We start from the raw sequence: 123,862 nt of genomic DNA, 5'->3' as shown, positions 1-123,862 counted from the left end.
TGCTGAAATATATACCTTGCTAACATATTACTAATATATACCTGTACATGACTAACAGTGATGTATACGTTAATGTATACTAAGTGTAATGTATACCCACTTCTTCACAGGAGGAGTTGAATGTCTTCCTTTTCTTCCCTTTGCCCCCTGCAGTATACATAAATTAAAGTTGTAGGCTTCTTCTCAGCCTTCATTCTGTATGTCTAAACAAGCTGAGCTGTTTGTAATCTTTATTTTTTTTTCCTTTTTTTTTTCCCCATCAGTTCTTCCTAGGCTTTTGATCATAGCTGGAGTTATCTATATCTCTTCCTGATATTGTTTCCTTACACCTGAATTCAGCAGTGAGGCTGCTCATGAGGAGGTTCCTAGCAAACCTCCCACTACACTGAATGTCTGCTGCTCGCTCTCTCTCTGCTGGTAATAATTCTGCCACAGTGCAGGTTACATTTGCCTTTTTCACAAGCACATCTGTTCTTGTGGCTTATGGGGATGAAGCTCCTGCTTAAAAGTGTCAGAGCCTCTTGACTGTCTTTTGCCTGACAGAGCAAGAGAATCTGAGCAGAGAAATACAACCTTTAAGATCAATGACAGCCTTTCAGGGCTAACCTAGAAGCTTTCTTACTGTCCTTCCCCACACTAGTTGTCAATATTTAGGAAAATCCTCTCATCTGTGGAGTGTATCTTTGATCATTCATTACATTATTTCATAGTCTGAAGGCATTAAAGGAGTTCTCTTCCTGCAAGAGAGCTGCTTTTACTTAATCTCCAGAGGAGGAAGAAAGTGCAAATTCCCCCAACTATTTTAACTTCAGCAAACTCCACTTGCTTCGTGATGGACTGCTGGCTAGCTGTCGGTATCTCTTCATATTTTTTTTTTTTTAGTGCAAGCTACTTAAAAGTTCTTTACATCTCTCTACTGCCTTAAACCTAAAATGCTATGGATTCACCTACTATATAGTTTTTTAATCACTTGTGTGGATTTGGGGTGGAATTAGTTTGCTTGTTTTAACCACCTAAAGGATCATCAGTAAAAGGTCAGTTGCAGTTGTCATTTTTTGATAGGGTTTGGCAAGCTAGTAACTCTTGCAGCTGGTGACATTTCCATCTGGAACCTGATCCAAAGTCAGTAGGTGCACTCAGCAGCTGGAGCAAAGTTTTTATTGATGCTGGCAGATCTGTGAATGCCTCAATTTTTCTATTCCAACAGCATCTCTAGTAACATCTCTCCTTAGTTGTGGTTTGCTTTGTTTTGTTTTTTTTTAATCTGCTACATCAACCCAAAGTACAGACGTTCACTGTTTTCTTATCTCTGTATGTTCTAGGGGCATCACATGTTCAGATCTGTAGCTCTGGCTCCATTCCCTCAGAGGCTGAGGGATTCCCTACAGAACCTCAGTAAAACTTTTTACCCTAAAACTTTGCAATCCAGAGCAGCAAATGTTTCTGGCCATGGTGACAGTATCAACAGATGTCCACTTGATACAAGTCCAACACAGGCTCACGTGTCTCAATACTAAAAATAGTCAAATTCTGATACCTGCCTTGAGTTGTGCAATGGGAAAAGATCATTTGCCACTCCAGACTTTTACCACTCCTTGCTTTTGGAAGAGGTAGTGGGACCTCTGTGGTGCTGAGTGAGTCACTGCCCCAAAGCTGGGATGTGCTGAGCGACTGCCACATTTCCTTCTAAAGCAGCGTTTGATTTCCTTGGAGCTCTACCTGTTTATATTGTAAAGAGTGAATTTAACTGGTGGATTTTAGCTCTCTTCCCATTGAAGTCATTCCATGTGAAATGTTTTCATTTTTAAGATCTGATGTAGACATCTTAATGAAGTAAGCTGAATGCATATTCATATACTAATATGATAATTAATCAAAGCTCTTAATCCTGGCAATTCGTAATATTACCTTTGGGGATTATCGATATTGCTGCTTAGTCATTTTGTATACCAGCTCAGAAGACTCTTATCTTCGTGACTTCAACAGCTTTCCATCTATTTCACTTGCTTGTAGCTGCAGTTCAGAGGAAATTGCCTGTGTCAGCCTTCTGCAGGTTTTGGCAACATCTTAAAGATACCATGCCTGTTTCTTCCAAGAGATTCCTTGTCCCAGCTGTGTACGTCACACTCCATTACTTCCATCAGCTTCTCAAAAACTCTGGGTCTGCTTCAAGCAGGGTGTTTTTTCTACTAAAACATGAAAGTTTAAACACCAAGGAAATTCCATCTACATTCTAGTCTTTATTTCCAGACTCCAGTGTTTCACCAAAATTCCTCTAAAGGTTATTTCTGACTTAAATCCCTTCTCTTTCAAATCTCAGCTCTTAAGCTCTTTACCCTTACTGTTTTTTTTTTTTTTTTTTGGGGGGGGGGGGAGGGGAAAGAAAAAAAACTCCAAAAGGAAAGCATAATAAAAATATAAACATCTCTGAGGGAGTCCTCAGATAACTGAGTTTAAAGATTTAAAGCTAGGAATATAACGCTTGCCAAACAAATGTGGAGGAAAAATATAGTTTGAAATGGGAACAACTTACTAGAGCAGGAGTAGATTTTTGGAACTGAGTGTGCAATTAATTAGCCAAAGGTGTGGTTTAATGGTCGGAGTAGTCAGGCTGCCACTAGAATGCACCTCTCATCTTCTGTCTTCTTCTGCCCCATGGACGGTGCTTTCTTCCATGGCAGCACCGAATTGTACTGCCACAGACTGCTGGATAAGGAAGCCTGAAATTTCCTCTATAAAACTGCAGGTTATTTTTTAATGTGGTCTGTTTACTAAACCAGTTGTTGGTTTAGTGCAGATTCTACTGCCTGCACAAAGATGGCCACGTGGCCAATAGGGGTGTGGAATCACCATTCCTCTGTATTAGAGGTTTGGGTGCAGTTGCAGTTGGTCATCTAAGGGCACCATTAATTAGCTCTAGCATGTATTTACAGTAGCTCTGTGTCAAATAATTGGTGCATAAATGGACAGTGAGCTATTTTGTGGGTTGTATGCTCCCCTAGTAACAATGCACAGGGGCTTCTTGTAGGAAGTGTGTATTATCTACCCAACCTAGTCAGGGTTCCTTGTTCCAATGTGTCATGTTACAAGTGATCCATGTTTCAAGAAGAGATTACACAATTGCTGAAAGCTGAAGACAAACTTAGTCTGGCTATAACCTGACATGTCTCTTTTTGGCAGTGTGGGTAATTCAACACTGGGATGATTTGCAGGGTCACAGTGGGTTCCCCCCTAGTAGGATGCTTTAAATTCTGATGTGGGAAAATATTTTTCAGGGTTCTTTAGGAACTAAAGTCCCATTGCTAAAACTGATGTAAAATGTAGGGTTGTGCTCAAACCTGAAATTGGATCTAGTGTTGAAACATCTGAATTTAAGCCAGTTGGCTTCCTAAGGAAGTTAGGAATCCAAGCAAAGCCTCAAAGCTTTCTGTATTAGGAGAGGTAGGTGCCTCAGATGTGACCTACAACATTGAACAAGCTGTGCTGGAAGGTGACGGCACTGGCCTGTAGGAAACATGTAGGACGTGCCTGTAGTGCTGGATGACAACTTCCATCTGCTTAGGTTTCACCGGGTAGACCTTCATTGGTCTTCCTTCCAAAGGCACGAAGGAGGAAAGGGTTTTTTTGTGCTGCAGTGAGAGCATTGGAGGACTTAAGCCCTCATGTCACGGAAGGTGAGACTGTAGGGTATCAAAGTGAGTACTACTCTGTCTCCTGTTAAGATACTTAATGTCCCGTGACATGTCAGTACTTGAAGCAGGAGCTAGAGACCAGGTCTCACTGTCCATGTTCCAGATGACTGTTCCCTTCCAGAGGATTTGAGGAAATGGGTCTCAAAGGCATGCGTGTTCCACCATCTCATACAATGTTTGTCACAAAGCAATGCCTAGGCTTTCACCTCCAAGGTAAGTTTCACGTCTGTGACTCTCGAGCAGGGTGAAGCATCTCCTTCCACCCCAAGTTAGGTGTTAGAACAGGCTTTGAAGTGTTGTTTGTCCAAATTGCCTGCTGAGGTGGTGTGATGTCCAGCAGGTATCTACTGCTGAGAAAGGTACCACAATATTTGTGCAAGCCCTCTAATAGCCACAGGCCCCCAGAGTTATGGTGGGAACAACAAGGGGGAGATGTTACAGACTTTTTGATGTACTTCTTTTGGCAACATCTCACAACCACTGAAACTTGCAACTTGAGTGTGGGCATGAGGTAGAAATGATGAGAGACAACTGGTGACCTTGACTGTGCAGGAGGACAGACCGGGTTATTCTGCCAGTCTCTGCTAGCCTTGAGATCTTGATCTTTATTAGTACTATACAAAAATCTTAGGCAGGGTATGACAGGTAGAACAGACATAGACTAGGAAGTTGAGTACAGCAAGTGAGCTTGGGGGGACCTGTAGCTACAGTGCCACCCCCATGCTTGCTGTTAGCTTTTCTTTGTTGAGTGCTCACTGGCACTTGCATAACCCTGCTGAGAATTACAGTGAATGTAAGACCCAGCTGTACTGTCAATGTGCATCTCTGCCCATCAACAGCTCTTAATAGCAAACAACTCCCAGACTGAGCCACGTTTTAAACACAGCTCCTTTGCTGATCACACAACAGGTCAGCAGGAGCACTGCCTGTGCCTGTGTGTGTACTGGGGATGTAATTGAGAATAACAGAAATATCAAAGTAATTGATTTTATTGTCAGCTAGACAGCTTAACCCTCTAATTCCATTCCTTCCTTTTCTAGATTTTATTGTGACCTGTCACACACGCTATACCATAATGTCTGTCAATTAACATTCATAAAAATAAATGGTAGGGAGTACGTGAGAATGTTAAGGAATACAGGAGAAAGATACCCCAGCACCAATTCCAGTATATAAACTTAAAGAGGTTAAAATTAAATAGTCATTCCTGCTTCGGTGCCCAAAGCAAGCAGAGAACTGGAATGCAACTTTCCTTTCAGACAACGAGAGCTTCACTCTGCTTTTTCTATAAACAAGTGCTAAGAATTGCTCAGTAATACAGTGCTTACTTAACTCTATTCAGACAGGATTTTTCAGGCTAAGTAAATAGGCAATATAAGGCCACTTAAAATAGATAAATAAATAAATAAATACACTGAAGGTGAAGCATCTTTCATCTACTTCTGAACTCAACACTCTATTCAGCCCTCACCTCCAGCCTCCCCCAGCGTGGTGCAGCGCTGGCTGGCATGCAAAAGCCTTTTCCTGGGTTAGACTTCAAATATTTTTTCTAACCTGCAGCTCCCTGTTGTAATTTATGCCTTTTTTTGTTTGCTCTGTGACCATCTCTCTCTCCAGCAGGGCGCTACCCCTTGGAACTTTTTCCTTTGACTAATCTGGTTTTGTTACTTCTCTGCTTTCAAAAGTTGTTAGCCACTTTCAGTGTCTCCTATGACTTCTTTCTCCACTGAAGAAAAAATGAAAGAGAAAAGGAGGACCAGCTTGAAATATGAAATCTCCTGGTTTTTGCCCTGCAGTCAGGCTTTGTGGATATACATTCGTTTGCTTTAGCCTGGAGCTAACAGACCCAGGAGCCCCTTCAAAAAAGGAAAAAGGCAGCTGTGCCATATAACACATCCACAAAGCTTTACTGTTACAGACACATTGCTAGCTTCATTTTTCTTGCATGAACAAAACACTGTCCAGTCACCGTTACAACTTTGTAATAGATGTTCAGACAATTTTATTGTGTTTTCAGAATTAGGGAGGTTCTGCTTCTGACAACAGCAAAGGGATCTGGGTGCAAGTGCTAAGTACTTAAAGTACAAAGGGATAATATTTGCTGCTGTGATTATATACCACAATGGCAATAATCCAAAATAGAATAATCCATCATGAGTGAATACAAAGACGAGCAAATGCTACCACAGCAGTGGATGTAGTGTAGAGATAAGCCGTAAGACAGAGGTAGGAAACTTCTGCATTCCCCCACAGCAGTCTCTTTTAAGAAAATAATATTTTATTTTATTTCACTTTTCTAAGCAATTCTTGGGTCTTGTCAATTTGATTTTCTATGATAATGGGATTGGTTGAAGATAATGCCAGTGAGCAGGCATCTTTGCCATCTCTTATTCCTTTGCTCCTCTCCCTATTCTCACACCTTTCTTAAAATTTGTCTCAGCTTTTATCACCTCTTTTTATTCTGAAAGATAGGAAGAACAGGAATGTGATCAGCAGCCTTTAAAAAAGGGGAAGAACTCCAATCAGTTGTCTCCAACCAAGGGCATCAGAACCAAAGCTGTCCATCTGCACAAGCTCTTCAGTGTTCATTGACCAAAAATGAGGGATGGTGTGGAGCCAAGATCCACGATGTATGCGTTAGGCCAACATTGGCTCTGTTTGCCCAATGTCTAAAACGCTGTGTCTTCGTCTGCCCGGGACTTGGCGAAGGTGAATGTATTTTGACATAATAGGGAAAATTTAAAGCGTATTCTAACAGGTTAGAGGCCAAAGTCCTTACAAGTGAAAGGTGAGAATCCCTGTCCCACTGGATACCTTGGAAGTGTTGCCTTTATGCCAGGGCAGAAACTGCAGGGCTGGGATTTGGGGGGGATTTCTCCTCCGATGGGAGCCTCCGGGATCCTTTTTCGCAGTGAATGTGGAGTGGGACCATGTCCCTTGGTGCCCAGCATGTCCCCGGGTGCTGTGTCGGGGAGGACACACACAAGGGCTCCCATCGCCGGCCCAACGACGGGACAGGGAGCCCGGCCCCGCACGGCCTCAACAGCCTCACTCGCAGCCTGCTGCGGCAAAATCGCGGCTTGGTGGGGAAATATAAATACATAAATAAATAAATAACCCCCGGAAAGGTGCTTCCCAGGCACGGATGGCCGCAGGCAGCCGCTAGGTGGCAACGGGTGCCCGCCGGCAGCAGCGCCCGCCGCCCCCGGCCCCGGTGCGGGGGGGAGGCCGGGCCGGGGGAGCCCCCCTGGCCGTGCCGGGGCCCTGCTCCACACCAACACGGAGCCCTCCAAGCCCACCGCCCTGCACCCGCAGGAGAAGTGCCCCCGGCTTCTGCAGGAGCACATCCACTTGGAACCCCGTTTACGTGAGCATAGTACAGGGCACAGCGGGCTGTGGGGTCCCACTCCGTCCCCCACCACGTTTTGAGGTGCAATGTAAGCATAGCGAATCCCATATCTATCACGGCTCTGCATTTATCGGCACTTCGGGCTTCTGGAGGAGCAACACACTCAGCACGTTCCCTCAAGTGTGGCAAGTTGGGTTTGGGGGTTTGGCAATATCTTTCTTCTCCAGTCACTGTTTCCTTGCCCAGATCTTCCCATCCCTCTCATTTTCCACCCTCACTTCTCATCTGTTCTCCCTCCTTTGCTCTACCCCTCCATGTCTCACACAGGCCCCTCTCAGTTCTCCCTTCCTGTCCTCTCCCCTTTTCTTTTCCTTCCCGTCATCAGCTTGTTGCCTTCTCTCAGGCCGGGCAGGTCCTGATCACTCCCACTGCCCTTCTCCTTCTTTTATTTTTCTTAAAAGTCCTTTTTTTTTTTTTCTGCTCAATTTTCCCTTCCTGCCATTCTTCTTGCCACAAACAAGAACTTTTATGAGTAGCCTCTCCCATTTTGATGGTTGTTATTGAAAGGGACACTTACTGCTCTTTCACTAGCTTCAGCAAGAGGCTTTGCTAAGACCCCAAGCTTTAAACAGGCCTGGCGCTACTCGTACTCCACAAAACAGAAGCTCTCACACCTGATGTAGCTCCTGCTGCTTGCAGGCACAAGTCCTGGCCTGATGCTCACTTGCTGGCCTCATTATATAGGAGAAGGCCCTGGTGGCCCTCCCAAAGGTGGCAGACTGGTGGCTGCTCCCAGCTGGACGAGCATGTCATCCCCTTACCCACAGCTCTGCAACCAGCCGCAAGAGTCCTGGGAAGCCACAGACAGGTGAAACAGCCGAGTCCTATTCCCCCAAACATCAAGCGCCTGCATTTTCACCCAAGCTGCTCTTTATTCAAAAAACAAAAAAAAAAAAAACAAACAAAAAACAAACAAACAAACAAAAAAAAAACAGATAAGTATTATTTATCAGCACTAGTGCATGACTTCTAAGGCAACAAGCCCGACTGGTCTCTTCTTGCATACCTGGAGCAATTCTTGCCAACTTCCTGATAAGCAAGTATAACACTTATCTGAGTTATGGGAGCAGCCAGGCTTTCGCACAGATCCCAAACCCTGTGGAAGCAGAACATATGCAGACCCACAAGCCTGGGGTGCAGATAGATGTGAGGGAGGAGGCATGTGACCATCCAGTAATCCACAGATATCAGAGAATTCAGAAGCCTGGACTGCTTTGGTGACAGGCAGCAGATGTTCTGCACTGCTTGGAGAAAGTCCCGTCAGTAGCGTGGGCAGAAGTTCTTCCTCTGTGCCTTGGTGCTTTGAAAAAAAGAACAAAAAAGAGGATCACAGGGGTCTGGCTCAGCAAGACACTGAGATTCAAGGGACACATGACTTGATCAGCCGGCTTTGTAAAGCAGCTGGCTTGTACTGAATCACTGGTACATGGACCTACTGACATCCAAACAGGTTAGATATGGGCTAAAAAGGCTTTAGGTTCACTCTTACTAGCTGTTCAAAGGTAGGGTGATAAGAGAAGCTGTGAAAATATCAGGCAGAGCAATTATAATCCCCAGTTCATTAGCCATCCCTACTTCTCATATAATTCTGATGTGACCAGAATTGCCTTCCAGGTTCCCAGGACCCCGCAAGCAAGAACTGGGCTGGAGCCAATGTCCAGCACCAGCAGAGCCAGCAGGTAGAAAGGCAAGAGGGAAGACTGCAGCCCATTCTTGAAGGAAGCCATCAAACACTCCCTTTGCATCTTGGAGGAAATGCATGGGGGATTTTGGTATTTCAGTTGGGATCTGGGTGCTAGGACACGTGTTAAGGCACACACAGTATCAAAGCTAGCTTAGGACAGTATTTTCATAAGCTGGTCTTGTCACAGGGCTCAGAATAACACTTTTTGAAAATACAAGAGCACGGGGCTGTGATATTCACCACAAAAGCCGTTACCACACACCCTGCCCAGAGCACTATGGCTGCTGAAACAAAAACACATACACATTCCTGTCGTGACACTGGCTGTGGATGGCAGGCTACTTTTTAGCTCCACAGCTGGTAGTCTTGTCTTCTCCTCACCAAAAGGGTCTTGCTGCCTCATTATCTTCCTGCCCAGGTGTTCTGACATTTAATATGCTCTCTGTAAAAGCACCTGTTACCTTGTACCAAAGCAGTTACACGACCTGCCCAGGCCTGCTTCTCAGAAACCACCATGACTGAGAAAGAAGCTCTAGGAGACATAGCAGTGCACCTGGCCAAATGCAGACCCAGGAATAAGGCATTTCAGGCTGGGAGTTGGAAACCCTTCCATGCCGCATGCTGCCGTAGCCTCCCCAGTCTAAATCTCCTCTCCAAGCCTCCTGCCACTGTCCCAGCATCTGCCAGCAGTTCCCAGGGCTTCAGAAAGTCAGAACACCTCACGACCACAGAAGTTTCTTATAACTGGAGGGGTCACTAAAATAGCTGAATTAAATCCTGTGAGCAATATGGTGTTGTAATGAAAAGATCCTTTGCCTCCAGATAGTTTCTGCTCCCTCCATGATAACTGTGGGCAAAGTATGAACATCACCATGGGCACAACTAACAGTGTTCATATCATTCCTCCTCACAAAGAGGAGCAATCACCATGGTACAAAGAGGTTAGACTGCAAGGATGTTGTTGTGTATTTTGCAGAAGACTATTGCAGTGGTCTGTTTTGGAGCTATGAAGAACAACACTTTGTTTTGTTAGGAGATGCATTTCCTGCAAACGAAGCACATCTGACACAAAAGAGCATAGGGACTGAGTGATGAATGCACTGCCCCTGCATTACCCTTCTCTGGTCAGAGTCCCTTTGACACAGAAGTGTTGCACAAAGTATATATACACTGTGTGAAAGAAACACAAACTCATCAGAAGTCCTCCAGAGATATGAAAGGACAGATGATAGCAGCATTTTTGGCTGAAGACAGGGTTTTAACGCTTCCTACAGGCAGCAATCTCTGATGGTCTTATGTGGGGTTGGAACAGCGAGAGCGTGTAGAGAAAAGCGTGGGTTTTTAATCAGCTCTCATAAAAAACAGACAATGCTATAAAGCACCAGAATGCCACACCACATACTGCCCTGTTTCCCAAGCAGGGAAAGTAGAAAGCTCTCACTCTTCCTGCCAAAAATAACCTCATCCATAGCGCAGGAAATCACAACTTTCCATCTTGAAAGTATTACCAAAATGTCCTTCCAGCCAGCACTCCTCTGCCTTCCCTGCTTCATTCTCAGGCAGATTTCTGTGTCCTTTTGTTATTAAAAAACCTCCTGGATAAATAAAAGGACTTTCTTGGTTTTCCAAGGGATTCACAGCTGACATTTTGTCTACCCACATGTCTGGTCCCACTTAGGCATAGCCCCCCTGTAGTGCTGGGGACTTCTTCAACCATTTCATTTACACTCAGTCATTGAATTCAGTTCATAATGAATTGGGTGTGAACTGGTTTTGTCATATTGCTCATTTTTATTCTCTGTCACATGTCTTAGCATTTTTTTCTTCTGTTAGGTAAAGCCCCAAATGTCCCTGGCTAATAAATTATAGAAACTGTTACTCCTATGGCAGTAACACCCTGAGGACCCACTCATGCTATGGTCACTCAACGCCATAATAATGCCCAGCAGGAGACAGCTTGAAGCCCAAAATCTCTAATTTCAGTTGAGAAAGCACTAAGAAACAAATGGAGCAAGGAATTCTGAGAGGGTAGAATGAGCTTCATAAGGACAAGGAAACGTGCATATTTGCAGTCATCCATAATTGACATGTTCAAAGTCTCTATTCTCTAAGATGCACACAGAAAATACGGATAATAACTGTACTGCCTGCTGACAATTCGTGTCATGTTCGCTAATTTTCTGGCCGCCAATTAAATTTGCATATGACCTGAACAAACCAGTGCCATTAATTCATTTATGAAGTTTATGTAAGTATTTGTATTATCACTGAGCCAGCCAAAGAAATCCATGATTTAATGTAAAAGCTGTGTTTAAATGAAATGTACAGTCACTATTCATACAAAATGATTGCCAGTGGAAACAACTCCCACCGTGGAGCTGCTAATTGCCCTAACTTCATGAACCAAACACTGGATCCAAGGTCTCTGTGCTCCAACAGCTTGGCCTTGCTGCTCCACGGCGGGTTATGGGGCGTGTATCACTGCGTGAGTGAGCTGCCCGTCTCCCCCTGCTGCACGGCATGTCAAGCTGGGTGTCCTGTTTTCAGCCAGAGGTGTCGGAAAGCCCTCAGACAGGCTTTTTTTTTTTTTTCTCCCTTTGGAGAACTGAGACACTGCAGGGTGAGATGTTTGGTCTGAACCACCTGGCTTCGCCCTCTGCTCGGCAAAGGGATTGGTGCACTCCCAGAGGCGCTGCTGGTGCTCATCCTGGGGCTGGGGGCTGCAGATGCTTGCCCAGGAATAGAATAGCACAGCCTGCCTGCCCAAATCCTCCTGCAAGGTGAGGTGGCTCAAGGGCATCAGGCACCAAGGGTGCACGAGGCCATGGCAGCATAAAGTGTCAGGACTCGGCAGGGCTCCTCCTTTTGCCTCATTTTGACAGAGATCTGTGTTTACAAAAGATGCTCTTGATAGAAGACTGTACCCCTCTCTCCAGAAAAAAAAAAAATATATATATATATATATATTCTGGAAGGTAACTGCATGGACCTGGATCAAAAACAGGACAACAGAAATGTGAGTCTCACCTCTGCAACATGTAATGTTTGGGCACCCAAGTTTTCTATTGGAATCCAGGCTCCTGAGTCTGATCTACTCCTCAGAACAGGCACCACAACAGCCAGCACTGCAAGCTGAGTCTGATTACAAGCAAGAATCTGACCACAAAATTAAAATAAATAAATAAAAATAATAATAAAAAATATCTGTCTCCATAGCTTAGGCTTTCAACTGAACGAAAATGGTGTGAAAAGAGGGAATCGTTTATCTTAAACTATTTTTTTTTTGAGTAATTGGTGTTTTGTACAAATGTATAATGCATTAGCCCCAAACAGTCTCAGATATTAAATTTAATTGGTGAAGAATAATAAAGGGATAGAAAAAATAATATTAAAATATTACTGACTTGCTACCAATAAAGACATGACTCTTAGACAAAGATTGGTAATAGCCTTATAATTGTAAACAGTTCCAGTATCCTGAGAGGCGTCCAGGTTTGCTTGATTTACGTACCAGAAGAAACAAGAATTGTTTAAATGTTGCCCCGCTAATTTAATTAACAAAAGTCCGTCATATGTGAGAAGTGAATTAAACAAATAAAAATATGGGGAAAATTATTACTTAGTTCTACATTGAGGAGCAATGGTAAAGGAAACCTGAACTTCACGTGATGTTGCACCCAATAAACATCAAATGATTAATTGTACTTTGAGTGTTCTTAAAAGCCTAAAGACTTGCACACCACAAATGCATCTAGTGTGATTTGGTAAATATTCATTAAAATGCTCCAGCAAATAGTAAGCAAAAAAAAAAAAAAAATCAAAACAAATAGATGGACCAGACACTGGATGGTGACTCATGTGTGACTTGTGCGTGTCATTCTGCATCTATTTTTGTATCAGAGTGCAAGTAAATTCCACTTTTATTGAATATAATATAATTTGAATATACATATTGAATTTAACTTTATTAAAACAGATGAGAAGGTAAACACAGGAACAAAAAATCACGACGTTTATTTCCCAGAAAAATTCAAAAGCTATAATTAATGCCTACAAGACGCATCCGGCCATTTGGATACGACGGCTTGTTTTTTATTAGTAAATCAATTTAATCCTGCCCGGGCTGCATTTAACTACGTCAGAAGACGAGGAATATATAACCATTTACTTGAGTAGTAGGAAAATCGGCGTAAAAACAAGGAAAGAGTCAAGGAGAGGACTGACTTCAGGAGATGGTCTTGCCTGCAGACAGCTGCGAGCTGCTCCCGGTATGTGCAGCTGGCGGTGGCCTCCTGGCACGGCACCGGGCATCGACAAAGCATCTTCTCTCTTTTTTGGGATCTCGAGGATTAAATAATCCGTACGGTTTTTTCCTTCTGGGGGTCTTGCAAGGAGGGATAGCTCGGGAGAAATGCTGCCACGCGGTGCTGACAGCGAAACGCTGGCAGCTTTGCTTCCTTGCTCGGTGCCGGGCGTGCCAAACCCTGGCTTTTTATCCTAAAGGTGAAGCAGCAAGAGGGGTATCTGGGCCGGTTTTCCCAGGAACAGCAGCTCTGAGCGATAACAGTGGGCCGAACCGTGTCACCCCGCGCACACGACCCAAGCCCCGAGCATTTATTCCCGTTCGGCTGTAAGAGGCTACAGGAATGCTCGCATCGCAGCCTCCCAGCCCTAAAGGACACGGGTTTTTCCCCATAAAAGGACTATGGGAGAAGAAGGGGATTGCCTGCCAGCTATTAAAACCCGCTGAGCTAATTTGCTAAGAGTTTGTCAAGTCGGTAAAATTAAACCCTTCGCTGTCAGCGTTATATTTGCACATTCTCCGGGCTTAATATTCGGTTGGGTTCCAAAAAGCATTATTTTTTTCCCCACCAAATTGTAGGTGGCATATCCTTCTGTCCCTGCAGTCCATAAACGTCTCACTCTCGACACCTCAGCAGGCTCCTGACGTAATTTACAAAGCGATTTGGGGGCTGAGTGCTGCAGGAGAGGCTTACGCGAGGTCCCCCGGGCACATATGGACGAATCCTGCCTGGGGCTTGTCTCAGAGGCACGCAGTTACAGCTGCGGTTACATCTGCCTGGAAATAGGCTGTTATTAGTTAAGAAATTGGGTCGAAACCCATTCAAAAGCAGACGACTTGAGATTTTCCTGCAAAACCAGCGAGCTGCCCAGGGCACCTTTACATTCGTTTGGTGCGCAGCCAGGGAGAGGCACGGCCGAGGTGAAAGCCACGAACCACATCTTCCCCGCCAGCAGCAGGGTCGGAGGGGGGTGAAACCCCCTTGCAGGAGGAATCCCCGTTTGTGCCATGGCCATCTTCCACCCGCGCCCCTGCGAGACCCGGCAGGAGGCTCTGTATTTCTGTAAGCACGTCGGGAGGTAAAATAGGGACGAGTCTGGGGAAGAAAAAAAAAAAAATCTGAATAAATACAGCAAAGGTACTGTGTCCCAACTGTGGGGCAGCCCTGGGCCATGAAACTGAGGAAGGTTTTTGGGGCGGGTGGCCGGGACAGAAGCGGGTCTGCCCGGCAGGAGCAAATCCTACCCTGGAGGAAAAGCTGGAGCGTCGCCTTCTCCCCGTGGGAGGCAATCCCACCCGGGAGACCTTTTTTATATATTATATATAGGGTGAGTGCCCCTGAGAGAGGTTTGCAGCCTTTTTTTTCCTCTGCGTGTGTGCCGTCGACTCCTTCCTGAAGCATCAGGGCATCCTGGCAGCGCTTCAGCGTGCGGGTTGCATCGCACCTGAAAAGAAGGATGGCCCAGCTGATTGCATTAATAATAATCAATTAAAAAATAATAATAATAGGAAAAGGGGCCGAGGGCAGGGGCAGCGGCGGCGGGCAGTGCGGCCGGGACGCCTCTAGATGGGGCAGCCCGCCCGCAGGCGGCCCCGGGCGCTGCGGAAGGCGGGCGGGGAGCCGGGTCCCCTGCAGGGCTTCGGCTGAATCCCGGGGGGGTCTCCAAGGAGGGTCCCCCCCGGGGAGAGGCAGGGATGGGGCAGAGAGGGGAGGCTTCACGCTCGGATTCCCCTCCGCGGCAGCCGGGCGGGCTGTGCATCCCCCCGGCGGTCTGTCCGTCCATCCGTCCGTCCGTCCCGCTGCCCCTCTCCCCGGAGGGTCGGGGGGGGCTCGGTGGGACCACCCAGCAGGCCCCCAGGCTCCGCAGCCCCCCGCCGGCCTCCCCCCGCCGCTGCTCGCTCCCCAGGCGTTTCCTCCCCCGAAACGTCCTTCTCTCTCTTTTTTTTTTTTTTTTTTTTTTTTTGGTCCGGGAAGAGGGCGCAGAGATAGCCCGGGGAGGCTGAGGGAGGTCGTGGTGGTGAGGATAAGGAGTGAAAAATAAAAATAAAAACTAAAAATAGAAAGATAAAAAGAGAAGGGGCGGCGGTAAATCAGCGAAGAATCGCAACCACTGTGAGCTAACCGCAGGTATTTCCAAAAGCTTGGACGCGAAGCCCCGTAAAGCAGGGGCTTGGGGGTGCTGCAAGCTGGCTCATCCTCCTCCTTCTCCTCCTCCTCCTCCTCGCCGCTCCCCGGCCCCACAGCGGCTCTGCCCCTACACCTGAGCGGAGCCTGGACGAAGGAGCGCACCCCACTATTTCCCGTCCCTTCCGTGCCCCAAAACCTCCCCCCGGCCCTGCTCCCCCACCTGCCCCGCCTGCCCTTCTCCTCGTTCTCACCCCTGGGCACCCACTCGTCCCCTCTGACGCCCCAAATTTCACCCCTCGTCTCTCCAGCACCCCTCAGACTACCCGCGCAGGGCACCTTCCTACACATAAGAGGATCGATCGAGGCTCCCCTCTTATTTCCCTCCATCTCTTAAAAATTCCCCTCGGATGTTTTCCGGCTGCATCGTGGCACAGACGGCAGAGCCGGCAGCTGCCAGGGGAAATACCTGGGGGGGGAAACGGGGAAAAGAAAGGAGCCCCCCAGGGTTACCGGCAGGGAAGGACGAGCCCTCTGCTCCTTGAGCCAGGCGAAGACCATCTCCGGCGAGGCGCTGCGTACCGAGGCGGGGTTATCCATTGTCTTCATTTATTTTTTTTCCGCTAAGAGCGATGTGGGAAAACATTTCTCTGTCGCCAGAGTCGTTGAGAACCGATTCCAGCGGGGCCGGACGGTGCTGGAGGTGGGCGCACGGCCGGGCAGGAGCAGCTCGAGGGCGTGTGGGTGCGCTTCGAGGGCCCGGGGGCACCGCGCGGACTCGCTCTGCTCCGCTCCCCCTTGCCCCAAAATCCCCGGGTGCCGTCCTCCCGCCCAGCCGCATCCCCCCGACGGCGCGGCCCCGTCCCGCTGCACCCCCCCCCGACACACACACACACACCGGGCCGCAAGGGGTTAACCCCCGCGGCGCGCGTCTCCCCGCGGCGGGGAGCCAATCGGCGCGCGGCCTGCGCGCCCGCCGCCCAATGGGAAGGCGCGGGGCCGGCGCCGTCGCGCGGCGGCGAGGGCCGGCGGCGCCGGCGGGAGAAAAAGCAGAGGGCGGGCGGGGGCGGGACAGAGCGGGGCGGAGGCAGCGCCCGCGCCGCCAGGGACCCGCGGCGGAGCGCGGCGGCGGCGGCGGCCCCGGCGGCCCCGTCCCTATGGGCGGGCGGGCCGGTAGCGGCGCAGAGAGGCTGCCCCCGCTGCTGCCCCCGCTGCTGCCCCCGCTGCTGCCCCCGCTGCTGCCCGGGCTCCCGGCGGCGCACCAAGGCCCGGCACCGGCAGCGGCAGCGGAGCGGCCGGCGGCGGCGGCGATGCGGTCGCCCAGCTGAAGGCGCGGCGCCGTCGCTGCTCGCTGTCGCCCCGCCGGGCCATGGCCGTGCGCGGCGGCAACGCCCTGACGCCTTTCTCCATCCAGGCCATCCTCAACAAGAAGGAGGAGCGCGCCCGACACGCGGCGGGGCGGCCGCCGGGGCCGCCCGGGGGATGGAGGCTCTGCGGGGCCGCCGAGGGGCCGCCGCTCCCCGCCGGGGCCGGGGCCGGTGCTGCCCGGCCGGCCGCTGCCGCCCCGAGGACGCCGGCGAGCTGGGACTCGGACTCGGCGCTGAGCGAGGAGCCCGAGGGCGAGCGGCGCTCCGAGGAGGAGGGCGCCGGGGGCAGCGGCCGCCCCGCCGAGGCGGCGGGCGGCGGGGGGAGGCCGGCGGCGGCGGAGGCTCAGCCCCCGGAGGCGGCGGAGCGGGACAACGCCGGGCTCAGTGACAGCGAGATGTCGGCGGCCGTCTCAGGTACGGGCCGGGCCGGGAGGAGGGGTCGCTCTCCGGTGGGTCGCGGGTGGGAGGCGGCCGCGGGGCTCTTGTGCCGAGGGCCCGGACCGGAGGGATGGAGGGGAAGGGGTCGGAGAGGGGCCGAGCCCCCCTTCGAGCACAGAAGGCCGAGAAACCCCCGGTGCCGTCGGGCCCCCGGTGCCGTCGGGCCGGAGCCGGCGACCCCAGCAGCGGCTCCCGGGGCGCGGGGGACCGGGGGATGGGGGCGTCCCGGTGGCTGCCCGCCGTGACCGCCGTGCTGTCGCCCTGCCCGCAGATCGCAGCCCGCCGGAGGAGGAGGACGGAGCGGGCAAGTGCGGGAAGCTGCTGCCGGCGGAGGACGAGGCGGCGGCGGCGCCGAAGCCTCGCAAGAAGCGCTCCCGGGCCGCCTTCTCCCACGCGCAGGTCTTCGAGCTGGAGCGGCGCTTCAACCACCAGCGCTACCTGTCGGGGCCCGAGCGGGCCGACCTGGCCGCCTCGCTGAAGCTGACCGAGACGCAGGTGAAGATCTGGTTCCAGAACCGGCGCTACAAGACCAAGAGGCGGCAGATGGCCGCAGACCTGCTGGCCGCCGCGCCCGCCGCCAAGAAGGTGGCCGTCAAGGTGCTGGTGCGCGACGACCAGAGACAGTACCACCCCGGCGAGGTGCTGCGGCCGCCCTCGCTGCTCTCCCTCCAGCCCTCCTATTACTACCCCTACTACTGCCTGCCCGGCTGGGCACTGTCCACCTGCGCCGCAGCCGCCGGCACCCAGTGAGGGGCACCCAGCGTGCGCCCCCCGCAGCACCCCGGGGAGCCCGTCTCCCACTCCCCCCGCTTCCCATCCACAGCCCCCCGCCGCAGCTCTCGGTGCCTTGGACAGTATTTATTATTATTTTATTGTTATTTTTATTATTAATATTATTTGGACGGTCCCTCACCCGCTCCTCTCCCAGCGTAGGACTTCTCAGCCACCCCCTCGCCCCGTCCCCACCCCGGCAGCCGAGGACTCTTGCAATTCGGCACGACTAGTTCATGGTATCCATGTTGTCAGTGTATTTGGTGTAGACTTTTTTGTTTTTTTGTTTGTTTGATTTCTCTTCGGATCGGTAGAGACTCGATCTTGTGTGGGAGAGAGAAAGAGAGAGAGAGAAAAAAGGAAAGGAGAAAAAAAAAAAACACACCATCAACAACAAAACGCCACGAAACCAAATGCAGCTCCAAAGAGGAGATCAAGGACTCCCTCGGTGGATTGTAAGGAAGCTTATTTTTGACGTCTGTTTGAGTCCTTGGTCTTCCGACTCGTTGCAAACTGAGTGTGCCTTGTATGGTGCTGAATGTAAGGAAGCCTCTTTCAGATCCCCCCTGCTCTTGTTGCCCATGTTATTCCTGTACTCCATGATCCCTGGCAAAGGATAAATATGTCACAAAAGGGTGAGACTTATATCGCAACTCCAGACTTCTCTTTTTTTTTTTCTTTTCTTTTTTTGTTTTGTTTTGTTTTCCTGAGATCTTTCCGTGTTCGGGGAGGGAGGAGTTACGGATTTTTCGCACTTTCCAGTTGTATTAAAGTTGTTCTTATTATTATTTTTATATTCAATGTGAATATTTCTAGTCAGGCTTTAAAAAAAAAAAAATCGATGTAACGGGAAATTTTAATACCATCAGTGCCTTTCACAGTTCTTCTGCAGCCCTCTCCTTCAGGGGCGGGGATTTCTGATCTGCTCAGCAATGTAATTACACTTTCTTTCATTCAAGGTAACTCGTCGCTTTTTTTTTTTCTTTATTTTTTTTTCCTCCCTTTCTCTTTTAATGGCACTGTGCACTCAACTAGAGTATTTACTTCAAATGAATTGTGAATGTTTGTAAGCTACCCGCTGTACTTTTTTTTTTTTTTTTAATTTATAAACTTTAGTTTAACACCTCGCTCTGCCGCGTGTGTCGTTTCTGAGGGCTGGCACGGATTTCCCCGGCAGCTTTTTCCCTCTCAGCTCTGCTCCTTTCCCTCCGTGCCCTGCTCCAAGGGCACCGGCAGTGGCTCAGGATCCCCCCGGGGGCTCGGGCGTGCAGGACACGATGCTGTTCGGTCTGTCCGGCTCAGAGGGGAGCCCCCAGAGCCCCCCAGCTCCCGGAGAGGAGGCTCCCGAGCGTCTCCCGGGGAGGATGCGGCGCGGTGCGGGCACCCCGGGACCGCCACGTCGGTTTTCCCGTGCCAGGGACTTGCCCGCATCCCTCGAAAATGCAGGCAGCTCCTGGGGGGGAAGCGGATAGTGATCATAATTATTATTCCCCCGCGTCTGCGGGTTATTCCCTCTCTGCTGGAGCCTGCAGCCGGGCTCGTCCCAGCGGCCCGAGGCCGCACGGCCACGACAGCCGCTTGGGGCAGCCTCCAGCTTTGGAGAGGGTTTCCCGGGGCCGGCCCTACAGTGAGCCGGAGCCGGCCCTACAACGATCCCGGGGCCGGCAGCGTCCTGCTTGGGGCAGCTCCCCCCCAGGGGGACGGGTCGGGCAGGGCAGGGATGCGCAGCCCCTCGTTTTTCCACCCGATTTTGCCTCGCCCCTCTCCCGAGCACCCCCCCGGCTCCCCGCAGCGAGCGGCCCCGGGCGGATTTGCAGCCCCACCGCCCTGCTGCCGAGCCTCGAGTCCTCCGAGCAGCCCCAGGAGGCCTCCGGGCAGCTTCCTCAGCAGCCCCCTCGCCCCCCCAATTGTTATTTCTCTCTGCCCAGGCTCTGAGAGCAGCGCTGCGGGCTGCGGCTCTCTCCCAAACAGGCTCCCCGCGGCGTGGGCAGGGGTAGAGGGGCCGGGGGCGAGCAGATCGATCCTAAAACTGTCGGTGTCGGTGGCACGGAGGGCTCTGCTCTGAGTTTGGGGTTTTAGCTGTGCCCCGCCGGGTGGGTTGGAGCTGAGGGAAGGGTGGTGTACAGCGAAAATCTTGGCGGATGCGGGAGGAACGATATTTATTAGCCCCGATCCTGAAATGCATATTTTTTTCCTTCCTTCTTTCCATTTTTGTTTTTATTTTATTTTTTATTTTTTTTAACCATCTTCTCCCGCCTTTCCCACCGCTTTCCCTCCTGGGAAAACGAAAGCTGGAGGTGGCTGGAGCAGGGATGGTTCCGAGGGGACAATTTGCAAGAGCGGAGGGGCCGGGGCGGGACACGAAATTTCTGTCGCGACCAGGGGGGGCTTTCGGAGAAGCTGCTCACTGCCCCTCTGGGGCTCCGGGATGGAGAGGGGGGGTTATTTCGAAGCCTTTCCCGTAGGTGACCGGGTTTTGTTATTTTTCTCCGTGCTCGCTGACGGATGGAGCGCTGCAGGGAATCGCCTGATGTGAAAAGAAAGCGTCGGTCAGGAGAGTTCCCCAGGGCCCTTCGGGTTGTGGCAGTGGGTAACAGCCGCGGGACAAAGCCGCAACCTATTTTTCTTTGAATCTAGTAAAATTAAGATGCGTTTTGTTCGAGGCAGAGATCGCTGAACAAGGTGATCCGGGCGAAGTTAGCCAGGAAGCTAGGACGAGGTTCGATATCGAATATTTCGGTTTCGCTACTGCAATCGTTTGGCGTTGGCAAAATCCGGTATTGGCGGAACATCAGTGTTTTACATCGAGGGGGGTTAACTGATAATTTAATGCAATTTTACGTGAGTTTGGAGGCTTTTCTATTCCTGCTTCTACCGATAATTTTACACTTTGAAATACAAAGCAATCGCTCCGAGTCTTTTTCTCTTTTCTTAATGACAAACCCCCCAGTAAACCGCGCGTAACTCTACCAAGGCCAAAGGAATCAGTCCGGATTTTCGACGGTTCAGTTCACAGCAAAACCCGGGCTTTAGCATGCTCTCTCCATCCCACCCCCCGACCACATACTCGGCTCTAGAGCACATCCACTGCTGCACCACGACAGTAACCTCCCTATCGATATGTCCCAGCCTCTGTCCCCGAGCCCGGAGCGGTGCGGGAGCCGTGGGAACACTTTTCCATCCGGCCACCGGCAGGCTACGGTCAGAAAAAAACAGTCGCAACAGGGAGAGAGAGAAACTACCGCAGCTACGAGAAATTCGATTGTTGAAATGTAATGTAAATTGTGTATATCTTTGCATATGTCTCCACAGGCGCTCGTGTTTGTGTATGAAACGCTCGCACAGGCGCAGAGACCAGCTCTGCGCCCAGAAGGCTGCCTATATTTAGATCCCTCCTGCTCGCTCGCAGGGCAATAAAACAGGAAACCACGTAGGTTTCCCTTCTCACACGCGCTTCTCAGGTAGAAATCAGTGCAGAAGAAGGAGGCTCCGGGCTCGGGTGCTCGGATGCCCGCCGTGCCCGCTGCCTGCTCCCGACGGCGCGGCACCTGCCCGGCCTCCCGGCGGCAACCGGCAGCGGAGGGCAAAGGTGGCCTGGGGGTTAAGGGCCTGTTCTCGGCCGGAGAGGGGTTTTGCAGGCCCCGTTCCGCTCCGCTTCTCCCGTCGGAGGGGAGAGAGGAGCCCCGAGGGCGGCCACACGCCTGCCGTCGAGGGTGGCGGGGTGCCCGGCCGGGAGGGACCCTTCGCCACCGCCTTGCAGCTGCGAAGGTGCCAGGATCAAGCGGCTCCGTGAGACGGGGTTGAAGGTGCCCGAGCGGGCGAGTAGCGCTGGGGACTCTGCCCGAGAAGGGAGCGGGGACGCTGGGCACCGGGGCGGCCCAGACGGGGATGAGCGGGAGCCCCGGCGCCGGGCAGAGCTGAGCCCTTGGAGGGAGCTTGGAGGGTACAAAGCCAGAGCCCTGCGTTCAGGGGAGTCCAGAGGTGGTGACAGCGTGGTGGCAGCGGGGGGCTTGGTTTTGGCCGAGGTGATGCCACAAATCCTGGGCGCTTCTTCCTCGTCCCATCCCCGGGGCCGCCACCACTGCCAGCCTTGACGAGTCCCTTCCTCCTGTCCAAAAGTCTCCCAAAAATGAAATGCGGGCTGTGTCCTGCCGTTGCCTGTTGCAGGGGGAGCGGCAGCAGCAGCCAGGGAGCAAAGGCAGCGCGTCCCCTGCTGAGCCGCACGGCGCCGGGACCCCGCACCGCACCGCGCCGGGGCAGCGCTCTCCAGCCTCGGCAGAGCTCCCCCACCCCCGGGGGCTAGCAGAGAGGCCGGTGGGCGAGGGGGCTCTGCCTGGACCCCCCTCCCGGCCCGGCTGGAGATGTCTGAAGGGCCCTGCGCACCCCGGGTGCCGCATTTCCCCCCGACGGCTGCCGGTGCCTTGGCGAGGAGCGGGCGGAATGTCCCCCGCAGGTGGGATTTGCTCTTTTATTTATTCCTTTATTTAGTTTTATTTTAAGTATTGGCATTTATGGTATTTTCTTTGCAAAAAGGAAGGAGCCTGGAGCTCTTGGGAGGAGCTCACGGAGCCGAGCGGGAGGGCACGGCCGGGGGGCGACAGTGGCGGTGCCCGGCGCGATCCGGCACCATTCCGGTGTAGGGCAGGTGGGGGGGCAGGGCTCCCCCTCCCACCCTGCCCAGGGCTCGGCCGGGGCCCTAGGGACCGAGCAGAAAGCCCAGGAGAGCTTTAGTCCTGGATCTGGGAGTTCTCGGCTGCCCAGAGTCCGTGGAGAGGCTGGGGAAGAAGGATCCCAGCCTCCACGCCGGAGGGCTGGAGAGATGTGACCCCATGGCTGATCCCAAAAGGGATCCTGGAGAGCAGTGCCACTAGCGGTGGGCTCATTGGAAATAAGAGCGGGGGCTGTGGAGCTGCGGCTTTCACATCCCTTGGGCTCTCAGGTGCGCCCGTGGCTTTTAGCCTCAAGTGAGGCTCGGTAGCAAAAGAGGCCGGCGTTTGGGCTCCCCAAAATCTCCGCCGGTTAGGGACACCGTTGGTAATAAAATATAAACCTGTGTACTAGGGCTCGTGGATAATTCAAACAATTTTTCAACTATTATTATTGCTCTTATTTATTTTGAAAAGAACCCAAGGCGGGGGCTCGGAAGGCTCCACGCAGCCTTTTCTCACACGGCCGACTGCACAGCAGCCCGGTGCTTCCCCCCCCCCCCCCCCCCCGTGAGCGAGGACGGCCAGAGAACAGGGAACAGGGCTCTCCTGGGACACAAGCCCCGAGCTGAAAAACGGTGGCAAGGCTTTTTCCCAAGGCTGAGAAAAAGCACAAGTGCCTGTCCTGAAGCTTCTTGGGGCCGGACGGCAGCAGCGGGCGAGCGGGGGCTCGGGTGGGCAGGGGCAGAGGGGCAGCGGGGGGATTGGGGGGGGGTTATTTGGGGCTATACTGGGGCGAGAACCCATGGGGCAGCAGGCGGCTGCTGGGCGGCGCGGGTTGCGGCTTTGTTTCCTCGATTGCTCTGTGGGGAAAGCAAATCCTGCAAGCGATGATGGCTCGGGAAAAAAAAAAAAAAAAAAAAAAAAAAGGAATAATAAAAAAAAAAAAAAAGAAAGGAAAAAAAAAAAAAAAAGCTGGTTCAGAGGCGAGCCCTGCCTTTCTGCTCCGGAGGGAGGTGGTTGCTTGACGACCCCGCTCGCCGTCGGTGTTGAGCTCCCCGCTGCAGCCGCCCCATAGCGGGACCCCCCCGGCCCCAGGTTTTTCTCCGGGGCAGGGGCAAACCCAAACGCTCTGCCCGTGGATCCGCGCTCCGAGCAGCCGGGGAAAGTCTTTGTGTCGCAAAGGACTCGAGTGATAATTAGGGATGAAATGCGCGTGGAGAGGACTAATATTATTTTTGGCTTGGGTGGGAATAATACAGATTTGCAACCCGTAAGAATAAAGCCGGGGTAAGGCTGGGAGAGGAGGGAGGGAGGGGAGGCGGCTCCGCTCGCCGCCGGCAGCACCGGGTGTTGATGGCGAGCTTCGTGCCGGGCTCTTCGGCTTGGGACAACGACGGGCAAAAGCTGCCGTGCTTGGGATTTGCCTCTTGGGGTCTCTGGGGAAGGCGGCCCGGGCAGGGCGGGTGCCGGAGCAGGGGGGAACGGGGCCGTTTGGCTCTCGGGAGGCTGCCGCGAACGGATTTACCGAGGCTGCGGTGCCCAAGGCGATCAGAGCAAACAAATATTGTGCCTCGGCTAACTAAATAATAATAATAATAACAAAGGGTCCATTCGCAGCTCCATGTATTCGGTTAGGAACAAATTGTAATCACAAACGGGGAATTTCTGCGGCCGCACTGCGTTTTTCCAGCGAGCGCACCGAGAAGGGAACATCTGCGCTCCTCTGCTGCTTACGGGCACTCTGCAGGGCTGCGGGCTGCCCTTTTGTCAAGGGTCTCCGAGGTTGCTTTAATTTCTTACAAATCTGGCTAATTTGTCGGATTAAAAAAAAATAATAATAATAAAATTCCTGGAAGAAAACGACGCTTTTCCTCTCTCCCAAGGCGCTTTTCCTCTCTCCCTCTGGTGCGCCGTGGGTTCGCAGAGCCCGGGGAGCTGTGCGTGGATGGCCGTGTCAGGCTGTCGGGGATCACCTTGGCATGGTTTTGCCAACAACGCCTCCAAAAGACGCTGAAATATCCGCTTCGCTTTTGCGAACAACTGATTTCGCTGAAGAAGGATTAGAAGCGAAGGGAGAAGGCGCAGAGAAAAAAAATACACACAATTCAATCTCCAGCCCTCGCCTTAAGGGGGGAGCTTTAAAAGGAAAGAAACGACATTTTCTCTCGGAAAAAAAAAAAATAAATAAAAAATGCAAGCCTCACAAAGTGCAAATTGCTTGCGAATTGGTCTCGCCTCGGGAAGGATCCCGTGTGCGAGGAGCCCCTTGGCCAGGAGGGCACCGGGGGACTCGGAGGGAGCGGGGTGCCGGCCGTGCCTTCCTGCTGGAGCAGGGGGCTCAGACGGGTCCCCCTCGGGGACGGCACCCCCCAGCAGCACCCCACGGCCTCTGCCCCCCGGGGGGTGCCCGCAGCACCCACGGGCGCCCCGAGGTGCTGCCGGCCTCCCTCGGCCGGTGGGGAGGGTGCCCTCAATGCCAGGCCTGTGCGCTTGGAGCTTGATTTCTCACGTCAAGGGTAATTTCTCCATACAACTTAATGGACGCGGCTTGACATCCATAATGATCGCTAATCATTCAAATTATTTTTGCTAGCGCCCAGACATGTTCCAGTTGTTGTGATAGATCGCGTTTCACCCATAATGACGGACAATTACCATTTCTAATTCGCCGGCTTTTGACACCTAAATCCACCCACCATATGTGGCTGAAACGCTCGGCGGCGAGGCCCCGATGCCGTTTGCACCGAGCCCCTTCTCCTCGAGGGAGGGCCGGCCTCCGGCCTCCACGGCCTCCACGGCCTCCACAGCCTCCCCCTCGGCCCCCTCCCGAACCCGAGCCCCTCCGGCTGTCTCTCTGAGGGGCGATCAGGAACGAACGTCGGAGAAAACCCGGCTAGAAAACCCCCAAACCCGAGGCGCCTCCCCGGGCTGGTTTTCCTGGCTCTCCTCGACGTGCGGATGCGCAGGGGGGCAGAAGAGCAGGCTCGGGGGGAGGATCAGTGGTCAAACGAAGGGGCCCGGAGCCACTTTCCGTTCAGAGCATCCCCGTTCCGCCGCCCCATGTCCTGGAAATGCGATGCTCCCGACGGCCCCGGCCCCTCCGCACCCCGGCTGACTTTTTAATCTATTCCTTTATTTTTCACGAACGCCTCCGTGCCAAGCGCTGCAGGGCGAGAAGACCCCCTCGCCGCCGTCTTTGTGAGCCCTAAATATTTCTGTCGCCCTGACGGTGGAAAAATTCCCTTGGGCAGGGATAACAGCCTGTGGGTATCCCCGGCACAGCCGCCAGTCAGGGCAGCGAGGAGCAGAGGAGGGATGCGGATGCTGCCGTGCTCTGTCTCCCCACGAAATGCTCTCGGATGCGGCTCGAGGCCTAACCAAAGCCGGGGCCACGCGTGTTTGGGGCAGACCCGAGCCAGGGCTTCCCGCCCGTGACACGCCCGAAACGCCGCGGGATCGCCCTGCTCCTCGTGGGGCATCCCCTGAGCGACCCTACAAAAACACCCGCGGACTCGCCTCTCCTCTTCCCTGTTTCCCTCGTTTCCCCGACTCGCAAAAATTTCGAACCCACGCGAATCCGACAGCTCTGCTTTAACTACTTTGTTTTTTTTAATTTTTCCTTTTCTCATTTTTCTTGCTTCTTTCTATTATTCTTTTTGTTCTTTTCTTTTATTTTTTTCTCTTATTTTTTCCCATTTTTTCTTTTTTTTCCCCTTTTTTCTTTTTTTCTCGTTTCCTTTTCATTTTTTTTCTTTTCTTTTCTTTTTATTTTTTTTTTTTAGTTTTCCTATTCCCTTTTCCTTTTTTCTTTTTATTTTTTTCCTTTTCTTTTTTTTCCTTTTCATTTCACTCTTTCATTTTTTTCCTTTTTCTTTTTTTCTTATTTATTTTTTCTTGTCTCTTTTTCTTCTCTTTTTTTTCCTTTTTTTTTCTTTTTTCTTTTTTCTTTTTTCTTTTTTTTTTCTTTTTTTCTTTTTCTTTTTTCTTCCTTTTTCCTTTCTTTTTTTAATTTTTCTCTTTATTTCCTTTTTAGTTTTCTTTTTTTTCTTTTTCTCTCCCTTTTCCTTTCCTTTTCCATTTTCCTTTTTTTCTTTTCTTTTTCTTTTTCTTTTTCTTTTTCTTTTTCTTTTTCTTTTTCTTTTTCTTTTTCTTTTTCTTTTTCTTTTTCTTTTTCTTTTTCTTTTTCTTTTTCTTTTTCTTTTTCTTTTTCTTTTTCTTTCCTTATTTGCTGCAAGACACTCCCCGATGGCAGCGCTGCTGCCCGGAGCCGCGGCGAGGCAGCGGGGGCCGAGGGGAGCGGCAGGGCCGGGGGGGTGCAGGCAGTGGGCAGAGGAAGGGCTGCCCTCGGGTGACAGCTCGGGGCGGTCACAAGGAACTGTCAGCGACAGGAGAGTGCTGAATTTTGACAGATTGTCGCAAGTCCCGCCTGAACTTGGCACTCCCGAGGTGACTCCAGCAAAACGGCCCGGCCAAGAGCAAGCCCGGCGAGCCAGGCACTGAAGTGTTTTGGCCACCACAATGGCTTTTTAATGAAGAAAGCTGGAGATTTTCTCCTTTTCCATGAGTTTTCAAATTAGCACTTGCGTGGGTCGCCTGCCTGACTTTTCTTCGTTCCCAGAAAGGTATTTTGCTGAGGAGGAGCTGGCTTCCAGTCAAACATCCATGGCGTGGCTGAGGTGTATTGCAATTTCTCCAAGAGCTAAGCACATCTCTCACACTTTTTACAAGTCAAATATCAGGTACTGAGTGACCAGCTTCTGTGAGGGAAGGCAGCCCCGAAGCACATCCCACGGCAAGGCACTGGGGCAGCCAGGGAGTGCTCGAGCAGGATCCCTGCCCTGTCTCCTTGTCCCCATACCACATGGAGGAAGTGTTGTGTCCCCTCCCGTCCCTTTGCTACCTGCTGCCTGGGTGCTTTAACCCCCAGCTCTTTTTTTCTGGAGGGTCCCCACCAGTGCTTGCACTGCCTGACTCCTCAGCCAGCTTCTCATCCTTTCTCCTCTCACTCCCACTTGATCTTCTCCTTTCTAGGTCAACTGGAGGAGTGTGTAAGCTTGAGCAGCACACAGCACCTTGGTAGAGCAGCATCGCTGCAAAAATCAGTCCTTGTTCAAGTGCACTGCTTTAGGATGGGGTCTGGCCAGGCCGTGGAGCTGAGGTGGGAAGAGGGGTTGAGGCATGGAGCAGTGCAGGGTCAGGCTTTCTCAGGGAGAGTCATGAATCAATCTCCCCATTTCTGAATTGTTTCTGTGATGTGAGATGGGATGGGATAGGATCAAACTGCTACAGCATGGGTCTCACCAGGGATCCCTAGAAGACTGGTCTCATGGGACTCAGTGCTCTGCTCCCTGGTGCCAGCAGCAGTGCCTGACCACCCCACCTGCTCCCATCCACCAGTGACTGAGCACTGCCTCCCCTCTAATCACTACAGTTTTGTAGGACAGGCCCTGCCTCTGTATCTCCCCGGTAGCACCAAACACTGGGTGCTTACCTGGCTTTGGGGTGTGTGGGTCAGAACAGGGCCTACAGCCCCAGGCAGACTTTCGACTTTCTTCTCAGAGGTCTTCCTTGCTCTTTTTTTTTTTTTTTTTCCTCCCAGGGACAAGCTTTTGTGCCATCAAGTTAGCATAAGGAAAAGTCAGAGCAATTCTAAAGAGTCCTTGCTCAAGCAATGAAGCACATTGAAAATGTTTCTTGGTTGGAACCAGGAGGGTCCAGAACTGTTCCATGCAAAGGACCAGTCCCGTGGCCTTCCCCAGGAGCAGGGCTGGGGCTCAGATGCTCAGCAGCATGAGGGAAGTCATCAAGAACACCCCACTAAGAAGCCCCAAACTCAGCAGACCAGGGAGTGTTAATTGCCATCATTGGGTTTGGACATAGTGGTGTGGTTAAAGGGTCATTAAAGTCTTCGTCCCTACCGAGACCTTCCCAGGTGTCTGGACTCCAAAAATGGTTCATTTCTGCCAGGTCTGAGCTGGGGCTTTGGCCACAGGTTTTAAATCGTGTTTGCTCTTTCATCACCCTCAACCTCACATGTTAGTTGTAGTGAGCTTCCAAAAACAAGCAAGAAGACAAAACCATGGCATTTAAGAACTAATAAATAAACTTTCCTGTATGCCTTTGGTAAAGACTGAGCTCTTACTATGAGTCACTCTAACCAGCTATAGTGAGAAGTGATATAAGTGTTTTGAAAAATAAAATAAAATAAATTTAAATTAAAAAAAAAAAAAGAATAAAAACACCCTAGATCTCTGTTCTCAGCTAAGATAAGCCCAGGGAAAAGAAAAGCAAATTCACAGTGGTCAGTTTTCCTTGATAACTTTGGAAGGCATATCTTATTTTATGTTCTAACACACTATTAAAACGTAGAGATCCCAGATATCTGCAAGGAAGTAAGACCAGTTCTGCAGCAAATACTGTTTGATATCCCTTCTGCAGAGCATTTTCTATATATTCTGGGAACAAAAATGTCTCTTAATCTCCTAGCAATATTTCCATGGGGCAATCAAGGAGAGCACCAAGTCCTCTGTGCTGCCTGCTCCTGCCCCACTCCCTGGAGATGCAGCTGAGCCAGCCTGCAGTCCCCTGCTGCCCTGGCACATTGCGTCTGACACTGCCATCTTGTGTCCTAGAGTTTAAGCTATTATTTACAAAATCAGAGTCAATTGTCACTAAGGTTCAATTAAAAGGTGTAATTGCAAAGAAAAAGTGTTCGTGAGTCTGCAGACAATCTGACACGTGCTCTCAAAAGGAAATGCCAAGTGCTGGTTTTATTTAAGACACCAAATTTCAATATGTTAGCTGCTAGCCAAAGAGGAAAGGTTTAAGCATATGTGAGTCTGTTGGACCTGAAGGGATGAGCAGGTATTTCCGTGTCTATCATGGTGTGACTCAGCCTTTGCCGATCTCTTACGTCTCTCCAGTGGCACTTCCAGTCATGTTCACCATTCCCCAGGAAGAAACCAGGAAAGTTGATCTACCCTTTGTGGACAAGAGCATGAGGGTCATAGCGATACTTTCCTACACATTTTCTACCTTTGCTACCACTGCTGAAACCTCCAACAGATCTCTGCAGACTCAGTGACTGCTAACCATGCAGTTCTGGTGTATGACTTCAGTGGGTGTAACTGCATGAAAGAGAGAAGCTAAGGAAAATAATTCAAACAAGGCAAGACAAGGAAGCTGGTACCCTAGCTTTAGCATCACTCTGAACACTGATGCTGAAGAGAACTGCCCTGCTGTACACGTGAAGTGAACTGAGGGTGATTTTCTTGTTTTATGCCCACTAGAAAACACCAAAACATTTGGGGGAGCTGGAAAGGGCTGGCTGAAATGGGGACAACAGAGACATATTGGGAAATGCAGAAAGCTTGTCAAATCGTGTCTTTTCTTTTACGTTATCTCTCTCTCTATATATATATTTGTCCTTACAGAGAAGGCCTAGTAGCATGTTAAAGAGAATGAACCAAAGTTTATTTAATGTTTCCTGACTTTTTTTTTTTTTTTTTTTTTTGGTATGCTATGACCTAGATTACTTAAACAGAGTTTTCTTTTTTAATTAAAATAAGTATAGATTACAAATCACTGTATCCTTTTAAAAGTATTAAAGTCACATAAGAATGGTGTAATTAGAGTAAGTGATGAAAACTTTCTGGTAAGGACTTCAAAACACGTCAGATTAATAATGAACAACTTGAGGAAGGTGTTGCAAATAATGTTAATTAAAAATGTCCACGTGCAGTCCCTTTGAGAGCATGTGGATAAATATCTAATAGTTTATATCGGGGTCTCAGTTTATACTGAAAATGAGGAAGTCTTTATAATTCATAACTATTTGGAGGTTTTATGAACAGTCTTTCTCATATTTCCCACTGGAAACCATTAGATAATCTGTTTTTATTATACAGAGCCAAACATTAGGCTTAATATTTTTGTTTTAGAACAGACCACAGAATCATGGGGATATTAGCCATCTCATAATTTTTAGGGGTGCCTTAAACCATGTACATTTATTCCTGTCTTGAGAGTTTCTTAATGTTACAATCTTTGATTCCTGTCCTCCTAAAAATGTTACCCAAGATACATATAAAACAGGCATTAAAGCAGTTTCCTACTCCATGTTTCTTCATTAACCATCTACCTTACCACCCACCAATCTACTGGATTTAAGAGCCTACATAACCGAGTCCATAAATTAACAAAAACTCCAGGCAGTTGGAGCAACCAAGCAGTAGATGGTACATTGGCCCTAATGTTCTCATGTTAGCACATTAAACAAGCAGGCAGGGAGCTTTTAATAATAATAATTATAATTATTAATTTTTACAGACAAGATGCATGTCTTTCCTTGACCTTCTTTCTTGCAAACCAGTTCATTTTTGGGGCCGAATCTGAGTTAACAGAGATAACAAAAGGTCTTGGATTGAAAGATTATTCTGAGTTTCTGAGGAACATTGTGAATAGGAAATAATGAACTTCAGGCACAAACAGAACTGGTGTTCAGTATTCTAACCTATGAGCTATTCAGCATTTCAAACTGACAGCTTGTAAATGTAAATTTTATTAAACACAGAGCAATAAATATTTCTAAGTTTCTGTCATTTTGAATTTTAGTGGCTCACCTTGAGGCCTCCAGCCTTTTAAATCACAACTTGTATGAGCACAGCTCTGTACCAGTCACTATTCTTAAATGCCTGCTTTTAAAAGCCTCATTATTGCATTTGCTCACAAAACATCCTTGTCAGAATCCAGGTATGCATGTCTCATGTCAGTGATAGGCTGACAGGCTCATGCCCTCTGTTGTGTTTACATTGTATGTTGTATAAAGCTTTATTCATTCTCAGAAAATAAAACAGAGTTAGCCGTGATATCATCCTTCAGACCAGCCAGATTTTCTCCTTTGATCTCACAAAAATGCTTTGCATGTGCATGGCAAGAGTCTGGCTCAAGGATCCTTGTTTTGCACTTGAGACAGTCACTGCATGATTCAGGACAAACGAAAACACACCAACACATATCAATTAATGCTAAAATCCATCAGGAAATATTTTGGGAAAGTTCTTGCGTGACACAGTGAGATCAGTGGAGACCTCTGGAAACACTTCAGTGCATTAACAGAGCTTGAGGAGGAGGCAGTTTTGTGTAGGGAAAGGATCTCAGGAACTCAGCCAAACAGCTCAGACATTTATGAGAGCAAATTTTTTTTTTTGTTGTTTTCAGAAGATTACAGCTGCCACTGAAGCACCAAAGCAAAGTGACAGAATTGCACAGCCTCCAACAGGTTTATGATTGCCAGTGAGAATCTAAAATCCAGCCACTTCACTTGATGTGCTCCAACAGTCACACATAAAATGCACATCTGTGTGTGCGGCTTGGGAGTGAGTGTGTTTGTCCATGTAAGGCAACACTATCAAGACAAATTTCAAATTTTCTTATAAAAATGGTTACTCTAGTTAAAAGTAACTATAGCAATCACACCAAACATTTCAATTTGTGTTGCTTGGTGAGAAAAATTAAAGACTTAGCACACCTAATTGTATGTCTGAATCTTGGTTGTCGTAGCACTCTAGATGCGTATTTTTTCACAGTATTTAATTTTCACTGTATTTCATAGTATTTCACTTGCAATGAACTGTACAAATTCTTAATTTAATATATTGCCAAACTGAAAATCTATCTGTCTGTCTGTCTATCTATCTATCTATCTATTAATCAGCAAGAATTTTCCCCGAGGAACAAGTTAGCCAAACCAACAGGTTTAGATTTTATTAGATTATTCTATTACAGTCAACAACTATTAGATTCTACGGGGATATGTGATGAAAGCCTCAAGACATTGAAAAGAACACCTAATATCATTAGTAACACCTGCATATCCTCAAAACCTTAACTGCAGTCTGCTTGAGTACAGAACTAGTTATGTAAATCATGTCAGTCTTTGCTTTTATTTTTTCCTCATGTACTACCCCTTACAATCTCATACTCACTGACCATTTTCTATACTCCTCTGGCTGCTAACAGTTTGGCTGACATAGATCTGAGATAATCATATCATGAAGCTAATCCAGCTCTGTCAAGAACACCTATAGTTTTGGCAGCAGTAAATTAAGAGGCCTCAAAGATATGAAATTTCCTGGGAGGAAATTAGTTTGGGAGCACTTAGACTAGCATTGAATGAAAGCATTTTGGGTGAGTTTTGGTAAGTGAGTTTTGATAACACACTAGAAGAGAGTTTTGAAAATCAGTTATCCCAGACATTATTTTGCTGGTCAGACTCATGTATTATTAGCAGTTAATTCTCATTTTAGCTTGTTGTATGCAATAAGAAGGATAGACAGAAAGTCTCTGAAACTCTAGCCCTTTGTCATTCCAGCTGAGATACATTATCTCAGAACTGTGAGCTTTACTGTGTTAAATAACACCAGTAATATCCAAGAGAGTATGTTTACTACAGCTATGACAGGCCAGCTGCTGAATCTGACCATCCTCCCCAGCTGCCCAGCCAGGACATCAGCTGCTTGGCTTGCTGGATAGCCGAGATGGCAGAAGGGATGGATATGTGCCCAGCCTTGCTGAGGTGTGACGGAGGTATGGGTACACATTCATTTTTCCCAAACCTCTCATGGTGGTGGTAACCGTGGGCAGAGGTGTGGTAGAAAATAATGGAGGGAGTGGGGATGATAACATCTCGAGCTGCTGCAGCTGTTTGCTCTCTGATGTGTCAGAGCCCTCTGTCACTCTGGTTGGTGACAAGAATGCCTCTCGGGCACAATAGACATTTCAGAGCTGATTAAGACGTGCTACATTTGGTTATTGAAATGGGGATCACTTTTCTGGCAAAGTACACAGGGGTATTTAATATTGCCATCATCTTTGCCTCCGTTTGCTGACAGGTTGCACTGACATGGCTCGGCGGGTGAGTGGCTGGATGGTTTGTGGAGGTAACATCAGGCCTGTCATCTCGTGTAGTCTCCAGCAGCAACACAGCGTGAGTGGGAGGCTAATAAATGACATTTACAGACATTTCAAACTCATTTTGGACTGTCTAATTGTCTAGTCAAGAAAATCAAGCTTGTGTGTCTGCAGTTGGTGAAAACCTACGTCTCCATGAAGGTGTCACAAAAAAGTGTGCATCCAGCTAAGTAATTAGATGAAATAATTACTTATATATATATATATATATATATATATATATATAAAATAATCAGGCTGAGGTGTACAACTGACTACTTTGCTTGTATAGGCAAGGCAGCCCAAAACACATTGTCAGGGATGAGGATCTCAGTTCTCTAGGCGATTTACACAACCAGAGTCATTGGCTCATATTTGTTCCATAAAAATTACAACTTGCAAGCTAGGCATAAAGAAAGAAACAGGAACTTGCCACAGTCATAGAGCAGAACCAGGAAACAATGAAGCAGTTTTATTCAACAGGATAGACGACTGTACTGGATCACCAGTACCTTCCAGTTAAGATATTTATAGACAAGCAGGTGGAGCTGTGAAGGACAGGAGCAACAGGCTTTTATCTCTTCACATCTGAGTCTCTGGGTAATTGGACTTGCAACAGATTTTTCCCATACAGTATGGGGTCTTCTTGAAGAGCAATGCAGATGCATAACCATGAGCATAACAAACATCACTTAAAGTCTGCAGAGATCTCTTTCTGAAAAATAAAAAAAAAGCTGCTGGAACAGAGGTTCAGGTTTTGCCAAGCAGATCATAACCCAGAATATTTTTTCTGTGCTATTCAGAGACTAGTAAAAGAAAGCCTAAGAGTCTAGGGAACCAATTAGTTTAGAGCACACTGAAAGCACGGTTGGCATGTGCTGCAGTGAACACAGAATTGCCTGTTTAGATAGAGCAGTCATGACTGTAACACCTGCGGTTTAGTGACGGAGATAAATGCATTTCTGGAGAGGTCAAGGTAGGAGGCCTTGAGCTCTAATCTTGCCTTTGAGGCTGACATCATGTAGGACATTTAGCAGGTCAGTTAGGCTTGGCAGAAAAGGGATGGTAGTGAATTTCCCAGGTCAAGATTAATTCAGCTCATGTATGTGCAGTTCTTGGGACAGATATCAATAAAGAATGATGATTGTTGGAAAGGCCAACTACAAAAATGCTGAAAAGGTTAAATTCACTATCAGGGACATTTTAACAATCGTTTGCAATTAATAAAACAGAATTTTTCTTCTTGTAAATTGTTCACGAATAGATCATATCTTCACAGATTGATAGACTATATAAAAGCATTTACTGATGTACTTCCAAGGGAATTCTCTTGGCATAAAGCGTAGTGTGAGAAAAGAAAAATTAATAAGGACCCCCAGGCAAGTAGAAAATAGGATACATTGCAACACAGGTTTATTTCAGGTAGATTGTGTCAGACTGACGTGACAGTTTTCTTTGCTGAAAGATTTTTTAGACAAGAGGTATATAGTAGGTATCATCTACGTGTATGTGGACTTTGATTAAGATAGGGTAGCTACTCATCAAGTTAGAAAGGTGGAAATCTGTAAATTATCTGTAAGATGGGTGGACTAGCTAAAGGGAAAATGATTATGGTATTACTGAAAGAAGTATCATGTTGGAAGGGCTGGGATACCTCAAGGAGCTCTAAGCTTCAGCTGCAATCTTGCATTTCTTGATGAGCTGACCAAAAAAAGAAGGATTAGTCTGAGTAACTGATAAGAGAATGTTCAAAAGCTATAGCAATGTCTCAAGATATTGGGCCAAAAGAACTGGTTGACTGTGGGATAAGATTCAGCCATATATAAATGGCTGCACTAGGAAACTAGCAACTGAATCTTCAGGAGAAGATAACACGTAATAACTAACAATTAAACAAGGGAATGCATTGGCTGCTAGATCTATTGGAACTATCTGTCACCATTGTGATTTATCTGTGAAAAAACAAATGCAATCCTAGCATTTATTGGCCGAAGACTTAAGACAGAGAGAAGGGAGTTGGACAAAAGACTGCTAAGATGTTATCTGATTCTCTAAAGTGCTTACTTGGAGGGACTGGTAAATTGGACTAGAACAAATGCAGGGAACTGTTAAGATGATCAAGGGATAGGGGACACTGAAGGGAAACTAGAATGGAAAAAAAGACTGAAGGAAACTGAAGGGCAGTGTTTTGGTTAGACCAATAAAATTAAAGATTAATAACTACAAGACTGCTGAAGCTACAGGATGAAAAAAGCATCAGGCAAGAAACTACATGACAGTTTAAGCACCAAACATAATGACAGAGAGCTCTGATCAATGAATTTAGCTTATGGTTTAATTTGTAGGCACTAGCTCAGGTTTTGTAGTGTACTGAGTCTGGCTGGGATGGAGTTAATTTTCTTCATAGCAGCCAGTACGGTGCTATGTTTTGGATTGGTGACTAAAACAGCATTGATAACACCCTGATGTTTAACAGCATTTGTACAACATCAAGGCCTTTCTTTTTCCCATTCTGCCACTGTAGCAAGTACACTGGGGATGAGCAATAGGCTGGGAGGGGACACAGCCAGGCCAGCTGACTCTAGCTGACCAGAGGGATATTCCTTACTGTATGATGTTCAGCAATAAGAGCTGGGGGAAAGGAGAAGGAAGGGAGGACATTCAGGATTATGGCATTTGTCTTCCCAAGTAACTGTTACATATAGAATCATAGAATCATAGAATATCCTGAGTTGGAAGGGACCCTTAAGTATCATCAAGTCCAACTCTTGACACTGCACAGGTCTACCCAAAAGTTCAGACCATGTGACTAAGTGCACAGTCCAATCTCTTCTTAAATTCAGACAGGCTCGGTGCATGTTGAGACTCTGCCTTCCATGACATAGCTAAACATGTGTCTGTTGCTGGAAATAGTGAAGGAATCCCTTATTTTGCTTTACTTGTATGTGCAGTTCTGCTTCACTTACTACACTGTCTTAATCTCAGCCCATGAGTTTTTCTTGGTTTTGCCCTTCTGGTTCTTCTGATTCTACAAGAGGACACTGATGATTCAGGTGTTTGTTTCCAATCCTGCCTTCTTAGATGCTAGAAAAGAGGCTGAGAATTATTTTCCTTAATTATTGTAAGAGGAAGAAAATTTTTCTTGCCATTGCCTTTCACTAGACTGTCATCAGGTCAACACTGTAAAAGGACAGCTTTCTCCGTTATTCGAACAAGCACTGTGGTTTGTAGACAAGGAACAAGAGTTCCCCGTGATCCCTGGTGTTCAGGCAAGAAATTCCAAATTTGTGTGACTCTTTCAGTAGCAGTTAGACCCACTTTGTGTGAATGTAAGTTCCCTCTCCTCCAGAAAAGTTCTTGTTCGGAAGGTCTTTTTGACCTCTTTTGTTTCTCTAGCTGTTGTTGTAATTTAGCCTGCCTTTAGCTCAATTTTCTACTCTGAGTTGGCTAGCGTGCTTTCCTTCAACAGCGAGAAAAAATGTTTACCACAGTGAAAATGTGGTGTGGCTTCAGTAGCAAATTTGGCTAATGGAAAGACCAGAGAACTTGTTTGTGAGTTCACACAACTGGAGAGCAAGTTTCCAATGTGGGTTTTTCGGGTTAGCTGTGGCCAGAATTACTGTTGGTGTCTTAAGTACTGGCCAGGTGTTATTTAGCTATTTCCCTTTTCACAGTGCAGGGAAAATTTAGCACCTTACACAAAGAAAAAAAAGAAAAAAACAACAACAACAACACTGTACTATTTAATTTACTCTTCTCTCGCCAGCACAGACTGGGTAGCAGGAGATGTGCTATTTGGGACCAAATGCCTTGTTCACTTTTGCGGGAAGGAAGATGAGGTTAGCCTTCTCTTAAACATTTAGCTTGGCCTCCATACTCTTGTGCCTGGTGAACCTCACTGGTCCTGTTTTACTGGTTATTTTGTGGGGAACATCTGGCTAGCGGTTCTTCCCTGTTTTATTATGCAATGTAGTTCATAAAAGTTGTGGCCTTCAGTTTAACCATATTCCTGTGTGGAAAGTCTTGTTCACTGCAGCGTCTGGGCCAGAGACATTTACATCACTGTAATCAACAAGTACTTAAAGCAGTTATTCCTTAAACAACCTTGGCTTAGCAGAAAGCAAGATGGAAGAATGCCCTTCCAAAAGCAAGGATTTCCAACTTGAGTAGGAACTGTTTTCTACATGTATTAAAAACAAATGATTATTTGCCATTTCCGTTCAGTTGCCAGTCTAGTCAGCTGTGTTCATCACTCAGCCTGACTCAAGGCACAATAATCAAACAGCACAGAAGAAAGATGATCTGGTAAAGACATTAGAGATGACACCGATGAAGAACAAACCATTTGTTGCCGTTGTTTCTTTCTTCATTTGCTTTTGTTTTGTTTTTATTTGGAAATCTCTACTGTAATGAACACTAACAACTGCTTTCTACTCTGGTCTGGAGCAGGGTGCTAAGATCACCATAATAATAGATGTTATTTATTTTTTATTGATGCACATTCCACCTATTTCTGCAACATGTTCACTTTTCAGGAAAGACACTTTCCTCATTCAAACAGATGTAATAGGAATTTGCATCTTGAAGATTAGGAGGGTCTATGGATTTCAACTGCAAATGACTTGAAACAGAAGAACTGGTCTGAATGAAGTATATTAGGAAATGAGTGTGTGTACAAGCACAATAAGAAACAGCAGAACAGCAGTTAAAGGAGGGGCTTGTACTTGGTTCCCGCACAGTCAAACTGGTGTTGTTTCCATCAAGATCTGAAGACAACAGCATCAATGACTTGCTAGCTAAAGACCCTGAATTCTTGAACAGGGTGGCAGCAAGGTTGCAGAATCTTACACATGCCGTTCCTTTTCCATCAGTCCAGATTTCTACCTCATTGAGCTTGATTCACAACTATTACCAGAATGTGAGAAACATCCACAGGTCTGACACAGGGAAGGATGATGGAAATGATTGATTCTTACTATGGATATTTCCTATGGAAGTAGTGATCTTAGTTTGCAGCAGCCGCAATAAAAATAAACAAACAAAGCTTTATGGACTCTTGAAAGTCTCAGTTGAAAGTGGAAACCTATGTTGACTAAATTTAAGCCTTCTGACATTTGGTTTACTCTTCTCAGCAACCTCCCAGGGACTTCTGCAAGGTGTTTCAAAAACCCAACTGATCAAGAACCATCAGGTTAGGGAATTAAACAAACTAGTTAAGATTGCAACGACAAAAACATTTGAACTTCTCCCTAGAGGGCCTGCTGGAATCGACAACCTGTATCACTCTGTAAAATAACCACAGCACAATGCTAATGTGCTTGCTGAACTTTGACAAATAAGATATATAAAGACATGTAGCCTGATTGTCTTCTCTGCTATATAAATCAAAATTGTCAAAATGATTTTTTTAGTATAAATCAAAATAACGGTATTCTTTTGTATTTCTATTTTCAATTAAAGATTTGATGGCACTGGGCAACTTTAGTCTCATAGACTGATTTTCCTATGGCCATAAATGATTTTGGTACCTCACTGTTTTCCATGCACTTAACAACTGCAAGAAGGCTTTGGGGGCTGAGTTTTCTACTTATTTTACTCTGCTGTCTCCCCACCTTTTGTGGTGGTCAATCACAAACATCCATTTTTTACCCATAACAACTTTTTATTTTTATTTGCAAAATGATGCTTTAACATACAAACATTTATTTAAGCAGATCAGTTATGCAGCCTTAAGACAATTTTAAGGACATGATAAAATAGTTCTGTATTGTTTACTCACTTAGGTGATGCAGATAACTTTTAATAAGTTCAGATGATTTTCTAGAGGACAAATTAATGTATTATAGGAATAAAATTACGTTTGGGGAGATGTATTATAGCACAGATGTGTCTTTGTTGTATTTCAAGTGAAATACATGGAGTCTAGAACATTCTCTGACTGTCCGACTGTCCTGCTTTTGCACTTGTGGCCCGAAATCACTCTAAATTATCTTCTCTCAGGCACAAAAAAGCAGTGGGGAATTTTTATTTTGCTGGGGTTTAACAACCTGGCTCCTTCATGCCTCCTCCTCAGCCTCTGCCCCTTCACCCTGAGGGGAGCAGCATGCATGCCCAATGACTGCCATGCCACCCCTGCCTCCTGGCAGGTGCCCTGTCAGCACAGGGTCAACATCTTCTCACATGGCCCAGCTCCTTCCCTTCTGGACTGGGAGCCCGTATTTCCCAAAAGAGAGCTCTCCAAGGGTTGGGGCTGCCGTAAGGTCGTGGGACCTGAGTGGAAAAGTTTCCCCCGACATAGCTAAGGAACTCTGTGAGGAAAAACTTAAAGCTAAGCTCCTGGTGGAAAAAAAATGTAATGAAGGATGAGGAGCCTGGCTGTGTTTTCACTTGCTAACCCGTGCTATGAGAGCACTGATATAAACATCTTTTTCTGGAGGAAGGAGGAAAAAACCGCCCTTTTTGTTCATGAGTTTTAGGTAACTTAATCGGGAAGCTTTGAATTTATCCTTTCTGTTCTTTCTTAAGGTGACTGAGGCAGAATCAGCAGGGTTGTGGATAGTTCCACCAATATTTCCAGCGGTTTACTGAAGCATGTGTCTGCCCTGATGAGAGATGTGGAACTTTTAAATGCCTAATGGTAAGTGTACAACAGCTCTGTGTCAGAAGTCTTCAAGGAAAATTCCACATTTGTTGTCCCCATTGCTCCTTCTCCTGAGAGCTGCCATTCAGCTGGGCCCTGGTGCTGATCTTGCTTAAGTTCTTACTTAGGATAACTTGCAGTATAATTAGGCCAAAAGATGATCTGAAGTGGAAAATAGTTGATGAGTAACACGCTTAATTTGTTTTCAAGTATAGATAGAAAGTGACATAGATGTGTGTCTGTCTGGTTTTCCATTAGAAATTAGTCTCTCTCTCTCTCTCTTTAAGAATGTCACTGGGAAAGCATTTAGCCTCAATTCTGCAGATGCATGAATACATGAGTAATTTTTTTTTTTTTGCATCAGGAACCTAGATCCCACTGAGGATTCAGTAAAACTGTGTACTTGTAAGATTGAAAACTTCTGACATGCATTGCAAACACAAAACCTGAAAGGGATTGAAACAGGAATTATTTCTATTCAGATGTTATACAAAGCTGTATTAAATATTTATAGCTTGTTAAAGTACGTCTATACTTTATACAGCTTATGCTGTCTCTTTTGTTCAACTTGCTTAAAGCCTGCACCAAGAATTGTTATCACTTGTCATACTGGAAGGATATGGCAAGTAGGGGAGCGTGGTGATCTGGCATTATCGCATGTTTTATGACTTTGGAATAAAGAATACAATTCTTAAATTTACATATAAAGCCAAGTTGGGAGATGCAGCATGCATTTTGGAGAACAGTACTATGAATAAAATTATATCGACAAATTTTATAAGTAACCTGAAATATAGGATGAAATTCCATGGGGACATGTAGAAAGCACCACAGTTAAATAGGAATAAAACCGTAAGTGTATGAAATTCTGATAACAGGAGAAGATTCAGAGGTTGTGGTGTGTGTGTGTGTGTGTTTTTTTTTTCTTTCTTTCTTTCTTTTTTTTTTTTTCTTTCAGTAAATCAGAAACAGTATGAGTCAGCAATGTCACACCGTGAAGAAAGCAAACATCATACTGGGATATATAAACAGGAGTCTCGTATGTAAGACACATGAAGTAATACTTCCACTCTACTCAGCACGTATAAGGCCTCAACCAAAGTACTGTATCCAGTTTTTGGCACAACACTCAAGGAAAGTGGAGAGGGGCCAAAGGAAAAGAACAAGAATAATCAGAAGTCTAGAAAAGACAACACAGGGAAAGACTGAAAAAAGAGGAGTTGTTTAGTCTACAGAAAAGAAGACTGAAGACATACTAACAGTTTTCAAATATGTGAAGGATTGCTGTAAAGAGAAGGTTATAAACCATTGGCCATTGTGCATAACAAAATAATGGTTTAAAATTTGGTTGGGGTAAGGTTTTACTACCACTTATCTATAGGGTTAACAAAAGTTCTGAGTAAGTAGCCTAAGGAAACTGTGATGTCTTTGGTGGCTTTTGGAGGTTACAGAAACAGCTGTCCAGAGTGGCTGAACTGCAAGTTGAGGAAAATAGGTTGGCATAGGTGTGATGCTTGCTATCATATTTGTTTTCTATGCTAGTACATTTTTAAATAAATATTAATATACCTTGTTGCTGTGTGAAAGCCCAACCAAACAACAAGAACAAAGAGCCTTAGCCACGTAAGATGACTGAGCTAGAATGAAAACATTGCTCCATTGTCAAAATTCATTACCTTCTTTTAAGAAGGCTCACAGACCATGTTTTTTGTGCTTATAGAGGAAATATCCAAAGGACTTGCTTATTTTTTATTTTCCTTTTGTAAGTCTTAAAAGCGACTGGCCAGAAAATGCCCTTCGCTGGAGGCCTGTGGGGTAACAAGGTACGCAAGGCCTTGGCAGGACATGGGGTGGCCATCCCAGTGGGACAAGTGACATGAAGTAGTGATTTGGACTGGTGGTGCTGCCGGTTGGGTGCAAGACAGTTGAAACCGTGCTGGTAGGTGAAAAACACGGAGTTTTGGAGTTTTTCACCCACGCCAAATGGCGGCAGCGGGCGGCCACGGCGCAGCCCGGCCCCCGGCCCCGCGCACCCGCCTGGGCCCCGGGCGGCGGGGAGGCGGCTGAGGAGGCTCCCGGGCGGGAGGCGGGGCCGGGCCGGGCCGTTAGCCCCGCCCCCGAGGCGTGTCTGGCCGTGGCCCCGCCCATTCCCTCGTTGCTTAGTTACAGCGCCGGGCGTCACTCGGCGCTCGGCCGAACCACTCGCCCACCCGCCGCGGGGGGGGAGAAAGGGAGAGAGCCTCGGCCTCTCCCAAGTGCGGCTGCGGGGCTCGCTGTCGGAATCCCCTCTCCCCCCTCCCCTCCGCTGTCCCGTTGGTTTCGCCCAGCGCGGCCCTTAGCGACGGCGGGGGCGCCGAGGGAAGATGGCGGCTCCGTGACCGCGCCGCCGCCGGCTCCTGCTCCCCTGCCCCGCGCCTGCCGCCCGCCCTCCCCGCCGGGGCCGGGGGCCATGTCGGACTCGGACTCTGAGGAGGGCCCGGACCGCCAGCTCAAGCTCGTGGTGCTGGGGGACGGCACCTGCGGCAAGGTCAGTGCCGGCCCCGCCGCCGGCGCCCCGGGCCCCTCCCGGCCTTCCCTATCGCCTGCCGCTGTCGCGACATGGGGCGGCGCGACCCCCTCGGGTGGTCGTCCCGGTGGAGCTGCTGGGAGCGGGCTGAGGTGGCCTGGGGGTGGCCGGCGGGCTGCGGGGGCTGAGGGCTCGGGGCCCGGCCCGCGAATCCGGTGCACAGGGCAGTTTGCGGCTATTCCAGCTACTGTGTCAGGGCACCTCTGGGCTGTGTTAGAGCGTTTGTGGCTTTTATTTTTGTTTCCCATAGTCAGCATAAACATCCTTACAGTTTCTGAGCGTATATAAACGTCTTGCGGTGTTTGTGAAGTGCTCGTGATCGTATCTATTGTAATATGTGGCCCAAATCCCTTGGTGAGATGCACCCACAAACGTTCCTTTGCATGTTAGACAGTCGTACCTCTGTCATTAGCTTGAAGAATACAGTCGTATCTCTGTCATTAACTTCTCATAAGAGGGGCAGGAGGTCTTCCTCACAGGTCAGATGTAAAGTAGAAATACTCACAGAGGTGGTTTAAATGAACCACCTGCCGCTAACAGAATGAAGCCCTTAGCAAAACCATGCACGTATTTTCACTCATGCAGAGCTGTGAAAAAAACAAAAAGAAATGTTGTCTTTAATGAACCTAAACCCAGCCTGAAGTCGTGTTGTGCTCATGTGAGTCAGTAGATACAATTCCAAGTGACTGTGTGAGGAGAGCATAATAAATGCCCAGGATTGACAGCCGGAGTGCTGTTGCACTGGTAGCTTTCCTCAGGAGTTTTCCATTGAAACTGAGGAATCCTTTCACTACTCCTGTTCAGCACCATGTAGCAAGACCTCTCGCCGAACGTGGATTTTCAAGCATTCTTGAGTTTTGATGTGTGTTCCTGCTGGTTCCTACCTCTCACTCAGGAGCTGCCATTCATTGAATCTCCTGCTGGCTGTAGGAATCCTGTGCTTCAAGTGCAGCTTATTTTCCATGAGCAGCAGCTAAATTGTGGTGGGCTGCTTTTCCTCTTGTCCCCCCTAGATGATGCTGTAATAGAGGCTTCTTCCACTCATCCTGATGGCCTAGCAGCAGACACTGCAATAATAGATTTATTGTAAGATATTGTAAAATAAAGAAGTGATCTGGTCTCGGAATGGAAGGGTAAAATGTGCCTAGTGCCATTTCAAGCACCTCGGAAGGCCAAATTGTTGAGGTTCATCTCCTTCATTGACTGCTTAATTGTTGAAGCATGTGTATATGTCTATATGTTTCCAACTCTGTATATCCTGCCTCTCACAACTGTGTTACAGCTGGTCTGGATGCTGTACATACTTAGCCTCACATTTACTGTACAAGGCATTGTTTTTTCTCTTCCTCTGTCACTGGGATCATTGGACAGGAGGAGTGTAGGAAATAATGTAATGTCTTTGAAATGTCACATCTCATGTGTTTAGTGGGAGATTTTCAGATTTGACCTTTTCCCACTGCTTGCGCCCCCCTGCCTTCAAACAGAGTTATTTTACTTTTTCCCTCTTGGCCATCTGGGGCTGGCTGATCTTCAGTTCTCTAGCAAAAAAAAAAAATGATGCTTTTGTGCATCAGCGAGCTGAAGGTGAAAACTTGTGTTCTTTTTCCTCCTCTGGTGTCGCACATTGTGTAGAAGCAGTGTGATTCACGTTCTGTGGACATTCCGGTGGCAGTTTTAAAACAAATCAGTATCAGTTTTAAGCTAAGGGCAATGTTTATGTTTCCACTAGCTAGGAATTCCTGTCTGTGAGGCAAAGGAGGGATATTGTCCTTTCTACTCTTTTTTTTTTTTTTTTTGTGTGTGTGTGGTTTCAGTGAGCGTTGTGATACTTTGGGAGTTTTAATGTAAGGAGTAAGCACGGCTGGAGCAAGCTCGAAGGAGATAAGATTATAAAGGGAAGAAGGAATGAGAGTGGTGTGAGACAGAGTAGAATCTGAAAAAAAAAACACATTAGAATAAAATGGAGAGAGTAAGGAAATGGTAAGTTGTTGAAAAGAAAAATTAGGAAGGCAGGATTGGTGAGTAAGGTAACAGTAAGAGAATGGTTTTCTAGTTTGTGTAGTTCACCAAAATCAACCTGAAGGCAGATCTGGAATTGGAGGTAGGGATAATTTGATTAAAAAAAAAACACAAATAAACATCAATTATTAATAGCAATCAGTTCCTTGATTTTGATGACAAGAAGGAACATGGATGCATTAGGCTGTGTATATAGGTTTTAAATCAACCCACTCTTCCCAAGCCTAAATGATTTTCCATTAAAATAAACCAGCAATACAAGTATGAATTGGGGTATGGGGAGGTGGAATGTGGTTGTTCAGATATTTCTACTCTTGCTGGACATGGATTGGTGTGATATGGGAGTATATGACAGTACTGATTTATTTGCTGATGTTGTAAAATGTTTTGGGCCTCTGGGAGCTATTCATAGGCAAGGAGGTCCTGAAAACCAGGTGTGTGGGAGGAGGAAAGCAGTCAAGGTTCTGTCTTCCTGCTGTCCCTTGCAACTGGAAACTGAAGGATGTTAGCAGAAATGCCACATGTCGTCTAGTAGTGGCTGATGAAAGCAGGTAATGCTCAGCCCGGTGTGGGAACTTGCAGGAGTTGAAGCATAGGCTGGAATACAGAGAGTTGTCCTACTCCCTTGAGGATTTGGTGGGATGGCACTTTTATTTATTTATTTTTTTTAATATTGTGCTAATTCTGGATCTGACTGTCATTCTTGGGCTCAAAAACTCGGTAAATGTTGACCAGAAGTAGCCACTGCACAGTCTTGCAAACGGAAAACTGCATCGAGTGTCCCACGCAGATTGGCCTATCTTCACACCCAAATATCTAATTCGGGAAAGTCTTGGTATTCTCTACTTCATCGAGCAAAGTTTCATCAGTAATTAAGAGTGGAAGGACCATTAAATGACAGAACTGCTTCCTCTGTTAGTATTCCTCAAAATACTTCCCGCTCTGCAAAGTGAGGCTGTTCTGTCAGGAGTCCTCTGTGCTGGACAATTATGAGCTTCTGTGCTAGTTGAAGCATTTTGTTAGCTGGCCTAACCTTTTCACTTAGCTTGTCTTAAGCTTCTTGCCAGTAGGGATGGTATGTGAACGTTGCTGTGCTTGGAGAAGTAGAACTACGTGTTTAAGAAGGGAGGGAAGGAATAGATGGATGTTGCTGTTTGGAAAGTGAATTTTTCTCAATTGGTTGGTGAAGTTGGTATGTGAATGGAGATTTGTGGCTCCAGGACTCTGTGCTTGCATCCTGCTGACTTTTGGCTTCGGTTTTAATTTCTAACAACTGTGATACTACCCTTTGGCTTCATTTCTGAAAGCATTCTTCTATAGGAATCTACTCAAAAGAATTGCCTTTGGCAGGGTGGGTAGTTGGAGCTGCCTATCATTGCTTGTTCTATTTGGCTCGTCTGCTACTATTTCATCAATATTTCTTCTTTTTCAGTTTCTCACTATGTAGGTATTTAGGAACGGTGTGTTGGCACAATTTATAGAGTTAGCTGATTGCACTGAAAAATGCAAACAAGAAATTGTCTCTCCTCACCTGCAAGGTTTAATTGTGTCTTGGTTTATTTCCAGAAGAACCTCCCAAATAGCCCATTATATTTCACGCTTAGACAAGTGTGTTTATATTTGTAATTTTTTTTAGCGTGCCTTGATTGCTGTGTGTTAGAACCAGATAACTTTTATTATCTGAGAGGGGTGTTTGTAAGATTTCACTAGTGCTTTTTTGTTCACAACAGCACATGAAGATTGTTTGAAGTATTAAGAAAAGTGTGCAAGCCTGCCAAGCTGGGTCTCATGGCAAGTCTGCTGTGAGAGGTGATGGCTTGGTTGTCTCAGAGATGTTAAGGAAGAAGGCCTTCTTGACAGCATGCTGTCCCCAAATTTCTAGATTAGTGACTGAAACCTTCTGAATCCAAATTTATTTTTGTAAAGTGTTCTGATCATTTTATTTCCTTTTAAAGCTACAGTTCTGCCAAACCATTATTTAACTTCTACTGTATTTTTACATAGCTCATCCCCATCATATCTTCACAGGTAAAGCTGTTAGGCAGAGTATTTCATGGGAAGTGTAGTAGAGAACATTTTTAGGACTGAGGGGAGTATTTGCATTGTAGAGGTACCTGAATATACATTGAGATAACTCCTCTGACTGGTGTGGACGAGTTTGAACTGTTGCTCATTTTGTGGATAAATGGTTTTTCTGTGAATGAATAGAGAACTCCAGTCTGGTAACCCAACGCCTTCCGTGAGCACTAACATTCATTAGAAAAAAATTAAAAAGGAGTTAGTCAATGACTTTTCTGCTATAAATTCCTTTGCATTCAAGAGCACAGTAGAAGAAAACTATTTAAGAGAACTTTGCCATGCTGTTGATTGCTTGCCGCTCTTATGGGCTGGCTGTTAATTGAATGGATGTTGTTTATTTTTACTAACACCCTTAGAAGCCCTCAGGGAATATTGAGTGTCACAGAGTGATAAAGCTAATATTTACCAAGCCCTTAAAACAAGAAGGGAGTGGTTGCTTATATAATAGGGATCTAAATTAGCATGTTGAAGAATACAGCACACTATGATAGAGGCAGATGATATTGTCGTCTGTGCTTTGGTACTGATTTCCTTTTATGAAAGGGAAAAATTCCGGAAGTCTCTTATAGTGTATTTATTTCTGCAGTGTTCTTATTCTTATCTACGTCTTTAAGGTCCTAAAAGATTAAAAAGGTCTTTGTAATCCTGAAATGCTACCTACTGACATTTTTGATATAGATTTTTTTTTTGTACTACAGTCTAAGTTTGTATTGAATTTAATTTGTGCGTGAAGTTGGTAATACTGTTACGTAGCTGTAGGCAGAAGAATCTTTTCACAATTCATCCTCTGTGGTCTTTATCCTTTACACAGTGATATAAATATATAAGCATACTTGTGCTATTTCTAGTTTACTTTTTTTCTTTTCTTTCCCCATTTACTTATTTATTTTTAATTCTCTGTGGGCTTGAGTTCAGTGAAGTAAATGAAAATGCTGCTATAGTCTTTAAGTGATTTTTTGGATTACTTCCTGAACATATCTTCTGATCCCAAAATACCACTTAAGTATATTCCTATCACTGTCATATTTAATGTGATTAGAACCAAGAAAACAGTATATCTTCTGTTATTTACTTCACAGGTAATTGTGTAGTTCAATAGATGTTTGCCTTTTCATGCTAGAGCTTTAATGCTGGAGCTCTTGTGGTCATGTTTTCTTGCAGAAGAAGAGTAAGTTACCATTTTTTTTTCCTGTGTGTGCTTGGCATATTGCTATATAATTTAGATAATTGTTATAACAGCTCTATTAACAGAACTTGCTGATTCTTTTTTTTTTTTTTAACTGTTGGTGCTATTTTGCTATTGCATTTTTAATTAAATGTGCTCTAACAGCAATTACTAATAACAGTTGATGTGAATCGCTTTTTCAGGCCTTGATGAACTGAAATCTGGAGGAAAAAAAATCCTTCTTGCTCATTTATTTATTTATTTGTAATGACTATTTTTTATTATTGTTCCAGGGCTTTTGTGAGGCTCTCAGTCTTCCCCCCATACATGTAAATGCATATTTTTCTGCTATTAGTTTGTTCTTATATTTCAGATGTCACACCAACAAGAAATTTCTAAGCATGTGCCACAACTTGATGTAGGATGTATGTTAGCTACCTGACATTCATATTTAATATAGCATTTTGTTTTTTTTCCACAGCATGAACTTGTGTATTCTTTGTAATTGCATGTTTCTCTTTTTTCTTTCTTTTTTTTTTTTTTTTTTTTAAATGGTGGGGCTTCTGTCTGTCTAGAAATCTTATATTGCTAGTGAAAGAAAAGAAATGCCCTGCTTCATTACTTTATGTAAGCTGGGTATCCTTTCAGCAGTATGTAGCAAAACCTGATTCCAATAGTGTATTTAATAAATCCATATAACATAAATCGAAGAAATAAGATTCCAGAGTTCTCTTTAGAGGAATGTTTCTGTAAATGTACATTCTTAACCCAAGTTTAGTCGTTTCTCTGTAAAAGTGTGTGCAGTCTCTCTTCCTATCTTAGACCGCATGTAGTTGCTGATCCGGAAGCTTTGATGCACAGGGGCAGGAATCCTGCCACACTTTGGAGCCCCTGTGGGACTGTGCTGTGCAGATATCCCTTCCCTCACAGAAGGCTGGTCTGGGGTTGTGGTGTTATGCAGCAGGGATGGACCCTTGTTTGGGAAATTTAATACTTTTTTAAAATAGTGAGCTTTCCAGGTATGGATACTGTCATTTAGATTTGTGTCAAGTTGAGCATGCTGTTGGCACCTTACTCAATTTTGTGTAATATTTTGTGATATGAATATCAGAGTGTCTTTGAAATGCAAAGGAAATACGCGCCTTGCTGATTTCTGCATACATTAGTAGCCATTGCCACCTGCTGTTACTAAGCTGAAGCTGGCTGGAATGCTTATCAATATAAATTCATGAACACTGGCAGCACACATTGACTTTAAACTGTTTACCTGTGTTTTGTACTTCTGGTTTAATACAACTTATTTTGCTGTTTAAAATGACAACGTAATATGATATTGTTCTTTTTTAGACATCCTTAGCCACACGTTTTGCCCAAGAAACTTTTGGAAAACAGTACAAACAAACCATAGGACTGGACTTCTTCTTGAAAAGGATAATATTGCCAGGTAAGAGAATAAAGATTCTTAATGCTGAAAGGTTGAGATGCAGTAAGACTCCAGAAACAGTCTTCAGAGTAATGTATACTAAATAAGCTTAGTACAGTGCTTTTTATGGCAAAGTAAAACAGGCTATTTAGAAAAAATTTGCTTAGTATGTTCTTTCCAGGTGACAAAGGGTTATGTATTTGCAACATATCTTTAAGTATTTAAGTTAAGCACTGCATTCAAGTAAAAGGAATGCTATGCTATTTGTATTCATGATTTTTATTATCTCTGTTTGAGCATACTCGCTGTTCATGTGAGTAGTGCAACATAAAACAGTGAAGTAGAACTTTAAATGTATTCGTTGAAAATGTATATGTATTTTGAAAGAAATAGTTTTATTATTATTATTATATTTTTAATGAAATACACAACTTGTATTTGGGTTGTGTGTGAGAAGCATAATGCAGCTATGGAATCGCAGGGCTCTAATATGTGAATGCTGTTTTATGCAAGGCAGCATGAAATTGCTGGCATTTAATAGACCACTAAAATTTAGGGTCCCTTGGCACTCATAAAAATACAGTTTGAGCATTCAAGATGTTTCACTTCACAACGGCAAAGAAACTATTTAGATGCCAGTTGCAGCACACTGCATGGAAAATGCAGAGAAATAATTAAAAAGAATAGTTGCTGCTAGAAGCTTGTTTCTGAACAATTGGAAGTGTAAAATAAGGCTTTTCACTGAGTGCTTTGTTGCTCAGTTTCCAAGCATGGAAGTTTTTCGATGTAAGCATTTCCTCCTGTTTTCTGAAATAAAAGTTGGAAAAAATATGTTTAATGGTTAAAGTTGTAGTGAGATTTGATAAAGTTGATGCAAGTTCTGTGTTTTTTCATTGCGGGTTGGTGGGAGAAGCAAACCCAGATATTTAGTATTTCAACTGTAACCTGATGTCATAAGAAAATAGAAGGTCCTTGAACTTATTTTTGTGAAAAAATTATATTGATGATAATTTTATGATTATGTGTTACTCTGCATAAACAGAGTAGTCTAGTCAGAATATTCCTGTAAGCACTGTCTTGGTTTGGCCACTTTGCTGTACTTCTTCAGTATCTGCTGAGCAATATAGTACCAAACTTCAGTGCTTATTTCTGCATATCATCAACTGAATGTTTTCTTATTGTCCTGCTCATTCCTTCAAAAATGCCAGTATGCAGATTACATACAGCAGTACTTGCAAATGGAATGTGTACACAAATCATGCAGTGTGAATGCTGAGAACTTGTATTTTGCAAGTTTTTTTTTTTCCAGCTGCTAAGCATACAGAAGCTATTAGTACATTACTGGGATTCTAAATATTCTTCTTGAGCAGGAAAATTATCAACTGTTGACCCATTAATAATTTACTTTGTTCTAATTTATTCTGTCATAAAATCAGAATGAAGATGCAAATAGCACCAAAACAACAACAAAGTCGTTGCATCTCTTTTCTTTGTTTATCAGTAACAAAATACTAACAGACATGGAATGTATTCATATTTAGAAAAAAAAAAAGAAAACATTTTTCTGTAGGTTGTCATTCAGGTTTTGCCTTTGAATGTACGTAGGGAGATATAAATTTTGTGTTTTATAGGTAACCTGGACTGGTGGGGGAGTGAGAGGGAAGTAAGGGGGGAGGTAATATTTCTAAATACTGCTATGGAAAGCATTACTTAAGTAAATGGATTTTTCTAATTTCTTGATTAGTTCTGGGTTTGCAGAGCTGCTATGTTTACTTGTAAGGCTAATTCATACCACTGCACAGGATTTATAATCTGCATATCTGTAGGCAAAAGAGGCCTGATTTCTCTTATTTAGTAGAATAGTTAACAATTGCCTATGTTACAGTGTTTGAAATGCGTTTTTCTCCTTTAAATGTAAGCAAACACTTCAGAACTTAAAATTACTGATTTCTAGAATTGCACAGAAGTTTATATAATGATGCAATAATGCAAAGTCCATTTTAACTTGTAAAATAAAGTACTGGTATTATAATTTTTAATAAAAGGTCTATTTATCTCCAGTTCTTTCAGTAACTGATGCAGTCTTGCAGTGAAAGAGGAAAATACTTGGTAAAACGGTATGAGTTAATACAAATAGTCATTTGACTCCTATTTATTTGATTACTATTTAATTGATGATTTAAATTAATCTTTGGTTATGTGCAATATGATACATTATTTAGGTGCTGAAAATTCTCTTCATGAAGTTTATTTGAAGTATTTTTCTCAAATGCAAATCAATTTCAGTATATTTTGTGACGCAGTATGTTGTATAGTCTGGATGCAACCACGGTGCAGATTTTAGTGCTTAAATAGCGTATGTGTTAGTCCGAGCTTCTGCTGATAGAGATCCTTAAGAGCCATAGTCAGAAACTTTTAGGAGGGTTGTGGGTGCAGTTCAGTAAACAAGATTCTTCCGTGAGAAGGATTTTTTAAGTTGTCAGTGCAAGAAGTGGGCAGACGTGTTTTTAGCTCCATCTTGACAGTGCAGCACTTTAAGTAAGGTTAACCAATGCACCAAGTGTACCTCTGCAGGGTTGCTGTTGAATCAGCCCAGTGGCTTTAGTTCATACCGAAAGTGATCTAGAAACCTGCACTGTGTTGCTTCAGCTATTTTATCTTTGTACTTGAACAAAGTAAAAAAGTGTTACTGTTTTCTTGTTCGGTGTATTATTATTGCTCCGGGATTCTTCAGTTATTTTTATTGTGTGTTAACTTTGTTTCTGTCTTAATTTATGCCTTGTTAGGTTCTTTTTATTTTGTTCCTGTTCTCCAGTTTGTATGTTCCTTTTAAATATACATTAAAAAAAATAAAACAGATTTCAAACTTTTTGCAGAAAATTTAATCTGTTGTTCTCATAGTTATTAATTGAATATTTGCTAGGCAAATGATCTGATGTTTTTCTTCTGTCAAAATAACTTTAACATCCTTCTTTCTCCCCCAAAATCAATCTGAGCACAAAGCAAATACTACAGGACCTGTTTTTTAGAAAGGGGAAAGTAAAACATTGTATAAGGGACGATCAATATTAATTTCAGTAGTTAGCGAGGTCTTAATAAAGAACCATTTCATGCAAATGAACATTCCAATATTTTTTTCTCCAGTCTTCTGTTGTTAGTAAAGGAAAGTAAATAGTAGGTTTTTAAGTTGAGGCAGACCATTTAATTTAATGTCCTGTAATAAAGTTTCTCAGATAATCTCCGAATCCAGGTACTAAGCCCAGTTTGCTGTGCATGGTTGCTACTCTTGGGGGAGAGAGAGAGGATGAAGTTAGATTAGATTTAAAGCATTTGAACACAAAATCGGGCATCCGAAAGTTGTTGGGTTTGAAAGTGGTCATGGTTCTAAAGCTTTTTTTCTAAATAGCTGGTATGAATGATGTGCTTAATTTCCAGTAGAGTGCATGCAACCAGGTTTGGGTAGAATACTTAAGCGTTGTGGACTTCTTGAGCATGTTTCTTTTGTTTACTCACTAAGGATGCGTGGTCACTTCAAGCTTTGGGCCAGCTGATAAGACCTGCTTATCCATGACAGATGCTCTGTGGAAGACTCTTACCTGCATTGTCTGCAGTCACTCCTGCTCTAAGCTTTAAAAAGAATCAAATAATAAATTGCAGTAGGTGCACTGTCAAAAGAAACAAACTTCTTACTCTATAAAAGGTTGCCTTTACTGGAGTGTTAGACTTATTTACTGAGGTACATTCGGAATTTCTTTATCTTAATGTTTGCTAAAACTTGAAAAAAAAAAGTTTGAAAAAATTTAGAAGTACTCTGACCAGATTGTCCCACGTTCATCCCTGCGTATTTGAGACCAAATTACCCGTTTAGGAAATCTCTGCTTTTAACCAGATAAAAGCAAGATACATCATAAAAATATACAGCATTACATTTAGTATCACAGGTAGTATGTATTCAGCTATATAGTTCTAACTTGTTCTTTATATCCCAGCACTCTGTGACTATATTTCCAAGGAACGCATTCACTTGCATAACTAAGGTGGTTTGTTTTAAACTGATGGCTGAACAGATCACCTTGTATAAAATAAGGTTGGTAATAACACAAAATAGCTGAATTAAAAGCATACCTTAACAGCCCCAAATACCCTTTTTCACTCAACTCAAGTTCTGTGATGGGGAATTTCTCTCTCTCTCTCTCTCTCTCTGTCTCTGTCTCTCTGTCTCTCTCTCTGTGTATACACACACATATATAGGAATAAAATTCATAGGCAGTTATGGTTGGTTTTGAGTACATAGGGTTGTCATTAATGTGATTTTATGGAGATTAGAAAAACTTTAAGTCAGATCTTACTGCATTAATTTGGTGCTTCCAGGTAATCAGTACAGTTTTGCAGTTTTCACTGCAAAATGAGTCAGATTGTACTTTAAAATCTGTAAGTGTGTTGTGACAAATTTCTCTGTGCCCATGTTTAGTCTGTGGGTTTGCAGGGTATGTATGACTTGGAGAATATTAAATATTCTGCATTTACACATATTTTTTTTCTTGTAACTATGTTTTGAAAGCCCATTAACAGTTTTAACATAGTTTTAATATCGAATCTGAAGACTGTTTAGAGTAGAAAGGAAGATCTGTTCTTGGTGTAGATTCTTGGAAGATGAAATTATGTAAATCACATTCGGCTTAGTTGCCTGCTTTGGGGTGGTGGATGGAGGAAATAATCATGGTCTGCATCTTCGGTGTAGACTTGTATCGGCATCTCCAGTTTAATTTGTCAACTATATAATTCTTTGTGGTACTACTAAGAGCATCATTACTAAAATACAATTACTCTGTGCATTTTCCACACTTCTAAATTTTCCTCTGAAATTTTGGAGGTGGAAGAGAAAGGGGACACAGTATTACCTAGTGTGGTTAGGTTGATATTAATTGCATTAACTTTCATTTCCAAGTGTTGCTCTATAGAACTTGCTTTCTCTGCATAGCTTTAGGCATTTCTTTATTAAAGTATGTTGTATAATTTCTAGTTAGGAATCTCATACTTCGTGCAATTCTAATTCTTTTCTATGAGGTAACTATATTGGGAAGTTAGTATTTAGCTATGGTTTTATGGCCTTGTAATGAACTACCTGGACGCAAGTGATTTTTTTTCCAAGTGATAGTCATTTTTATCTTTAAATTTGGTTACGATTTCTGCTATACTCATAAAAAGCTATTGCTGTTGATATGCTATGGTGTATTACCTGCCGTGATAATATATCTTTAATTTATTTCTATCTCAATTTTCCAGGTTATACAATATTTGTGTAACTTTCTTTTCCAGGAAATTTGAACGTTACTCTTCAAGTGTGGGATGTTGGGGGGCAAACAATAGGAGGCAAGATGCTGGATAAATATATTTATGGAGCTCAGGTACAGTATAAATGATTATAACTATATCTGTAATAATTATATAGAATTAATTCAAACTTTATTCTCAAAATTATGGATGTCTTGCATCATATTGTTTTCTAAATCTCAGAAATGTTGAATCTCTGAATCTAAACTTAATTGATATAAATATACAATTTTTTGGTGTTGATTTAAAAAGAAAAGGAAGGGTGTGCGTTTGTAGATCTGAACAACTCAAGAACAGATGTATGTTTCCATGCTTTTTGTCTTGAGTTAAGAAAAGCAATCATAGTAAATAGTAAGAGCTATTTGGATATCCACATGGTAGATATAGTGGCTGCTTTTAGAGCAGATGCCTCCTGGGGGGAAGAAGTAGAAGGAGGAAATTAAGAGCAATCCTACACCATTAAACTCATACATGCAACTGAGGTTATAGGAAGGCAAACAAAAGGAGGCAACCAGGTAGCTAAATGTTTTTGCAGAACTCCAATCCAATGAAAATTTATTTTATTTTTAGGTTAACTAAGTAACATAAAGTGAGTGATAGGTTTAGGTAAGAGCTAAATGTTATAATAGTATCTTGAGTTATGAGCTGATTTAGGAGGATGCACTGTATGTCAGACTTCCTAAAATGATTAATCCTACAACGTACTCTGTTATTTAATTTGGAGTTTCTAATGAGAACAACAAGCACGATACATTTAATTATACGATATTACATTTATCAGAAAATGTATCTGTTTTCTGCAGTAATTTATGAAGTATGGAATCCTAAAACTTGATTTGGATGGAACCTTTATGCTGATAAGTGCAGCACAGGAATGGCTAATTCTAAGAAGATTAGGAATTACTAGCTGATTGGATAAAGATAAACTTAATGTTTTGTCACTTTCAAAACCAAATACAAGTGTTTTTAGCTGTTGCATCTGTTTTATAGGGGTTTTTCTTATTTTTAATAAAAAACACTTTGCTGCCCTGTGAAAGGTATACCAAGCGACAGGAGAAACTGGCTTTCATGACAGAGAGAATTTGATTAATCACAAATTGTTGCCATATGCCCAAAGGGAACTCAGTGAAAGAAATAAAAGGCTATTAACCTTTTTCCTGCACTGCATTTGCTGATAAACTCAACAGTTCCTTATCCCTTGTTCCTTGATAGTACATCAAAAATTAATGACAGTACCCCAAAGTAGGTGAAAAAATTGATATCAGTAAGTCTAAAGTCAGAATAATATGACTTGTAGCCATTCTGAGCATATTAACAGCAAAAAAACCCTACATCCGATCTCTTCTTCACTTCTACTCAACCCCCTCCACGTCATTGCAAACCTATTTTTTTTTTTTTTTTAAGGAACTAATGGCTGTTCTCACTCCTGGTATTGGTGAACAATGTCAACTTCTGTAACAGGCTTCTTATTGTCAGAGCTGACTTTCAAGACACTATTCTATTAATTTTGTAACAGCATCTTTGGAAGTCAGATAAAACTTAACTTTATTTTTACCTATTCACGAAACACCATGAATAATTCTGAAAAGCCCTGCTTTTAGTTTATTTCCAGGCAGATGTTTTATTTCATGTTGAGCATCTCTAGCTGTGTAGAAGAAAAAGAAGAAAGAGGAAGTAGAACAAATAGGAAAACTTAGAAGGAAAGTTCCTTTTATGTACACAGAAAAATCCAGTGAATGGATGGCAAAGCAGCAAGAAAATAATTAGGAAGAGCTAGCATGGAATTATCAAGGGTTAATTTTGCCCAACCAATCTGATTGCCTTCTGCGGTGAGATGACCAGCTCTGTGGAGAGGAGAGCAGTCGATGTTGTTTACCTTGACTTCAGCAAGATCTTTGATGTAATTTCTCCTGGTACTCATATAGACAAAATATATAGATGTAAATTGGATGGATGAACCATAAGGTAACTGAAAAACTAAACAGACAGCTGGACTTAAAGGGAGGTGGTCCACAGCTCTGTGTCTTACTGGTGTCTGGTTGTGAGTTGCTTTCCTTAGGGGTCGATACTATTTCATGTCTTATTAATCCTTTGAACAGTGGAACAAAACATGGTTTGTAAGTTTGCAAATGGTTCCAAATGGGGGAGGAAGGGTCACTGTGCTGGAGGTGAGGGCTGATACTGCAAGAGACTATGACAAACAAGAGGAATGGGTCAAGAGAAATGTTGTGAAGTTCAGTGAAGGCAAATGGAAAGTACTGCACCTAGGACAGAGTAACCTCAGGCAACAGTACAGGCTGTGAATCGACTGCCAGAGAACCAGCTGGAGAGTGTCCAGCGAAGAACCACCAAGCTGCTTAATGTACTGGAGCATCACACGTGAGGAAAAGTAGAGAGAGCTGGGACTGTTGCTTCTGGAGAAGAGAAGGCTTATCAGTGTGTATAAATACATTAATGAAGGGGGCTAAGAAGACAGCTGAGCTCCTTTCAGTGGTATCCAGTGACAGACAGTGGTCACAAACACAGTACCATCTGAATATCAGGAAATACTGAAGGTGTACTGAGGGTGACCAAGCACTGGCACAGCTGAAAATGTGAAAATACCATTTCTGTTTATTTGCAAGGTATCATAATGATACTCTATTAAAGTTAATATTAGAAAAAAAATACAGTTTTGCTCTAACACTTCATGAACATTAAAAAACAAAATGAAAATTGTAGTTCATTCATACTGAAATCCCCCATAGGAGGAGGGCAGCTGAGGATAAGCCTGAAAACCAAAACAAGTGTTTTTAGTTATTGTTCTCTGTAGCTTTCTCCGATGTCCAAGATTTACCACAATAAACTTGACACCTTTTAAATGGTGATTGTCCACTATTCAACCAGTCACTATATTCATACTGTTATGACACTTCCATAATTGCAGGTCTCTTGTATAATAGTGCTACTGCTGTTTGTGTAGTAAATATTTCAGAACCACTCTCATCTCTCAGCTGTAATTGCTAACCCTATCCACGTATCTAGTTTAAAGTATCCTTAAAAGCTGGCATATGCTACCTCATAAATTGGCTTGTTAATAGTAGTAAAAGTACTGCAGACTCTGCCTTCTCTAGAGACCAGCAAATCATTTCTGCAATATTCTAAGTTTCCAGTGGCCTATTTTTTTGAACATATTCTATAATTCTGAAACAAAAAGCACTCACATATGCACTAATGTAAGCAAAATGTCCCTATTACTGGACTGCAATTATGCAAGCAGGGACTATTTGCCACATTGCTGGAGACTAGAGAATTAATACACTGTTCTCAGCATGTTGTCCTCCATATGTGCCAAACCTTTTTCATGGCAGTGAAATGTGCTAATTATTTAAAATAATAATAATAATAAAAAGCCAGTGTTAATTTTCCATCTCAATTCCTCATGCATAATAGGGAAATAACAGGCTTTATACTGTCTACTCATTCCATAGTAGTCCCTATACCGTAAGTTGGTGGAAAATAATGCATTTTTTGGGAAAGCAGTGATGGGTTTTCTGTCTTAAATAAAAAAAATAAATAAATTTTAGCTGCGGAGCTATGGCTAGTCCTTTATTCACATCGCATTAAGTTGCTTACAAAGTGCTTTTTTGACAGAACTTAGGCAGGAAGTATTCTTTATGACTTGGATGATGTGGTGCCTTTTTTCTTACCTCTGAGATACTGTATCTGTCAAGTACAACAAGTATTCACAAGATTTAAAAAGAGAATAATTAAGAAAAGAATATGCTTTCATGGCAGTGTGTTAGGTCATGCAGAAGGGTGGAAAAAAAAAAGGAAGCTAGTTCCAAAATTTGTTCAATAATATGTTTCACGGTAAATCTACAATGAATGCCCTTTCTTCTGAAGGAATTGGCTACACTTGACTCGATCTGTAGCAGTGTAACATTTTGAAGAAGAATTAGTAGAAACAGCCAACATTAAGTGCTTAACTTATCAGTGCTGAAGATGCTTTAGATTTTTGCAAGGTGGTGAGAATAGGACTTGACTGCTGGTGAAAGAAATGCGCTGTGTGCTTTTTCTCATTTACAGCTTTCAGCTTTTTTTTTTGCCTTTACAATACCTGTCCTTCAGTTCAAATTTCCAAGAAGCATTTAATAACACATTTAATAACACAGGCTTATGTTACGAAAGACATATATACATACAAAGTCATTTGGATAGTTAGAAAAGTGTTCAGGAGATACTGAGACAAGATATTAAGGGATAAATTGTAGAATAGTTGGATGAGGGAAGTGGATGTTTAATATTAGATTTGATTAGTGAAGTAAAGGAAGGAAGATAGAGAAAAGAAGATGGGTGTCACAATTTATAACTTTCTTAAAGTAACTAGTGAAAGCTGTTCTTCAGGAAGTAATAGTGGATATACCAATGTAAGTCACAAGAACTCAGTTTGCCAAGGAGTTGATGGCATTGAAGGAAAAGGGGATTTTCTGTAAAGGGGATTTTCTGTGTGTTTTACTGATCACAGAATCATAGGAAGGTTCACATTGGAAGGGGTCTCATGAGGTCTCTAGTCCAACCTCCTGCTCAAAGCAGAGTCAGCTGTGAGATGAAACTAAGTTATTCAGGGCTTTGTTGAGTTCCTTCTTGAAATCTCTAGGATGGAGACTTCACAACCTCTTTGTACAGCCTATTCCACTGCTTGGTTCTTCTCATGCTGAAAAAGCTTTTCCTTGTATCTAGTCAGAATCTCTCGTTTCAACTTTTACCCATTATTTTTCATGCTCCTGCCATGCACTGTTGTGATTCTGTCTTCTCAACAGACTCCTCCTGGCTCTGGGAAGGCTGATTTTAGGTCCCTGCAAAGCCATCTCTTCTGCATAATGAGCAAGTTTCGTTCCCTCAGCTTTTCCTGTTAAGACAAGTGCTCCAACTTCTGGTCATTTGGTGACCTTCCACTGAACTTACTCCAGTTTACTGATGTCTTGTGGTATCTAAGACTGGAGTTCAGATGTGATTTGACAAGTGTTGGTATTAATATGTCCCTCAATCTAGTGGCTGTGCTACTGCTAATGCAGCCCAGAATCCTGTTGGCCATCCTTGCTACCAGGTATCAATGCAGGCTCCTATTTGGCTTGCTGTCCACCAAGACCTGAAGGTCACTTTAAGATGCTCCCCAGCCTGCATTGTTTATTCCTCCTTAGCCGCAGGACTTTGCATTTGTCCTTGCTGAATGTTGAAAGGCTATTGTTTGCCCATTCCTTGAGTGTGTCTACATGCAGACTGTAGCCCTGCCCTTGAACATGTTGGCTGGTCCTCTGAATTCAGTGGTGTCTGCAAACAATGCATAAAATCATATAAAAAGAGATCTACTGATATCTTCCCTCCAACCTTTTACCAGCATTATCATGCGTTTCATCAGTCTTGTATTTGTTGAAGCATTCAATTTTTTTCAATTTTCTTTTGTCAGTCATGTTTTCTAAACCTCTGATACTGCTAGTTATCTTCTAGCCTATCCTTTTCTTGACGTTGTGTCCAGAGTTGGATGCAATATTTCACCTGAAATGTTTCATGCCAGTGTGATATTTGCTTTTTTTGTTACAAAATAAGCTTGATTTATATTCAGCTGTGATCTACTGTAACTCCTTGATCCTTTTCTATAGAACCTGCTACAAAGCCAGATGTTTCCTATCCTCGTGCAGCTGATTATTCCTTCCTTTGAACTTGTCATGGTACTTATTGAACTGCATCCTATTATTTTTAGACTGTTTCTCATTTTATAATCTAAACTGTCCTCAAATACTCTTGTAGTCTTTACCAGTTTGTATAGTCTGTGAAATTAATTTAACGGGTACATTATATTTTGTGATCTAAGGCAGTCCTTATAAAACTATCAAGTAAAGCAGGGCCCAGACAAACCTGTGAAAAACTTGACTTGAAAAATCTGTATGTATTTGTATGAATTATATTTATAAATTATGATTTTGAAATAAATGAGAAACAGTGCTCGATTGCGGGGATCTTTTCCAAATGTGAACTCCATGAAAACAAGCACAACAGAATCGAATTCTAACTTTATTCGTTGTATACAAGATTCTCAGAAATGCCTGTTTTGAGTATTCATCACCTGTAGCCTGGTCCACAGCCTCTGAAATGCATGGAACTACCCTCTTCTTGACTTCTAACCATTTCTAATTTGTCCTTTGAAAGTTAAAAAGATTGTTAGTACTTCTTGCTTGGCTTCTATAGCGGTAAAGGAAGGGAGCTGGACTTTCTTCCCAAAGGAAAGCAGAGATGTAACAAGTTGGGCAATGTGCAGAAATGTATGCTTAAGCTGTTTTTTTTCTTTTTTTTTTTTTTTTTTTCCTCAGGAAGGGAACAGTAAACTACAAATAAGATTAGCTAAAATAAAAGTCCTTCTCCAGTGTGATTTTTCTCTTACCATTAGTATGAAACGCTTTTTAGATTTTTCACAATGCATATGCAATTTGATGTATTTCTAATGTAACTAATTGTACTCTTTCCTGAATTGCCATATTTTTCTCCCTTTGTAGTTCATCTAGTGTCTGAATTTGGAACACACAGAGTGCAGATGAAGTACTGTAGTAAAATTTGTTTATTACAGTGGCTTACACTGACTCTTGTTTAATTCCTGAGAAGATAAAATGTCATTAATTGTAAATGCCCTATTTTATTATAATAATAAATTAGACTAATGCAGATTTTGCCATATTAAAATATTTTTACAACTTGTAGCATTTTAAATGTATCTTTTTCTTTAGGGTATTCTTTTGGTTTATGATATTACCAACTGCCAGAGCTTTGAAAATTTAGAGGACTGGTATAATGTGGTAAAAAAAGTGACTGAAGAATCAGAAACACAGCCACTTGTGGCCTTGGTTGGAAATAAAAGTAAGTTATTCATATTTAAATATTAATTGGAATACTCTGGATGTTGCTCTCTAGTGAAGAAATGTCACAGGGCATATATCATCAGTAAAACGAAACTAAATAATACTGTCTTGTGCATTACTGCCATGTACAGATGACATATTTGGGTGTACCTCAGGGTTCTGGGCAGTTAAGTTGAGGAACTTTTTGCAGCCTATCTGCCTGTGTTTTCTTAGAGAGCAGCACACAGCAGTGGAGAGATGTCTCATCCATGTTTGAATTTGATAGGGCTTTAGGATATAGCCATGGCATGCATCTAGAATGGAGACCCGAGAAGCATTCCTGGCTCTAATAACAGATATATTTCATGGTTCTGTAGGTCAAGAGACTGGTATGTTAAGCACTTGTATCTGTTACTTAAAGTACACTAGACACAATATTTGAGTTGTTTATTAGGCCTTTTTACATGCTATCTCTGATTTTGCACGAGTTTACTTATTTCCTGTTCTCTGGATTTTTTTTTAACTTGTCCTCTTATTGATCATGTAAGTACAAAATAGCTCCTTTAAATAATGATCACCTCATTAGTTCCCTAATTAGCTGGATATCAAATTCCCCCATTTCCAGTTAAGAAATTTTCAGAAATATTATTAGCATATCTGAGGTCTTGATCCTTGTTCTGTTACCCTTTTTGTATCAAAGATAAGAGCAACATAAAACAATTTTATAAATAAAGTCAAGTGGTAGAAGCAGGTACCATTTTTAACAATTTAAATACATTTATTTGAACAACATACAACAGACTTTTTCTTTTCACTTTCTGATTCCCTTGTGTCTGTGTCACAATGTCCACATCAAGAACAAATCTGGAAAAAAACAAATAAACAAACAAACAAAAAACCATTCTCATCCAGAAAGGTAATGCTTAAAATAATTTTAATACAATCTAGAGACAACGCTTTTATTCAGAAACGTTAATGTAATGTTGCTACTATGATGCTATAACATTTTATGATCTTCATTGTGAAAGAAAACAGGGAAGACATTGGGAAGAAAACAGTGGGAAGAAAACAGGGAAGCTCTTAGAGTTACAATATACAGATAACATTTCTGAAAGTATAACATAGTGTTGTTCTGCATCAGACCAAAGTCAATAATACAGATTCTGTTGAAATTCATATGAAAAACATATTTCACTGATTTATATTTTGTCCCAAAACTGTACTTGCTAACTGGAGTTCTGCAAATCTTAAGAGGCATTTGTAGTAGGATACTTTGTAACATAGGATAAGTAAAATTCTTTTGTTAGAATGACTCCATAGAGGTACTAGATCAAACTCTGTTTTTCATTTGCAATTAAAGGACTTTGTTTTGTAATTATTACACCTTTAGTATGTATTTTTTTTCCTCATATACATGTCTCTGATTCTTTAAAATCCAACTATTTCCTGGGGAGCATCTGCAAACAAAATATGGTTTTGTAGGTGAGTTTCCAGATAAAGACAGATGCTGACTAGGGAAATGGTTTTCATTTCATGGTGATGGCAGCTGAAGGAATAGTGTACTTGCTAACTTGCTTTTCATGAGAAACTGTGTATAAAGAAAAAAAGGAAGCTATTACTTTTGTGTGGTCCTAAGGATACTTGTTGGTTTTGCACACATTGAACCCCTTGGTATCTCTCAAAAGAAGGCAGGCAGGAGGTAGTTTTACAGTTGACATGCTTTTAATTTTATTTCAGCATGATAAGAAGTTCAGCTTTTAGAACTGCATTACTTTTATGAATTTGATAAAACAGAAGAATATCTAGGAGGGCTTCCCCCTCAGTACTTCAATAGCCTGTGAGAGGTTACTGATGTTACTGAAATAAAAAACAAGGTAAGTGTTTATATAGAAGTATGGTATTGATTCTTGCATATTATGAAAGGATAAAGCTACTGATAACAAGTTCTTCAGGTGGAATCACTGTGTTCAGAATAGCTCAGCTTTACTCAGTAAATTATCAGAGACCTATGCATGACATAAGAGCAATAGGTTTGAAGTCAGTAAAAGCCATTTGATGAACTAACAAACTTACTTGACCTTGTACATTGTAAAGAACATTTTTCAGTCAGTAGTTTGGCTCAGAACTGCACTGTGTTTTTGGAGCTATTTGTGTGTTTTAGAAAAATATCCAGCTATATTCACATCCCCAGAGAAGTGATTCATAGAGTCATAGAATGGTTTGGGTTGGAAGGGACCTTAAAGATCACTCAGTTCCAACCCTGTTGCCATGGGCAAGGACACCTCCTACTAGACCAGGTTATTCAAAGCCCCATCCAGCTTGGCCTTGGTGTCGATGGCAAACTTGCTGAGGGTGCACTTAATCCCACTGTCCATGTCACCGACAAAGGTGTTAAATAAAGCAGGTTCCAATACCAGTCCCAGCAGAATGCCACTCATCGCTGATCCCCACCTGGGCATTGAGCTGTTGACCTCAACTCTTTGAGTGTGACCATCCAGCCAATTCCTTATCAACCAAGTGGTCTATCCGTTAAATCTGTCTCTCCAATTAGAAGACAAAGATGCCATGTGGTCTTCTCATGTTGGCTGTCACCAATCACCTCTCTCTTTTCCATGTGCCTTAGCATAGTTTCCAGGAGGATCTGCTCCATGGTCTTGCCAGGCACAAAGGTGATATTGACTGGCCTGTAGTTCCCCAGGTCTTCCTTTTTTCTCTTTTTAAGAATGGGGCTTATGATTCTAACACTCAATCTAATGCTATCCTAATTCTATTTTTCTGATAAAAATTTTAAAAATATTGCCAAGAATAAATGAAGATAATTGTGTGGTATTTGAAAAGTTGGGCCAGCATTTAGATCCCTCTAAGAATTTTGAAACCTTGCTGAAACCATGCATTTTGAAATTTGGGTGTAAAATAAGTGCTACTCTTTTAAGCATACTTAGTTAAGCTTTGGCTCTCATTTGAGTTTTTTCACTTACCCGTTTCTTACAGACAGTATATTTCGGTTTCGGGGTGAACACATCTGGGATCTCTGCTGTAGTGCTTCAGGAAAAAAAAAAAGGAATAACTATATTTAAAAAAAAACAAAAACAAAAACAAAAACAACAACTCAAAATCAATTGTTTTCTCAAATGATCTTGTTCTTAAACACAAGTTACTTTAAGTACAGTAGTGTATAGTGTGTAATTGTGTACTAGCTGTTAATTTGGCTATAAAACTTCATGATTTATTGGTGTTCTGTTACATCAATTTGTAGTCAGTCTGTTAAATTTGTTAAGTTTCCTGCAATTTCTTCAGTATTCCACCAAACAAACAAAATGTTCAGTGGTGTTTTAAATTAATCAGTGCTAGTTTTGACTATTCTATTTTGTTGTACATTGCAATAGATTGAAAGAACACACACAGTAGGTTACTGTGTGTCTGTTGAAAGCACGACAATTGAGTGATGGCAATTCATTAAAATGATGTGATTGTAAGAGGTTAAGATTTACTTATGAAACAGTAGAAAGATAATTTCTACATACAAAGCTCTAACCAGTCTCCAGTCTCATCTATCAGAAATTTATTTGAAAATAATGTAATATTATGAATTGAGATCTTCTAAATTCTTGAGAATTTAAGTCATCTTAAGGTGCCTATCCTCCTGCTGGGTGCTTAGTTTTATTCTTCACTCTTCCTTCCCATACATTTTTTCTCTAACAGATTCTGTAAGAGAAAGTAAAAAATTGATTTCATTCGGACCTGCTGAAAGTCAGACCTTACCCGGACCTGCTTCCTGCAGTTATGTCCTGTTGTCAGTTAACCTGATCTTTCGATATGCATTTTGTGTATGAGCAAGGAGCTCATCAACAAGATCAAAAAGAAGGTCTATGAAATGTGGAAAAAGGACCTGTCCTCTTGGGAGGAGTATAGGAGTATTGTCAGGGCCTGCAGGGATGCAACGAGGAATGCTAAAGCACACCTGGAGAAGAAGCTGGCAAAGGAGATACAGGATAATAAGAAGGGTTTTTTAAAGTATGCAAACCCTAAAGGGAAGACTAGGGATGATGTGGGTCCCCTGCTGAATGAGGGGGGTGTCTTGGTAACAGGGGATGCTGAGAACGCAGAGATACTAAATGCCTTCTTTGCTTTGGTCTTTGCTTCAAAGACTCTCCCCTGGGACTCTTGGACCCTGGAGGGAGGAGAAAGAATCTGGGAAATGGAGAGCTTTCATCTGGTTGAGGAGGAAGTGGTTCAGGAGTGTCAGGGTGGGATCAATGCACACAAATCCATGGGCTCCAATGGGATGCATCCACATGTGCTGAGGGAGATAGCAGAGGTGATCGCCAAATCGCTCTCTATCATTGAAAGGTCTTGGAGAACAAGAGAGATGCTCAAAGACTGGAGGATAGCCAATATCACTGGTCTTCAAGAAGGGCAAGAAGGAGGATCTGAGAAACTACAGGCCTGTCATGCTCACCCCTCTGGAAAGGTGATGGAACAGCTTGTTCTGGATGCCATCTCCAAGCTATTGGAAGAGAAGGTTATGAGGAGTAGTCAGCATGGATTCACCAAGGGGAAATCATGCTCGACCAACCTTGTCGCCTTCTATGATGGCATCACCAACTGGGTAGATGGGGGGAGGGCATTGGATGTCATCTACCTTGACTTCAGCAAGGCTTTTGATACTGTCTCCCATGGCATCCTGCTGACAAAGCTGAGAAAGTGTGGGATAGAGGAGTGGACAGTAAGGTGGGTTGAGAACTGGCTGACTGCCCGAGCTCAGAGGGTGGTGATCGGTGGCGCAGAGTCCAGCTGGAGACGTGTGACTGGCAGTGTTCCCCAGGGCTTGGTGCTGGGTCTGGTCTTGTTTAACATCTTCATCAGTGACCTTGATGAGGGAACTGTGTCTGCCCTCAGCAAGTACGCTGATGATACAAAGCTGGGAGGAGTGGCCGACACTCCAGAAGGCTGTACTGCCATTCAGTGAGACCTGGACAGGCTGGAGAGATGGGCAGGAAAAAAACAAATGAAGTTTAACAAGAGCAAGTGTAGAGTCCTGCACCTGGGAAGGAACAACCACAAGTATCAGTACAGGCTGGGGGATGACCTGCTGGAGAGGAGCTCTGCGGAGAAGAACCTGGGGGTCCTGGTGGATGGCAGGTTGGCCATGAACCTTCAGTGTGCCCTGGTGGCCAAGGCCAATGGGATCCTGGCGTGGATTAAAAGGAGCATGGGCAGCAGGTCAAGGGAGCTGATTCTCCCCCTCTACTCTGCCCTGGTCAGGCCTCACCTGTAGTACTGTGTCTAGTTCTGGGCTCCCCGGTACAAAAAAGACAGGGATCTCCTGGAAAGAGTCTAGCAGAGGGCCACAAAGATGTTACGGGGCCTGGAGCATCTTCCCTATGAGGAAAGACTGAGAGATCTGTGTCTGTTCAACCTTGAGAAAAGAAGACTAAGTGGGGATCTTATTAATGTTTATAAACACTTTAAGTGTGGGAGACAGAGGGATTTGGCCAACCTCTTTTCAGTGGTTTGTGGGGACAGGACAAGGGACAATGGCCACAAAATGGAGCACAGGAAGTTCTGCACCAACATGTGAAAGAACTTCTTTATGGTGAGGGTGATGGAGCACTGGAACAGGCTGCTCAGGGAGGTTGTGGAGTCTCCTCTGGAGTTCAAGGCCTGTCTGGACGTCTACCTGGGCAACCTGCTTTAGGGAACCTGCTTTGACAGGGGGGTTGGACCTGATGATCTCTTGAGGTCCCTTCTTGCCCCTACAGTTCTGTGATTCTGTGATTTGTGCATTTGATAATAAATAGAATTTTAAAAGTGTAAAGTTGAATTTCTTTTTTTGGTTGTTTTATATTAGTTATAAATTGTAAGATGATGCTAATCCCAAAATTTACAGTTAGCATGGAATCTTAAATTTAACTTTCTTTGTAACTTACTTTGCAGTAGTTTAATTTTATTTAATATCATGTATATCTGAACCATGCTTATTTCTATGTTGCTATGTACAACTTGAGTTGCACCAGCAATAAAGGTTTAAGGCTTATTGTGAAGACTAACAAATACTTTTGAGCTTCAGTGCAGTAACTTTTATAGACATATTACTGTGAAATACTTTTGAGTTATATTGTGTAGTATAAATTAAGCTGTGGTCATCAAATGAATGTATTTTTTTCACTTAAGATGTTTACTTAAACTTAGGATTGATTTAAGGTTCAGTAATTCACAGTGGATCTTCTAGTCGTTAGTGTGAGTTAGAGAGGTTTTATGGTGTTATGTGTGACTGATGTGTTTCTTTCCTTTCTACCTTGACTACTACTATATATATTTTCCTCTGCACTAATCTATAGGCAGAGTCCTCAAGTGTCCTACCAACTTTTTCAGTGGATATATTGTAAACAAAAATTAACCCAGGTTGCATGGGAGCTACACTCATTTTGATTTATAGCTACCTAGATGGTCTTAGGGCGGTGGTTATCTGTAGCTTATATAGGGACTAGGAATTATCAGGTACTGTTGTATAGTGGATGGATGAATGATTTCTATCCCTAGAGATATTAACCAGACCAACTCCTCAATAAAGACTAATAACTCAGATTTTTAAACAGTCTTCATGACAGATGAGGGCACAGAGGAGAATGCATCAACACTAATTAAGAATGTTGACCATTTGTTCGTCTTAGCCATGATTAATTGATCTTGGAGTGCTATCTCTGAACAGGAAGTGATATGCTGTTACACTGTGAAGTTGAAAGGTTACATTTTAGTGTATCCTTTAACTTGCATTTACATACAATGTAAAATCTTTTTACCTATCTTATCTGAGTGCGGAAAGAAACATTTTCCAGCCCTGGTCCCAATGAACATTTGGCGTACTGTGTCCTAATGTGAGTCTGGCTGGTAACAGGACATACCCAGCCTGCATTTGTACTCAGTTACTGCCTTAGCCACTTAGTCTCCCCAGTTGTACTGAGAACACTACTTCATTAATACTCTTTTTGGGTCTGGCATATTAAAGTTTAGCACTACACATTTATTCTTTCGTACTTTCCCACCTCTCCCAGCTGTTTTCTGTTCTTGTTTCCTGTGGGCTTGCACTTGTTATGTCCTTCACCTGTAATTAAGACAAGTGTTGAACAGTAAATGCAAAGACCCCTGTTCTTTTGAGTCTTATGCCTGATTAAACTAAAGTTCGTGTATGTCTGACAGCAGGTCCCATATGTGCTCCTGGGATTGGAGGGTAAACTACTTACATGTAGAGACTCCCTTAAAAAGAAAACCTTGTCCTATGCTACGGTCAATTTACCAACTCATTTGAATAAATGTAGAATGCTACCCTGTTTTAAAATATGTATAGAATGTTTGTCTCGACTAACTTGTAAGATTAATAGAAAATCACAGTCTTATGTATTTGTTTCTTTCAGTGGTCAGTTAACTCTTTAAAAATTATTTTTATCAAGAAGCTGAAATTAACCAATGGGAAAATCACAGGTGAAAATGGTCTTTTATTCATCATAATGATAAATTTCCAACTCAGTGTCTGAATGTATTTTGCATTACTTTAGAGATGGGAGCAAGGTGAAAACATACAAATTCTGGAGTGATAAAATTGCATTGCTTGTCTGAGAAAACATCTGTCTTGAAAGATTTTGATCTTAAATCGTGCTTGTTGTAATAGTAGTGGAGCTGGCTGTCTTCAGTGCCAAAATGGTCTATTTAATTATTTCTGTTACGTTGTCATGTGGGCAATACTTAACTGTGATATATGCCACACAAGGATAGAAGTCACAAGTGTGATTCCTTAGAAGGTAACTAAGCTCACAGAAATTCGTATAGAACAAAAGGAAAGGAATGTGTGGGGAAGGTTTACTGCTGTTCTGTAGTATTTACTTAGTATTCCATTGCCTGAGAAGGGAAACCAGCTGACAGGATATGTCAGAAGGATCTGGACATACATACATAATGAATTCTGGCCCAAATCTGTTGTGATAAATGTTGCTTCTGGCCACAAATTAAATCACAGAAAATCACAGAATTGTAAGGGTTGGAAGGGACCATGAGAGATCATCGGGTCCAAGCTCCCTGCCAAAGCAGATTCCCTGCAGGTTCCTTGGCCACCAGGGCACGCTGAAGGCTCACGGTCAACCTGTCATCCACCAGGACCTCCAGGTCCTTCTCCGCAGAGCTCCCCTCCAGCAGGTCATCCCCCAGCCTGTACTGATACTTGCGGTTGTTCCTTCCCAGGTGCAGGGCTCTACACTTGTTCTTGTTAAACCTCATTTGGTTTCTTCCTGCCCAGCTCTCCAGCCTGTCCAGGTAAAAAATTAGCCCATGTTTTAATTGTAGCCTTCACAAAGAATCCTTCATAAAATGGTGTTGTACATGGGAAGTCACAGAGGACACAGCAGCTGCTGAATCAGGTAGTTAAAACTAAATTTCAGACTTTCTGGACTTTCTTCCAATGCTGCAGCCATTACTGGAATATCTATACATGATGAATTTTGATGGTGACTCTTCAAGGATGAGAGCAAATAGTCTGTGCCAGAGTGCTAACACACGCACACGCACACACACACACACACACAAATGTTTTCTGTTGTGTTGCTCAAAAGACCATTAATGATCATTGGCATTATTGTTGTGCAAACTGCTTGCTGAAAATGACATTTCCTCATTCTAATTTTACGGTGCTTTAACAAAAAAAGAGGGTAGTTTTGAACTAGTCCAGCCAATAGACTGTTCTTATGTTATGCTTCCTTACTTCAGTGAGTGTGGGTAAGTTGGTTTCTTCTCCTTCCTGCACTTAATCCCGAGTCTGCTTGTCACTTTTTTTTTTTCATTTGCTCACATCAGTTTTGCCTGCTAAGACCAACCAAGAACTGAGATCAATTTCAAAGACCTGGTAGAATATTATTAGTGTGGTTGGAACTCAAATGCTAGTGTGACAGAAGTGCCAGTAAATAATATATTCTCATTCACTAACAGTTATGCTTAAATTCAGAAAAATCTTTAAAGATGTCATTGAAAAATGGAAATAGAAGTAAACCGTTTAAATACAAAGGTTAGAACAGTATATGTATCCTATTTTTACAATAATACACAAACGTAATGCTGAGAGATCTCTTACTGTTTCCATGGATTTTGTCTTTAGTTTATTTAGCAATGTAGACACACGTCTAATAAAAAAGATGCTGCATAAACCATAGTCCAGGCTGAATGTGCTTCTGTTTTTGGTTTAGGTAGAAATGTTTTTTCTGGCTGCGTCCTTCATACTTAGGTCTTCTTACAACAAATGGAAAGCCCTTAATTGTACCTAAGGGAATAGTTAATCTACGGTGGACATATGGTGGACAAAAGCTGAGTCTAGTAAATGAAAAAAATTATAAACAGAAAATGTGTGAATGTCTGCACAGTCTTGAGAGTCATGGGAGATATTGTGCTGTTGCATTTTAGCTTATTATAAGTTATTCTGCTATTCTTTTCTATTATTATGTTAATGGAAGTCGGTACAGGATAAAATATGCGATTAAAAAAAACAAACAAACAATTTCTTATCTATTTTATTGGATTGAAAAAAATACCTGTTTTTAAGGTAGGACAGAATTTATTTTCTTTGCAAGTGTTTCTGCTCCCATCTTTGCCACGTGCTGTAAATGCAGTTTGATTTCACTAGTCGAGTGAAGCTCTCTGAAATTTTTAAAAGTTATAGCTTCTGATTAGGGGCAGTTAATCAGTGTTAACCCTGAACAGCTCTTGGGCTTTATGGATTCAAGCATTATATGTGGTTGCACTGCTCCAGCAAAAGGTTAAGTATTAATGGAAAATGTTCACAGCTCTTTTACTCAAAGAAAACATGTTACTTGTAAGTTTTCTTTTGATTTTACTTTTACAGTTACATTGAATGTCTTCATTCATTTAGCCATCCATAAAGCAAATATTGTTGCACATGCAGTGGATAATAAGTCTTTTTAGGACTACTTGTGTGGTATGTCACAGATCATTAACTGCAAGTAACCACCTGACTTGAGGGAAGTCTGGAAGCATCATTACAGTGAAATAGGCTTTTATTTCTGTATCACTGCAGCACATTGATTTGTAGGAATGTCTCCATTAGCTACCGTGGAAATATATTCTCATATATTATTATTGAAGGAAGTCGATGATAGAGGATAACCAATGTTTAGGTGTGAATAGGACATTAGTACTCAGATTTCGGACAAAGCGGGGAAAAGAGACAAGTGCTATTGTAGCGTTATTTTCAATTTAAAACCTAGATAAAACTTATCTTTTTGTAATGCCTCACAGTTTTAGGGTCACACTAATAAAATATAGTAACAGTTGCACAGTATTTATGTGTACACTACAACTTCAACTGAAATGTATGCAGTAACTGAATATGTTTACTAATCTGTACAGGCAGAAAGTGTGGAAGAGAGGTTTCTTCCTAACCAGCAAGGAAGACTTAACCTTTCTCCATTTAGTTCAACAAACCCTAAAAATTTCTGATTTTTATCAGAAGTAACCAGTAATTATTTCATATCCAATTAGAGAATTAGAGCCTATTAGATAGGCTTTGTCAATTTGGAGGACAGTCATAACTAATAACCTCCATTAATAAGATTAACAACAGTTTGTAGTATGCAAAATACAATTCTGACACAATGCCCTGAAAGTACTTTAGAAAACTTGAAGTTCTTACAGAGATAAAAGTTAAGATAATACTATAGGATTATCTTGCTATGTTGATCTTTTGCAAAGTAATTTGCTGTGAGATCCCATCTCATCCAGATGAGTATTTTTAATGCTTAATTTTTTTTAATAGTGTAAAATGAGCCATACCATGTTTTCTGCATCCTTTTGTTCAGTGTGGGGAATTGTTGGCTGTAAGATAAAAATTGTAGTTGGTTATGTACGTATAAACGTGGAGCAATTCTAGGGACTTTATTTAGACTGCTCCAAGTTTACTTTGATATATTCATGACTAGCTAATAGATAGTAATATTCTTGTGGATTACTTTTTTTTTTTTTACATACCATATGTTGTTTCTTTGTCATGAAATATCATCCAATAGGTTTACTTAATTTTGTGTGATAATACTGTAGTTGTATGTGATGATAGAATCCCTTAATATTTCGAATATTTTGAATAAAAGAGAAATAACATCTTTTTTTCTGAGACTAAAGAACTTATTCCTAAGCATTCCTACATTTATAAAATAAAAATCATTTGAACGCTGCCATCAGGTTTATTGCTATTATTTTTTTTTTCAAATGCTGAACAAAAACAAATTCAGAAAAGGTGTAGGCTAAACAGCTTAGTGGAACACACAGAATAATAAACTCCCTTAAGAAAGGCTTGCTTTTGGAAAATACTACGAAAATTATTTTGGAAAATCATTATGTGTATTGAGGGCAACTTTAAAATGCCTGATTCTGAAATCTTAAACATTTTTGTGGTGGATAAGTTAATTTTGAATGAAGGCTGGAAAAAGGTTAAGATCTGTACTGATAGTGCACCTTTGATATTATTGAAAGAAGAGAAGAGAGGCCCTCAGTTGCTAAATGTTTACTTTATACATTTACAGGAGAAGTTTGTATGAAAATTCATGTGGTGTAGTCATGCAAAGGAAAAAAGCAGGGTGTAAGAGTTGTTGGTCAGGCTGTTAAGTAGGACTGTTCCTAAAAATGTTTATGTTCTATGTCCACATAGAAAATTGTGGCATTTTGGAGTCTACTGAACACTCCTCAAAACCATTACAGAAAATCTTTAAGTATTTTGATTTGGAGATGCCATTGCTATATCATGGGAAGTCTCCTCCTATTCTCCTACAGGCTGGGCTCCTTACACTGTGGTTATAAGGGCTGTTTTTGTTTTGATTTGTTTTTGTTTTCTCTTTGTCTTCCATGAATGATGAATCACATTGTCTTAAGTATGGTAGGGCTTTGTCAGAGTAACATGTTACAAATACTGTCTGACTGGCAAATCCAGACTTGGGAGCAAATGACAGTTCAAGACAAACAAAGACCCCTCAGACTGAGCACCATAGAGATATTTCTGAAACAAACTGTTCTCCTGGTTGGAATTTTTTAAGGAAGTTAGTTTTTTTGGGGGGAAAAGGAACATTTTTGAGCAGACAAAGCAGTTTTCAGTTAAAGAAAAAACACCAACTAATAGTTTTGGCTAATGATTCTGGACTTGTCCAGTTGTAGAGTATTGCCAGAGGTTTTTTTTTTTTTTTTTTTTTTTTTTTTTTGATCCATTGTTCAATTCTAAGAATGCTGTTGGGGTAGTTTATTTTAATAACATAACCTGTACTTGCACATAGTAGGGGCAAAAGAAAAAGCTATATTGCAATTCTGTGAGCTTAAAAATTGAAGGGTATTAACAGCTCTTTAAGAGGAATATTCAGTAACTACTCATCATGCTGTAAAGGTATTTTCTAGAAAACAGCGTATAAGGAGTCATAAAGTATGCAATGCAAGTTCAGGGTGTAGAAAAGTTCTTGGTTTTCCTAGAAGTTATTGTATTCTTTACTCTGTAAATTCTTTTCATGCTACAGTAACTGTAACTTTCTACAACACTATTAATGTTTATCAAGAGCAATTACTGAAAATGTCTGTACTTAATGACATTTAACTTGCAGTTGTTTTGTTTGTTTGTTTGTTTTGGGAGGTGTTTTTAAAGTGAAGGCTTTTTACTTCTTAAGTTGTCCCAAGCTACAAAGTACAAGTAATGGAAACAATATAATGGAAGAATAAAGAATGATCATGGTAGAAATCTCTTCATTGCCAGCTAATGCACTGCAAAATTGATAATTGTTAATTTTCTTGAACTGGCTTTTTAAAGAACATACATTAACAGCTCTTCTTCGTACACAGTAAGTTTTGCAGTTTAGTTTTGGGAATGGTGTATCCAAAGGTTTTTTAGAGAATAGTTACTGGTGTAGTTGCATGTTTAAGTGGTTGATCACTAGAGCAATAATGCTGGTTTCTGAGCACAGCCAGTACTTTTTCCAGCTGCTTTATAGTGATATCTTGAAGCTTAAAATGTAATCTATATGGGTAAGCCACAAAAGCCACTATATATTAAAGCAGACTCTGACAGTAAATCAAAATTGAACAGCTGGCAACACTACTAAAGTCATAAACTTATTTATTAAAAAAACTAAACAGAAGAATTATATTAAAAAGAGAGGAATATGTTCTACAGACCAGTGGATATAGCTTAAAACCTGGAAAGTGCTGTAGATTAAGGGCCCAATTTATGAACATCTGTTCTGGCAGTTTCTGTAAGATTCTCATGTTCTTTACAATAAAAGTGTGAAACATGCTTCCCCCCTCCCTCCCCATACTAACCATGCTTTTCTGCAGTTCATAAAAACTTGCACTTGAGCCTTATGTAACTGGGCCTGTCTGCTTTACGCACTTGCTGGAGTAATTACTATTTGTGAAAGAGCAAGGACTACAGCATCGTCACATTCCCACGGCATGTAGTTCTCCTAGCTTGTTCCAAGCGGTCTTAGAGACTTCAAAAGCAGTGAATGAGCACCAAAGTTTCCTTCATATATTTAGACTTAAAGTGTGGCAATGAATGCAGGCAGGCCACTAGAGAGCAAAATGGACAGAAAAAACATCTTGTACGTGGTCATGATGTTCTTGAAATGTACTTAAGAGCGTTGAAATGTACTTACAAATCAGCCGTTTTGCTCTAATGTATTTCATATCTTCAGACACTTCAGTAGTCACCAGAAATAACTGCTAACACTCCTCATATTCTAATTTTGAAATAGAGTATCCTATAATGAGTAATAACATTTTGTTTGTGATATTTCCACTGAATTCATTTTTTTGTCATATTGACAGCTGTTTGGAGATAAGCTTTAGGATGTTCTTAATTCTGCTTTGAGAAGGAAATGAAAAATAATGCATTCAAAACTGAATGTCCCATTCTGCTGTCACTAGTGCTGTTTTGCCTTTGACATCAGTGTGACTAAGATTCATTTCAGAGATTTTAGCTACAAGCTCCTTTTTATAATGAAGTTTGACCTATGCAGCACAGGTGATAATATTTTGCCGGCTAGCTCTTGCTTCATGTCTGGTATTTAGCTTGCACTAGAGTAGATCACTGTCAAATGTCAGTTTTATTCTCACCCAGTGCGGCATCTGCTAACATCCCAAGCACTGCTGCCATAAGGAGACAAAGTCTGTCTCTTTACAAAGTCAGAGATTAGGAAACCGAGGTGCAAAGAAACCGCCGAGCAAATGTGCAATGAAACCACTTTATTTGTCCTAAGCAGATTATAGTCCTTTATTGATGAAAATGGTTATGCTTTCTTTTCATTTGAACTCGAGTAGTTTCACCACATTATGCCTTTGTTTATTAGGTTGGATATATGTTATTATAATTGTTTAACCTGAGAACACTTCTAGCTTACAGCAGGAAAAATAGAGTATTTCTATTATCTTTTGGACAAACAAATATCATATGGGATCGAGGCATTTTCTGTTTCCATGTCATCCACTTTTGAGCATTTTATAATGTGAATATATCCCTGTGGTCCTATTTATTGGGCATATCCATTTCTCAGAACATTTAGCCATTCTTTTTTCTTTTAAGCTAACTTATGGAATATTAAGGAACTGTATTTCTGCCAAGTCTTTATTGGTCATTGATAGCTCCTTTTGCCTTTTTATTAACTGATGCTATAATAATTGATTTATATATATTTGTAGGGCTGAGGGGAGCCCTATTAGACAACTAAACAAAAAGTTACTTTACTTAAAGTTACTTTTATAACCACCTCATAGTTATGAAAAATATAGTTGGGAAATTATTATTTTTTTGGCTCTGTCTAATATGAAACATGTTTTGTTAATTGGTTCACTGTGAATCATTTTATCTGTCAGGGGTGTACAGTATATTAATCTCAGTTCTCAAAGCATGCCTTCATTCAGAGAAGGTTCAGCAACATTAATGCTCTATTTGCTTTATCAGCATGTTTCCCTGTAGTGAACTTCTGTTTGTTGGGTTTGATATGTTGAAATGCACCAATGTAACTTATATGCACCTGTATAAAGTATTTCACATGACCTTTGTTTAGTTTTCAAATTGTGTCTTGGTTTCAGCAAGGGACTAACCCAATAGAAATCAAGGCTTCATATCATCAAAGACAGTATCAGGTTATGTCTCTTAGGTAGGGGTCTGAGTTGTAGTGTGTTTATTGACCTGGCTAGAATACTCTGGATTCCTGGTTTTCATTAGGTCAGCTGGTCAAATTTGTTGTGAATGCTTTATGTCTCATCCTTGAGTCTCTTGTATGCGTGTGGACAATGGAAGGAACAGAGATCACTAAAATTTTCCACTTGCCTTCCTCTACTAGGCTCTGCTGGGCTGGATTACTTCTCATTCTTTCTACACTACTTTGTTCTCTCCATTCTCTCTATGCCTAGTCCCTTTTACTTAGTGCAAAGGGAGTGCTCTTAGTGTTGTTGCTTTTCTTTTTCATTCGTAGATTGGTGCTTCATCACTAGGTGTGAACACCAGGTTCTTGTTCTTTTTAATAGTATCTGCTTTTGAGAAGTACAGGTTGTTCTGCATACTTCTTTAGTATATTAGACATCTTCTAAAAATTCTAGCAGCTTCTTTGGCTGAGTAAACTTGATGGATGAACTATTAAGGTCTTCTGGTTTAAATGGTATATGTACTGCTGCACTGAAAAAGATTTCTTCTGGAGCTGCTACAGTCTGCAGTGTATATAATCCATGGGAATTAATGTGGCATTTCCTTCATAATCCTATGAGTTTTCTGCCTTAAAAATATGTTTATGTTTTTCCTGAATGTTTGAGTAGAAAAGACCCTTTAAATACTGTGAAGATATCTAGAATTATTTTATCGTCATTGTGTGTTTTTGAACTTAATGTGTATACGTTGAACTATGTGTAATGTGTATATGTAGAAATATGTAGCTTGACATTTTTACTCTCCTTTAAAAAAAAGTCTATAGTGCTATTTATTAAGTAATATTAAACTTTCATGAATCTGCCAGTGCTAAGAAACGTAGATAGCTGTCTGATGGGATTTTCAAATGTAGCTAAACCATTGCCAGGTTGCCCAGTAGTTGCTTTGGTGCTTTAAAATGTCCCTCTAGGCATGCCTGCATGCATCTTTCAGTATCCCAGTACATTTGCAAATCTGATTAAAAATGTTTAATTATTCCAAGAACAGATGTAAGTGGAAGTCAAATTCCTTTGAGAGCCAAAGCAGTAAATATATGGCAATATTAGTGAGCTAGTGCTGATTTGTGTGTCACATAAGATGTATTTGGGAGTAATATTGGAACCTGCGAACTCCATTCTGGAATTAATTTTAGGATTGCTCCGAAGGAAGAGCAGAGCAGATAGCCAAATTCTATTATATTTGCAAAATATGACAATTTAATTTTCGAAAATATTTCTGAAGAAACATAGGGTTAACTTTCCATTAGCTAATAAAATCTTATAAGTGTGGTGTGCACTTAGTTTTGTGAAACTTACTTTGTGTGTTTATTCTACCTCACTTCTTGTTCTGGAATTCTTTTCCCTAGCATCAGCACAGCTGCATCATCCATTTCCACAGTCCTTTTAACCTCCGCTTTTAATTAAAAAAAATTAAATCAGATGCTGTTTAAAGCTTCCCGTTTAGTTTTGGGAAAATAAAAGTTCACATCTAGCTTAGGCGTGTGTGAACAGCTGTTAAAAGCCACAAGCAAAACGATACTTGTAAAAGTGGTGGGGGGAATTTTAAGAGCAAGCTGCCAGTCTGACTGTACCTTTCAATAGCTCTTCACTTTCAGCCAAATGGTTTTAACAATAATTTTCTTTGAAAAAAAAAAATCCAAACTGTGTTTTATAGAAGCAGCAGCCCAAGCAGTTAGACCAGTGGTAATAGGAGGCAACTTGCCATTTCTCTTTAACTTTTTATGAAAATTTGCTTTGAATCTGGGGAAATTGCTCATTAGAGAGGTTGGAAGGGCTGATGTCCATCAGCGCCCACCCACTGCGTGGGTACATCTGTCTCCATCTGATTCTAATGAGGGACCTTGTACACTGAAATTCCAGAGTTCCAAGTCTAGGCATAGGTAATACTTCACTTGCACTGTATTTTACAGGTATTATAGTCCTGTTCATGACCACAGCATTTTAAAGTAATTATAGAATTTCTGTTTGAGTCTGAGTTACCAAATTTGGTTAATCTGCTGGATAGAAACATGCAAAGAACTTAATCAGATGCTGACTATTTAAAGGAAAGAGGAAAGACTTAGAAAGTTATTTATCCAGTCCACAACTTTCAGAGGCAAAAAAAAGAAAATAGATTTCCTCCAAAAATGCTTTGGCTTTACTGGTGGTGAGGGGCAACAGTGTGAAATAACCTGTGACCTAATAAACTTATATACGTATCTCTGGAATTAGTGTGGGCAGTTTTCTCTGGGCCTGTGATAGTCTGTTCCATAACTGAGCTATCTTCAGTGCAATGCCTCCGAGACAGGCCTGCCCCGTCCCCGAACAGGCTTGCCCCGTCCCCCCACGCTGCAGCATGGCAGGGGGAGAATAAATTGGCTTAGCTCAAGCTTCCTATGTCTCTATGCACTGGTACTCGTGCAGAGCATGCCTCTGGCTTTAGAATCATCTTCATGCAGTTTGTAAGCCTGACAGATTTTTGGCTGTGGAACCGGCCTGGGCTATGTGTGGAATATGGATGTGAAGCGTGAGTGTGACAGAACAAGCTGGTGGTAACTCGTGCTGAGCCACTGAGGTGAGAGGTCTGCTGAGCCACGCTTTCTAATTAAGTCTCTTGACTTTAACATGGGGCAGCAGAATGATAATAAATGCTTTTCAAATCTCTGCAAAGCTGCAGTTTTTTATTGAGGTTATTGAGGTGTCTGTTTTCTTTTAATCTCAGTGGATTATGGCCTGTGCTAACTGGTGCTGTCAGTAAAATGGCTTGGTATGTATTGCTTTGTTATACCAGTAGCTGCTGTGTTGGGGTTTCCACACTCATGCTATGCCTTCAGTATCACTTTTGTTCCCAAGAGCATAGCCCACAGTGTGCAGCCTAATGTTTTGTGTTTAAAAGCTCAGCATGGCTGTCATTTGACATGGCTGTCTTTAGAGTATGCCAGTGCTTCCTTCGCTTGAGCAGCTAGTGAAGAAGTATTGGATAGCAGTGTTAACTCTATGAAATTATTTTATGTCTTCACATCATTATTAGCAAGCAAGATTCAAAAAGATTGTTAATATTTCCAACTTCTTGGGTGTCTCATTTTTGCATCATTTAGTCAGAATTCCCTAAAAATTTCCCACCATCTTTTCTGAAAGGGAAAGAAGAGATGAATACAACAACCAAAAAATGCTATGTTTGTTATTTCCACATGTGACAGGGAGTATCCCTCAAGCCATATTGCAAAGCTCCTGTAGGACTCCGTCTATACTGGATTTAGAATTTTGGGTATAAACCCCAGAATTATCCTTAAGAATCGAGAAAAGTTAAGGTGGTCCCAGGCTGCACAGTGTATATAGGAGAGCATCAACAATCAGAGGAATGGAACAGCTTTTGTATGAAGAGAAATGAAATAGTTGGATTCCTTATCATTAGAAAAAGAGACAAATATGTGTATGCTGTGGAGAAGAGACCAAAGAGCAATTATTTAGCATCTTGTCATGAGATTTCCTTAGTTTTTGAAATTTTGTTAAACAGCAAGCCTTAAGCAGATTAACTTATTTTCTTACATGGTAAGTAATTAAACTGTGAAAGCCAAAATAGCTGTCTGTTGTAAAAGCCATGCATATGGGTTCAGAAAGGGACTGCAAAGATTTGGGAAGGGCTGAACCACCAGTGGCTAGTAAATATTTCAGCTGTATTCCTAGCAGGTCAGAGATATAGTATCAGGCTGATGGTGTATATCAAGGAACAGTCACTATATTAGCTTATTATTTGCTTATGTTGCTTTCTAAATATCTGTTACTGACTGCTCAATGAGGCAGGTTACTAACTGGGTAAAACCAGACCTTCAAATATCAGATATAAAAAAAAAAAAATCATATATATATATTCCTGACCTTGAGCAGTTACAACCCCTGCTCTCCAGCCCCTCCAGCCTTCCCCTGTACATCCAAAATAACAAGAACAGCCAACAAAACCAACCCACTCACTGTTCTGGCATTCAATGCCGTACGTTGTGTAGCTGAATTTATATGTATTACTTTGTGACTGGTTAGTGGGAACAATTGAGATAAGTGAATCTGGGTTCTGGCTGATGGGCCATGGTCTGAACTGTTCAATACAATTCAATGTTTCAATGATCAATGTTTTTGGATGAAAAACTTGAAAACTAGTTTGTGGGCTAGAGAGAGGAACTGTGTATTTGAGCAATCACTAGTCAATAATGTTATGTCCTCAGGTTCTTTACAGTATCTGCTATGAACAAATTCAGCTGTGGTAGTCACTCAAACTCTTCTGAATACCCAACTTCTTGTCTATAATATATTAAAAATGTTTGGTTCACTGGAAAGATCTAGAAACCTAATGTATTGTTTAATACATTTTTATAAAAGTATTTTAGATGGAAGTATGTTAAATAGTAGCCTAAATGGATGTCCAACCATTAGCTAAAGCCAAAGCTTCTTTGCCATTCTAATTTTGAAAATCTCAGCCATGGAAATTATGCCCTCCTAATATATTTTAGAAGAGGAGTGTATTAAGTCATAAAGAAAATAGGATAGGGCCACGCTAAAATTTTAATAGATAATATCTTAGGGCTGCATACCCCAAGATATTTCTAGCTTCTTGATTCATTCTCCCTTTCCTTTTCAAACCTAGCAAAGGAAGTGTGGCTTATCCTCGAGGGCTCCTACTTATAAAAAGTAGAGTGGGTTTGCTGAACTGTTTCAGGTTGTGACAGACCAAAGTGATCTGGAGAAACATGCTTACAGCATCTAAATTCCCCTGTAAGTCAGATGTCGCTTGTTGCTTTTCTGTAACTTCAATAAAAGTCGAATGAGGCAGAAACTCTTAAAAAACTTTTCTTTGCTTTTAGAATGATTTAGGGAAAAATGTTAAAAAAAGTTTACAAATAGGAGTCCCAGATTAACCTAACTTGCTTGCTTAATATTTCCAAATAAAAATGATTCTTGACAAAAATAAAAAAAAAATAATTGAGTGCATACATGTGTGACATTCAACTGCTCTCAGCGTCTTTGCAACACTCAGGCTCTAAGAATGTGGTTTCACAACTGATTTAACCCAGTTTTGCTTTTGTCAACTGTAGGCATGGTAGTACTGCACAGAGGGTTCAGTTCATTGATCCAATCTAAACTGAACAGAACAAAGGGAGGAGCTCTTATTTGCATGAATTTATGGATTTATCTTGTGTTGTGGTGGTGCTGTCACATAAGAAGATTTGGAAGTGCTTGGCCAGCAGCAGCAGTCAGGACCATCCATTTGACTTGCAATTAGCTTAAACTGCTGAAGAAATGACTGCTTTTCTAACCCTAATTTCAAGCTAGCCTCTTCCACTGAACATTTCTTGAAGTAGGTTTTTTTCCTCAGACTAGCAGAGTCTGAGGAAATAGGATTGCTCTGCACAGCCAGGTCAATGAGGTAGTTTAGAAAAAGAGTATAAGAGGCTGCTTTGTTAAATTTGTAACAATCAAATAATTTACAAAGTATTTTTCTTACGTCTTTGGATTCTTTATGTATTATGTATTTTGTTCAGTCCCTTGTAAATAGCCTGATGAGTTGCTTCCCCTTGCTCATCTGGGAGTTGGTAATACTGTAATGTTGCAAGTGTAAGTGTACTCTTAGTTTATCAACTAACTGATGTTTTTAGTTTGCTTAGAAAAATAGTAGATACAAATATTGTAGAAGATTTTTTTACATTTTTTTTCTTCAGTATTTTATATTGTATTCATTATATGATATTCAATATAACTTCTTCAGTATAATCAATTATAATTTTCAATTAAGTTAATGAATTTTTGGACCGAAGTGTTCATGTCATGATAGAAATTTGTCAAGAAGAAACAAGCTATATGCTGATTCTACTTGGAGATGAGAACAGCTTTACACATACTGTGATGAATCCCTTATTAGTAGATGTATTAAATGAAATTATTATTATTTGCCTGGGTAACTGCTTAGTATATTAAAATACATGAGATGGCAAATGTGAAAGATTTGTACAGATCCACTTCTACTGCCTGGTTTGAAATCATCCTGTTGTTGAAATATAAATAGTCTGAATTCAGTTCTTTGTAGCCTTTCAATTGCCACAGATTGGTTTAAGAAATAGCTAATAAATTTGCTATCAATGATCTGAATATATTTGATATTATTTTCTGATTTTATAGTTAATCAAAGTATATTTCTTTACTAAGCAGTTTTACTTTTTTCTTATAAAATCTTTCTTATAAAATTTTTCACTGCCAGTTGAAAACAGGTTAGCTTGTTAATAATTAGTTACAAAAGCTTCCAAATGGAAGAAAATCTGGGCTGCTGTCAAGGAGGATTTGATACACATGGAACAGTTAAGCAGTAATAAATTGCTTAGTAACTGAGTAATTTTACTCAGATATGTTCCAGTCTTGCATCTACATTGGAAAAAGTTTGGAAGAAGAACTGAAGTGATGTTTTAAATTGCTTAATGCTGGAGTTTTATTATAATAACAATAATACTGACTTGGACTGATCTTTGAACATTTAAGGCTTGTTTTTATATCCTAGTGAATGATTTCATGTTCATTTATACTTTTTGTTGTGGGAGAGCTCCCACAGGGGTATGTAGGAGAAGCAGTAAGTGTCTCCAACCCATTATTACATCTTCTGGAAGCAACACTGGAACCAGGCATGGAAGGGCCCTGGAGGTGACCTGGGCTGGCTCTGTTGGGAGCAAGCAATTCAGAGTATTGGATGAAAACACCACACAAGTTTTTTAACATGGCTGTTTGTCTTGAGATGAACAGAAATACACCCGGAGAAACAGTCTGTATAGATGGATGCAGCAGTGGCCATTAAGAATGCTGGAGTGGCTCCTGTGAGGAAGTGTTATTTATTAGGTAAATGCTTTTTATAGGAAGAAGTTTCTTATTAATGGTTCATTTCCATGTCTTCATAAAATATATTACTCTTTGTTCCTACCCATTCTGTTGAGAGAACTGTGCCAGGAAGTGCTATGTAAAGATAAAGCGTTTACCTTGATGTTGTAGTATGTCTGGACTTTCTATTTTTGGAAGAAATGACTTGTACAACTGTACCTAGCCTACAAGATGCTGTAGAATGCTTGAATATAGACACAACTGCAAATATGCCAAACACTTCAGTGTAATTAAAACAAAAGCAAACAAACAAACAAAAAAACAAAAACACAGAGAACCATGTAATCACAAATTACATCTAATCTCTTAATAAGGAGATATCTACCTTTAACAACCTGAAAGATTTAGTTTTCCATTTTCAGTAGTGAGACTGACTTTGTTAACATGCCTGCTCATTTGAATGCTGACAGGAATTCAACCCATCAGAGTTCCTGAAGGCTCTAATTCCATAGTGGTTGGTTTTGCAACAAAACTGGTTTACAGCTTGAAGTTAGCACTGGTGCCCCACAGGAAATCAGAAGGGTGACTTGGTCTGGGTTAAACAGAAGATAGCAAAAAATAAATGGCTATTTTTAAGATGGATCAGCTCACTGAGCTTCATAAGCTCATACAAGCTGCATGGCCTCCTAAGCTGGTGAGGAGAGAATAAGTGCATTGTGGCATGAGGGTGAGAATGAACAACCAGGAGTGAGACAGGATGGTGATATTTTTTGAGCTTTGGTGCTGACATTGGTTTGTCTTGAAACTGTGGCCAGAAACTCCTGTTGTTGCCTGTAGAAGACAGATGGGAGTGACTGCAGGTAGGATTCAAGAAACATACAAGTCTTCAGAAAGATCCCCAAACCCTGAGTTTACAAAATTATAATGAAATTTATATTTGTTGGTTGTCAATCCACTAAATCTTCATGAATTTGAGAATGACAAAATCATTTAGTAGTGTTCTTAACATTTAACTAAAGGTGATTATACCTTTTCCTGCTATTGACAAATTCAGCCATGAGGTAGTAGATGCATCAAAATTAGTTAAAATATTTGAGAGATGAAGAGAAGCTGATCCATCTGTGGCTTGCAGATATATTGGACTAGCACCATCTTCTGAATGTTTGCTACATTACAGCTTAATGTCTTCACTGAGGTATTAAAGACCACATTAAAAAAATCACTGAGCTTTGAATTTCAGAAGTCATAGTACTGTAATACATTCCTTTTACACTCTATTGAATTTATGAAATTGTTAAATAAAACCAAGATCAAGAACATCTCCACTTGAATTAATGAGAAATCCACATTTTTTAACACTTTATCTTTTAATCTGCGTCCTAAAAAGCAGATCTAATATTACAAGGAGGAAAATTATTTTGTGAAGAAAGCTATTGAAATATAGCAATTTGTCATTAGTAATTCAACTCTATCAGTATAAGCAGTTTTTAATGTTGTTTCAGTAATTCTGATTAAAAAAGTTCATGCTGAATAAAAGCAGTTCTTGTTTTTCTGTCAGTAACTTTTGTTTCAGAGTGTCTGGTCAGTTATTAAAGTTCAGTGTGGGAAAATTTGAAAACTACTTCCAAAAACGTTAATGTGTAATCTAAAGAGCAGCATATGTTTTTGAGGTTAGACTCAGAGGAGTTCATATGAACATTTAAAAATGCATCTTGCAGTCATCAGTGTTAAAAATTTTCTTACAAGATTATGAATCAAGCATTCTGTACTTCTCATATGTTGTTCTGTGTTTGTGAGAGGAAATGTACATTCTAAATGGCATAACTTGTTCTTTCAAAGTATTGCTGAAACACTGGCAATTAGAAAATGAAATACCATTTACAGCTTTTTTGAGTGTTTATACTTAGTTATGTCGTTATGAAGGATGCTGGAGACAAAAAGTGAAATATTGCGCTTATTATTTGTAGAAACTTTTAAGTATGTGAGAAGAAATGCTGCAGCTGGAGTTTTAGAAGTACAAAGTAATTACTACAGATTTTTGTGCTGTATTTCAGTAGAGTTTCAGTATTTAATTAACAGAATTGCCATGTCCCTGAGATGGTCACCCTAATGCTATTATGGTATTATTTCTAATTCCACTAGCCTTTTCATTGTCCACTGCCAGTGTGTTAGAGTGGGACAGAAGGGACTGGAATTCCAGTCCCTGTGTGATGTGTTGATGCTGGGCATCCTGGATTATGGTTTGCATGAGTATAGGTTGATTTGTTTTGTTTTGCTTTCTTGGTGTTGTTCAGTAAATAAGTCTTCCCCGACTGTGTTCATGTGCCATGCTGGCCTGGTGATTTTTATGGTCGAATTAATACAGCAAGGAAAATCCAGCTGGAGGTGTTCTTCTGGTCTGGCCGCACTCAGTTCTTTTTATCTCCAGGAAATAGCTATTTATAAGGATGTTTGAGTCCAAATTAGCAGCTTTAACTTAATAAGGAAGAAGAACTAATTGCTATCAAAGTTCTTGTTGGCACAGGGATTAGGAGACCCAGCCACAAGCTTTAAAGAAGATGAAAGATGATTTAATGCATAAAGCGGTAAAATTATGGTTCAGTGAAACTTCATGTGATCTTAGGCAAGGCTTCAAATTTATCTTTTCATCCGTATTTCATTTTTCATTTGTAAAAATATGGACAGTCTGCCTGAATTACTTGGAAAAGAATTAGTCAGCAAATAATCTGTTAGTAATTGCAAAACGCTTCTAAATGATGGTGATAAGAGCTGTGTAAGAATCTGACTGTCTAGATAAAAAGCAAGTGAACAAATGGTCTTTTTTCCTGGAGTAGTTTATAATCTCAGCACACATTTCACTGTGGAAAGTAAAAACTAATTATCCAAAGGTGTGAAAATAAAGAAGGTTAAAGCCCTGTGAGATGATGCTTTTGAGAGAGAGTGGCATCAATTTGCTCACACTAAGCTGTTCACTCTCCATAACACTATCCAGAAAAAATGTCTCATGTTCTTTCATTCACACCCCCTCTTGATGTTTTAAACTTACCCTAAGGGCCTGCTTGTTTAGTTATGTATGCTGCAGATAGTATACAGAGGTACATGGTAAGTTCATCTGGGCTGCCACATCTATACCCTTTGTGACCAGGTTAATGCACTTACTTGGTCATCTCTTTATGTCACAGTCTGCAATACAGATATATCTTCAGTGCACTTAGTCTCACTGGAGTTGCAGGACAGGGAGATGCATTTCATCCTCCTCTTGCTTTATGTGTCCTTATGATACTCTCCTAAAAGAAAAATAGATAAATAGGAGAATAGGTCCAGTAATATTTTAATTCTGAGCTAATACTATAAAGTAACTCAATTGCTATATTTGTTTAATAATATCTCTTTTGAATACTTGCTTCCAAAAACATCTTCACTGGGGTGGGTATAAGGAGTATTGGTGCTTAACAGTGGATATTGTATTGTAACTATTAGTGTAATTGTAGTCTGTTCAAATGATAAATGGTTGCAAAAATTTCTGCAAAGAATGTATTGAAAAATAAAAATGGGAATTGTCTGAGAAAAAAAAAAAAAGTATTCTCTTTCACTGTCTATTCAAGCTGTGTCAGCCGATCATCATCTCATTTTTGAAAAGAAACTTTGGTGTATTCTTTTATTCTTTTTTTTTTTTCCCTTCACAATAAATTTTACTTTGGTATGAAAAGATGCCTGCACTTTATATTTGCAAAGGTTAACATATCTTCTTAAAAATGACCTGTCATCTATCAAACATACATGCTTGTTCTTAGGTGAGAATCTTGTCTCATTGTGTCCTCCATTGTCACTGGGTTTGCTGAGTAGGAAAGACCTGCTTCTGGCTTTTTCTCTTGTTATTTCCTACATTAGAAAGAACTATTAGGACCAACCTGATTTTATTCATTTACCTTTATCACATGAGCTCATCACATTTTTTTTTTTTGTAATATGTTCTTTGAGAGGAAAGAGAATTCCACATAAGCTCTGTACAAATAAATGCAGGCCCATAAGAGAGGTATGCCTGAAAGCAGGCAAACCTCACTGCATGGACAAGGTGCCTTCCTGCTTTTAACTGAAGAGACATGGGGATTGCACATCTTATATTTCCCGTATTAAGCATACATTTTTTATATTGATTCTGTAGAAATTCATGTCTTGGATCAGAAAGAGCTCAGATCATAGATTTGACATTTTATAAGGTTGACATACGTGTTTGTTGATAATTCTGATTTTTTTTTAGAGGAGGAAGTGTTACAATGCTTTGTGTAAATCACAAGAGTTTTTAAGCTATCCATTTTTTTTCTTTCTGAAACCAGTGATTTCCTGTTGTAGCTGGAAATGTTAAGTATAGTTTTTTAAGTATTAAAGTACAGCACCAGCTATTATTATTCTGCCTTAGCAAGTCTTCTAATACAACATTTGATTTGTTACTACATCCTCATAGGGAAGCATCAGCAGTAGAGTGTACATGACAGTGAGAAAGTAAACACATGCTTGCAATCAAATTAATGTATTTCATCTGTCTTCAACTAATAACAATCTGTCATGCTATCTATCTGAGAAGGGGCATAAACAGTTTATTTTGTGTTTGGAATAACTTCCTGGAGGTAGTTAATGTGACACGTAGTTTGTCTGACATGAGTATAACCAGATCAACACTCTAGATGTTTTCTTGATAACCTAAAAAAATTACTGAGAAAATCTGTACTGGAACTATATTTATATTTCGTTGAGCTTCCTTAAATCAGACTAGAGGCATAGTTTTCAGGACTTCCATGAAGGAGTTTTCTTTTCTTGGCAGCTATACAATTTTAGTGTGAGAAAAAGATTGAAAGTATTAAAAAAAAAAAATACAAAAAGTTGCTGTTTGCACTCTGGCATTTAGATTTTTGAAAATTAAGTGCTATATTAATTTGAAAATACCAAATCAAAACTGATTTTTTAGAAAGCTAAGTAATGTACAAAATCTGTTAATACTGCAGACTCATTGCAATTTGTTGCAATTGATTATTGTTTCTGCATTATTCTAGTTAGTCTTATAGTATTATGTCAGAGATTAATTAGTTATAATTAGTAATAATAACAGATAATTACTATATCAGATAATTATTTACACAGAAATAACCTTTGTGTCTAATTAGAAAATGAAAGTGCACTTGCTTGAAGTTACAAGTAACCATTCAAATTCTCTTGAAAAATTAGGGCTTAATTAAGCTGTATCTTTTAGTGAGAAGGTTACTGGCAAGCTGGACAATAAAAAGCTGTGGAAGTGCTTTTTTGTTGTTGCTTTTTTTTTTTTCCTATTTTCTTCAGAGTGACGGCAGGGCTGGAAGAAAAGCTGGGTGGTATCATCTAGTGCAGACGAGGCCTGGACGGCTCTTGGTGGCCGGCGCTGTGGGGCTGACCAGTCCAGGCCCTGCTGAGGGGCCTGCAGAGCCCACTGCTCCCAGCATGTGTAGGGATTTCTGCTTTTTTCTTTCAAATAGAGTACATGTTGGAGAAAGCCCCTTTGTATTCCCTTTTTCAGGCACTTTTACTTAGGTAGAGGCGAAGCAGAGCCTTCATGCTCTGCATCAGCCGTCTGTGCCTGCTGCGTGAAAACAATACCACGTAGCACTGCTCTGTCAGGGCTTCAGGTGCTCAGGCTAGGTTTGTTCTTAAGAAGTCATTCTGAAATTTTAACAGAAAAAGGATGAAAAAAAATTTAATATACAGCCCCCCCCTCCTTTTTTTTTTTTTTTTTTTTACAGCCCTGGAGTATTTTCAGAAGGGAAAATATGTACATAATTTTAAGCACATGTAAATCAAATTAATAAATTATTAAAGCATTTTACTTGTCATGTCTGTGTGGGCTAATCGTGATAGCTCATTATTTAAACATTATGTAATTGTATACCTTGTGTGAACAGCTGCAAATACTTTGCAGAAAGATTTATATTTCGTTTTTCACAGCACACTATAAAAGAATATATTTTTGTGCACTACCATAGATTAATATAGATGTTTACTCATAACTTTCAAACCACCTTTAATTATACTAAAATATAAAAGTTATGCATGATAATTATGGATCAAAATAGTTGTAAATTTATGTAAGTGTTAATACAAATTTTAATGGTAGATTCTATAATTATCAATAAATAAGTTCAGCTTAAACTGGAGAACTAGCCCTTTATAACAGATTCCCTCATAGTTATTACCCTTGCAAGCTTTGAAAGTGAAAGACTATCAGATTTGGGTAGAGGGGTGTCTTTCTTACTGAAATACTCTGAACTCTAATATTTCTTTTCATAGACATGGTTTAGCAAGATTAGTTATCACTGGTATTATCAACTGAAATGACTGTATAGTGCCTTATAGTTTGCAAGTATAATCTCAGGGTCCAGGAGAAATGCCAACAAACTATTAAACATTCAGACTTGCTTAACATGCATTATGCATGCCACTCAGCTGTTTATGGCACTCAGAACAAGTACTGTCACTATTTTTTTCAGCCGCCTGGAAGTACCTGTACAAGTTATATGTTTGTTTTTCTTCCAGACTTACCTGAAAGAAAGATTCTTGCAAGAATGTGTGTTTTCTGACTTAAAGGAAGCTTCTAGTTTTACATGGAGCTCTTCTTCAATGAAAGAAGACACTGGCAGTCCTTTGGGAAAGGGAGATAAATAGCAGAAGTAGCAGCCTTTACATTCTGCATAAATGATGTTCTGGTGTCTTTTTAAAATACGTGCAGTTATTTGCTTTGGTGACAATATTTAAATCAGAATAAACTATTATTATTTGTGCTTTGAAAGATGATGAAATCAGAACATTCATCATTTCACTGGTTAATGATGCATATTTTAAAATGTTTACTAGCTTCCTGTTTTTCCCAGTTGTGTTACGCTGTAAATTGTTATACATATTTTATTAATACCATAATTTTAGACAATACAGCTCTGGGTTTTGATATCACACTTTATTACTTGAAGCATTACTTTATTACTTCTGGTGAGCTAATTATGTTTGTGATAGTTCATTTCAGTGAACTAAACTAGTATTTATGCTGCTTGACTATTGGTTTTCCACTTATAAAATGTATTGGAATGGAAAACAGAATATCCTGAGCTGGAAGGGACCCACAAGAATGATCTCTTGCTCCTGCACAGTGGTGTGAAGTGGCTTGTTGCAAGCCTCTGTTATCTTAGAGTGGTATATACGTAGACTAAATAGTGTAACAGAAACACATTTGACATTAATTTGTTTACCTTTAGTAGTTTCAGAGTCTCAAGTAAAAATAGCAGCATGAATCAAGATTGTATTGCCATTGAATGGTTACGTGTGGTGGAGATTGTGAGACACCTATTTCTGTTAGCTAGCACTTTCTAGTCTCTTTGTATTTCCTTGCTGCTAACCAATAAACTCAGATGTCTGTGGTTTACTCCTAATTACTCATGTGAAGTTACATAAGAATTTGTCTTACAGTAGACTAGCTTATATTGTCTCAAGTGTTTGCTCAGAATTTTTCCCATTGTCATATGCTTTCTAGCCTTGCAGACAATCATTTAAAATACACATCTACTCTGTTTCCTTTTCTGTTTTAAATTAGCATTGTCTCTCAGCGATGTATATCAGCAATTTGAAGGATGATGAAAAAGTTGTTTATATGTCACCTGAAGATAGGATCTAATTAATTTTCTCCATTTCTGACTTAAACACACTCTTTTGTTCTTGTCTTCTTTGAATTGTCATTTGCTTTCCAAGAAGCGACTGTGGTGTTTACATCTTTTTCCTTATATTGATTCTGCAATTTTCTTCTTACCTGCTTTTCTTCACACACTTTCAGGAATGTCTTGGAGAGGATATCTCTGGGACTTCAGTGGGAGATCCAGACCTCTCCCCTTGGTTCCATTTTCTTTGTTCACTTCATTAGAACTCTGTTTGGTCTCACCTACAAATCAGAATTGAACTCTGCAGAGTTCATGAGAATCGAGTCTTATGGCAAGTCTCATCTCTTGCTACAGCAGACTGATCTATTCTAGTTTCATCTGTGAGTTCCACTTGTATCTATCTGCCTAGGTGGAAGTCATGTCTGAATTCATGAAGTTCCCAATCTACTTCGTTGTGCCATTATTTTTATAGGATCTCTGTGCATACTGCATTTATAGATATGTTACTTAAGGAGCAGCAATTATGTCCAAGCTTTGACTGAAGTGATTCTTCACAACAGACAATTTGAAGGTAAATGTTTCGTTTGATCCCTGAGAAACAAAAAGTTAGGTTCTTCACTAGTTAGAAACAAAGTTGCACAAGAGGAAAAATAAGACAATGGAGATAATTTTTGGAGCACATCTGGGAAAAATGGTATTTCTGTAGTTGTCACACCAACTTTTAGCGTGTATTTCAAGAATAAAAAATGACCAAATGGCAGCAGCCTGTGTTGTTCTTAGAAGAGGACTTCAAAATGACTTTGGAGGCTGATGAGACCAAGACCAGGTTAGGTGAGGCCCTGAGCAACCTGATCTACTGGGTGGTGTCCTTGCCTATGGCAAAGGGGTTGGTCTTCAAGGTCCCTTCCAACCACAGCCATTCTGTAATTCTGTGAGCCCCTCTTTCTGTCCTCATCTGCCCAGTGAGGGAGACAATACTGGGACTTCTCTCTCACTCCTGTTGGTTGTAATACTACGCTGCTTCTCTTGCTTTCAATTTTATTGTGGTCTATTACTCCATTTGATGTAAAAGTACTCCATTTAATGCAAATGTGCAAAAGTGGTCCCCGTATAACCAATGAATTAGTAATGTTCTTGTATTCCTATTAGATTTTAACTATCACTTTACTAACTTTTATACTATCTACCACTTCCCCTTGGCCCCATTTTTAAAATCTTTAGAGTTTTGAAGATATATAAAAGAAATATCCTTGTTGTATTCTTCAAAATTTACTCATCTTGGGGTTTAGCTTTTTATGAACAGAAACCATTACTTATTAATATAGATAACACAGTTTGTATGCAAGTGTTTTAACCAGAGTACCGTTTTGTAACATTTATGTATTTTAGGGTTGCGATGTTTGTGAACTGTTAAATCTCTTTTCCCTTTTCAAACAAAATCCTTGTGTCTCCTTTTGACATCTCATTGTGGATTTCTAGCCATAAACATCAATTCTACTTGGTAAAAATGGAGCTATTAATTTCCTCTTGCTATTGTCTTCTCCCTCATTCACTTCAGATGAGGAGGATGATTGAACCATCTGGCAAGTAAACTTCTCTTGGCCTTTTGTCTAAATGTTTGTGTTCAATCCGTGTCCAAATCTTACACATTCTTTATTCGTGACCTTTATTAGACATGGCCTATGATAACTGCTATCACAGTTAAAACGTTCTTTTTTTGCATTGTAATTGCTGAAATTCCTTAATTTTGGCAAATGCATTGTTATCTAGTCATTTAGAATATTCTGCAAGACCATTTTCCTGGTTTGTAAAATCAAACAGTATTTATATATATAATTCTCTTCTTTCTATACAAAAGTTATTTGTCTTTGCCATTAAGCTTTTCATGGCTTAAGTGCATCCTTGTTATCATCCTTCATCCCAAAGATACCCATTCCTGCTGTTAACTGGCTCATCATACCAGACCACATTGGCCAGCTGTTTTTCTTTTTTTTTTTTTTTTTTTTTCCTATGAAGTTCCTACATTCCTTATAAACATCTATTCAGAAGATCATTTTTCTCATCCATATCCCTCCTACAGTCTTTTACTGTCATGTCTAAAAAAAAACTGGACAAGAGTTATCTCCTGGTAACCAGGAGTTCTGCCTGTTTAGCTGACCAATGTCAGATGTTCAAAAAATCAAAATAAAAAAAAAAGAAAAGGACTGGAGGGTAATTACTCACTTCATTTTAGCAGATCTTCAGTGACTCTCTATGATTATGCCCTTAGCCTGTGGCAATGCAAGGTAATTTGAGTTAGCATAGTCGTCTTTCATTGACTGCAAACAGCAACTTTTTATAGTTAAATATTTATTAACGCTTGAAACCCTTTTCTTGTACTAAAACTGTGCCCTCTTTCATTGAGGGCTAATGTAACATGAATTGCCTTGCATTTACTGTGGGCTGAGAGTGTGCGCATGGACAGTTACCTGGCAGTTATCTAGCATAACACTAACTGTACAGTTCACAGCAGACTGCCCATAATTCAGAAGACATGAGCTGAAATACTCCTAAGTGGGGAGAGGGACTGATAATTGCACAAAATTCAGAAATGCAATTTCACTTTGATTTTCACTTCCAGTCTGTTAGATTTTTATTTGCTTGAATAGAAAATAGGAGGCATTTGGGGGATATGATTTCCTACATGGCAGAGGCATGTTCTTCTTGAAAATTCATTTCCATTTCTGCATGCTCCTCTGTTCGTCTGGTCCCTGTTCTTTCCTCCTTAGGGAAGAGATTGTAACTTGTAAGTCTGTAAGCACAAGCTCACATAAGTATGCCATGGTATCATCAGATACAGTGTAAATATTGGTTGACTGGATCAATGGTTGTCATTAAATTGTAATTGTGTGTGGGTTTTTGGAGTTTTGGTACAGTTGAAGAAATACATTGATGTGAAGGTGGGGTTAAGGTTCTTCAAATAAACATATTTATTGACTGATTTTTCCCAAAAGATTAATCTTACTGTTGTGCTTTCCAGGCTCCACTTAGCATAATATATAATGAGTAAAATTAATATTTAATAATGACGTGGTTTAGACAGCATGCTGTGCTTTTTTTTTTTTTTTTTTCAAAAAGCATTTCAACAGAGGCTCTCTCCCAGTAGTTAGTTTTAAAGGAAAAAGTTAAGTAGCTGTTACACAGACTGCATGAAGTTTTTTTTTATCAACTTTGGGATTTAGCTTAATAAATGTATTTGTTCTTCCTATTTTTTGTGAAACTGTATAACCTACATTTAGTATTATGAAATACAGTACTACAAACGTTCGTGTTAATAGCTTAGTATTTTAGTCCTTCACAAATTAATGCCTGTGGTAACTGGATGATTTTAGGCCTGTTCTTGTAAACAAGGCCTTACTGATGTGCAAGGAACAGTAATATGTGGCAAAAACTCCACATTAACCAAAGTAAGCAGTATAAATGGGGTATAGGAATCCCCTGTTAGACTAAAAATCTCCAAGAGAAAATCTCCAGAGCCTACAAATTAAAGACCTCCAATATCATTTTAAAATAAAGCCTTTTATGTAGTATGAGAGCATTTTTTCAGCTGATAATCAAATGACACTATTATGCAGGCTTACTAGATTTGCAAATTTACAAGTTTTTACAAGTCAGTTGGGTCCCTTCCTCAGGAAATCAGTTTAAGTTTTTTTTTCCTGTATTGACTCAAAGAGCCTGGTTGTCCTTAAATCCTTCTGAATATATTTGCCTTATAATTTGACGGCATTGAGTCAACACCCTTATAGGAACTGTAATGCAATAAAAAGAGAAACTGTTCAATATAGTTTCCAGTTACCTTAGGATCAGATTTGGAGAAACTGGAATGTACACAATAAAACCTGTGCGAGACTTGAGTTCCATGTTACGTTGTAAGCAACCAGGGATTTTCAACAGAAAATGCCATTTGAAAGCTTTACCCTGCTTCCAATGGTTATACAATGATAAAAATGAAAATGTGTGAGACTCTTGAAATATGCTTTTTACTATTCTTAATTTTTAATTTTTGAATTCATACCTTTTTGGTACTGAAAACTTCACGTACAAGTAAATAAGCACATCAATGTTTTTATTCAGTTCTTTTTTATTATAGTGAATGTTTTTGCTTTACCGTTTTCTGCAATAAAATTCTTTACAACTCATTTACATTTTTTAACTTAGAAAAAATATGTAGATTCATCTGTACTTTGTGAACTCTATTTTAGAAGAGTCTTTACATTACAATAGATACCTAGCATACATCGTGCTTGCAAATGGAATGCACAAAATTTAATTGTCTTGGTTTTTTTTTTTTTTTTTCTCCATGTAGTTAGCAGGAAAGTTTTTACAAATTGCTTGTGTGAATCCAGAAATAAATTTGTCCTTTAGTTCAGATATGAATTTGTTGCATTTGGTTGCACAATTTTAATTGTGGTTTCATTTTTATTTATTATTATTGTTTTCTGGCATAAGATTATAAAAACAAATGTGTATTTGCATACATATGCAAAGAAAAAGATTACATTTGATGTATTTCCATTGAATGTGTTTTCTAAGACAGGTAACTAAATAAAGGGTCTCTACTGTAGTAATTTATCTTTTTTTCTACTTGCTTTTAGTTGATTTGGAGCACATGCGTACAGTGAAAGTTGACAAGCACCAACGATTTTGTCAGGAAAACAATTTCAGTAGCCATTTCGTGTCGGCCAAGACAGGAGATTCTGTAAGTATGAAAAATAAAGTCCTTGTAGATTTTTTTAAATTTATTTCGTAGATAGTTGTTATTCTGAGATTTATTATATTGAACACTGAAGAACTCTGGCTACTGCAGGTCCTTTTTGCCAGCCTGCTTGCATGAAAATAGATCTTTTTATGAGTGCATATGTTTTTTACAGTGGCTTCTCATCTGATTTGTGGTTTGAGGTATAGATCTTAATATGGAAATGCTCTGGCTTATACGTCAGCATGTGACCTGCTGGATCTCTGCTGTCAGCTGGTGACTAAACATATTCCTTAGTTCCAAATGAAGTTCCATCTCTAGAGCATCAATACAGAAATTTTTAATAGTCGATAAAGTCACAGGATTCTGTTATGATCACAGTTTTAATATGGGTCCTGAGTCAGGAGTCATTCTCTCTCTGGGTCCATTGAAATTTGAACATTCTGGTATTTGTAATGCTTTGCAAAGTGTATTTTTGAACAATCACTTGACTCTGACCTAGCTGGGATATTTGTTTTAGTTGGAAGTGTATGGAAGAAAAGGTTCTCTTTCAGTTGACTGTATCAGTCAGATTAAATCACATTGTATTGTTTTGCTTGATTTCTGTCATATGCCTAATGACTTTGTCATTCCCATGAAAAACAATAAATCAGTATGTCTCAGTAATGTTATTTATGACAACGTAATTTACTTTATTTTAATGTTATTGAACAGTAAGACCATGTTCAATTATATGGAAGTATAGTTCTGTAACACATGTGGACTCACTGATTGTTTTAAGATCTTTGACGAAAGATCATTTACTTCTACAATGGATTGCCAAATTTTATAAGTTAATTATTGTGTTACACTGCTGATACAAGTGCAATGAATCCTGATTCTCCTTAGAATTTGTGTTAAATCTTTGGCATAATTTTTTGTTTAAATGGGAAAATGGCTTTTTATGCTAGAAGAAGAAAAATTTTATAATACTTTATGCAGTGAAGCTTGCATATGATAAAATATATTTTTTTTCTCAAGGAGACAACTGTTTGGTGGGAACTGGTAATAGGAAAACCAGCATTTTTATAAGATTGATATAGTTAACATTATAAACTATGAAGGAATCTTTATTATGTCTTTTTAATTGATTCATGGATTGCAGCAGCATCCCACTATATATACTGATTATACTTTTTAACTTGCTGTTTAAAAACAAAAGTAAATCTGAATATACCTAGAAAACACTAACCAGAAGTTTCTGTTTAAATGGCTACTAACAAAAGAAGGTATGAGCTATAGTTTACAGTAATTCATTTTGAGTTTTGGTATAGATTTGAATTAACTCTTTCTACCTACTACTGCACACTGGCCTTTCAAAATCTTCCTAGTTAATATATTTGGGTAGTTGTGTGGAAAAGACAGGGTGCCAGTGATTTGAGAAGAGGCCGTCTGTTGCTACTGTGGATAGAGACTGGGGAGTCTTACATACTCAGTTAAGGTAGATGAAGTGATTTGTTTGGTTTACCTCAGATCTTTCCAACAAACTCATTTGCAGAAGATAATTTTATATACTTAGAAAAACCCAAATGTCTCCTCAGAGGAGAATTGATCTTCATGAAAGACTTCTTGCAGCTTAACCATCTCACTGTCCATCAAACTGCCTACCTAAAGGGTTGAGCTCATGCCTCATGTTTTTGTGAACAAAATATCCTCATGGTAGGGGATCTAGTTTAGTACACCTGAGAGTCTGGTGTGGGTTAAAGTAGGTCTCTGGAGAAGGTCTGCCTGCTTCAGGTTGCCTTCCTTGCTGTGTGGATGCTAGTAAAATAGACCAATACTAGACCAAGGAGGGCAGAGTAAGAAAAATGGTTTTTGGAAGCTACTTCGGCTTGTTTGTTGTGCCACTTATGTGCTACCAGTTTCCACCTGAGCTGTAAGAAAAGACTGCGTGAATGGTATTTTTATTTGACTTTTCACTGAAAAGGGCTTTTGTAGAGGCCTTACCTTTCGGGGGTGGTGGCTGCATGATGAAAAGCAAGGTATGCTGGTGGGTTAGATTTTGTGCACTGTGGCACAGCCACATAGATAGGATGCAGCTTAACAATGCAGCGAGTTCAGCAGTGGTACAGTCGTAAGCTGTTCCTGTTTAATGTCTGTTCTGTTCTTTAATGTAATTTAAAATGCAGCTGCCTAAACAGTCAGATTGGTGGACTGTATTGAGATGAAGTATAGGAGTTATTTAAGATAGCCTTGCCTCCCAATGTTATCTGTCAAACCGTGTTTGAAGTCTAACTCTGATAGACTGCTTCATGCCATACAACATTTTGCTTATTTACTAAATATTTCAGTTCAGTATAACACATTTAATGCTTTGTAAGACTCTTGAACAAATGTATCATTGCTTGGTATTGGTGTTCATAATGTTTTAAAAACGTGTGCAGCAGAGATTTTTGTGATGTTGATGCACAGTTCCGTTGTTCTTAATTTCAGAAATCTACATCTCTGTTGCACAATACACCGGTAAAATATTTTTGTGCTAAACATTAGTGAATACCCTTATTCATATTTTATAGCACTGAGAGTGGTATTTGAGAGGTGGGTTGTGTAAAAGCTTGTTTAAACTTGGGTCTCTGGAGGCAGAGTAGAAGTGTTGCCTAACAATCTAGCATACTGTTCATTCCTCATACCATTGTTGAATTATTTTCTCCAATTTTTAAACAAAATTGAAAGTACCAGATGAGGTTATTTTCAGATCTGCTTTGCACAGGTCATAATTTTGTATATCTCATTGTTTACAGTTCAAGAATGGTTTGATATATTTGAAAGAACTTTGAGGATGTCTGTTTTTAATCATTTAAATGTGATTTAATTTTTTTTTTCCCGTAGGTCTTCCTGTGTTTTCAGAGAATTGCTGCTGACATCCTTGGCATCAAATTAAACAAAGCAGAAATGGAACAATCACAGGTGATTTCCACAAATACATGTTTTTCCTTAATATTTTGCTTAGTATTTAGAAAAAAAAAAAAACAACACACAGATCACATTGCAAATTATTAACTGTCCTATAAAGCAAACTACAGCTATTGTTTTAGAGACAATGATTTACGTTTACAACAGCCTTTTAAAAACATTATCGATCTTTATTTATCCATCATGATAAACATGCTGAAGTAAGAAAATATATGTTCAAAAATATAATAATAAAAAAAGGTTTTAGATCTGTTTGTTTAAAAATAGTACATAAAAATTTCTTAGAAATTAATGTCTCTATATGTTTGCATGTACAGGTAGCATGGAAGATATTTTTCTATATACGTGAATTACTGTACAATGATGTCAGATACAGTTTTTATGATAACCCTCTTCCTTTTTAATTCTTTTAAATATTAAGTTTAATTTTAGAATACTACAAGGTTAAATGATAGAAGGCATAAATTGTGAATGGAAATCTTCTAAATCAATGTTCAGTGTAGAAATACAGGAAAAAATATTATTTGTTAGTCACAGAGTCAGGAATTAACTATGTAAAGTCCTTTGGTTGGTTAATCTCAGATTTTAGTCTTCACTGTGTGCGTATATAATACAGGATAAGGATACTTTCCTCAGTAGTGACTGCTTGCCTCAGAGAAAGAATGCTGATTTTGTAAAAGCACTATTTCCGATTTTGTTTCTGATCTGCAGATGAGAAATGAATCCTGTTCTGTTTCAGTATAGCCATTCTCAACTGCATACATACCTGTGGAATCACATGTTTTGGTAGCTATTGTGGCTCCTTGCCATATGAAATTGTTTTTCTCACCATACCAGTCCAAAATAATCTCCCCCTAAAGGAGTAGTGTAGTTTTCTTTCTTTAGACTTTGTGTTTTGTTCTTTGCAGTGAGTTGGGGATTTTCTGCCATCTCCTCTGCTGTATAAAAGGGCTGAGAGAGAGGACAGTGCTTCCCAACAATAGGTGGGAAGGTCATTAAGAAGGATGTCCCCCATTCTCTTATATTGGTTAGTAGTGAGTTAGGGATATGAATGCAGTGATTTTACTGTGTACACATGTCAAAACTCTGTTGCATGTCCTGCTTTAAACTGTAACAGAGCTTTTTTATTTTTCTTTAAAGAATATTCCATGTAATTGTATGCAAAATAGCTCTAATGAGGGCAGTTTTATAACCTTTTAATTTAGTGGGGAAAAGATGTTTTCAGTATTCTTTTTAAATTTGAACTCTAATTTGATTAGCTGCATTTAATAGAGTTAAACCATTTATTTAATATCAGTGAATGTTCAAAAATGTGTTAATTGTTCAAATAAGCAAGCAAGCAAGACATTTTCCACTATAACTCCTTTTTCCTTACCACCTCCTTCTTCCTAGTTCCTGCTTCTAAAAATAATTTTGCTGCCAGAAACCTATATGCATAGGTTTAAACCAAAAGGATTTTACCAGTTTCAGAAACCTCAGAAACAAAGATTATACTACTGAGACAACCTTTACTGTATAAGGACGTTTAAGATTACAGCACACTTATTATAAAATTATGTGTTAAACTAAAAGGTGGCTGAGCTGCTGGCGTAGTATCCTGGAATTGCTAGTTGCTGTTAATATTAAACAAGTACTCCAAAAAAAAGTCAATAAGTTTATTTAAAAAACAAACAAAAAAACAACACAAAGCACTTCTTGTGTATACAGGTTGCTTTTCTGCTTTTTGAAATATACACTGAATATGTAATTTCTGTTTTCAGCATGGCAGTGTTTACAATCTGTGTGGAAGTGGTCAAGAAAACTGTATCACAAGCAGTAAAATGGCAAAATAGCGTGCACATCTAACAAGTAAAGCAGAAAAGCTTCAAAAAGCTATGATTTATAAGTAGAGAAATATGGAGCATATATTTTTAATATTCTTTTACTACTTAGTCATCATTTTTCTGTTGTTCTGAACCCTATAATGGTTTGTACTTAAATAATTTATCACAAATATTCTTTAATTTTTCTTTGGATGTTTAGCTTGGATTGGAACAGTAGACTCAGATCTGTCTGTGCTATTGTGTCCTCATAACTCAGGTGTAAACTTGTAGATAGGTATGAAAATGCCTTCAATTATAAAGAGAACATGGGGAATGAGGTTATACAGAATATTGTAGCTTTCTAAAGAAAGTGTCTGTTTATAGGTTATTTTTAAGGTAACTGATACTGGCTTTTTCCTTTTTACCTTAGTATAATAATCACAATTTCTAATTATGTTGACCAGATCAATGGAATATAAAATATGAGGATAGGACAAGGTTGATATTAAGCAAATTTCAGTAGCAATAGCCTCTAAATAATGTGCATAATATAAATACTCACTGTGGCCCACACATTATTGGTAATGTGAATCCAAACTGTCAGAATTAAAAAATAAATAAATCTGAACATAAACAGTAAAACCAATAACAAAAGAAGAAACAAAGCCTGTAAATGGAAGTGGATAGAAAAGAAACTTAATTGTCTCATCATTCAGGTACAGCAGAAGTCACTATATGGTGATATGCTTCATGTAGCTAAAGGGTGTAAAGAAACTGTCTTTGAAAGCTTCTTCTAATCAACCATAGTATCAATCTATTCTGAATAAGCAATAATTTGTTGTTAACGGTATAATGTTTGCTCCCTTTGAGAGTGCTATTTTGAGTGGGCAGTAGCAATTGTCCATAATTAAGTCAATGAGAAACCAATGATAATTGTATTTGAGAGTCTGTCTGTTAGCTTTATCTTAAGGTTCATTGTTGTTCATTTGGTATGGAACCAAATAGTCTGGTCACTTCCTAAGAACGGGAAGGAAAAGTCTTCTTAAAATTGGGTAAGGAAAATGTTAAGCTTCACAGCTTCAGAGAGAGAAATAGAAGGATGTTTCTTGAGAGAAATGTATTAGTCTGCAGTGGAAAAGCCTACCTGAAGTAATGTGTAGATGCTGTTATCCAAAAGCATGGATCTGGTCTTTTGGCTGGGAGGAGGTGATGTTAAATGATATTACCATTACTTGGGTACTGGTTTACTACAAATGTTTTTGTATAATAGGTACAGATTCTATAGTGTGCGTAATGGGGGGATGTTTGCTTTTAAATTTCTCTCAAGTCGGCATTAGGCTTCCTTAAATTGTAGAATGGCTATATGGTCATGCTCCTAAAAATTTCTGGGACTTTAATATTCTACCTATTGTGCTATAAAAGTAGATAGATGGGTAGATGCTATAAAGGAACAAAACAAAACACAAAAATAAGTGTGGCATATCCTTATCTCAGTAAATACGTGAGTAATGAATTGAATTTCATCTTTGATCAAAGAGTAGAACACATTTTAGTTTTACAAGAGTGCACTGTTTACTACCTGGATTATATCTTTGAATTTTCAGTATTTTGTGTAATGTGAGGTTTCTTCATTTTGGAAAATAAGAAGGTGTCTGCTTGAGTATGTTTGTCAGAGAACATCAGATGTCTTAATTCAGTCTAGGAGGTGACAAAGTGTAAAGTGAAACACTGAGTTTGAGTAAAACACGAACAGTGGAACACTGTGTGCTAGTTACAATCTGTTATGTATTTATTAATTATTACTGATTGTCTAATATTGAGAGTATTGTTTAAAAATCGTTTCTAGCACTTGTGATTCTATGTCTGAAGATGCTGTTTTCTTTGTTTAGAAACCTATTCTAATTGTTGCAGTCAGTAAGAGGACCCTAGAAGTGAGTCACTTGGTTGGAAACAATAGGAATCCTAAACACGTTATTGGAACTGGTGTGAATTTGGGGGGGTTGACTCATGTCTTTTGAGCTTTGATAACTTGCAGAACTGCAGCAATCCATGTGAAAGTAGATGGGGTACTTGGTCCCCTTCAAATTAACGGCTAAACCATTAATTAAGTGCAAGAACAAACCATAGCAATTGAACTATTTACCGTGCATTGTTATAGAAAATGGCGGCAGCAGTTTAACATGTAAATGCGACCAAAGCTATTTGTTACTGCCCTTTTCCTGGAATTTATCGCTCCCACAGCAGAATCACAAAATGGAAGGCAATCATGTGCCTTGGCCACATCAGGGTGAAGTTCAGCAGCTTAGCTTAAACTGCTGATGAAAGTTATTTTTAAGTGAAGTTGCCAGACTTTGTGCTGAAGCGGATGAGGTGCAAGTACACGTTACATTCCACCAGCTTTCCTTTGGCAGCAGTGATCTCCAGCAGAGGACTGGAACAGACATTTGGGGGTGGTAAGTTTTTAAGCTATCTCAGCTAGAGCTACTAAATCTTGTCTGTTCCCATGCTGAGATGACTGTTAATCAAACCTTTATTTGGTCAGAACTGTGGTGAAACAAAGGAATAGATTACTGTTTGTGTGTGACTGGAACGTGTTTTTGAAATGGAACAGTTCCAAAGTAAGAAAATTGCAGATTCTGACTTATTTTCAGTCCTCAAATTCCTCTCTTTTAAATCACAAGGGTCTGATGAAATTTGAGGAAATAGCTCCTTTACTAATCAAATGTTTTTCTTTCTATATTTTTTACTTTCAACCATAGTATAAAAACTGCATGGGGTACAGCTTTGTTCCTTGGCATTGGCAAGAGGTAGCGTTTTTGTAAGTGATGTGTAGTTTTCTCTTTAACTACATGCCAGTTCAGCAAATGAGGGTGTGCATGTGCCAGCTTTGTACAATAAAATGTTTGGCAGATAAGTCAGATTGGGAATTCGGAGCACCTGCACCAAGTAAGTTTCTTTCTCATTACCGACAGTGGTTTGAACCTTGGCAATGATATGCCTTCTACAGATACAGATACAAAGAGGTTTTTAATTACTGTGGAGTTAATAAAATAAATGCTGCAGTGTTTTTTGTTTTTTTTTTTAACTCTTATTTAAGTGAAATTCCTTGAGAAAATCCACGTCATTTATGTTAGTCAGCTTCTTGCTACAATGTGCCTAAACAGGGGTCACTAACCTAGCTCTGTTTACACGATGGGATTTAGCCCAATGTTTTGAGGAACAATTAATTGCCTACTGATTGCAAGATTTTTTTTCTCAGCTCCAGTCAAAAGATTGGTATGAAGAAACTAGGTCCTGTGAGGTCAGATAACACTGTTTAATGCTAAAACTCCTACTACTGCCTTACATGGGATTTGGCAACCTTTCCCTTGATAACATCAGGCCAGGAGTCTAGTAAATCATGAGCGTTGTCTACTAGATAAGATAATACGAACGTGATCAATTAAACTCAAGAAGAGTACATCAGCAGCTAATAAATCCAGATCCTTTACCAGGCAATCTAATTACTATTACTTGTTTGACATACAGGTTTTATGTACACCGTACTGATTATATGTTCATATAATCCATTTATGTATCCTTCAACATATAATAAATCAATATAATCAATTTATGTTCCTTCAACATAATAACATAATTTCATTTATCCTAACCGTGAAAATATGTTGTGTAAAAATCAAAGTATTTTAAGAAAAAAGAATGAAATTGGTTTAGCATATCTTTCATAGCAGACCACCTCTGTAGCTTTTTTGCTGAAGTTATAGTATGAATTTTTCTCCCCTTTGTATAAACACTGTGTTAATAAAAAGCTCTTAACAGTTTTGTTTGCCTTTAAGGGGAAAAATGACTTTTTTATGTTTTTGAATGAAGTAAAAATCAAAGCTTGCAGCACTTTGATGTGAGGTTTTTAATTTGTCACTGTTTTTTGATTAATATTTAGTTATAATGTAATAGCTATGTAATGGAAAAGATTGATGCATACCTCTAGTAGACTTGTTACAGTTGCTGATAGGAATCTGACTACTGTAAAAAATTTATGTACTTTATGCTTAAAAGAAGAGGCCATTGTCATCTTTCCTTCCACTGTATTGCTTTGCCTTTTATTCTGTCTCTTCCCCTGCTTTAACACATTTTTGTTGATTGCATGTATGAATATTTCACTTTGATGCTTTGAAAGTTGCATGTCCTTGAAGAAGCTTGAGAACCAGCTCAGCTGCTGTTAGTGATGCTTTCAGCTAAGCTTGTTGCTCTTGTTCAGCATTCGACCTGAAAATAAATGCATTTTGTTTTTGCTTCTGCATTGTCATTTTATGTCGTTTATTCTTCCTTTTCAGCTACTGATCAGTCTTTCCATTTTTTTCCGTCTCTTTTCTTTTTGCCTTCTTCTCCTTCACCTCTATCCATTGTGTTGATACATCATTAACAACAGCATGTTGTCAGGGCAGAACTAGTGAAATATCCTGAAGAAGATAACCAACATCACAACACTTCCAACTGCCAGAGCAAAGTCTGCTCAATGCAGTAGTTCAGGTATTGATGTAAAACTTGTATTTTTTAAAGCTGCTTTGCTTTTACATGAAGTAACAACTACAGTAAGTTCTATTGGGAAAACATATTTTATATCTGTAAGTAGTAATTATACTTAATAGCGTATGAATTTGAAACAGTATGCAATTATGTGGTATTTCTAATAAATGGTTAGTTCATAGAAAATCTGTAATAATTCACAATAGTATTAGGAAGGGCTTTCAGTGCTGTATGTTCGAAATGTTACGCTGCTGCATCAAATGGAAATGGACACAAATTGGAATCTTTTTTCTCTCTCATATATGAGAGACCAACAGTCCTGTCAAATGCTTTGTAAATAGAATGTGTAACATCTGTTGGATTTATAATAGAAAATAAATATTTATAGTATGCAGAAGTTCTTTTTATGTTAATCTTAGTCTGCATGCCTGTTGAAGCTTTTTTTTAAAGTATGGTTGTATATGAAATTTGCTTTGTATCCTATCTGTATTTCCTCTGAAAGTGCTTATAGTAAAGAGTGAAAGACAAAGTTCCCTACAATTTCCAGTTACAACTAAGGGAGTTATTCTTAAAGAATGCATACTATACTCTTTGTAAACTTCTATTATTTACATACAAAACAATTCTCATGGAAGAATAACTGTATTCATTGCTTTTGCAAAGGAGTTCTGTTTTGTATTAGTCCTGTAAAATTGTTATGAAAACCAACCTTCTTCTGCTTGGTATGAATAGACTGGTATTTAGACCGAGACCTGATAAGACTTTCTATAGGGTGCTGAAGAGAACTGAACTGTGACTGTTTTGCCTAATTGCTTTTTTTTTTTCTCTTATGTTTCATAGTAAAATATCTCTTGAATGCTTTGCCAGCATCAATATTGTATTTTGTTTCTCATTATTGCTGTGTTTTCTTTTATGACAGAGGGTGGTGAAGGCAGATATTGTCAACTACAGTCAGGAGCCTGTGACAAGAACCGTTAATCCTCCTAGAAGCTCAATGTGTGCAGTTCAATGACCATATTATTTCCCTTTGGTTTGATACCTTTGACTGTTCTCCTACCTTGACACAGGCTCTGGGATTTCCAGGAACTTTTAACAGTGACCATCGCTACAATGCAATTCAAAAACGTGTTGTACCATTGTTCATTGAGAAGCAGCAGGCATTTTTTTGACCGGCTGAAATGAAATGTTAGACCACACACTTTGAAAAATTGAAGTCTATATTCTTTTAAATTATATTTCAATAAAACAGTATAACTGTGTTTATAAGTTTTCTCCTACCTGTTTGACTGGTACTGGAATACAAATGGATGAAGAAGTCCTGCATTTGAAAGCTTTTAAAAGCATCACTACGGAAGGGTATTTTGCCAAAGTGGTTTTTTATTTTTTTCTTTGTCTTTTTTTTGCTCCTGTGATCTAAACTAACATTCAGCAAACTGTTACTTGGAAAAGCTATTGCTGGAATAATTTTAGACACTAATATATTTTATCAGGATAATTTGGAAAGTACTCCATAAATATATCTACATAGTGCGAAATGTATAAATTGTATCCAGGAAGAAGCAGTGCTTGAAATAAAGCTGTAATATAAAAATAGTTACTTTTCTGAAGTCTCAAATTGTCTTCATGGATGCTCTGGAAAATGCTAATGTTTTATGTATTTTTATTAAGCACATCAGCATTACTTCTTGCAGCAGCAGATAGGCTCATATGTCTTCATGAATATGGATGAACCTCAGTCGGCAGTTTGGGCTGTAAATGTTGAGTGATATATTCAGCATGCATTAGAAACTGTTGATAGATCAATTAGGATCAGTCATTTTTAATAACTAATTGAATGACTTACTTTTGGACTGGTATTTTCTTTCTAGTTCAGAGTAAAAATAAAAGCTGTCTCCTTTGTGATCATCACATTTCTCCTCTGTTCTTTTTCTAGCAGTCTCTTATACATGCAGTTCTCTACTGCCACATCTAAATAGAAAGGTAAGGTGAGAAAAAAAAAAAATCAAGCCAACCTGATTCCAAGCTAGAAAGCTTTTCCTGCTTTAACTCTAGAATGTGTTTTCTTACAAAGTATGACAAAACATCGTGAGATTTAGAAAATTCATGAGGCTAAACAAAGGAAACTTGTATATTGCAAGTGGAAAAAATGAAGAGGTCCTTTAAGAAAATATTTTTGTTGAGCTGTTCAAGAAAGGGCCTAATAGTTGGAACAAATATGTTAAAAAATTACAAATGGCATGAATACGCTATTTGTTATCATTTTGGTATACTCAAAGTTAACTGAAAAGCTAAATCCATTTTTAAACTGTTCAGTATGCAGCTTGATGCATAGCTCTATAAAGTCACGATAATGACTTTGTGTTGTGATATTTTAGCATCAAATGCGGGAAGTTTTCTGAAACAATCTGTGTTACTGAGAGCTTGTACACTAGAGGTAGGTGTGAATTTTCAATAGATTATTAATTTCAGAACTATAGTCTGTGTTCTTGCTTCTGTCCCATGGAGCTCATGTCCCACTGCATAGCATTTACCTTACAGTTAAATGCAACTGAACTATCTTCCACTTGCCACCAGATGAGAACGTCTGCCTCAAACATTTATTCTGAAGTAGCTGATGAAGTTTATATACTCCAAAGCATGTGGTAAGTTTTTTTTGAACCCTCAGTTTTTTTTTTTTTGTGTTCGTTTCCTGAACACTGCCCATATGCTCAGATATTCATGAGAACTAAGAACCTCTCTGAGATCTCCCTAGATCTTTTTCTAGCATGTGAGTCAACTTCATAGTCCTGCTTACCAAGTGATATGTAATATGGTCTTAAAATGTTTTTTGGCATTTCAAAAACTTTTCCCCACATTTTATAGTAAGCTAAAATCAAGGGTTTTTAATAAAGTTATTTGAAAAATGGTAGAAATAAGATGCACATCAGTTTTTATTGAAAGCCTGTCAAAGATGTTCAGGTACTTAACTGGCAATTATCTTCCATTCTGTTCACTCTGTTGGTGTTGATGTTGAGGAAGTTCTGTGTGCAGGACCAAGACAGCAAATGCTATGAAATTTGTTTGCTCCCTGTATGCTTTTGGCATGCAGGTTCAGATAATGGGAGGATTCATAGTCATACAGACAGGTCTACTGAAGACTTTTTTACAATGTAAATTGAGGCATCCAACTTTGAGCTGCAGAAAGTCAACATGACAAGTCCTTAGCAATTTTGATTTAAAAAAAAAAAGTTTGTTTCTCTTAAAACCTTTTTGTAATCTCACTTTTCACAAGAGAATATTTTTTTCATAACTTGTTAAGCAAAGCCCCTTATTACCTGAATAGTCAAAAACTTCTGGTTTTACACTTCCTAGTCCAGGCTATTTTACAGATAGATTTTGTCTCTGTCCCTTTGTGATCTTTTATTCTCAATGTGTGTTTTTCTAGCTGTCTTTACTTTTACTTCCTTTTGTGTTTTCTTCCCATTGATCTCTTCACCATTTTTTATGTTTCAGTCCTACCTCCTCTGAATATGTTTTGTTTACATTTGCAAGCCATTCTCATTCTTCCTACCTAACAAGCATGTGTATTATTTACGCTAACCATGAATCTCTTGTCTTCTATGCCCCCAGCCCCTCCTCGTGCTGCCCCTCTTAACCTCCTCAAAATTTCTGTGTTGTATACTCACTTCCACTCTCCCTGCCTTTCCCTACCTTAGCCACCCCATTTAGATCCATTACCTGTCCACATTTTAATCCTTACAAATGAGCTTTGCTCTTTTTTGCTCAGCCCTGGGGACCCCACCCTGAGCCTTTGGATTCCAGCTGCAGCCTAAATCCTCGGCTGTGGTAGCTGCCTTTGAAGTATCGCAGCAGCTGTTGCTGGAGATTCACGGGTGCCTTTGCCATCTGTATGGCCTACGCTCCACCAAGCTGAGCAGAGAGGTCAGAGATAATTCTGGAGGATTAAGCTACGTGGAGAGAGGGAGTAGCCTGTTCTGCAGATGAGGCAGGGGCTATCTGGAGGCTGAATGATAGGGAGGAACTGATTGAGTCGGCGAGGTGTGTAGTGGGGAAGCAGGCAATATCACCTTCTGCAGGTAATATTGCAGATCTCCAGGGTGCACACACAACTGAATTTAAGCATGTACCACATCAATGAACTTAAAAGTTTCTTGCAAGGTGAGAATGGGTTGAGAGCAATTCAACAAACAGTAATGAGGTTAAATAATGCAGCACTCTCCTGAAGTGAGGCGACATATGCTTAATGTCCATTGACATTGGGGGGCGGGGGGGCAAGCATGTTCTTTCCTGAAGCTGAGGCCAGATGAAGGGAAGAGGCTTGTTTAGGCCCTGATCTTACACAGATGCACACTGATGAAGTGATCTGCCTGCTCAGAGCTGTTGTAAGTAATCACTGAAGTAACAGCTCTGCAGCTAAAAATTGTTTTTGAGTTCAGCTTGCCACTGCAGTTAGCCGCACTTGCTGTCCTGGATGCCAGCGGCTATGTTCTCGCTGATGGTACATTTAACTACCAGTGCTTTTGAAACAAGTATTTGAAATGTTGTTGTACACATGCAACTTTTTTCTCTTGTGGCTCTAAAATTTGGTAGGGCCAAATTTAGTCTTTTTCCTGAAGTTATTTTCCCTTATGACCAACTGCAATGAGTGCCAGAACCTCTGATCAGCCCTGGATCTCCTCTCCAAGTATATTGTTCTTTTGACAGTTCATAAAAGCTATGAAAAGACATGAATTTCTTTTTAACCAAATAATTTTTTTTAAAGGTTTTAAAGGACACATACAAGGTCAAAATTACATGGTGTGCTCTTTTGAGGGTTTGAAAATTGTTGGTGCTATCTATCTGCATCATTAAGCATCTATTTACCTTAAGAATTTGTTCCATAAAGCACTGATTGGGTTTCAGTTAAAGTAAAGGGCTTTTGAATTAGGTTGTTTCTTTGAAATGAAGAGCTAATTTGATTGTCATAGTAAGTGCTGGCAAATTCACCTCATGATGAACCTAGTAGCCAAAGTTTTGTAATAATTTTATAATGAAAAAGGGCACAGTGATATTTGATTAAAGTTGGCAATTCTTTTGCTTTTTTGATGATACGGTAATTTAAATAAATCAGTCTGTGTTTTTCCTTTTTACATCTACCCTATGTTAGGGTTGCATTTTAAATGGCTGTGTTTTCATGAAAGAGCTTTGTAATTTTTGTTTCAAGATTATCATGACCTTTTCATAGTCGTTATAGCATGGAGTACTGTTTAGGAGGGGCCCCTATTTCGTCACTGGCACAGGCTGCCCAGAGAAGCTGTGGCTGCCCCATCCCTGGAGGTGTTCAAGGCCAGGCTGGATGGGGCTTTGGCCAACCTGATCTGGTGGGAGGTGTCCCTGCCCATGGAAGGGGGTGAAACTGGGTGGTCTTTAAAGTCCCTTCCAACCCAGACCGTTCTATGATTCTATGATTTGTGTGTTGACCTGAGACCCAAGGTTTAGGCCACTGGACAAGAGCAGCAGGCGGCACTGAAGCATGGTCAGTATGTACCTTTGCTCCGGTCAGATAATGGCTCTGAGCTGGCACAAGAGCTGTAGTTTACTGGTAACAAAACAAAACCCCTTGTAACTTGGTGTCTTTAATTCTTTTGAAATACATCTTGGTATATGTGACTGGAACTGTGCTGTTCTGTTTATCTTTTATCATTGACCAAAGACTAAACTGCTGTTCCTTAACATAAGTAACAATTCTACAACAGTGGGAATTTTTCTGTGAGAGGATTTTTCTCATTCAGAATACTTGCATTCATTCCTGCTGGTAGTTGTATGCCAGTAGTTGTATGATGGTTGTGCTATAGATGTGCTTAAAGCACCAATGAATTTTACAGAAATTATATTTGCAAAACTGACATGATTAACTGCTGTCTTCTTTCTTCTGGAATTTTAGTGTTATTTCCCAAGCAAAGTTGTTCTTCTACAATGTTGGACTTGAATTCTTATTTTTCTCAGTTCAAGTACTACTGCTTAACATATCATCTGATTTCTTTAGGCTGTCTTTATTTAAAAACAACTCATAACCACTTAAAATGTCAAAATAGCTGAATGCTGCTGAAAAGAAGCAGCCAAAACATATCCGTGTTTGCGTAGGGGTAATGGCATACATATGAGATTAAAACACCAGTCCAGATAATTATCTGAAGGAAGCAAATTTATACTCTGATTTCAGACACTATGAATAGAATGTGATTAGAATTTAATGTGCTACAGCTTTATTTACAAAATACACAGGTTCTATATAAAACTTCTTTTTATAATGTACTCTCAAGAAGCCTTGGGGATCCCTGTTTAACTTGCAAATGCCGAAGTTTGATCTTCCCCAAATAGAAGATAGTGAAGCTCCTGAGTTCCACGAACTGTGATTTCTATTTTCAGCTTCCCATAGAGAGCTGACTGTTCAGCCAATTTAAACTTTTTTCTACTCCACTTCATCTTCGTTCATTTTGGCACCGACGGGGCTTTTGAACTGGAAAATTTCCAGTTAGCTAATTGGCCATTTGCCTTGTTTTATGTGGGGGTGATGTCAAGTGCTGAAATAACCAATTGACTGAAAGCAATCTTGTTTCAAAGGTTGGTCAGAACCAAACCTAAGAAGGTACCAATTTCAGGTTTGTTTTGTATTTAACCGCTACACTGAGTTCCTTATTCTGGTGGACAAACCTCTGAGAAGAATATAGATTTGAGGTCAAGAGCTTGTGTTTGCCCAGATACCACATTTAGAGCACTGAATTCTAGGGGAAATAGCTAGGAATCCAGATCTTTTTTTAATTTCACTTTCAGGACTTCTTCTACATCTACTCCCTAATATCATATTGACAATCAGCATTTTCATAAAGATATGGATTTAAGTCCCTGTTTAAAAAACAAAATGTGGTAATTATACATTTGTTCAGGATTTTTGGACCAAAGTGCACATGTATGAGGTGTCACTGGAATAGGTGAAAGTGTTTGATACTTACTGATAGCCAGCTTTACTAGTTAAAATAAGCTGAATATTCCATATTCTGCTTTTTACTTTTATTTTAAAATATGTCCTAGAATGATTATGGATACCAAAAAATATACCAAACTGATTTTAGCTAGTTTCTACTTCAGAAAAATGGATCCTGCAAACTGCTCCAGGCAAACATTTTTTTCTTTGCCAGCTAAACTCCATTTCTGTCCTTTCCTGGGCTGATCCATACCAGGTAGCTTGCAAGATCATGACCTACTAATCCTTTTTGATTTCTGGTGAGCTTTTAAAAACAAAGTAGACCAAGAAACATCAAAGGAGGATTTAAAAGACACACACCGTGCCCTGAGAAGTAAATGTTGCTTTGGAAAGCATTCTCTCCTTTACAGAGACCTGAATGCTGTGGTTCAATACTATTCACCAAAAGCACTTAAGCATATGCTCAAAATTAAGCGCATATTTAAGTTCCCTTGAAGTCTACAAGATTTAAGTACACACTTGAAGTTAAATACATTTTGGCATACTTTGCTGACATAGAAATTCTGGCTTCATTGAAGTAAATGCCTTTGAGGCTAAAGTTCATTCAGGAATTTCAGTGTTGTTTCTGAAATTTACTATCCATTGTGAAGGGTATAACCTAAAGCCACTCCCAAGTTCAAAAGAAAAAAAAAAGTGGAAAAGGTGTTTTTCAGATATTCATTTGCCTTTCTGATGCCTTTTCCTAGCAAGAATGATACCGAATGTGGAGAGAGAGAGAAAGAAAAAAAAAAAAAGGTGAGAAATTGAAATGTGGTTCATCAGTGTATTTACTTGTCATTGGGTGAGTTGCCATTTTTGGAACAACTGTTCTTTGGATCCGTGATGAACCAGAAACAGAGAAAATAATCTGGAGAGGCTTGGTATAGGCAAGTCACACTGAAATCTGAATGCTGAACCTATGGTGCAGCAAAACATATTTGTAGCATCTGAATTGCAGATCTGACAAGGAGGATAAACAAGAGCTGGTACTTGTTGCTCAGATTTGGAGAGGTATTTGATCATCATTTTGGAAAAAAATTAAGTGTGATTTCTGGATATATTCCAGTATTTGTCAAAGAATGGTGAGGCAATGTTTAGCTGCATAATGGAAACTGGAGAGAAATTTTGACATCCCACTCATCAATCCAATTGCTTTTTTATCTCCCCACTGTCTTGGAAAGAGAGCAAAGTGTAAACCAACATTTGGCACAAATGGGCTGTCTGTGCCGTTTAGCAGCAATTAGCATGTAATTGGTAACAATTATACAGACAACCCATTTATAACAGTGAGTGAGCTAACAACCTAGCATAAACTACAAGAAAACTAATCATATCCCCCAGGAATCACACACTGATGTAAGAAAGGAAATAGATGTCCTTCAGAATAACATCTTTTCTGGTTTTATCACCCAGAAATTCAGGGATGCAAATTGGCCTATTCTTGACAGATTACACATTCTCAAAAGTACAATTTGCATGTGCAGAGAATAAGCTTGAGTGCAATCAAGAGTCTTGAGAGAGCTCCATTTTTTTATTTATATTTTTTTCCTCCACTGTAGTTCTGCTATGCTTCCTCCTTTTAAAATTTCTTGTCTTGACTAATTTTTCTTTCCAACTAAAAGGGGAACCTTTGAAAGTCAGAATGTGAGTCTGTCACCATGCAGTTAACAGCCTGATCTCCTCAGTCAAGAGGACCTGGTAGCCTGCCAGGTCCCCAGCATCAGAGACTGAGATGACAGGCGGTGGTGTCATGGTTGGGGAAAGCTCAGCCAAGCTGTGCAGTTGCAGAACTGCATGTGATCAGTTTGACTTGTACACAGCAACCAGCAGCTGAATGTCTTCCATTCTTCTGGAGAAGAGACAAACTGATATTTTTTAAGGGGAGTAGAAGTTTACTGTAGTTCTGTAATTACGACAGCAGGCTGGATTTTTCTGCATTATCCTCGGTGTGGGCATAGTCTTCTCCTCTTTGGGTGAGAAAATCATAGCGGTATAAAGATGTTAACTGTACTGATTTTTCCTGCTTCTGTAGGTCTAGGAATTCCAGGTGAATGTTCCCATTTCACATGCAGAGTAAATCCAGTTCCTTGCAGCTATTATATAGGTACTTCCATGATACCTGTGCTGTTATATCATAAATAATCATCTCCTCTTTTGCTATATATATGTACTCCATAAGAATGTGTTTGAATTCATACAACGTAGCCCCATTAATAGTTTCATTAAAATAGAAATAAGGGAAGAACTCCGAGTGAATGACAGAACTGAGGAAAATGCAACAATTTCAAAATGGAGGTTCTTTTGTGCACATCTGCTCTTTTCCATACTGGCGTAAATCATACATGTGAAAGAAGGTTGTGGTCAAGGTCCATGCAGAGCCTTCTGTTTCATGCAGGTCCTACACAGATTTGTGGAGCTGACCACGTGGAAAGGTAGAAAAATTCTAGACAGGATCAGCACAAGAACTGTGCTGTTGGCTCTGCATTTAAGTATAGGTTTTTAACCTTAAATTATTTTAACTGGTTTTGTACCCATTTTTTGATACTTCAAAGTGACTAATCAAATTATTACTATTGTAAGTGCACATAAGCCTCCATTTTTTATTAGGTATTTTTGCAGGCAGATTTTGTGTGTTTGGAGCTGGGCTTTGCAGGCAGGCATTTTCAGCAGAAATTGGCAAGACAGCATCTCTGGTGTACAAGGAGGAAGTACAAATGCTTCCCGTGTGCCCTTGTACAACACTCAAGCTGTCTGGATCTCAGGACTTTCTGCAGAGTGCCCATAACCCTTCACCCAGCAGGACTGCTATGGACACGATGGGGGATGCCCTTTGCTTATATACTGTGGCTGTGGAGCTGTGGTTTTTACTGGTATCTTGCTGAGACATGGGAGGCGTCAAGCAATCTTGTCAAGGTATTATTGCTAATGCTTTCATTGTGCAACTACGCAGTCTGATGGTGTCTCTGCTATAATCACACACACAGTGGAGAACTGGGCCAGATGTATTTCAAGTGGAAAATAGGTTCAAGTGTACAAATTATCCCTGTGGAGTTAGCTGACTCTTTGCATCACACAAACCATACAACATTAAAAAAGTCTATTTCTGTTACGCAAGTGATCGCTGAGGTATTTTGGCAAAGCCTGGGGATGGATGAATGGTTTGCTTGACTGCAAGCCATGTAAGTCAGTCTTGGGATTCTTCTGAATTAACAAAAGAAAGACTAGTCTTTTTACTGTTTTGGCCCTTTCCCTAATTATTCTAGTAAAACCCAAGAATTTAACAAAACCACCTTGTTAAAATGCTTAACTCATTAGAGCTGTGGTCTCTTGTATATTTGGCAACTTCAGTCATCTAAACAGCAGCCATGTATCTACATAGATCTATTCAAGACATACAACTGCAGAAGAATTGTTAATATTAGCTTATATTATCTGATTTTTGTTGTTGTTGTTTGATTTTGTTTTCTTAAAGCATTTGGTCTGAAATCTTCGGCTTTGTTTCAAGCTATGGTCATTTCAGCTACCATTTTTCTGAAGAGCACAAGTAGGGTTCATATTCTTTGGAGTCTATTTTTTTCTGCTCTTTAAATCAAGCAGGTAATGTATAACTGACTCTTTCCTTATCCTTATCTTCATTTAAGCATGAAACTTCCAATATGCACTTTTCAATGGAAAGTTAGGTCTGATCTTGGATCTGCCTCATCCAGAACTTGATTTACTCTTGCAAGTTCACAAATACATCCCTAAGTTTCTTCTAAGCATGACTGACTCTTTTCTTGCTGAGCTCTTTAGTGGGACATTATATTGCTTATACCCACACAGATGTGTGTGTATAAGTATATATAAATGTGCATACTCTTGCACATGTGTATATTTCATGTTAGTTGGTGTTAGATGTTTTGGATAGATGATTCTCTCCTCACCTGTCTTTTCTTACTGATTTAACGTGTTTTTTTTTTTTTTTTTTTTTTTTTAAGTACTGCTAAAATCACATATTAGATCATTTGGCTAAAACTTGGAAGTACCTACAATTATTGATATTATGTATAAAATACTGCATTAAGTATAACTGTCTCTACACTATGATGACTATATCATTACAGTAGATTAAGCAGCTCCAAGGAATGCTGCTGAGCAGTGGTGCATTGTTGCTTACACTACGGTGGTGTAGACTTGACTTGCCTGCTCAGAGCTCATTGACTTCCAATTACATGTTGGGTGCAATTGCATGGTGCTGGAATAAGTATAGAAATGGGAACATGGCTGGAGAGTAATTGTCAAACTATGTCTTGTTCTCATTTCTCCAAAACACTTGGAAATTGCCAGTAGTATCAGCCTATAGTGTTTCAAATCCTCCTTCCTCTTCACCATCCAAGGCAGCACAGTTACTTGTCTGGCCATGTTACAACCTGGACTAGAAAAATGAGCCTGCCAAAAAAATGTGCAAGAGGAGCAAAAGAGAATCAGTTTTTATTAAAAAACAGGAGCAGAATGTAGAGCAACACACATTTGTTAAGCATAGCTGAGGGAACAGGGAGCAGTGGCACAGACATATACCCTTGGTCAGTATTTCTGTGAAGGCAAATTCTCATGGAATTGTAAACTCGGGAATATGTGTGGGTCTTTATGACCTGCATTCCTCAAGCCATACAGAAGTTTTAAGGAAAATTGACCTTCTTCTCACCACTGTATGACCTTGTCTTGATGTCTATTCACTTGCAGAAAGTCAGTTTGAAAACACATCCTTTCCTGGGCTCCCAGATACTCAATTCACAGTTCCTTGCATGTTGCTATTAATGGCAAGGGCACAGAAGACAATGATTTTCAAGAATTTCCTCTTCTTTTGCCAAGACAGCTGGCTTATCAAACAACTTTTGGCACAAAAAGACAGACCTCGCTTTGTTCTGTATATGGATTTCTTTCGTGAGTATGTCTGGACAGGTGAAAATATCAAAAATAAGACATTGAATACCTGAGCATCTGACAGTAGGACTCTGGTTACTCCAAGTTGTACAAACTGATCTCTCTCACTTTGTTCTCTAAAATCTTTTTTTTTCCTCTTTTTTCTTTATTTTTTTCTTCTTTTAATTCAATAAAGAAAGATAATTACAATAAACATAAAATGACCTGTTCCTTCTCTTCTGCATCTCTACAGTGGTTTCTTGAAACAGCAAAGGAAAGAGCAAGAAATGCACTGGGATAGACTTTCAATCTATCTGAAGTCTGTTATAAAGAAATACTTTACATTCCTCTCTGGGTTTGCTGGCTTTTTTTTTTTCTTTTCATAAAAGGAACAGTTGCTGTTCATAACATACCTGGCTTTTCTCTTCTTCCATCTGATTGTGAATAACTGACTTGAGAAAGGGAGTGCAACATCATGCCAGTGATGGCTCTGTACTGATAACTTTCTTGTTTAATTCTGCTCCTGGATCAAAAATGTGTGTGAGAAATGTGTATGCTTACTTCAGTATAGTGACTTGCAACTGAAGCTCATGTAATTGTGTCTACATGCATCAAAGCTGAAGTTACCCTCTCAAACAGAAACTATAGTGCCTGGGCATAGCTTGTTAATTTATACTTTGGAGTATGTTATATACATAAATGCTTATGCCATGTAAATAACACATTTATCAAATAATTCAAACCGAAGAGTATTCCCCTCCTGATTGTTTTGTCTGTGTTTGTTTTGGGAAGCACAGAAATACATTTAATTGTAATCTTTATCAAAAAGTGCTAAAAACTCTAACTGTGATCTGGAACTCCTGAAGGTATGTTGTTCAAATGCAGAAAGAAACACGTTTGCCCCAAAGAGCTGCCATCATAGGCAAATGTGGATCTCCACCATAGGCATAAGTGTAAGGGGAGGAATAGTGTACCTTTACAGGTGGAAATGGGAAGCTCTCTAGGTTGGTTGTATGACCAATGCAACAGCTCACTGTTCTGCTGTATCTGGGATGCTTGGTGGCACTGATTTTCCAATTAAACTTACTTATTAGACTCTACTAAAGACTGAGAAACATTTCTGTTTGCCATGGCTTCCACCTTCTCAAGGTGGAGGCCGAATGAGGCCTCCTGGATTCACACAGAGAACAAAGGGAGTCTGCTCAAGCTCCTAGTGTTCAGACAAGTATGTTCGTGTATGGCGAAAATGGTGATATCAGCATCATGTATTCAGTGTGAAGGTCTTGTACCTTGCACTGAAAAGCTGGATGGAGGTGTAGCACAGAAACTGAATGGTGGTGCTGCAAACATCTTCCAAATAGGAGCCTGTGGCTGGGATCTGTGACTTGTGAGTTTGTTGGCATCACATGAGCCATCTCTGTTAAATTCAGAGAATGTGTTAGCTGCACAGGGGCTTCTGTGCTCCTGATGGAAAATTGTCCTGTTCTGTGCTTAACAGTGGCATCTAGTCAGATATGATATGAGTTTTATGTTAGGATCACAAGGTTTCTTTTCTTCCAAGCCCACATTAATACTTGACAACCCAAGGAGATAGCTGGAAACGTAATCAGGTGGGTTTATGTCCTTCACCTGGAAAGCATCCATTTTCGAAATGTTAAAACCACAAGCAGTACAACTAATTATGGTAAGAGAGCAGAGGCTCCTTGATTCCAGGTTGTTTCTACACTAAACTAGATGGTATAGCCTTCAGAAGAGTTGCTAAATTTTAATGAATAATCGATGCATAAATGACTAAGAGTTTATCCATGCAGCTACACAGTACTTACTACTGAATCTAATACTGACTGTATTGAGTCAGGAAATGGATTTCATGGAGTTGGACTCCTGCCCCAGATTGCTAATTGGTTACCATTTACACTCACAGAGTCATTGACCTTTCAATTTGTAATTTATGAGGCAGTCTTACATCTGATGATACTTCAAAATATTTTAGATCTTACTTTTTATCCAGGCCAGCTGAATAAATGTTCTAAAAAGTCACAGGGATTTGATAAAGCTGAAATAAACCCAAGCATATTATTTTTTGTCAGTGTGCTGCTATTTTTTTTTGTTAAACTTGAGGCATTTCATTTGGTCTTAAAGTTGCAACTAGGAAAACTGTTTCTGTTGTGGTCTCTGATCTTACAAGTCTTTATGGCACTCCCCATGAAGACTGAGTGCTCCTGGTTGCTGTGACGTTTTGCTGTATGAATTTGATAAAAGGAAAAATTAATTTTGCCTCACACCTCCAACCAGGGTATGCTACCAGAGCTGATACTGCACAGTGGAGGACCAGCACCTCTGTGCTTCTGTAGTCTCATTTGGTCTACAAATGAAGCTGCATAGCTGTTGATAATGCAATGACATACCAGGTGTTTTGGAGCTCCAAAGACACACCAGTGACCTAAGGAGTACAGACAGGCCTTCGGCCTTTAGACTGAAGGCTGCCGATCTCTGCACTGACACTCTGACTCCACACTCTGACCATGAACTCTGGGATGTAAAGGCAGTGCCAGGATTTCCTTCAGACTCAGAGGCTTAAAGCAACTGATGGTGATGGAGTGTTTGAGAGGCCTCTCTTCAGAAGCCAATAGAGAGCAGACAGCTTGATTTCAGGACAGTGAAGATTTAAATAAGCATTTCCTACATCCTTCTGGTTTCTTCTTAGGATCTAGTGTAATTGATATGCAGAGATACTGCAGAAGATGTTTGTATGATCCAAGGCATGCACCCACCACTGATACATCTGTACTGGGTAGCTGTGTGTGTCTGGATGAGGAGAACCTGCAGCAGGGGATGCAGAGAAACACAGGTTTTAAAAAGCGCATCTGTTCTTATGCTTGTGGCTGACCAGCCCATCAACACGAGTTGTTCTTCAACATGCAGGAGTGTGCTGATTTGACAACCAAAATGCAGGTTAATGTAAGAAATTTTCAAATAATTCCTTTTCAGTTATTGTAGAGATGAGAAATTGGAGCTTGTGGGAAAGGAGAAAAAAAAAAAGTGTAATTTCATGTTACTGTTATTTTAACAAAACCTCAAATCTACAAAGATAGCAAGGGTTAACTCAGAATGTGTAATACACTTTGCCTTTTTGAAGAATTAAAAAAATGTGCAGGAACAACACCTTTCACCACAACCGTTAGCATCGCCTGCCTTCAATTGGATCATCTTTCTTTCCTCAGAAGGCTTTTCTGGGAACTGGCCCTTGAAGTGGTACAAAATGAGGCACCCCTCACCTTGGAGGTGGCCTTTGCAAGCGAGTGCCTCTCTCTCTTCCATGTGGAGATTTTAACCCATTATGAATTTAATAATATATATATATATATATATATAAAATATATAAAATCAAATATATAAATCAAATTCCCTTTCCCCAGAAGTTAGTATTTTCTTCTGTAAAGACTGTCTGCAGAGCTGCTGCAGCTCCTGCAGTGATTTACCACATTACGTTCCCCCTTCCAGTTCCCTGCTCTCAGTTCGTAAAAAAAAAAGTACTTTTCAGGAATGGGGAGAGGAGTTTCACCAGCAGGGGTTCAAAGAAATCAGGAGAATAACCTAAAGTGTTTTTTTGGCCAGAGTTGCGACTTGGATGGAAGCCTCACTGTCTAGGTGTGGCTCAGCCCAAGGCTGGATGAGAAATGGGGTGAGTGGGGCGTGAGAATGCGCGGAAGGTGAGCGTCGGCCAAAGGGGTTGGGGCTGAGTGGGGTGATAGAGGATGGGGATGGGGATGCCGCGAAGAGGCCAGAAGCAAGCAGGTTGCCATGGTGATACTCAACACAAAATAGCCCGCAGAGAAAATTAATTCTGCTCTCTCAGCAAGGTTTTCATTCAGGCGCAGTAAAGCGAAGGATGTGCCGCACCTCTTGGTGCTGTGTCTGAGGGAGAGTGCCTGGAAAAAAGAGTGAGTGGCCGTGTGATGGGAGATGGTGCCACAATGCATGGGCACAAGTAGCCAGTGCTAGGGGAGAACAGTAGACCCAAACTCTGGCTTTCTGCTTACTTTTTGGTGTTTTGCTTCGGAGCCTTAAGGTTCCTTCCGATGGTGTCTTCGAATTCAATATAGGTGGAACCTGATCCACACATATAAATAATTGCTCTGGGGTGGGGCCAAGCCTGTAAGGCAACGTGTAGTAGAATTTAAAGCAAATTATCTTGTGTCTTAATTGAGTTTTCAGATAGATTGCACCAGTAACGTTGTAAAAAGGGGCACTTTCAGCTTTTTAAAATATATCCCTCAAGGTTATTTCAAGTTACCGCAAACAGACTGTGTGGGGAATGTGTTCATATTCTTAACATTCAATCAGTAAGTAATCTGTGAAAATTCATTTTACTCTGTGTTATTTTTTTCTTCTTCTTATACTGCTTGCTACAAATGATCCATGCCATATGATCATTCCTTGGTTTTGCACATTATTCTTTTTGTTTCCTTATGGAAAGCTTAAGACTGAAAAATGTGCTATCTTGTTCTCTGTTTCCAAGTTGCCTACAGATTTGTAATGGTTATTTCTATACTGTGGAATAACAGCTTTATTTTTCCTGTAAATGCAGAGTGTGTATCTGTGGTTTGCATGGGATGGCTTTTGATCTGTGCGTGCATGGTGCTGGCTGGCTCCGCGTGAGCAAGAGTTTGTGCACACAGGCATGAGCAGGATCCAAGGCAGGAGGGAACAAACAGGGTGCAAATACCAGTGCAGTGAATCACCAGAAAAAATAATTGACAAGGGGATAGTATTTGCAAATAAATGTTGGCGTATTAGCCAGCATGAAATAAAAGGTCTGGAAATATTAACTGCTGTGATTATCTGACAAGTGAGCAAAATTGCCAATAGTCACTACCAGTTAAGCTTGGAATTAGTTAGTCATAGCAGACTGAAGGGTAAAAAATTAAAGTACCAATATGAAATGCCAAAAATAACTCCAGATAAAAGAGAATGTTAATTTTTTTTAACTTTCTCTGGCCTCCTTGCCCCTTCCCATCTGGTATTAATTTTAATTTTATTTTATTTTCAATAATCTTTAAGACATCAAGGGCATTAGGACTTTGCAGCTTTGGAGCTCTGCTTTTCACATTGAAGTGAAAAGAGCACACATTTGAAGTGCACTCATTCATGTTTAGAAAGGAGTAACCCTCCCCCCCCCCCCCCCCTTTTTTTTTTTTAACCTCAGAGATTTTAAATATTGTTTTGATAAATGAAGTTGGAAAATGTTTGGGAGCAGTTTTGTTTCCTCTTGAGCCTTGCATCAGCTTTGAGGGGAATGCTGCCAAGCTAGAGATGGATGGAGAAATGCATCTAGCAAGTGAAAGATTTGAATGAAGTTCTTGCTCCCACCCAATTCTATGATGATGGTCTGGATTGCACTGGATGCTGGCTGCTCCCTAGCTCTCAAATTGCCTGGTACTTCCCTTAGTGCAGAACCAGGATAGTCACAACCACAAGACTGCATTTTTATGCCAGGCAAACTTTCTTCCTATGGCTTCTCCCACTCATGGTGCTTGAAAGTGTAAGAAGTACTGCTTCTCTCTCAAATGCATCTCACTATGAAGCATACTGTGACAGCAATAAGGTAGCATGCTCTGCTAGGAAATAAGCTTTATTTTAAAGGTTGCCTAAAGAGATATGATGCCTAAATAGACATGGTCCTCCTTCCTGCACAGTATAAAGCATCTGTCAGAACCTTCCCCAGGAAAATATCATCTCCCTAGGTTGGATTTTGCTTTCATATTGCAGTATTTGCACATTTATTTATTTATTAATGGAAAAAGTGAAATCAGGCAAGTGCTGTGACATCACGTAGTAATGGTGGTGCCTGCCTTTTAGGGATTTTCACTACTTGCTCATCCGTGTTAGTGTGAATTATGTTGCAGTGCTGCAGGGCTACGAAGTTCTTTATATGAATAAAAGAAAATGTTTGAACAAGAACAGTGCGTGTGTGTATATATATATTTAACCTATCCTTTCTTTGCCATGGTTAAGAATGCTACATCATTAATATTCCATGTAGTAGATAGTTTTATGAGGAAGGGAGCTATTATAAGTGTAAGATTTACAATTCCTTTGTCTAACTTTGTGAAACAATATTAATTTCTCAAGCTACTGCCTAAAAGAAAACATGTCACTGTTGATTTATAGCCTTTGGTCAAATACTCACATAGAGTTTGATCCATCTGCTAGATTGTACAAATTTTTAGAAAGATTAATTGAAGCATGTAAATTACATCTTGGTGAGGTTTCTCCTTGTCTAACTATGCATCTGTCAAATAGATAATTACGCTGATTAAATTTGTCAAAGAAAAGGAGTTCTAACCAGATGCATGAATATTTTTTTGTGCTTTTATAACAATTAAAATCTTCTGTTGATGCAGCCATTTAAGGAAGCACTGAATTAATTAGACTTCATAAGAAGGGGGTACTTCCATGAAACCACCCATGAGATTTTACTGAAACCAAAATATTTAAGATACATGTTACATATCATTAGGATAGTTTCACATTTCCTCTATGATTCTCTCAGCTCAGAAATACAGGGCTTTGAACAAAAATATGTCCACCTGGTTTTAGTAATTGTGTTCCGATGAGTAATGTCAGACCTGTTGTACTCAACATGTGATACAGTAGTGAGTTTATGGATTGACTTGTATTTATTTAGGGAACAATTGAATCTTTAACTAATAGCAGAATAAG

The 123,862-nt window shown here is 40.6% G+C and overlaps 2 protein-coding genes and 1 long non-coding RNA gene across 13 annotated transcripts; 2 read left to right on the top strand and 1 right to left on the bottom strand.

Moving 5' to 3' along the window:
* Positions 1-12,780: 12,780 nt before the first annotated feature.
* LOC137855204 (uncharacterized) lies at positions 12,781-16,085 on the bottom strand. The gene is made up of 3 exons (XR_011095589.1): positions 15,727-16,085; positions 14,334-14,533; positions 12,781-14,184 (listed from the first exon to the last, which is right to left on the bottom strand). It is a non-coding gene; the product is annotated as an uncharacterized lncRNA (long non-coding RNA).
* Positions 16,086-16,270: 185 nt separating this feature from the next.
* On the top strand, positions 16,271-18,581 carry NKX3-2 (NK3 homeobox 2). Its single transcript, XM_068679934.1, is given in 4 exon segments — positions 16,271-16,894; positions 16,897-16,943; positions 16,945-16,994; positions 17,290-18,581. Coding segments are annotated over 4 exon segments (888 nt in total). The 5' UTR covers positions 16,271-16,582; the 3' UTR covers positions 17,769-18,581.
* Positions 18,582-42,190: 23,609 nt separating this feature from the next.
* RAB28 (RAB28, member RAS oncogene family) lies at positions 42,191-107,141 on the top strand. 11 transcript variants are annotated; one of them, XM_068679930.1, is made up of 11 exons: positions 42,191-42,555; positions 47,772-47,860; positions 48,151-48,186; positions 49,205-49,301; positions 54,600-54,688; positions 61,376-61,505; positions 95,850-95,953; positions 98,819-98,896; positions 103,464-103,511; positions 105,134-105,234; positions 106,151-107,141. In XM_068679930.1, exons 2-10 carry the CDS (start codon positions 47,840-47,842, stop codon positions 105,227-105,229), a joined length of 699 nt encoding a protein of 232 aa, XP_068536031.1. In that variant the 5' UTR covers positions 42,191-42,555; positions 47,772-47,839; the 3' UTR covers positions 105,230-105,234; positions 106,151-107,141. The 11 variants fall into 11 exon arrangements, 8 of the variants coding, with proteins under 8 accessions (XP_068536031.1, XP_068536027.1, XP_068536034.1 ...); XM_068679926.1 differs by lacking the exon at positions 47,772-47,860 and having other exon boundaries at positions 42,192-42,555; XM_068679933.1 differs by lacking the exon at positions 48,151-48,186 and having other exon boundaries at positions 42,192-42,555.
* Positions 107,142-123,862: the final 16,721 nt, after the last annotated feature.

Source organism: Anas acuta, chromosome 4, assembly GCF_963932015.1.
Source record: "Anas acuta chromosome 4, bAnaAcu1.1, whole genome shotgun sequence".
NCBI classification, from domain to species: domain Eukaryota; kingdom Metazoa; phylum Chordata; class Aves; order Anseriformes; family Anatidae; genus Anas; species Anas acuta.
Note: the sequence above shows the minus strand (reverse complement) of the source record. Positions and strands in the feature narration are given on the sequence as shown.

What these genes read in the sequence shown, in the direction of transcription:
- RAB28 (XM_068679926.1), top strand. Translation starts at nt 42,478, where the DNA reads ATGTCGGACTCGGACTCTGAGGAGGGCCCGGACCGCCAGCTCAAGCTC. An exon ending in AATATATTTATGGAGCTCAG is followed by an intron (nt 54,689 to 61,375) that starts GTACAGTATAAA and finishes CTTTTTCTTTAG; the next exon opens with GGTATTCTTTTGGTTTATGA. An exon ending in GGCCTTGGTTGGAAATAAAA is followed by an intron (nt 61,506 to 95,849) that starts GTAAGTTATTCA and finishes ACTTGCTTTTAG; the next exon opens with TTGATTTGGAGCACATGCGT.